Source organism: Mytilus trossulus, chromosome 12, assembly GCF_036588685.1.
Source record: "Mytilus trossulus isolate FHL-02 chromosome 12, PNRI_Mtr1.1.1.hap1, whole genome shotgun sequence".
Taxonomy (NCBI): domain Eukaryota; kingdom Metazoa; phylum Mollusca; class Bivalvia; order Mytilida; family Mytilidae; genus Mytilus; species Mytilus trossulus.
The window spans coordinates 40,895,975-41,017,870 of NC_086384.1; the positions used below are offsets into that span (position 1 = coordinate 40,895,975).

Consider the following 121,896-nt stretch of genomic DNA (forward strand, 5'->3'; position numbering starts at 1 on the left):
GGCCACTGAAAGCTTTATTTTTTAGAGCCCAGGTTGTCGTGTGGTCTAGCGGGACGGCTGCAGTGCAGGCGATTTGGTGTCACGATATCACAGTAGCATCAGTTCGAATCCCGGCGAGGGGAGAACAAAAAATTTGCGAAAAGACGAGTTGTATATATACAGACTGTAAAACCATGTAAACGCAACATTAAACAATGATCCATGAAATGAGGATACTGAGTCAGGTGAATTCTGCCCAACAGACATGCAGACCTTGCAAGGAACCCATAAACCAATTATAGTCCTATTACTTATATTAAGGACGATTTTTCAAACAGTCGCTGATCCATAGTAAATGAGGTCATTGACAATGGACATATAAATGCATGACAGACTGAACTTCTTGTTTTGCTTTTATTCGAGCAAGTCTAATGGGTATTTTGTTATCGTTTTAAATTTTATGCCTGGTATATATGATGAGTTTATTCGTAATATAAGGTATCTTCCTCCATAGAAGGTATGTAATGAAGCATCTGTGGCATACAAAGGATAGACATCTCTGTCTTAACCATCTGAAAACTTTAAACAAATAGTTTTCTTCATTCTCAACTTTAAATTGAACAAAATGTATCCGAGTGTCATCCTAGAATGGGGTTGGCCAAATTATCCTGAACTTATTACACTAAAAACCAATTTCAAAACGTCTATCAAATCAATAACAATACAAAGAACCACAGCATCGTGCGACAATTAACAAGTCCCATTTCTGAACATGTAACACATTTTAATTGCTGTTGAAGAAGATAATGACATATATAGGAGACAAATACAAAATACAGAATTACAATCTTTCCGCATCCATTATATTCATGGAAAAGAAATTGCCTTTCTGCTATCAGATATTAAATGTATTTTGGTAATTTTGACTTATTTTATGGTTATACAAATGAATTGGTTTTGCCATAACTCAATTTGAACGAAAACTATTTTGTCTCTTAGATACAAAGTCCTTTATGTTGGATAATATTGCTTGATGCAGAAAAAAAGTTTTTTTACAACATACCTGCCAACTGCCACTATTTGGGGAGGATTTCCCTTATGGAGGCTCCCAAATGGAAATTTTAAAAGAGCAATTTTGTCCACACTTTAAACAAAATAATAAATTTTACAATCTCTATAGGCTTGTAAGAGTATGAAAAAGCCAAAAAAAAGATCATTAAAACATATTTGAAGGCCCTCTTGATGGTTTTGTAGAACTATAGGATCCATCTTGCACGTAAAACCCCCATGGGCATTTTGAAAAGTTGGCAGGTATGTTACAATGTTTGCTGCACTGGGACCATTTTTATGCCCCACCTATGATAGTAGAAGGGCATTATGTTTTCTGATCTGTGTGTCCATTTCGTCCGTGCGTCCGTCAAAAAGGTAGTTTTTGATGAAGTTGAAGTCCAAACTTCAAACTTGGTACACATGTTCCCTGTGATATGATCTTTCTAATTTTAATGCCAAATTAGAGATTTTACTCCAATTTCACGGTCCAATGAACATAGAAAATGATAGTGCGAGTGGGGCATTCGTGTACTGAGGACACATTCTTGTTTAATTATCAATTAAGAAATTGAGGTTCACACTAAATAAGCTGCTTAAATGTTATCTAAAACTGTGCACTTCATTTTTATTTAATTTCAGTTTAAATGTTCCTCTGGTATCTGTGGCCCCTCTCTTTAAGTTAATAATATATAGGGCCAGTTAATATAGGACAACTGACATTTATAAAATATAATGATCAAAATTTAGATATGACAACAGGAACTCCACCAAAAACAGTGGATGATCTCAAGTGCTCCTGAAGGGTAAGCAGATCCTGCTCCACATGTGGCAACCATCGTGTTGCTCATGATATTACAAACCCAGTAAATAGTATAATAGTCAATACACTAGTTCAGGGAAAGCTTGTTCGCGACCTAGAATTCTGAGTGGGTCAAGCGTTTAATTAAAATTCATGCGAGAATATGCGAGATTTGGATGAACTGGGGGCAAAGTCATATGGATCACGTATGGTACACATCAATATTCGATGTTTATTAGGACGCCATATAGTCGATATCATGAATCATTTATGCGATGTATTCAATAAAAAACGACCATGGCTTCATAAATGTTATGTTTTTAATATTGTATAAATAGTCTTATCGTTAAACCTTGGAACAGTTTATACGTTTCTTGTTCAAACTCAAACCATGATAAAACAAGTTCCCATAAAATCAAACAGCTTCAGGTCGTCATATGTAATTAAACTCTTAGAAAAAAAGCTACAACCACTAATCAGATCTATACAACGTCTTTCCTCTGACTGTTGCATTTGAGTAAAACAAGTGAAAAGTCCAGTGCAATGTATAATAAGACAGTTTCAACATTCATAAATCATCATTATGATCTTGACCTACATGATATGTATTTAACTTGCAACTGGACGATTAAACAAGACGGTTATTGGTGACTGCATGAAAAACTTTAACCTCAGACAAAACATGAAATTAACTGTTTAAGGAAAAACGAAGTCCATCTAATGCTAGTAGTAAAATACGGGGAAATGAAAATAAATATTGCAAACTTTTACCCTGGAAACTGTATTTTGGACATAACGAAGCTTCTGTCAAAATTTCCTGAAAGGAGTAATTCCGGTAAGAGCCCTTTTTGGCCTCAAAATATAGCAGTTTTACAAAATTGATAATATGCAAATTTTTAGTTATTTATTGAACAGTAGAGTGCTTCTGATACATAAATATGGGCTATTTTTTTTTACTATACAATGAACATATATCGGGTACTGGCACCTTAAAGTCATGCTAAATTACTGAATTCTTCAAAATTCTAGCATTTTAGTTAATTTTAGACGGTTTTCGTGTAAAACGAAATTGGCCGCATTCGTGTTCGGGTTCATCCTTAATATTGAAATGGAAGTTGTATTTTATGATAATACATAACATATGTAAAGGTCGAGGATGAACACGGATGCGGCCACTTTCATTTTTGACAAAAACCATCCAGAAAGTGACATTTTCCGGCATATTTGGTTGATTCATCATATTTGAGCTTGAATCGAATCGTTTTTAATGACCAAATCAATTCAAATCTTTCCCATAAACTAATTGATTCAAATGAAATAGACACTTAAGTGTTTAAAAAGTGGTCAAAATCTTTTGTCAGATGAACCTGAAATTTGAGGCTAAAATCGGTCATTACCTGACCTACTCCTTTCATTATTTTGTTTGACAATGACTTTGATGTAACACAAAACTTTAACAACAGACTGGTCCTAAATGCTGAAATAGTCAGAAAGAAGGATGTGTGTCAATAGATTCAAGTAGGCAGTTATTTCACTCATGAATCTTAAAGACCTCCTTGTTTTCTACAAGACGACAATAATTGGTTTTTTTTGGTGGAAGAAGACGACAAGTCTTCTGAAGACTTAAGGGACCGACCCTTGGCATTGAGTCTCTGTATGCCGCATTCATTTCGTGTATTACAATTTCAAAACAACTGAAGATTCCTGACACCGATTTTTACACATGATTAGGCATCTGAATCATTTAATTTGTAAATTATGATTGTAAAACAATCACTATCGTAAATATGACCCTTTTATTTATGTAAATTATTAGATTTCATCTCATCCACGTGAACATTATTTGTTTACTTGTAACAGGATGTTTTAACTGTAGATATTTGTATTACGCATGCGTGAATTTGGTATCGGGGCAACTCGCCCTGTTTACAAGTTCGCCCTTGAAGTTACGAATTTGCAATCCTGCAGACAAGAAGATTTTGATTTTATATAAATAAAAAGGATATATAAAGTGTTGTCTTTATTCATGGTTTTCCTTTGTCATGTGAATTAGATGCCCTTCGTAACATACATGTGAACCTCCCGACGGGAGTACAAAACTCCCGTTTTCAGGGGTTCCTCCCGTCCTCCCGTTTAGGAGAAAAAACTCCCGTGTATGAAATATTTCATGAATGAAAATTTCCAGACGCCATATTTGATCATTTCTTACTACTGTACGGGTGTAATTGACACCTGTGTTAAATTTTACCTGAACATTAAAGAAGATGTATAATTATATGGCTTCACTTGACAGCTTGGGTGTCAAACATACTGGTAATCAACGATGTTTACCTCCGGCTAACTGCCGTTGTGTTATCAAAACGATGTGTATTGGGAATATTGAAATACTTTTTTGTTACTTCCCTTTGTTTTAGCCTGTTTTCAGTTATTTTGCTTTTAAAAATGTAAATTGTAAAAAGACTATAAATGATTAATATTTTAATCAAATAATCATAAAATTATGTTGATTAAATGAATTTAAATGATTTTGGACAAATAAAAAAATTAAAATTTATAAATTATTTTAGCAATCTAGACCTCCTTTCAAGGATTACATTGAAGTTTATATGATAAATTTGTTTCTTACAGAGTAGAAGTCATTATGTGAAACTAGATAAAGATAAAAAAAATAAAAAATAAAAGGTCTAGTAGTTAGAATAATTCCTAGTAAAATGTTGAAATTTAAATTTGTAAATGTTAGTATATATTAGATTTTATTGTGTAAGCTAAGAAATAGCAAGACATTTTACACTGTTTCTAAGTCTTTTTAAGCTTTCTACAAATATGACTTTCATAATGCTTAAAATCCATGCAGTACTAGTGTTAGTGTATGTTATTTTTTTAATTAATTTACGATGTTGCAAATATACATGTGGAGCTTATTTCTTTCTTACTTGTCTAAACATTTACAAATGATAAGGAGATGGAGACATGAACAAAAATATATACAGATAAGATATATAAATATAATGATTCATTTGCAAGCAGTGAACAATCATTTGTCAAAAACAAAACAAGAAACAGATTCTTCTTATTATTTTATTTTATTCAAATAGAGAGGCAATAAGGGAACTATAAACATTACAATTTGATGGAAATTTGAAGAAAAAACAATATTTCTACATCATTTGGTTACATTTACGACAACATTTGTGTCGATAAAAAAACATGAAGTTTTGACCATTCAGTACTTAATAGATGCATAGTTCTTGGGGAAAAGTTTCATCAAATAATATGAATATAAATGACTTTTTTTGTGCTCATTTTTTGCAGTGGGTTGTGATGATCTTCCAGTTAGGTTACCCTCATTTGGAGTGTTGTTCCCAACCTGTTAAAGGTCCATCTTTGTGCATTATTCAAAATTGGAAATTTCAACAAGCATCTAATATTCTTAATCTGGAAAATAAACCCTGGTCTGCTAGCTTCATGTATATTTTTTCTACCGATTTAATATATAACTAGAATCATGCAAACAGACTTAAGGAAAAGGCATGTAAGTTCATCATACAAATATGACACTTTTTCTAGACAATCCAGATCTTGCAAAATACGTCGCTAAAAATTGTAACCTTTAAAATTGTTGTGCAGTAAAAACCCATATGGGAACTTTCAAAAGTTGGCGGGTATGTAACAAGTCTTACTATTTTTATGCTCCATTTATGGGCAATATGTTTTCTAGTCTGTCTGTCCGTCCTGCTTCTGGTTATAAAGTTATGGTCGAGGTAGTTTTTGATGAAGTTGAAATCCAATCAACTTGAAACTTAGTACACATGTGTTCCTCTTGATATGATCTTCTTAATTTTACTGCCAAATTAAAGATTTTACCTAATTTTCATAGTCAACTGAACATAGAAAATGATTGTACGGATGGGAAATCCATGTACTTATGACCTTTTCTTGTTTGAAGAAAAAAATACATTTTAACAATAATGGAACAAAGCAGCCTGGGTAAGTGGGGCTGCTTTTATTGTAATTCAAGTTACTTTTTATTCACCTTCTTCCACTTCAGAGCTATCAGCTCTTTGATTTGTCTAGGGGGGGGGGGGGGCTTTTTTCACATTTAGTATCATTCTACCTATTAACGTGAATTTTCTGATACAAAAATAAAATAACAGAACTGTTCATTAAAAGTATGTAATCAAATGCCAAACTACATATACAGGTATGTGTGAAAATCTACTTTCTGAAGAAATAAAAATACATAAATTATCTTTTGTTCTGTTTAAGATCTTATTAAATCTGTTTGAAATTTATTAGATATTCTGTATACAATATTATATATGCTTTACAATATGTCAAAATAAAATGCCGAATGACCCAGACTCCCCTCCCTTCCTTTCAAAAATTGTCAATACTTGATGCATATTGGAATTAAGCACAAGAAAGTTTCTGTAAATTGAATACACGCATGCAATTAAAACTTTATATATTTTGAACATAAATTTTAATGGTACCTTACTGTCAGAATATAATTATGATTATTAAGGGTATATTGTTTAACTGTCGCCTGGTGAGATTTATAGTTTAAGGTTAAACTTTATGATACCATATGCCCTAGGTGTTGATTGACTTTTATTTTTATGACATAAGATCAGCGCCTAAGATATAGCACCCGTATCTTCTTGAATATATATAGACGATCTGATAAGTGAACATCACAGCATGAATCTGTCCATTTTTGCGTGAAGGTAACACTATAAGTCAGGTGACATCAAACGTTCCTTTTGTATTTCAGATTAATTAACATAACGGTCAAAATATTGTTTTAATAATAATGTCAGTGTATTCTTCAGCTTTAGAAAAATGTGACAAACTGTATATTTAAACTAGTATTTGGTTTTGAAATATACTATGCAACTATTCAAATGCAGCTTGGAAAATCAGACCACATTTAGTGTCATAATATTATTGTATACTCTGTAATTTCTGTTCTCTGCTGTCTTTTGTTTGTCATATATTATATATTTTCGTTTCCCATAGCATGCATGTATATGCTTCTTGAAAATAAAGTATGCATTAATCTGACTACAGTAATAAAGGTGCCGATCTGATATAATGCCCCCAGTTCGTCAAATCTCGTATCTAATTAGTCGATAATGCAAAATCCCGATCGATCTTGCACATGCGCATTGTTTCCCTGAACTAGTGTATTAGTTTATAATGTGATATGTTGATGTTATTTTAATATAGTTTTTTTACACATCAGGCCAAAATTTGATATTTATGACCAAAGACGACAAACATATTGTACTTTATATCTTTATTTCTTTCTTTTTTTTCAATAATAAAATTACATGCTTGTATAAAAATACACAGAATATTCCATAACAGATAATTGCCTGAAGAAACAATGCTGATAAAGAGACAGAGATAAAAGAATCGTCACACACATAACAGGCTATTATTTGAACTTGGAATAATTTTTAAATTATGGAATTTAAATAATTTCTTGTGTTTAAATTTTTTTAATAAATTCCATGTTTATTTGGTATTATAATCTTTTGAGCGGTTAATAACACTTTCCATACAATATATTTTGGTTAGATATGATGTGCGCGGCACAGTACATTCTATTGAAAATATACTAATTTCTTTGTAATAGAAAGTGTTGTGCGCAGCACAGAACATTTCAGTACAGAATAAACATGGAATTTATTAAAAATTTCAATAACAAGAAATCAAACAAATTCCATAATTAAAAATAATTCCAAGTTCAAATAATAGCCTGTTAGTCATACTAAAAGCAGAATAATACATGTCGTAAACATATCAAAATCAACAAATTTGACCTGAAGATGCCCTATAACACTTTGATTTTATATAAATAGATACAAGAAAAACCTGAAACCATATGTAAAACACATGAACATCTTTGTACTAAGTTACAAGCATCATGTATTTTTAGAAAGACTTGATAAGATCACAAATATGGCTATTTTTATACTGTTAAACTAAATTCTAAAATGTTCTAATGCAAATATGTATAACATTATCTTAAGAGTATCTTAATTGTATGTGGAAGCTTTATAATACTCTTTGATTTTCTATTTATGTAGGTCAAATTTTGACTTATCATTTCCTAGTGACTTGAAGTACAAGTTGTTGTATTGTACTGTGATTTTGGGATAAAGAACTGTAACTTTTGCTTTTGGTTTTGTCAAATGTGTCATGAAAATTTTACCTTGTTATTTAATTTACTAAGTACATCAAATAGTTTTTAAAAAATATATTAATAAATATAAAAACATTTTTGACACAAAAACAGCTATTGAAAATCTAACCTGCCAGATTGGCATGATGGGTAGCAAAGTCACCAAGAGGATAGTAGAACAAAACAAAAACTAAAGAGCAGCCTTCAGATGACTTTATCCAAAGTGATCATCATCAGCTTTCTACATAAGTTGACCCTCAAAATTAGAATTTTGTGACACAGAATTGTAAGGTATTCAAGAGCTCAAACATGTGCCAAATTATATACCAATTATCATTAAATTTGAAATTGATAAAGGTCGGATATCAAATTAACCTGTTAAGTTTTAACGGCACTGGCGCATTGGTTAATTTTTAAGAGAATTTTAAATTCTTGTTTTTAACAATTTATGCTCTGGATATCCTCGACCTCATGAAACATCCCTGAAACTCTTACTTGTGATGAAAAGAAACCATTTAATACATTATAAATTTAAAAAATGTCCACCTTAATTCAAATATTAATTTGTGATAATTTAAAACTTTGTGCATATATAATATTGAGAATGGAATTGGAGAATGTATCAAATAGACTTCCTCACCAAAGAGCAGAAAATAGCCAAAGGCTACCAATGAGACTTCAACATAGCAAGAAAATCCCGAAACCAGATTCATTGTTTGATTATTTAAAGGCCGAGATGAAATTCTCATTGCCTGTGCAAAATGTACATACAGCAATAATATTGCAAACATCATAAGTTATGATTCATAACTACTAACTAGTGATACTGTGGATTCATTTATTTTCGTGGGTACTAATTTTCGTGGATAGAGGAAAACTTACATATTTGTGGGTATTTAAATTCGTGGTTTTGACAAAGTCACATGCATTTCTTTAGAAAATTTGCATTTCGTGGAACATTTAATTTCGTTGTTTCCCTGTACCCACGAAAACCACGAAAATTGGTATCCAACGAATATTAATTAATCCACAGTAGTATGAATAAAATCAGGTTATTTGATTATCATAGAACATGAATAAATAAGACATGAATTTACATGACAACAATCAAAATTGAGATCTTTGTAAATATTGTAAATGTTTTCATTTTCATGGGGGTACCAATTTGCATGAAGTTAGCCAAAAAGTTATTTGAGATCTGGATATACAGTAATATGAATGTACTCATTTTCATGTAATACCAATTTTCATGGACAGGAGTGAGCAGAAATGTATTTTCAATCTCTCTGTAAACACTGTGAATATATCCATTTTCATGGTGTGAGCAAACATGCATTTTGTTTGACATTTGCTCAGGGGATTTGAATTTTTTACAAATTTGTACCAAACATCGTAGGAATTATATTTTTTTTACCATAAAATTTCATGGATCACTTTAACAAAAATATTCATAAAGTCAGTAATTTATAAAAAATAATTATGAATCTGCAGTATAATAAACTTAATAAAGTTCAAGTAAATTCTGTTAAATCAGAAATTTTAGCATGGTTTTCATTATTAAAAATTTATGCAAAAATGCAATGAAATGATACACATTTGATAATTAACTTTACATCATTGCAAAAATGCAATAAAATACTAATCATGCAATATTTTCTTTTATTATTGCAAAAATGCAATAAAAATTCAGCATCTCAAATCAGACATTTTAAAATCTGATTGCGTTAATTTTGCATTACACAATTTCTGATATCGCCTATAATAAACATTTACAATATTTTTTTTTACATGCAATGAATTCTGAAATAATAGGAAGTAAAATGGCTTTAATGATTTATACAATATGATATCTGAACACAAAGTATCAATTGTGTATGTGCAATTACAGTTTATTATTTTGTGCCCAAAATGATCAGAGGCAAACAAAAATGTTTATTACATATTTCATGTCATATGTAATTTGCAAATCTCTAACTAAGGCAATGGCAAATGAAAGTATACAATGTTATTGTCCCTGATCATGCTATGAAAGCTTTTAAATGTTATCATGAATTCCCAAAAGCCCTTCAACCATCAAAGAGCGACCAGGGGCGGATCCAGCCATTTAAAAAAGGGGGGTCCCAACCCAGGACAAAGGGTGGGGCTCCAACTATATGTCCCCATTCAAATGCATTGATCGGTCAAAAAAAGGGGGGTTTCAACCCCGGGAACCCCCTGGATTGGCCAATGGAACAGAATTGCTAATGTGGATTCATTATTTTTCATGCAGTTCCAATTTTCGTGGATTTCATGGATACAGATAAACCAATAAACGAATTTAAATGTTCCAACGAATTACAAAATTCTATAATAATGTATGCAGTCAGTGGCAAAATCATTAATTCAAATATACAGTAAAAGTTTTTCTAAATCCTTGAAAAAATTGAAACCAATGAAAATAAATGAATCCACAGTAATTGTAGATGAATAATATCCCCAAAGTTCCACAGTAATATTAATTTCTTATAAGCTGAAAAACCAAGAAAAAAATGTTCAATTGAAATCTTTCTCAGAAATAAAACCAATAAATTGCAACCACACAAAAATTTATATCCATACAGTGTTTTCAAATGTCCTGTAGAAAAACATAACGGATGTCTTCTTAAAATGTGGCATATAAATTTGAGAATGGAAATGGGGAATATGTCATAGAGACAACAACCTAACCAAAGAGCAGATTACAGACAAAAGGCCACCAATTGAAATAAAGCTCACATGGAAAAAATGGCACTGACAATCGAGTTTGAAATTTTCCATATATTTACAAATAAATTCCATTGTTTTAATTCCATGACAGGAGGTCACTGACAGGTCTTTACAGGGGAAAATATTTAGGAGGTCTCTATCAATATGGTGATTGTTGACACCTATATCTTGAAAAACGTATTTTTGTCTTGACAAAAATTGCATGAGCAACGGAAAATAAACTTATTTAGAATTAAATATTTATAATATAAAAGTCCAGAAACAATATAACAGACATATCACAAAATATGCAAAAAAAATTATATAACAAATCATTAACATTAAAATATTTAAATGATTGCATTAATATATAAAATGAGAAACTTAACAAATATAAAACAATAATATATTTTGTTTGCTACTTTGATTATCTGTTTTTTAGATTTTTTTATCACATATCCTAAATTTAAAACGAGCTGCAAAGATAACATGTTTGATGCATCAATTATGCAGTACTGTAAAACCTGCTTAAGGAGGTAGACCTAGGTTAAGGGAAATAACTCGGAAAATCATCAGTACGTTTGTGTCAACCATTTTCACAAATATATTCTAAGCTTCTAGGTTACATAGATTATTTCCAATCTGTTTCAGGTAAATGCTTAAAATACATTGATGATACTTGACTTTTACAAACACATACCTGATTTAAAGAGTTATCTCCCTGAACCAAAGTCTCCCCCCTTCAGGAGGTTCGCTACTCTATTTAAAAATAACAAGCTTTTTAAAAGATTGTTATAAATTGATAGTATTTAAATAAGGAAACTAAAAAAGCAGAAAAAATGGAGGGTCCCTGTGCTTGTTTTCGAGATATAAGCCATTGAAAAATTGGCGGGAAATAAATCTCTCTAGATTTTTCTTAAATTTAACATTGGCACCTTTTTTGTTTAAAAAAATATGAAAAATAACAAGGATTTTATAAGATTTTGAAATATGGCCTTTGTGTGATAAAAATATGAAAAGAAAAGTAGGGGTTAGTGGGCATAATACATGGATAAAACCAGAGGATTTAAAAAAATCTAGCAAAAATTCAAGAAATAGAGGAGCAAACATCCTTAAAAGAGAATGTTCGTTTTTTCTTCTCAAAAGCCTTAAATCATTTATTTGTCAAAAAATAATCCTCAAATATCAAAGTTTATATCTTTACATCTGGGAAATGAATTACTGATACTCTTTATTGATGCAGAAATAATATTTATTTTTTAGTCTCTAAGTTGCCGGAGTCTACTGTTCTTCGATAAAAGACATTCAAAGCAAAATGTCTCAACTTAACCGTGTATAAAACATATTCATTACTCAAAGATACTTAAATGTTGACTATAATATTCTATGCAACTGAATAAGTTTAATTTGGCAAACAGCACTTTTATCATCTTCAAATGCTATTTTCAGGTATTAGATGACATAATTTAAAATTTCAAGTTGGGGCAAGATTTCTCATGAAATAAAACCCACAAAAATAAGGAAAATTGGCCATATGCAGTGGCAAGTATTTCATACCTAAGTTAAAATCTTTACCAAATACATTACAATTTCAAAAATAGCAAACAAAATATTTCCATGTAACCCAATGAACTAATTACTAAGTTCTACAGAGTCTAAGCTGGTTGTACTAGGTATTGAGGAAAGAGGTTTCTGTTGTTGGCGAACGTTCCAATGTAAACACCCAGCTAACCCTGCAAACCAATCGTCTATCTGATCTCTAGCACATATAGATGGTACTGGATACTGGGCTGTGGTGATACGTAAACTGAAATTCAAAATAAAATTAAAATTCATTTTCCTTTAAAATTAATTAATTTGTTAAATATTCATACCCTCATTAACTCATCCTGTATGTACTGTCCCAAGTCAGGAGCCTCTAATTCAGTAGTTGTCTTTGTTGCTGTATATCATATCTGTATTTGGTTCATTGGTTTTTTATTTTCATAAGTTAGGCTGTTAGTTTTCTGGTTTAAGTATTTTATATTTGTTATTTCAGGCCTTTTATAGTTAACCAAGAGGTGGGTTTTTCCATGTTAAAGGATGTACAGTGACCTATATATAGTTCTTAACTCAATGTTATTTGGTCTCTAATAGAGTTTGTCTTATTGACAATCATTCCACATCTTCTTAGGGCTATTCCATTAAAAGGTATGTGGGAGGGTAGTAAGGGACTTTTAAAATATCCCTACAACCAAGAACCATTTTTTTAGATAATTTTGCATAAAGGTAATACCTGCATACTGAAAAAAAGACCCATGACCAACATTCAATAATTAAACTTCCCTTCCTACCCTCTCACATACATTTCAATGGAATAGCCCTTACTTTTACCTTAACTGTTGCCTAAATTGCCATGAAAGATAACTTACCAGTCTCCTTGCATTAATTCTTGCCTATTTCTCCCATCAAAGGATAACCATACAGAACTCCTGGCATTTTCTGCCACCATTATCTGAAGTAAACATTATTATTTAAATCTAATATCACTACTGTCTATGTTAAGGGAGGGTTACACAGAAAGCAGGTTTTACACTGCAACATTTTGTATGTACCTGTCCCAAGTTAGTGGCCTGTAATTCAGAAGCTATCTTTTGTTTTGTATTATTTTGTACATATTTCAGGCCTTTAGTTTTTTCGTTTGAATTGTTTTACATACGTCATTTCTGGTCTTTTCATAGCTTACTATCCAGTATGGGTAACTATCATAGTTGAACAGAGTAAAGTGATTTGTATTAGCTAACTTTTATGTCTGTTGTTCTCTGGTAGAGTTTTGTCTGATTGGCAATCACATCACTTCTTCTTATTATTTATTGATAGTATCTCAATATTAATTGAAATTAGGACTATGATTACTACTGTGGATTGAATTATTTATTGTGGGTACAGATTTAGGAAAAAAATTGTGATTGTGCCAGTCTCCATATAGAATGAAAAAAAATTGTATTTTGTTGAACATTAATTCTTGATTCACCTATAACACACAAAATCGATCAAAATTGGTATCCCTTGAAAACTAATGAGAGCCGTAGTGTAGTGGTTAGTGCATCGGACTACTAACACAAAGGTTCCTGTTCGATTCCCGTTTGGAATGAAAATTTCAGGAACTCAATTTTCGGCTCTCCCTCGACACCATTTGTGAGTATGGTCTTGAGGAAACGATGATAGTGCGTCAGAAGGGGACGATAAATGGCTGACCCGTGTTAAGAGAGAGCCATATCTCTTGCACGTTAAAGACACACTTGTAGATTTCGAAAAAGAGTAGGCTAATGCCGCTACAAGGCAGCACTCGCACCCGCAAAGTGGAAAGGAATTAATATAAGTTGCAAAACTTGTTTCCCAATCCACTATAAATAAATATGTTTAAACTAAACTAACTAATGTATCCACAGTACATAAACTATCTACAATACCTTGATTTCTACTCCAGCTGGAACAATAACTGGTCGGAATGATAGAGAATGAGGACAAATAGGGCAGAGTATTATAGCTGGTACGCTGGGATGGACCATGGATGCTCCGGCAGATACAGCATAGGCAGTACTTCCTGTTGGTGTGGAAATAATCAAACCTGAAAATGTAGAACAAATTGTTGGTGATGATAAATTAACCATGAACATGTTGGGCAAATATATGGTACAAATAATCAAACATAAGAATAAAATATCGTAAAACGTTTTAGTGTGGAAACTATATAATCTAAATCCTAGGTCAGGTTTTTGAAATTAATTATGGGGTATCAAGCTCAAGTGATCATAACAAACTCATAATATATATATATATATATATTGGCAAAGTTTTTTGGAATGATGTGCCCAAAATTTTAAATTCAGTGTTGATAAGCTAATGATAATTGTAGTGAACTACTTAGACCACTAAGCCGAAGAGGCCAAAAAAAACTACAGGAAAAATTCTGAAATTTTTAAATTTATTTAAAAAAATTCTGTATCTTAAAATATATTCAATCATTTCACAATAGCATATACAAAGTAGCATAGAAATAAAAATACTAACCATCTCCTTGAACTGATGTTACAAGTTTTCCTTCTACAAACAGGTCTACATTACTAAGGTAGGGTGATTGTGCACGGTCAACAACTACTTCATTTAAAACCTAAAACATATTAAAATCATTATAATTCATATTTACTTAAAAAGCTAAGTGCATCTGACAAACAGAATTTCAATCTTGGTATCTATGATGGGTTTATTTACAACTAGTGTAACAGTGCCACTGCTCTTGTGAGTTTTCTCTTCGAGGGTATTGCTAGTCCAATAGTCAGCACTTCTGTATTTATATGAATTATCATTGAAATGGTCATAATTATAAATCAACTGTTTATAAATTTTTCGATTTTTCTTAATACTAAAGATTTTCTACCCTGAGAATGGAATTACAATAGCTAGTTTTATTTGGCAAAACTTTTAAGAATTTTTGGTCCTTATTGCTCTTCATACTTAGTTCAGCCTTTTTATCTTTTTGGAATCAAGTGTCACTGATGACACCGTATTAGAAGCGTGAAAAGTGCTTCGGCGGTAAATAATTTAAATCCTGGTATCTATGAGTAGTTCATATTGAAACAAAATAATTGTTATTTGTTCTTCGAATTATGTTTTTGGGGGTACCAAATTTATGGATTACCATAGTAGATAAAAATTCAAATATTATTTTGAAATTTTTCCAATTATTGATAAAAGTGAAGTATTGATTGAGATCAAAATCATAGCTGACAGACATTAATTACAATAATTACACATCATTTTGGTCTATATGAATGCAATCTTTAGTTTGACACTTCGTTTAACCCTTTCAATGCTATACACAGCATATGCCTCGATGACGTACGCCGTCAGCCACTGCTATTCACTGCATATGCTGCGATGACAATGGATTTTTCGTTAGGACTCTTAAACCATTCGGTTTTTATTCAGGTCCTCTCTAATTTTTCCTCGTATGAATCGAGGATATTCAAGGTCTTATTTGTGCTTGAAATCCCTGAAATTTTCAAAGTAAAATCATGCAGTAAAAGGAAAATAGAAGGAAAATAAAAACAAATATTTTGACAAATGCAAATGGCGGAAACGAAGCTGTAAATATGGAAATATTTCAGCATTTCTATGGCGAAACTGACAAAGTGGATTAGTTTAAAGGTTTCTTGTTATCTCAATGTGTTTATTACATTTAATTCGAGTGAGAAAGGACGTTGAAAAAGGGGGGAAAACAGAGGTTGACTGAAATTTTGAAGACAGAGCCATTTATTCGCTACGGAATCCAGCAACTGGTGTTTGTTTATTATATGGCAGATAAATCAACACAATAAATAAAGACTAAAATTAGCTTTTATTCAAAATTCAACACAAATGTAATAAATTACACCTATTACCTGTTAATTACCCGAAAATACAGATAACCTGATAAAAATTTTACTGAAATAATTGTCTTAACAATACAGTTCATGCTCTCCTGAGCATTTTTCATGCAATTGTTTTCTCTGTATCTCTTACAATAAAAAAGATACAGAAGTCTAAAAAGGAATATACTGTTCTAATGAATGATAACAAAAAAAAATGCAGCAGCAGCAGCCATTTTTCTATATTTTTAGTGTAGCGTTGAAAGGGTTAAAATGAGATATGGATGTGTTCAGCACGGTTCCCAGTTATAAATATTATACAACAATTTAAGAAATATTTACTTACTAAATAACTTTGTTTACTATCAGAATTATTGATATGTTTTATATGTGATACTTTGTGTGATTCAGAGCCAGATTTACACACTACACACTTCAGTCTATATCTTAGTGTCAGATCGGCATGACCTACAAATATACAAAAACATGATTAACAAAAATACCAAACTCCAATGTAAATGTAAATAAAAGAATTTAGTAATGTTTTTTTTCTTTCAATTTATACAAAATCAAAGCAAGCATCGAGGAGGTTGAGATCTCACAAAACATGTTTAACTCAACCACATGTTTGTGTCTGTCCCAAGTCAGGAGCCTTTATTAGTTTGTATGTTTTTTTTACTTTAAGTTCATTTATTTGTTTTGCAGTTTATTATGACTTCCATTTACATTGAACTAGTACATATTTCTATTTAGGGGCCAGCTAAGGACCATCTCCTGTTCTGGGATTTTCTCCCTGTGTTGACGACCCATTGGTGGTCTTTGTCTGTTATCTGCTCTTTGGTTGGCTTGTTGTCTCTTAAACATATTCCCCATTTCCATTCTCAATTTTATGTAATATTTCATGTGTACCTTACCTTCTAAAACATTTGTGACTTGTTCTTTAAAATTATCAAATGGAAATGGAGTTAAAAATCCTAGTGAGCCCATGTTGAATGCCATCACTGGTGGAACATTTGTCTGAAATAAAACATTTATGTAATTAAAATATATGAGCCATGTAAGGGAGTCATACAACTGGAGCATTTGTCTGAAATAAAACATTTATGTACTTATGTATATACTTAATATATGAGCCATGGAAGGAAGTTATTTACATTGAACATTTGAAAGGAAAATAACTCTTTAAAATTTCTTTAAAATTATTAAATGGATATGATGTTAAAAATCCTAATGATCCCACATTGTATTCTATAACTGGAAATTTGTCTGAAATAAAACATTAGAGTATGTTGAATAAAAGAACAAAGCTTCAATATCTTCAGAGTTGAATACATTTTGTTCGTAAAAGGGCAATAATTTATAGATTTTTTTTTTTACTTCTATAAATTCATGAAAATGAAGAGAAATATAGACTTAATATTTTTCAATACCCATCTATGTTATGAAGGAATTTGAGGCATATAACAATGTACCATCCCAATCAAGACATATTATCATATCTTTATCGAGTCAAAGGCTAATCTCCATTGACACAGCTCTATCCCCTTCTAATATGATATCTTACCTGGAAGAAATTTGAAGCATACAACAATGTACCATCCCCACCAAGACATATTATCATATCTATTTTTCCTGTTAGATCATCTTTACCTGAAAAAAACCAACAGCAATAGAACACTATAATAAACTCTATCAAAATGAAAAATTTAACTGTTCCTACTAAAGCCAAACAACCACAAACAAAACCTGATAATTACATTATATGTATGTTTCATTATAATAATTTATTTTGATTGGCTAACTGCACGTCACGTGTTATTCCGTAAGCAATTGCATCACTCAATAATACTTTTCATTCATGATAGCACGTGGTCCCTCAATAAAGTGCACAGGTGAATAAAATACAAAATTTATAAAATTCATGTTTTCATGATCATAGCTAAAAAATGTAATTATAAGTATTGAATGCTTCTTTTTGTAACTTTATAGGGTTGAAAAAGCGTTGACCATGCGCACATTTTTAATATGAAGCGCTTCCGCGCTTCATACAAAATGTACTTCGGTCAACGCTTTTACACCCCAATGAATTTACAAAAAGAAGCATTCAATTCTTAAATGCATAAATAATCTTATAGAAAGTTTATTCGAATTAATTGCAAATGAGTTTGCTCAAACAGGTGCTTTAAGCTGACTGTCTTAAATTTACAATGAGGTGAGATATTTTGCTCAATGTTGAAGGCCTGACTTTGAATTTCGGGAGAAAGAACAGCAATAAAAGGGCTGTTTCTTTGGTTTAAGGGGTTGTTTTTTAAAGGCATGTACTGATTTTGTATCATGGATTAATACCCTAATCCTTTGTTTTTCTTTCATGTACACTGAGTATTTTAAAAAATCAACCATATAAATGAAAATGTTGTCTGACAAACCATACTATATGTGCCTATTCCTTGTGTCTGTCATTCAGTGAAGTGGTCATTGTTTGTTGTGTCACATTTGTTTTTTGCTTACATAATGAAATTGACTTATTTTTGTTTGAATTGTTCCACATTTTGTCATGCAGATGTTTCTATAGCTGACTAAAGGGTTAAGGGCTGTATGGTGACCTTACAATATTTGTCTTATTGGCAGCCATTGGCAGAACATCTTATTTTTTGACAGATTAGACTGCATTGATTCAACACACCAAACACCTGTCAAAACAAAATCAGAATTACTCAAAAGACAAACAATACTTGGTCCAGGTAGTCTTGTATCTTACCTTCTTCAAAAGTTTGTAATTTTGTTTTGAGATGATCAACAAATTCTTCATCCTGAGACAGCAGGTAATTTTTATCTAAATATTTCTTTTCTATGTATACTACCATATTCTTAAACTGAAAATAAATACATTTCAAGAGATGTATAAAATAGATATCTTATTGCAGGTGTATTATACATTTTTTAACTTTTAAGATAGCATTAAAGGGTTTCTCTAAAACCTTTAATTATATTCATAGATATTTGTTTACTGTTATCAATAAACAATCAATCAAAATTTTTCTAATAAAAACCATTAAAATTGCCATAACATCACCTCTGACGCCTTTTAAGAATCTAAAGGACTAAAACGGAAATAATGTTATATGATTGGTTGAATTTCCATTGTTTAGAACAAGTTAAACCAATCACAATGGTGTGGTGTATGCTTTTGGATTATGGAACACGCACCCCTTTCATTACAATTTTGGTCTTAGTGCATTAAGTGTATCAGTTGCGACCATGAAACGATATCGTTGTAATGGCTGAACAACTCAAGATTTACATTATGGACAAATAATTTTATAAGCTATCGGATTGTATCGACAGCTTTAACAATAGAAACAAATAGTCTTGAACATGTTGATATGAGTGATGGCAATCACAACTACCCAGAATGCATTCTGAAATAGCAATTTAAACTATACTAAGCATTTACTGGTAAACCCAATGTTTTTAAGTCCTACATAACACAACCAGATTTCTTGAAGGTCAACTTCACCTGAGAGATTTCTAACTTCATGTTTAGCAAAACTTATTTTAATAGAAAATTTATCACTGCAGTTACCATGTAGTAATACCACAGAAATGTAAAACAATTGCAAAAAAAATTGTATTTGATATTTGACACAGTGCAAAATGACCCCTTGGGAAATATGAAGAAAAACAAATAAGATGTGGTATAATTGCCTGTGAAACAACATAATCCACCAAAGTTCAAATAATGTGGCTCATTACTAGTTGACATTATTTTCCAATCAGATCAGAACAATATTTATCTAATAAGAACAAAAATCAAGTTTTATTACCTCTTAAAAATATAACATTTAAATTGACATATTAATTCAGAAATACAAATTCTCCAACCAGAATTCCCTAGAAATCCTCTTTAAAGCTTTCTAATGATGTGACCATGATTTGGAGGAATATGAGGATTATTTTTTTTAATGTGAATAAATCAAATCATCAAAAAAAGATTACTGATGAAATTGTTTTTCTTATTCTGTCCTTAGATAATAGAGAAAAAGGTCATTCATCTAATTAACATGTACTTCTTATAAGAAATGTACAAACTTGTATATTTCCAAATACAGGCAAATTTTGCACATCACAATATATCAAAGAAATGCTAACCTCCATGTTTGTCATGCTATTCGAATCATAGATTGAGAAAAGAATGCATTTTAGTGGATATTATTTTTTGTGGTTTTGCCAAAGTCTGCACAAATTCCTATAGAAAAATTCATAAACTGTTGAATATCTAAATTTCCCAGAAGAAAAGATTTTTTTTTTTAAATCCACAGAGTGAGAATGTGAGAGGTAGTAAGTTATGACCCGTGTATGCCCATTCCAGCCATAGATGAACTTGAATAAGCTGTAGTGTATTTTGAAAATGAATTATCAGTTTTTGACAAATAACATTGATTTATTTGTCTGTTGGTGCTTAACCGCAAATACACTTTTAGTAATGGCAAACCATAGCTTTATCATGGAGTATAAGACTCTGTTTACACTGACAAAAAAGATCGATCTTTTTAAGATCAATCTTTGGTCCAGTGTAAACTGGTTAGATCGATCTTCAATCAGACTTAAAAAGGTCTACCTCAAGAGGTGGTTTTAAAAAGATCGATCTTATTTGAATCGATCTTTTTTTTTTGGGTGTAAACTAGCTCTTAAATCGATCGTGATCGATCTTTTCTCAAGTGAATGTTAAATTTAGATATGAAAATAAAGGTCAAATCGGTTCTTTTTTTGTTGCAGTGTAAACACACTGGATTAAATAAGATCCAAGATCGATCTTGCTTGTACAATGTAAATGCAAACTGGTCTTTTCAAGAAAGATTCAAATAAAGATTGTTTCAATTTCGTTGCCAGTATAAATTGGGTCTAAAAATGGGAAAATGAGATATAATTTATTATTGCTTACAAGGCAACTCTCAGTCTCTCACAAGGGACCAATTTTATGACCTTGGACCACTGAATTTCTGCAGGAAAACTGGCAATTTATCCTTGTCAATTAAGGTTACAGTCTAATCAAACGAGTTATATTATTATATATCAAAACATCTTAATGCTTGATTCCTTTAAGCTGAAGTTTATGTCATTAAATTCATATATCTGTATATATGTATTTTTTTTTAAATTAATTTAAAATTTTGTTTAAAAAAACAACCTAGAAATCAATTCATCTAAGCTGCTGGGTCCCAGAACAATTAGGTGTAAAATAATGTTTACCTAAAAAGGTATTTTGAATTAAAATTATAAGAAATCTGTCCAATGAAAATGTGTAAATAACTATCAAATAGTGACAAAAGTAGGAATTATTTTAAAGAGACATTTGACAGGAATAAATTCAATATTATTCATATTATTTTTTTTTTAATAAATCAAGGCTACCTTACTCAAATAATGATTTTGTACCTAATGACTGACAATAAAACAACAAAAAAACAGAACCACATTTTTTTTAATCAGAAATCTCTTTTTAAATTACCTTTTTTTTCATTTTAATCCTTCATGCTTTATGGTTTTATTTAAGTACTGAGATTGACAACCTAAAATCATTTGACCTAATCAAAGTTTTATATTTCAAACCTACATCTAGGTAAATAGGTGAACATATACCTAGAATTAAATATTTAAAGTAATTTTAATTTCAACATCAAATTATATCCAAAACAAGAGAAACTGCCAGCTTCTAGCTTCTGCTCACTGATGATACCCCTGCCGCAAGTGGATAATTTTAATAATGTAAAAATATACAAGTGTTCGGTAAACAAGAAGTTGTTCAGTGATAAATCTGAAAACACATCACTCAGTATAGCTGACTTATATGGACCCTGAAACCAAATTTCAGAAATCTTTGTATTATAGTTCCTGAGAAAAAAGTTTTTAACTTGGCTACCAAGTGTAAGATCATACAAGTGTTGAGAAACAGGAAGTTGTTGAGTGATGACTCCTGATGAACCCTATAAACCAAATTTCAGAAATCCTTGTATTGTAGTTCCTAAAAAAACATATGAAGAAAAATATCTATTTGATGGACAGACGGGCTGACGGATGGGCAGACAACGGTAAAACAGTACACCCACCTTTTTTTAAGCGGGCCTAGGGTATAATAAGGTATTAAAAACATTTTAAAATGTGTAAAATTTCTACACAAAATTGAATCCCATTTTGCATCATTCTTAAACAGACTGGTACAGCTTATAAAAAGCTAAAAGCAACAATAGTGCACACGCTGAAATGTCTCGCCTTCTTTATTTATCATTGATATTATGTTGATAGTCCTAAATATAAAGCTTTATCAAAACTGTCACATAAACCAAGATAACTAACCATTGACCAATGAACCATGAAAATGAGGCCAAGGTCAGATAAACCATGCCAGGCAGACATGTACAGCTAACAATTCTTCCAAACACCAATTGGCAAATATAGTTGACCTATTGCTTATAGTTTAAGAAAAACAAACCAAAACACAAAAAGTCAACACTGAGCAATGAACCGTGAAAATGAGGTCAAGGTCAAATAAAACCTGTGCTACTGGCATATAGATCATAAAATACTTCCATACACCAAATATTGTTGATTAATGGTATATATAGTATTAGATAAAAACACACAATATCAAAAACTTTACTTTGACCACTGAACCATGAAAATGAGGTCAGAGTCAGATGACATCTGCCCGCTAGACATGTACACCTTACAATCATTCCATACAACAATTATAGTAGACCTATTGCATAAAGTATGAGAAAACAGACCAAAACACAAAAATCTAGCTATAACCACTGAACCATGAAAATGGGGTCAAGGTCAGATGACACCTGCCAGTTGGACATGTACAACTTGCAGTCCTTCCATTCACTGAATATACTAGACCTATTGCTTATAGTATCTCAGATATGGACTTGACCATCAAAACTTTACCTTGTTCACCGATCCATGAAATGAGGTCGAGGTCAAGTGAAAACTGTCTGACAGGCATTAGGACCTTGCAAGGTATGCACATACCAAATATAGTTATCCTATTACTTATAATAAGAGAGAATTTAGCATTACAAAAAATTTGAACTTTTTTTTCAAGTGGTCACTGAACCATGAAAATGAGGTCAAGGACATTTGACATGTGACTGACAGAAACTTCGTAACATGAAGCATCTATATACAAAGTATGAAGCATCCAAGTCTTCCAACTTCTAAAATATAAAGCTATAAAGAAGTTAGCTAACGCCGCCACTGGATCACTATCCCTATGTTGAGCTTTCTACAACAAAAGTTGCAGGTTCAACAAAAATCAAACATTGAACAAATCAATGAAACCTATTTTACTTATAGAACCCTCAGCTTTCTCTGGGAACTACAGTGCTTTTATTTTGTGGTTATTTGATTGAAAGAGAGACACACATTTTTTTTTATTATTATATATATATATACACATAAAAATATATGATATGGGCAGAAAATAGAAAAAAATAGAGAATGTGTATATTGGATATAAGTTTCATAATTTGGTTGAGAAAAACTAAAGTTAGAGAACATAAACCAATTTTTGGACATACAACTACGCACATAGACAGATAACAATAAATACTCCCTCAGGTGTGATGGTGTGGGCCCAAAAATGCTACCAGACTGCCTTCATTTATGCTCAAATTTCAAAAAAGGTCATAAACGCCCTAAATTAGAGCCAAGTAGCATGCTTAAATGTCATGTCAAAGATACATTTGCTAAAGTAATGTTGTATGATCTTTCATGCAGGTTTTATTTTTTCACATATTTACATCATGGTAGTATATTCTTTATATCTTTAATGTGACAAAAGTAAGCTGACTCAACCATGAAAATTTAGGGCTTGATTTTTATTTTTTAACATGACAGGGTTAATTTTACAGAACTTAATAGTTTGAACTTTTTGATATAATTTGTCCTATAAATAGACCAAAAATTTTTTTTTTTAAATCAAGTTCTCTTTACCACTCGAGCTATGCAGACAGACTGTGAGCATTATTAAATACTTCATGCTTTAGAAAGTGGGGCTTAATAAAAGTAACTATGTCTGAAGAATATTTTTTTTCTCCATGTTTTGTTTGTTTCAGTCAAAAACAAGATAACATTGAGGTGTAATACCACCAAATCATGGTACGTCACATCCGGTTGCATACAAAAGTAGGCCTAAAAAAATATTCCCTTGAATTTGACAGTTGTAGAAAATTAACCCTGCAGCATTTCAATGCACTTAAATTTTTCTGAGTCGTAAATATGTTTGTTGGATGTCTGAAAGCATCATTCTTTTTTTATTTGATGGTCTTATAAAATATTTTGGAACGTTAAGGTTACAGAGGTACCAAAGCAGGTAACCAGTAAATAATAGTGTAAAAATTGGGTTGTTTACTTCCGGTAATGATTATTTTCTTATATGGAATGAAATGTTGTGTGAAATTTTCACTGTATCACTGGAAAGGATTAAACTTTACACATGCAAAGTATTTCTTTGGTTGAAATAAAGGTAAATACTGTACAATTTTTTTAAAAGTACAAATTTAACAAAGACTAATAGGGAAAAATCAATGGTGGTATTACACCTTGAGAATGGAAATGAGGAATGTGTCAAAGAGACAACAATCCCACCTAAGTGCAAAAAAACAGCTAAAGCCCTGACCAATTATCTTCAGCCAAGCATAAAATCTCACAACCAGAGGCTGTTCTTAGCTGGCCCCTATACAAAGTAAATAAATAATGTTTTACATGACTTATAAGTTTGAATTGAATTGAGTTACTATGGATTCATTTATTTACGTTAGTACCAATTTTCGTGGATGAAGGAACAACACTTGCATGTTAGTGGATATTTAATTTCATGGTTTTGCCGAAATCTGCATACAAGCCTACAGAAAATTTGTTGTTCTTTCAATATTTAATTTCATGGTTCATCTGTTCCCACAAAATCCACAAAAAATGGTATCCAACGAATTATAATGAATCCACAGTATAACATTTTTAATGCAAAATACAGTAGACAGTATTCTTATTCGACCTCCACCAGCCAGGGGACCAGTTTTTCTATAATCTTACCTCCACCAGCCAGGAGACCAGTTTTTTAAATGCTGACAACACCGAATCATCATACATCTTCTTTACAACCAAAACTGTTAATGGAGCTTTTACCCACTTTAATTTCTGACTACTGGGATCTGGAATTGTTCTGAAAAGTAATTTTAATCATAGAATTTCATCACATGATATTGATTGATTGAATAATTCTCAAGTGTTTAATGCCACTTTAAGCACAATTGTGTTTCAATGGCGGTCAAATTTTATTAAAGATCACATCATGATGTCAACATTTTGATTTTGATTACTGCACTATTTTATTTACATGAATAACTTATTTTAAGACCAAACTGTTTGAGGTGGGTCTCATTGGGGTCTAAGAGTGACACTGGATTGCCGATTTTTTGTAAGCGTGACATGTAATCAAATTATTATGGCGTGAAAACGGGAAATGAGGCCTTGCGGGACCCTGGAAATGACAAAAAAATGAAAATTGCTTACATACATGGGGTAAGCGGGATCCGGGATCAGAACCCCCAAATGAGACCCCCTTTGAGCATAGTACTGTGAAGCCAGATGTTTAAAAGAATGCTCCATACAACTATTCATACCATTATGAAAATAAACCAAAAGTGAGTTAGGAATAAGACGTATTGTACTTTTACATGTTTTCAGTAAATTTATCCTTAAGTTGTGAACTTCATTACGGTACTTAATCTCAGCTAGCTTTACCTATATATCAGTAACATGAACTGTGAAGGTCTTGCTCTGATAACTTAAATATATGATTTTATTATGTTTTGAAAGCACTCATCCAACTTATAAAATATATTAAAAAAATATTTGTACCTGCAAAAAGTCAAATTATTATTTCCATCCATTATCCTCAATAATATTTGCAAGTTTTAATATTCTTTCGCTCCAGCCTGATACTGATAAATTCCTTTGGCATATCTGGTGACAGTCTCAAACTTTTGTTTGATGTTTAACTAATATTATTTCAATATATCTCACTTTACTTTTGAAAAAAGTTCAGCACAAACTAATTTACAGCATATGAATGTATTCACAATTCACTTAAATTCATCCTCTAATTTTTAAACAAATTTTTAACTGGTTTTATAGTCCATAATGCTTTGCTCCAATAAGAATTAAAGAACTCATCTTATATTGCACAATTTTGGTCATAACACGTAACTTTTTTCCACAAGATTCAAATATAAAGAATTTGTCTTTTGGAATTAAAAAGATATTCAGTGATCCGTTATTAAATTTTAATTTTCTTTAAATAAATTTGTGATTGCTTCCTTCAAGTTATATTGAACTTAAATGTAATAACACAATTTCATTTTTTTTTATCTAAATAAAGGTATTAATTTAGTTAACTTTGAAATTAAACCATCCTCCCTTTGATAACATGTACCATACTTGGATAATTTTCTATTGATCCTACGGGTGCCTTTTTCTGCCATCATTTAAACAGTGTGCCCTTATTTAAATATCAAGTTTGTTTAGTCAACAAAAAATAATAAGAATTTGCAAGTAATATGTATATGTATATAAAAACACAAATACAGCTGTCTATTTACATTCTAAATTTATTTTGACCCATACTGAATTTCTGAACTAATAATTTAAATATAAGCTATCAAAACATATTTGTATTTTGGGTGTATTGAAGATTTTTATTTAATCTTGTATGAGATAAGAAATTGTTAAACAGAATATGAATACGAAAAAAATAATAAAATATTTACAGCCAAAAAATAAAATCCATTACAAATCTGTAAAACACTACATCTTTTGTTGTATACAATGTACAATAAAATTTGTAAGTGTTCCACGGAACCCAGTGTCTTGCCTACTTGAGCTGTAAATCGCAGGCTCAACAAAAATGAGGAAAAAAATCAATAAAAATATTCCTCTTGATACTATCTAATGATTGTAAGAAGCTTCTGTCCAAGTTTGGTAAAAATCTAGAATAGTACATGAATCTTATAAATGTTTTGAAACTTTAACTGTAGACTGTATGTAATGTTTCCCCGCAGAAAAACTAAGTCCATTTAAAAGTAAAATAAGGAAAAAATGGATTAATTTTTTTACAAAATTTACTTCTGGATACTATCTTATGATCATAAACAAGCTTCTGTCCAAGATTGGTACAAACCATGGATAGTTTAAGAAAGTTATTAAAATTCTAAAAACTTTAACCACAGAGTGAATGAAATGTTTCCCCGCAGAAAAGTCCATTTTAATATAAGTAAAATACAGAAAAAATAAAATTTGCATTTTTCTCTATGAATTGTCATTTTTTTAAAGATTGTGTGATGTTGCCTTTATAACTTAAACATGTTATAGAGTATAAATGGTTGGATTAATGATTGTTTCTTCTTTGCTTAATGTCCAGTGGCAATTATTTCATGCATAGTCTGGATGAGAAACAATTTATACAAAGCTTCTTAAATTCTACATGGGTTTGACTTTAGGAATGAAAGGCTCGAAATTTAAACTGCCACTGAAAACCAATGGTACATATGTATGTTTAAAATAGAGACTGAATTTGTGTCTAATGTAAAAAAATAAATTTGGAAGCCCTCAGCTCTCATAATCACATGATCACTAACCAACAGTGATATATAAATACAACAAATCTGAAACAGCAAGCTGACTTTTTAGAAAAATAATGACTTAAAAAAACAAAAAGTGGAAAATTCGAGAAAGTATTCTTTTTGTAATTTGTTGCAATTATAACATACTGATACAGTCTCTGATTTGAATATTTACATCATTGGGCTGACAATTCTCTTTTTTTCTCTTTCAACCTTGTTTTCTATTGGACAGAACATTTGTTTCTTGTTCTACATAATATAGAAAAATAAAATTTAATTATTACAAACTATTTTAACAACTCTCATTTTGTCTCCATGAGTCCTCCCTTGATTCTGATCATAATGATATTTCTAATAAGCTGCAAGTAAAACCTATATATAGCTTAATATTTGACATGTTTTAGATTTCTCTGGTGTTTGACCCCTTTAAGGAGGGGACTTGCATAGGTGTTGACTGCTGTCCCAATGTAAGAGACTTAAGACAGAAACCTCATATACCATGTATGATGACTCTATTCATCAATCTACCTATTGTTTGCATGCACTACATAATAAGTATCAACAACTAATTTCTATTCCCTCACACCAAAGGATTTCATTTCTCTATATATCCCTTAAAGACTGCATTCCAGAAAAAAACCCATAAAAAATCACTGCATTGATCAAACTCTAAATCTAGGCTGGGTAACCAAGGCTATTGCCCAACCATAAAAATGTAAACAAAGGTATTAAAGTTGTGCCTTTTTTGGACAATAGATGCAAATTTTCAAAATTCTGCCTACCCTTACAAGTCAATCTTCTCAATCAAAATTTTACAGTGTGGTGTTCTGCTTTTGGACAAATAATATCAAAATTATAGAAAAAATATCAGCTCTAACTTAAATTATAGAAAATTTTATATGTTTAGGGGGTCTTGAATTCTGTTTGATAGCTTCAAATACACTAATACTTAACTCGAATTTTCAAATGAGCCAAATCAGTACGTTACTTAAAATTTATGAGCTAATTTTTTAAACAGTGTAATTTCATCACTCTTACATGCTATTTGGGGCATAAAACATTAGTAAATAAATTGGAAAAGGTTAAATAAAAAATACTTGCATGTGAATACACTGTCCACACTACTTGGACTATATATTTGTAAAATTTAAAGGATGATAACTGTTCCAGGACCAGTATATATTACTGTTTACCAGATCTTACCTGGGCATAGATGTTTCCATAGACAGCTACTTATATATAATAATAATCATATATATATACAGTCCCAAAATTTATCCCAAAAATGCACTTCACATCGACTTCCCTAAATGTCTAATAGTGTTGTTTTTTTTAATTTGAGCCTCAACTGCACGTTTTGTACATAAACAATATTTAATAATTTAAACCTTTAACATAACATTTTGATAATTCTATTATTTTCATATATTTCATGACTTTTTTGTCAATTATATACTAAATACTAACTCAATATAATTATATAAGGTAGAAAACAGTGAAACACAAACTTTTTGTTTACTTAGTTATTTATAATAATTAACCTTTTGTCCTCATTTCTGAACCTTAAGACTTTTATCAAACAAATGGACATCGAGCCGAGCCCAAACTTTGAGAATAAACACACCTGCTCATTTCATGTTTATTTTTATTTAGTTAAATGATTTTTGAAATTACCTGAAATTATAATGAAGTTCTTTTTCTAAAATAAACATCCTTCAGCTAGCTGATATGTATGTATTGCCCTATCTATACCGGTACATTCATTTGTATATATATAGGTACATATGTATACTAAACTATAACACTTGCTCATCACTGATAACAAATGGAAGGTGAATACAATTGTTAAATAAACTGGTCTAGGAAAAACTACCGTATATAAGACCTCCTTATTTCTTCTAAAAAGGAGTTTTTATTTTCCAATATACTTTATGATAGACATGATAGAAATTTACGTGGTCTTTGTACTTAAGATTATTGTACAATCTTTTTGTTTTAGAATCTATTGTACAATTAAGTACAAAAGTATTTTATTTGATAAAGCTTTTCTAGGAAACAGGTATTTAATTCCATATGATGTTTTAAATATTGCATCATTGTTTTATAGAAATTTGACATCTATTTGAATTCTTAACAACCTTGAACATGAACAAATGATAAAGGGTTCCACATTTTTTTTTGGTTTACAAGATTTAGGTAGGTAACAATATCCAGAATTTCCACAAGTTTCAAATGAAACTGAAAAATCTCTAGTCTTGAATTGGATTTTAATAAAAGGACACATTTCTGCTGGGAAACTTGTCTCTTGTCTTTTATATTAAACATTTTTAAGGATAAATGTGCTTGCATGAAACCTTATTCATAAATATTATAGGAGCACAATGTATAAATGATATAACAACCAATCAGAAATTTGTCCATCTCTTTGTCAATTGTTCCCTTCACAAAAATGGTCTTTGTCTTGTTAAAGGAAACTCAGTTACATTGTAACCTATATCTTTTTATGGTTCTTCATCTTTTATCATAATTATGTAAAATAACAAAAATAACAAACTATGAGGAAATTTAAAACCAAAGGTCCCTATAATCATTGAAAGGAAAACATTATCTGCATAATAGCTGATACATGCTCATGTTTACTTCTATGTCATTTGGTTTCTCATGGGCAATCATATTTTTGGAGAAGACGTTACTAAGTTGAAAAACTTGTGTCTAATCCATTTGTCCTTTTTGAACAATAAAATAAGTTTAAACTAATCATATTGAATATCTTATTAAAGACACAAAATGTTTGAAAATTATAAATTTCCAAAAAATTTATGCAAAGAATAAACGTTAATGTATATTTTGTGTTTGTACCAAGTAAGGGTCTTGATTTAAGGGCATACGATACAGTTTTGATCCTGTATTTACAAGTTCGTGAAAATTTGCATATCTAGGCTATTTTTTACCTGATTAAAGCAAATATGTAATAAAAAAATACCTTCATGTGCTTCTTTTTGAGTAAAATGAGGTCGAAATTTTGTATATTTGCTCAAAATTCAGATTTGTGGCCGTAATTTCTTCTTCAAAGGAAAGACATAACTTCTTTGTTATAAAAGATAAACACAAATTGTTTTTTGTTAAATAATCGGTAATTTCTGTATTTTATAAGTATCATAAAATATTATGCATTCTTTTATTCAGAAATAACTCATATTTATCAAATGTTCATGGATTGAGGAAAATGCGTCATTTTTTGCTGCATGTTTATCAAAATTAAAAAAAATCCTCTATTTACAGTTTTATAAAATTTGGGTCACATAATTTCCATGCAAAATGAAATAAATTACTGTTTTGAAAAATAGGGGTCCATAAACTCGTTTTCAAATTAAATCAGTTTGAATGATAAAAATCAGTTGAAAATGCATCTTTTCGCGATATGTCACAGTTTGACGTCGTGAAAATAACATTTTACGTTAGCAACGTCATTACCTCCCCTGTAACTGTATCGTATGCCCTTAATATTCTTTTTTTTTCATCCCTTCTGTACTTAATTGTTCAACATTGTCATAAAATTTTAGTGCCATATTCAAAATCAGTTACTTAATTAGCGACAATAGTTCGAAAAAGCTTTTTTAATATTTTTGCATTAGATACACTAAATTTATACATGTAATAATAAAAGAGTTTCAAAGAGCAAAATGTTGATAAAAATCATCCCAAATCTATCAAATATAAAAAGATAGTTTAACTGTTGTTTTTATTTATAACTTTCATCTACTATGAAACATCATTGAAAAGATTTAACACTAGACATTAAAAGTTTCCATATTTGACAGGAAGTGACATCACTCCTGTCCGTCCACTGTAATCTACTGCTCTCACTTGGTATGTTCCTTCCACAAAGTCATCTTTTTCCTCAGGAGGTGTAAAATAAAATGATGTGGATATTATATCATAATCATTAATCCTTATCATGGATCTTGTATATTTAAGCTGGAAAATAACTTCGTAAGTCCATATACATTTTGTATTTACACAGCCATCAGACCATGTGATCAGCACTTTGCCTGCTGTCACGTTATAAATGGCAAGATTAGTCACCTGATCAGGCTGTTGAAGTGCATTTGCGCAGAAATGCAGAAGAATTACCTCTGGTGTCCGAATATCAAATTTCAAAGTATGTGGGTTATTAAAATCAATGTAAGAGGCATTAAGAAATCTAGTTGGTCCTTCAGCCTGCCGCATGCTTGAGAAATGTGAAACGGAGGGAAAATCTGGGCTTCCAAAGTTTTTCCATATGGCATAAGGATTACTTGTCAAATTATTGCTAATAGAATAGCCCACAACAGTAACAGTTGTCCCATTAGGATTGGGAGGTCCAAGGAGAATACTCAATTCCACAGAACTTATTTCTTGTGGATCAGTTTTTGTATCCATACTTAGATAAACCATGACAGTTGTCTGCCATGAATCAGGAGAACCAAGCCCATCGTAATTATGACGAGTAACTAGCACACCAAGGTCACTATCATTTTGAACTTTTACCTTCTGACTAAAAATATCCTCCACTGTCAGATTTGCTTTGAGTTGTTGATCACCATGTAAACTAAGCAAGCTCATGACAGAGTGGACTGGTTTTAGTACAAATTGCACATGAGGTGGGTTTGTGTTATTCATCTGGAACCTAGCTGTGAGTGTTCTCTGCGTAAATTGATGAGGGAACCAGCTCAAAAATGCATTATCATTACTAAGAAGAGTAAAATTAGTTATTGGTGAATTCTGATTGGCTATAATCATATTCTGATGTTGACCTATCACCTTGGCAACCATAGCAGCATAAGTAGCGTCTGCTCGCCAATCTTCATCCTTAGACCAACCAACGAGAGGATCAGCCTCATCATTATAAAATGGTTTGTTTGCTAAAGATGGGTATTTTTTCTTAATTTCATTTACAATTTCTATCTCTCCATTTAAAATATTTTTGGAAAAGCCGTCACCTTTCCGATGATATGACAGAAAATCAATTCTGACACCTTTCTCTCCAGTGAAGTAGTTTTGACCATTTACAACATGTTGTAGAAGTCCGTCTGCATATTGGTTATGACCTGGACGATCACATCCTGCCCCTGGTCCCCCAAACTTGATTAATGGCCTTGCTTCTTTCAGACCCTCCGAACAAGCATCATAATAATTAAGGAAACCTTTCACAGTCATTTTAACTTTGTCAAAATCATGACAGTCTGGTTCGTTCCATGTCTCAAAGTTCCACGTCATTACTTCACTCAAACCATACTCGGCCACAAAATGTTGACCTAAATCTTTAATAAAATCCCTCCATAAATAGACTTGAGTCTTGTTTTCAAAATCATTGAAGTATCCAGATGGAGATCCCATTAATTCAAATCCAGGTTTTAATTCTTGTTCAAAAAGAAACAGCAGCAGATCATCAAGTTTGTCATAATTGTAAACAAGGCTGCCATCTTTCTTTGTCGTCATGGAAACCAAATCTAACAGCCAATGAATTCTGACTTGCTTTATCCCACCATGAGCAACTGAACCAATGAGAGCCAAGTTATGCTTCATATCTCTACCAAAATCATAATCATATGCTTTTTCATGTGGCAGTGGTGGACAAAACCCTGTACTCCTCCAAAAATGCGTAAAATTATTCTGGACATTATAAGTGTCAATTTCAAGATGATAAATTTTTCCTCCATGTTGACCTGCATTTCGAAATGTTTGATTCCACAATAAAAACAACCACATAATAAATCCCCACATTTTTATAGTTATCTTGTGTGACTGATTAGGTTTATTTACATAATAGTAAATATTTGCTTAACCTTGAACTCTGATAAGTACGTAGATCTGTATATATCATCATTTTCTACTTTTTTTTATTGATGGGTGAAAAAAAACTTGAAAATTGGTTTGTACTGCTTCTCCTCTAAGCATCTAGCTTTTAAAAGAAAAAGCAAATGCATATATATGGTCTGTACCAAGTCAGAATAGTATGTCCTTGAAAGACTGTTACCTTGTGAACTACTACCGGTACATCAAACCAATTTAACTTCCGATTCAACATGTCAGGCTAGTACAAAGTAATAATGGGTTCATAAAATTCATATCACATTTACATGTTCTTGTACTGAATTTGCATTTTTCCTGTCATCCATCATCATCATCATTTTTTTTCACCAGATTGAACATTTAATATTGTGGAAAATTAAATCATACATACCATGGGAATGAGATTCTTAATGGAAACATTTTCAGACTGATATTTTTGTTTATTCAGGATTCAGGAAGAATACTAAAATACTAATAAATCATACGTTGACATTAACCATACTATATATATATATATAAACCAACTTCTAAGCTGAAGTACGCCTGGAGATTTGAAAGATTAACAGTCGAAGATCAAAATGTTCAATTCCTACATTTGAAGGTGATGTGGTTGGAGGCTGCATCTGCCATTTCACCTTGTCCTTATACAGGACAGACTTTTGGAGCTACCATTTGATTTTTATGGGGGGGGGGGCTAGGATGAAACTTGAAAAAAATAGGCAGGACAGGAGTTTTGAGTAAAAAAAAAAGTCAGGATGAGACACTTGCAAAAAAAAAAAGTTAGGACGACAATTTAGGTAAGAAAAAGTCAGGATAAACTAAAAAAAAAAAGGCAGGATCAAACAGAGTGAAAAATAACTAGAGGATCTAAAGAGCCTGTGTCGCTCACCTTGGTCTATGTGAATATTAAACAAAGGACGCAGATGGATTCATGACAAAATTGTGTTTTGGTGATCGTGATGTTTTTGTACATTTTAATTTACTGAACATTCTAGCTGCTTACAATTATCTCTATCTATAATTAACTTGGCCCAGTAATTTCAGAGGAGAAGATTTTTGTATAAGATTACTAAGATTTATGAAACTAGAGGCTCCAAAGAGCCTGTGTCGCTCACCTTGGTCTATGTGAATATTAAACAAAGGAAGCAGATGGATTCATGACAAAATTGTGTTTTGGTGATGGTGATGTGTTTGTAAATCTTACTTTACTAGTCTTGCTGCTTACATTTATCTCTATCTATAATGAACTTGGCCCAGTAGTTTCAGTGGAAAATGTTAATAAAAATTTACAAATTTTATGAAAATTGTTAAAAATTGACTATAAAGGACAATAACTCCTTAGGGGGTCAATTGACAATTTCGGTCATGTTGACTTATTTGTAAATCTTACTTTGTTGAACATAATGCTGTTTACAGTTTATTTCTATCTATAATAAAATTTAAGATAATAACCAAAAACAGCAAAATTTCGTTAAAATTACCGATTCAGGGGCAGCAACCCAACAATGGGTTGTCAGATTCATCTGAAAATTATAGGGCAGATAGATCTTGATCTGATTAATAATTTTACCCCCGTGTTGGATTTGCTCTAAATGCTTTGGTTTTTGAGTTATAAGCCAAAAACTGCATTTTACCCCTATGTTCTATTTTTAGCTGTGGCGGCCATCTTGATTTGATAGTCGGGTCACCGGACACATTTTTAAAACAAGATACCCCAAAGATGATGATTGCCAAGTCTGGATTAATTTGGCCCAGTAGTTTCAGAGGAGAAGATTTTTGTAAAAGATAACTAAGATTTACGAAAAATGGTTAAAAATTGACTATAAAGGGCAATAACTCCTAAACGGGTCAACTGACCATTTCGGTCATGTTGACTTATTTGTAAATCCTACTTTACTTAACATTATTGCTGTTTACAGTTTATCTCTATCTATAATAATATTCAAGATAATAACCAAAAACTGCAAAATTTCCACAAAATTACCAATTCAGGGGCAGCAACCCAACAACGGGTTGACCGATTCATCTGAAAATTTCAGGGCAGATAGATCTCGACCTGATAAACATTTTTACCCCATGTCAGATTTCCTCTAAATGCTTTGGTTTTTGAGTTATAAGCCAAAAACTGCAGTTTACCCCTATGTTCTATTTTTAGCCGTGGCGGCTATCTTGGTTGGTTGACCGGGTCACGCCACACATTTTTTAAACTAGATACCCCAATGATGATTGTGGCCAAGTTTGGTTCAATTTGGCCCAGTAGTTTCAGAGGAGAAGATTTTTGTAAAAGATAACTAAGATTTACGAAAAATGGTTAAAAATTGACTATAAAGGGCAATAACTCCTAAACGGGTCAACTGACCATTTCGGTCATGTTGACTTATTTGTAAATCCTACTTAACTAAACATTATTGCTGTTTACAGTTTATCTCTATCTATAATAATATTCAAGATAATAACCAAAAACTGCAAAATTTCCACAAAATTACCAATTCAGGGGCAGCAACCCAACAACGGGTTGACCGATTCATCTGAAAATTTCAGGGCAGATAGATCTTGACCTGATAAACATTTTTACCCCATGCCAGATTTCCTCTAAATGCTTTGGTTTTTGAGTTATAAGCCAAAAACTGCATTTTACCCCTATGTTCTATTTTTAGCCGTGGCGGCCATCTTGGTTGGTTGACCGGGTCACGCCACACATTTTTTAAACTAGATACCCCAATGATGATTGTGGCCAAGTTTGGTTCAATTTGGCCCAGTAGTTTCAGAGGAGAAGATCATTGTAAAAGTTAACAACGACGACGGACGACGGACGACGGACGCAAAGTGATGGGAAAAGCTCACTTGGCCCTTCGGGCCAGGTGAGCTAAAAATGGTAAAACTTGACTATAAAGGACAATAACTCCTAAAGAGGTCAACTGACAATTTTGGTCCTGTTGACTTATTTATAGATCTTACTTTGACAACATTTATTGTATTCTAAAGTTTATCTTTTCATAGATCTATAATAATATTCAAGTTAATAAGCAAAAACAGCAAAATTTCCTTAAAATTACCAGTTCAGGGCAGCAACCCAACAACGGGTTGTCCAATTCATCTGAAAATTTCCAGGCAGATAGATTTTGACCTGATAAACAATTTTACTTCATGTCAGATTTGCTTTAAATGCTTTGGTTTTTGATTTATAAGCCAAAAACTGCATTTTACCCCTATGTTCTATTTTTAGCTGCAGCGGCCATCTTGGTTGGTTGGCCAGGTCACGCCAGACAATTTTTAAACTAAATACCCCAATGATAGTTGTGGCAAAGTTTAGTTTAATTTGTCCTAGTAGTTTTACAGTTTTACAGTTTTAAAGGGCAATTACTCCTAAAGCGGTCAACTGACAATTTCGGTCATGTTGACTTATTTGTAAATCTTACTTTGCTGAACATTATTGCTATTTACAGTTTATCTCTATCTATAATAATATTCAAGATAATAACCAAAAACAGCAAAATTTCATTAAAATTACCAATCCAGGGGCAGCAACCCAACAACGGGTTGTCTGATTCATCTGAAAATTTCAGGGCAGATAGGTCTTGACCTGCTGAACAATTTTACCCCCATGTCAGATTTGCTCTAAATGCTTTGGTTTTTGAGTTATAAGCCAAAAACTGCATTTCCGCTATGTTCTATTTTTAGCCGTGGCAGCCATCTTGGTTGGTTGACTGGTCACGCCACACATTTTTCAAACAAGATACCCCAATGATGATTCTGGCCAAGTTTGGTTTAATTTGGCCCAGTGGTTTCAGAGGAGAAGATTTATGTAAAAGTTAACGACGCAGGACGATGACAGATGCAGGACGACACTGGACGCCGGACGCCGGACGCTGGACACAGAGTGATGGGAAAAGCTCACTTGGCCCTTTCGGCCAGGTGAGCTAAAAATTACAATTCATATTTTTCCACCAAAAAGGATTACTTTAGTTTAAAGATAAGACTTTCAAACTAAAATACCTAAATGCTGTATTATCATACTACTTTAGTGTATTTCAAAGGAACTGAGTGTTTAATCTACTTCAACAGAAGTTACAGCGTAAGACCTGTAACTCTAGAGCAACAAGAATGTAAATTACCATAAATATACTTTTTTTACAATATTAAATGTACATGTATTAATTGCATTTCATCCTTATATTTGAATCTTCAATCTTAAAGCCATCTCTTTAAAAAAATATTTAACCATATTTTTTTTTTTTTTAAATTTTGTTGGTATTGTATTGATGTGTAATTAATTTCTTGACATAGAAATCGAAATGCATATGATTGATTGATTGATTTTATATCTTGCTTCATTTTCAAGGATTCTTATTGTTAACATTCAATATTGGAATTAATTGTGGAATTTCCGTAAATTTTCAAGGACATACAGTGGCATCCTAACATATATTGCATGAATTAATTTAGAAACTTCAAATTAGTTGAAAATGTTACAGTTTTAGATATAAAATCGCACCATTTAACAAACTCACAATGGTTGAATGAGCTTTGTGTATAAACACATAGTATTTAAACACACTCTTTTTCACTAAACAGATGCAAACAAACAGACTTTGTACTTTAACTGGTAACCTGAACAACAAAAGTTGTCCTATAACTAAGACAAGGTTACAGTCGGGTATATAATCCCTAATGGTTGGAATATGATACACTGACTTCCTTAAAGCCCATGGCTGCTTGATGATGTCTTTTTCTAGTCTAATGAATAGGACTTTAAAAAGACAACTTTGAGTCTAATTTCAATGGTAGCTTCTAGTCAATTGTTTTTGTCTATTGCCATCAATGTCCTTGTTAACAGTACATGTGATTCAGAAATAGGATCTTGAAAAGTACAAATTGTTTTGCTAAGCATACCCTAAGAACTGACTGACGATGAGACTGACAAAATGATAGCAATATAGCACCACTTATAGAGTGGAGTTTTAATTGAACTAACCCTATCAAGGGAGATAAGTTTTCCCATTCTTTTATGGCGATTTCATACTGAAATATCAGTGAAGTTACATGCACATAACATAACCTGAACTAAACCCATGCCAAATGGGTAACCTTTACAGCGGATTCCATTGAGTGTGTAGCCAAAGGTAACATCTTTGGTTAGCTTGCTTGTTAGCTGAACCATGAAGTCATTGTTAGGTTAGGTAAATTACCCTACTTTAAGAATAGAATATTTCGACAGAAAACCAATCTATCTGTCTGTTTGACTATGCTACTTCGAAAGGAGGGTAGTATACCTGACCTTGTAATGACTTCAGAAAACACGTTCTTATTATTACTATTTTGTAAAGAGAAATGTACATGTCTATATTTCAGTTATCAGAAAACACGCTATTATTCAGCTAACAAGCAAGCTAACCAAAGATATTACCTTTGGCTACACACTCAATGGAATCCGCTTTAATTTAAATTGATTATACATTCTTATCAATTTTGTGCTGTAGAATTCAAAACTATTCCAGATTCAAATCTATTTTACGCAGGTGAATAAAAAAGAATTCTTATATCCAAAATAAACTTTTATATATACATTGTACTTACAGAAATGATGATGAATTATCCAGGATGGTTCCCTTAGGTCCAAACTGACAGCATGGACTAACACCATACAGAGATCTGGCTCTTCTGGAAAGATAAAAGTACATAAGATATACAAAGAGTTGTCATGAAGCTTAAAAGATCAAGTTAATTTTAAAATAATATGCAAAAGCTATATATATAATATTAATTGAAGTTCAGATTAGATATGCAACATAATATATAAGTGAAGTATCGTGAGATTGGATGTGACAAACAGAGTTCTGGCTATTCTAATAAAATTTAATGCATACAAAATAAATAATTGATGTCAGATTAGTTTGAATGTGAAATAAAGAGTTCTGATAATTCTAAAAAATAAATAAGTACATATATAATAGACAAATGATGTCAAATTTGATGTGGCATACAGAGATTCTACTCTAAGAAAATATTTTGTTTTCCAAACATATAAATGATGTTAGATTGGCATGGAGTCACAGAGATCTAGCACTTCTGAAAAATAGTGTACATAAAAAATATAATGAGGTTAGATTTGGGTGTGACAAACACCAATACAGCTATTCTGAGAATAATGTACAGTTGTACATTAAAATTTAAATAAGGTCAGGTTGGATGTGACGTGCAGAAATTCGGCTCATTGGAAAAATAATGTGCATAAAATATATCAATGAGGTCAAATCAGATTTGTCAAAAAGAGATATAGCTCATCTGAAATAAAATGTACAAGAACACTCTTAGTAAATAAAATATAAACATTGTAAATAAATAACACAATAACAAATTATATTTTGTATTTTCTTAATTTACAGCAATTTCCTAAAGGAAGAGAAGGCAGTTGTCTATGTGACTTATGACTTGTCAATTGGTAAACTCAAACCCACCCTGCACAGAGTCCAAATGATGCAGATTTATAATTTAAGCTTAAGATATTCCATAAATATCAATTCAGTTATAGTAAAACTAAAAAAAAATCAATAGCATTAAATTATGGCTGGAGAGGAAAATTCTAGCAGAACAGCCGTGAAATTCAATAAGCTTTGGATAACACAGTGCTAAGACGATCTTGGACAGCTGTGTCCTGGAAGTACTATATATTGCAAAGTTCTATGATATTGTGAAAACATTGTTATAATTTTTTAAGTACCATTATAAAATTGCCTGAAAAAACAGCATACTTGTATTTTCTGAAACTCTATTTTCCAACAATATGTAAATCAAATGTATATAAAACTGAACAGTACAAACTCCAGTGGCAAAAATCTATCAATATGAAATCCGATCAAACGAAAAATATATTCTAACCCTTTACTTCCTACTCGTCAAGGACTTTTCCTGTTCATTATTTATAAATTGTTGTAGAGATACTGTATCTCAATATCAATGCTTTATGCTGGTATTATCAATAATTAAGCTGAATAGGATATAATTTGACCTTCAGCAAGTGCACGTATACATGTACACACAAGGTCAACCACAAATCTAAGGGTTTAACGAATTAAAAAACTTCTACAGGCTAAGGTATTTAGACTTTTATTTGGCAAAACATTGTGAAAATATCCACACAAATTGGTACCGAAGAAAATAAATGGATCTACAGTACATGTATATCCCCCCTTTTTTTTTTCAACAAAGGGAAATCTGGACTATTTTTTGGTTATAAATTAATTAATTATCCCAATTTTCTTTCCCCAAATAAAAAGCAAATTTCTCATTGGGCCAAACCAGGATCTTATTTCCAAACCTGTTGAGTCATAATGTATACCCAACATGATAGATTGTCCCTATCGTAAATCATATCCTTTTGCAAATAAATATATATAAACATATAAAGCAAAGGCTTCCTGGATCATATAAGTGTGCACTGCACTAATGCTACTTCAATCAAGTGTTTTTAATAGTTATCTAAAGGAATATAGATACAAATAAGATCATTTAAGACACATCACTCTAAAAATATTTACTGACAGGAAAACTTGATGCAACAGAAAAGTCTTCCTTAAAACATCCCGTCTATGAACAAATTTAAATATCAAGATTATAAGTAAATCATTCATTTCTTCAACAACCAAAAAACTTTTTTAAATTACCTTCTATTGTGTATACACTTCCTGAATCAAATAAATACAAAGGATATTTTATGTCAACCATAAGAGTTCATTTTTCAGTACATTGGTATTTAAACTTAGTTTGGAGATCTTATATACGTTCACAAAGAAATACTATTTTAGACTTCTTACTAGAACATAGTAGAAAAGAAAACATGTGGTGTATCCTTCCATGCGCTAAGTTATAACATAGATCATGCACAGCAAACAACACAAAAAGCAAAGGAACAATGTATGAAAAATAGTGTTTTTTTTAAGGAATGACTGTAATATTTTTCTGTCTATGAAGAAATAACATACAAAATTTGGTGCACACTGAATAACGTGCGTAGCTGGTTATTTAACAGTGTGCACCACATTTTTTATGTTATTTCGAATAGACAAAAAAACTATTACAGTAATTTTTAATTATTTAATTCTAAATTCCATTTTAAACCGTAGAAAACCATGAAAAAACGTTGATGACGTCCCGGTCACATGACTAAATTATGTCTATGGGCTCATAACAAAATAACGTCAGCCAATCAGAAGACGCATTACATCCAAAATTAAATTATTATGGGTTAAAAAAATACTCATTTTAATTTTTGTCTAATTTTACTCTTTGTTCTTATACTGAGCAAAACAAATTACCAAATGCAATCACATATGGAATTGTGATTTTTCAGGGTCCATAGATCTAGATGACCAAATTAAGGAAGGCAAACTTTTCACTTCTATCATTACATGACATTTTTACTTACTTTTCATCCTGGTTGAACCGCTATACGCTATACAAAAACGTAACCTTATTAATAAACTAATCGATTGTATTATTTTTTCTCATGCTGAATATGCATGAAATATTTGCCACCAGACATTAAAACAAAAATCAACTAATAAATCTATCTAACTCTGCTTGGAATATTTGCCACTCCAAGGACAATAAAAACAACTAAAAAAACTAGACTTTTTACTCTTTCGGTTTATTATCTATCAAAGGGCCTTTTCTTAAGGAATTCAGAAAATAAAATTCACATTTTTTTAAGATCAACGTATACATTTGTGTACCAGTACATGATGCAAATTTGCAATTGAATTTTGAATACATGCAAATTTATCATTTTGTAAAAAAATATTAAAAAAAAATAAACCATGAATAAATAAAAGTACACCAAATGTATATGACATTACTACAATGATTATATGTCTATATAACGATATCAAATTTCATGAAAAAAACATAAAAAATGACAATACTCAATTTTACTGGAACAGTAAGTGTTTCTCCTTCGATAGTAGTCCAAGTCTAAATCAGTTTCACTATTCATCCCACTAATTGTATCCCTTTCCATCACTTTAAATGATTAATTTCAGACAAAGCTGTGGTCTTTTTAAAACTAAGTTATACTGAACACCAAACTGTCAGCAACGTGAATTTTTTTACAACTAAGACTTTGAATAGAGGCTTTAATGAAGATATTAAAGTTTTCACATTTTGAGTTAGTTTAAGATACAGGATAGAAGTATTTAATTTTCATATATTTATATACCAGTTTTTATATATTTATATACCAGTTTATGTTTTTTTATATTGTTTATTATTCTAAATTAAAAAGCATGACCAGGTAAACAGGATTCAATGTTACAATAAATTAATTTTTGAAAGACTTCCTTTTTAATAATATGACAAATGAGAATAGACATAGATAAAGGGGGGTTCATAGGGAAGTCTTTAACTTTGATCAGTAGAGATCCCCCCTTTGTTTGGTGACATCATACAAACTGTATTCATTTATAACTTCACAACAAAGAAATTGTGACCTAATTTTAAACAGCATTAGGGGTATCGTCAACATTCTAGATCAGGGTCTGGATGGTGGTAGTCTGTATCGGGGTTTAGAGTCTTTATTTCTGTATGGTGTTCATTAATTTTTGTCTATTTGTCTCTATTCTTTAACATTTTCGGTCCACACTTAAGGTGGTACCTAACACTACAGGGAAATAACTCTGTATAATCCGCTTAACGTTTTAATTATGTTGTGTTGTAAAGGAATAATAAGCTTCTCAATGATCAAAATTGGTGTTTGTCAAACTACTATATAACCAGTGTAATTTTTCTGACAAAACGGTTGGTTCAAAATTTTTGAAATTTTTATATTTTTGTTAAAGGGTCAAAGTAAATGCTATGTCAAACTTTTATGAAAATTAAAAGAGCCAAATTAATTTTAGTGAAAGTGTTGGATCACCACCTTAAATGCACCCTGTTGTTCAGTATTCTTTATATTTAAGCACCCTGTTTTCCGCTATTCTTCAAAATATTTTGCCTATTTTTCTCTTCTTTCTATTCTAGCACCTTGTTATTTTCTGTTCTTTGTATTTTAAAGTGGTGTGTAACTATTCCTTCTGAGTATATTTAAAATATATGTAATGATTCGTTATAGATCATGATGTACTGTTTGGTTTTATGGTGTAAAAAACATAATTTAAGCAATAAAGTATAAAAGTAGTGTCAATTTCAACATACTCAAGGATGATACAGGAAATTGACCTAGTGTTGTAAAGTACTGTGTACATGTATATGTTTTGATGTTAAATTTTCTTCAGACGTGTTTCGTACATGTACATACACATGTTTTAATGTTAAAAGTCTTCAGACAGAATGGCTCACTGTGGAAGCCCTTCAGACAGTATCATTATCATAATTATATCATTTCTTTTAAAAAAATAAGTTAAGAATAATTTTTGATATAAGACAATAAGATTATTGAAGATATGTATGTATACAACTTCACCAAAAATACATTTAAGCACTCATAAGGCAATTTTCGATATAATTAATATTTCCAAGGGGCACAACTCTTTTAGAATGTATTGATCATTACTGATTTTCGATATCGTCAAAGCCATTGCTAATAATAATCTATGAAATAAGTTTTATAAAATTCTGGCAATATAATGCTGACAAATATTTTCCATAAAAAATTACCAAAATTGCCAAGGGACATAACTCTTTTAAAAAAAAATGGCTAAAATGACACCTGTGGTAAAAGTGTTATAAAAATCTGATAAGAATTGTACATACTGAGAGCAATATCAAAACTGGATGGATGGACAGATGAGTAGATGCCCAGTTTTTCTATGTCCCCCACAATGGGTTATGTGAATGATGTTTGGGACAACAATTCACTATATGACTGTGACTTATAGTTGCTTACATGGAAATTCTTATAATCTATACGAGTTGTTCATATATAAATTTGTATTAATATCCCCTCTCGATCCTCAGGTATTTTGCAAATAAAAATATATTACAAAAATATTAAATTTTTGGACTATAATCATCCCAATCACCTCTTCTCAGATTTTTGATAATTTCAAAGAAAATCTCTAAAACAGATCAATGATGTGCATGTTCATGCAACACAACTTTAGGAATGGGACTTGTAAAAAGGTCTATATCATATTTGATATATGTAGCTCATTAAAGGGGTTTGTGTCTCTTAGCCCCCCCCCCCCCCCTTTTTTTCCTTTCACTTACACTCTTAGTCGTAAAGACTGGAAGGGTTTAGTCTTATTGATGCTGACATCCACATCATTCGGGACTCAAGATTATAGCTTTTTCAATGGCAATCATACCACATCTACTTATCCAAATCGTGAATAAATTACAAAAAGATTACAAAAATTTGTCATCCCAACTTTAATCTTCAAGGTCGTTGAACACTTACATTTAAATACTAATTACTCAATGAACGTGCTTCCCTACTTAAGAGAGGAAATATAGCATGTTGTCGAACATGTACATGTACTTGTATGGTAAATATTATTACTGATATTTAAAGCCAGACAACACTTTATGTGTGATGTTTCACAAAAACTGTACAATAGCCCGAAAACTTTATTAAATCATGGAAGTATTGATACAGTAAGAGGTTAAAATTGTCTCACCACTCGAAAATTCTGATATATCTAAATATAACATACAAAACACTTTTAAAACCAAAATGCCCCCGGGTCATTAAAAAATTGTTGTACAAAGTAAAAAGTCCAAGATGTGAATTTCAGCACGAAATAAAGCCCAGTTCTATGACTTTTCTTCAATATTTGTTAATAAATAATGATTTCTTAGTAGTGACATGCATGACATGTCATAAAAATATCATGTTATATAACTATTAAAAAAATTGCTCTTTTATAATATAAGTTTAAATGGTTCAATTTTCATAAAAATCAAAAATAAACAAGTGCATTATTATCTAACCTTAATACGGGACGATTTCCTTCCATCTTTCCGTTTGGGATTGAATGACGTTTCATTTCTTATGTCCTATAAGTATATAAACACTTTTTTTCCTTTTTGTTTATCAGTGTTTACAAGTTTTCAAAAAGTAAATATATCGAAATGTCATTTAAAACTATAGTCACTTGTACATTTAAAAGTTTATCTCTATTTAAATCACACGATTTTGAACATAAAATTTAAAATTTAGAACCATAAGGGTTAATATATAATACTACATGTACATAAATTACTATATCTTTCAGAAATTTTTAAAAATAACACATCCATTAATGTTAGTATGTTATTGTATAAGGTTTATTTAATATATCTTACTAAAATTTTACTTTATTTACACAAATATTAATTTTCAATTGTTTATTTTAAAATAAATTTATCAATTTTGATGAGAAATTCATGGATACCAAAGATTTTCTGGAATTTTTTGCATGACAAGATAATTATATCACTAATAACAAATCTTCATTAAATTGAAATGAATAGAGTTATTATTTTTAAATAAACGACTTCTGATATAAGTTAATCTAGTCGAATTTGGAATGAAAGTTAACAAATAAAAGATTTAAAATTATTGCAAACCAATATATTATACTAAAGTCCTCTACAAAAAAAAAATCTTCAATTATTGTTCTTAACATCATGTATCTGAACTTTTTTATATTTTTTTTTAAATAACTCAATATGAGTCATTTAAAGGCACTTTTTGTCATACATGTACATAAAAGAAAATATATCAAAGAAATTTATGTATCTATTCTACAGAAAAGCACTAATTCATGCTAAGCAACATACGCATCATACCCGTAGCCAGGGGGGACATTCCCTCCCCCTTGAAAACAAATAAAGACTGTTAAAGTCAACGTTCTATTAGAATTGTGATTGTTGAGGTGGAGTTTTAGAGGCTAAATAACCCCCCTTTGGAAATTCCTGTACATTGTAAGATCAAATATGCAATGAGACCCAATAAGTAGAATCCTCCACCAAAAATGTCTATTTAGACTGGATCATTCATATTAAAATTTCAATATTCTTGAGGGGTATAAAAATATAGTACAATCATGATTTTGTATAACATACGTTTTTGGTAAAATACAAGATTATTCTTAGACCTTTTGGTACTGAAGTAACAAACTTGACATAGAAACTACAATTGATAACTAGAGAGCATTTCAGACTGTACAGTTGCTTGCCAATTGATAGTAAAGACCATGTGAAAACATCATGTTTTTGCATTGATTTTGGGTTACTAAATTGTGACTTAAAAGGAATGCACATCACTTTCCCTTTTTCAATAATCACAAGCTACTTCTTGAATAATCAAAGCCAGTATTTTTTTTTTCAACTAGCACTACTAATTACATGAATTATAGTGACAACATTTAATTTACCTGCTTCTAGTAGATCCATTTGGAAAGCTAAGTAGATAGAAAAAAAATCATGCACATTAAACATGTTTTCATCATGTTCATTGCTTATAAAGTAAAATTGGTTTTGAACGAATATTTTTTTCTAGTGTTATTTAATTGCCTGACATCTTATAACCTGTAACCAATTATCTATTATTACTATACTAACAGTTGATCTTAACCAACTTACTTTCACTAAATCAATTTTTGACAATGGTGGAGGGTACATGAATTTAACAATGACAGAGTGCTATCATAAAACAGGTCATGCTTATAATTGTTGGCATATATATGTATCTAGGGTTTCCCTCCAATTATCAACAACTTCACCCATATTCTTAGTAACCTTCTGCTGTTGTTTTTTTCTATGGTCTGGTTGTTGTCTCTTTGACACATTCCCCATTTCCATTCTCAATTTTATCTAACTGATTGATTACATTTTGGTGTAAAGGATACTTTAACCACTAATGGCTCAAAAAGTGTTTAAAGCTACTTTCACCACTATTGGCTATCTCGTGGAAGCCAGTTTTTGTTATAGGAAGAAGCCTGATTGAATGGACTCGTTTAAGTGAACAACTGACCTAGGATAGGAATCACACATATTTTAATGCTCAAAATTTATGTTAATTACTTTAACATGTTTAAATTACACTTAATAAATTTTGCATGTATCAAGTGTTAAGTAATTTTCTTGGTTTTAACCCTTAAAACTAGCCAGTTCACATATTCTTTTCTTATTACATGTACATGTATTATTGTCTTTGCTATTTAACCAGTGCTATTGTTTGATAATATTTCAGTGGCAGATCACGACTTTTTATAAGGGGCCCAGCTCTAGTCATGCCTAAGTGATTCCCTATATAATCAACAAATATTTTCCCATAAAAAAGGGGGCCTGGATCTACCTATATTGTAATAAACTGAAGCATATCATAAATTTGAACATTGATATGCTTAATTACTGTTACATACATGTACAAAATGTATAATGTTTCAAACTTTCATGGATATAAGTAAACTGCAGATTTCAATGTTCAACAAATAAAATTGAGAATGGAAATGGGGACTGTGTCGAAACAGCCTAATGCCACCAATGAGTCTTCAACACAGAAAGAAAATCACACACCAAGAGGTGGGCACTTCACATTTTCTAAAAACTTGCATACATACTGTGGTCAATCAGCAAAATCAAATATCCATGAAAATAGAAGATTTCCTCAATCAAAAAGTAAAAATAAATGAAATCCACAGTTAATTCAAACTCACCAATTACAAGTCTAAATTTCAACAAAATCTAAACACCATAAACACACTAATTCTTAATTGTCTTTAAATTTAAAACAAAAAATTCTAACTAACGATGACTAACTGTAATTACAAAAAATGTATAATTAGTTTAGGACAAAATTCAATTTCCACGAAACAAAACTTTAAATGGGTGAGGTTCTTTTGTTTCAAGCCATGAATGTTATTTTGTTAACAGTAAATCTACATTTAACATGTTTAAATGTTAATTGTGATCTTTAATCACTTATCTTCTTTTTATAAACAATAATTGTTCTATATTTAATTGTTAACCGGATGATGAGCTTTAACAATTCTTGTTGACTGTAAAAAAAATTACAAAGAAAAAGTAATGCAATCGATATCCAACAAAACATTACTTGCTTATTTTGAAAATATTTTATTATAACTTTATAAGGGATTCTTTATTTAATTTAGGGAATGTATACTTCAACTGTTTAAAGTGGGCACAAATTATCTATCTATGATAAATAACTGATTATGATTCTTTAAATTTTGCAATTAATTATCTATATGTTGTTGGATTGCCTAAATTTGTTTAATTTTTTTATTAAACATGAAATCAATCAACTAGTCTGTTGACACATTTATCATCCCTTTAATTTTCATGTTGTCAACAAATATAGTTCATAGGGTTGACAGTGTATAGTCCTTATTGTCCTTTCAAAGACAATTTTTTGATAAAAAAAGGGATTTGGTCCAGTTTAAAAGGACAATGAACAGTTGCGCCATGAGTGCATGATACCTCTGTCACATCTTCAAAGAATAAAGTCCATACTTCTCAATGTCATATTTGAAGTTAATGTTAATCAAAAGGGAGTTTACATCAATAGATATAAACAGTTCACCCAAGTTTCATGAGAACTGCTGAAAGCATTTTTGAGTTATTGTCTAACAACTGGGAAATCCACCCTTTTTTAATGAATAAAACCCCACAACTTAATCAGAACTTTCAAAATATAAAATTTATAAAATTCAGAAGGGAGCTCATGTCAATAGATATAAACCATTCACCAAAGTTTTATGAGAACTAATGAAAACATTTTTGAGTTATTGTCTGAACAACGAAAAATCCCTCCTTTTTTATAAAATTCAAAAGGGAGCTCACGTCAATAGATATAAAACAATTCACCAAAGTTATCTGCAAATTGGTAAAAGCATTTTGAGATAAAATCCAACATGTTGAAGTTGGTTGGACAGACAGGCAGACAGACTGACAACATTATACCATAATACATCCTATAAATGGCCTGGGGAATAAAAATAAATGTAAAATTTGGTGTGTACAGGGAGGTTTTTTTTATTACCTTCCTCAGAAATGCTCATGATCGGATCTTCAATATTTGTTAATAAATAATGATTTCTCAGTAGTGACATGTCATAAAAATATCATTTTATATAACTATAAAAATAAATGCATTTTTATAAGTCCAAATGGTTAAATTTTCATAAAAATCAGACCTCTGATGAGTTTTTGTTTCAATGTGATTATATATGAAATTTAAATCTTGTGAACTTTCACAGTATAATTATGTAATGGGTGCATAACTATCAAATAAACAACTGCATTATTATCTAACCTTAATACTGGACGATTTCCTTCCATCTTTCCATTTGGGATTGAACGAATTGTATTATTAGTTTAGGACAAAATTCAATTTCCACGAAACAAAACTTTAAATGGGTGAGATTTTTGGTTTCATGCCATGAATGTAATTTTGTTAACAGTCAATCTTCATTTAACATGTTTAAATGTTAATTGTGATCTTTAATCACTAATCATCTTTTTATAAACAATTGTTCTATATTTAATACACCTTATCGCTATTTGTCCGCCATTACTGGACATCACACAGGGTCCCGTAAAATTTTGACGTCATAATTCAAAATATCTTACGCCACAATGGAAAAGTGATTGTTGTATGACGTCAATAGTTCAAGCGGAACAGATTCTCGGGTCAAGCGGGAATAGCGATAAGGTGTATTGTTAATCGGATGATGAGCTTTGACAATTCTTGTTGACTAAAAAAAAGTTCTCAATGTCATATTTAAAATTCATGAAAATCAAAAGGGGCTTACATGTACATCATTAGATATAAACAATTCACCTTTAGAAGTTTCATGAGAATTGCTGAAAGCATTTTTGAGTTATTGTCCAAAAACTGGGAAGTCCCCTTTTATTTAAAGAGTAAAACCCCATAACTTAATCGGAACTTTCAAAATATAAAATTCTGAAGGGAGCTCATGACAATAGATATAAACCATTCACCAAAGTTTTATGAGAACTACTGAAAGCATTTTTGAGTTATCAGGTTATTGTCTGAAAACTGGAAAATCCCTCCTTTTTCCTGTAACTCAGAAAAGTAAAATCTAAAATTTTTAAAATTCAAAAGGGAGCTCAAGTCAATAGATATAAAAACAATTCACCAAAGTTATATGCAAATTGGTAAAAGCATTTTTGAGATAAAATCCAACATGTTGAAGTTGGTTGGACAGACGGGCAGACAGACCATGCAGACTGACAACATTAAACCATACATGTAATACATCCTGTAAATGTAAACCTAAGTGTAAAATTTGGTGTGTCCAGGGAGGGTTTTTTAATTACCTTCCTCAGGAATGCTCATGATTGGATCACATCAATTTTGTTCTTATTTCTTGTAAAATTTCAACTGTTACCAGATCTGCATTACACTAGTCATTTCAATACCAGACACTGTAAAGCCACTTCTAATACATTATATTAATCCCTTTCCATTTTGAGGGTGCGAGTGCTGCTTTGTTGCGGCATTAGCCTACTCTTTTTCGAAATCTACAAGGGTGTCTTTAACATGCAAGAGATAAGGCTCTCTCTTAACACGGGTCAGCCATTTATCGTCCCCTTCAGAAGGACTATCATCTTTTCTTCAAGACCATATTCGCCAAGGGAGAGCCGAAAAATTGAGTTCCTGAAATTTCATCTTAAACGGGAATCGAACCAGGAACCATTGTGTTAGTAGTCCGATGCACTTACCACTTCACCACAGCTCTCCATTGATTATGTGATTACTTGGACACCTGCATCAGTAGCCTCATCTAATGCTACACATGACATAAATTAAATCACCCATCTCCACCCCAAGCTAAGCCCTAGAAAATTGTTTTTTTTTTTTTTTTTCTACACATTTGTTTCCTGTCTTTTGTGTTGCATAAAATTCATTTATATTCTTGTTTTGCATGTTTTGTGAAGTTATATTAATTATTTTGAGTTATTCATTTTGAAAGCCCTTTACCCCCAGCCTTCGAACGGAAAGATGAAATGGCTGCCCCTAAAAATGAACTGCATCCAAAATTTTGTAATTTACCTGTTCCTTGACAACTTTTGTGGTTGTTTGCGTGGAGGTTGGGTTTCAGAACTGGAGGCATTCCCTTCGCTTATTTTAAAATTAACACTTCGATCTTCAGATCCAGGCGCCGGTACGATCATTGAATTTGCCTTTCTTCTACCTTCTGCAGCCTTATCGGGAGATCCTTTCTTATCCATTTTGCAAATGTGTGTTAGAAGTGTTTCCTGAAACCACTTGTTTACAAAATTACATGTTATGTATCAGTACTTCCGGTTCAAAATACTCTGGTGTAGTGTTGATTAAATGGAGCCCGGACAACTCGACCCAAAACTATTTTGGAACAAGAGACAAATAGAGGCAGAACAGGAAAGTTCACGTAATTTTCCAAAGTGACAAATATGCTTTCCAGTGCAGCAAGGAGTTTGTTTTTCTACGATTTTCAGATTTTTTTCGATGGATTATGCTAGTATGTTAGCTTGGGCGTACTCGATTCAGCCCCAACATATTTTAATCGAACTGCAACCTTGTGGTGGTTTTGCGGACGATCTTTCAACATGGCGTCTAATTTAAAATAATATATGAACCCTATAAATATTGAAATCCGAGACCGATAAATCAGATCAGTTTAGATGTACATAGCTTTCTAAAACGTGACATGGTGATTTAAAAAAAAAGATTACCAACTCGAAACCCCTCAAATAAAAGCTAATATTAATTTCAAAAAGATTTGCTCATGTTGACATGAACAATATTGAATAATAAAAGATTACTTTTAACATTATTTCTCTGTGGGCGAATAGTATATAGTATAGCAGTGGTGGCACAGGTCGTAATCAGGATTTTCAAGGCGGAGGGATTTTTTATAAAAAAAACAAATTTGGGGAGGGGGGCTGTATTTGGACTACAGAACTCAAATTTAACAGTAACAATTCAAACAGAACATTGATTTTAACAGTGCTTGCTTGTTTTCAAGGGTACGAACACCCGACCCCCTCCCCTGGCTAAGGGTATGGGTGGCGGATAAGGAGGAGGGGAAGGTATCGCACCCACATAACGCGTGTCATATGCTTATCTCTGTTTTTTTCAATAGGAATGTTTTTGTGTACTGATGAATAGTTGAAAATTAATTGTTTATATAAACATATGTAAAAAAAAATGCAATGAAAACAATAAAACATCAAATATCTATTAGCACCAATCCATGCCACTGAATAGTACTGCAACTCGTCCATCTTTAAGGTTCATGAGGACCCTATGGCTAAAATGGCTGTATTTTCACCTCAAAATTTACTCTGAGTACAGACAAACCTGCGCACCTGTAAAAAAATTCAGGCATAGCATGCCCTAGATAAATGAATTTTAAATATGTTTTATGTTTTAGAAAAATAATAACTTATCAGGATTTTGCCGTGCACTTTTTTCATTCCTCCAGAAGGTGCCAAAATAAACTAAGTTGGGAAACAGGTTTGAGAACTTCCCCACAGGTAAAAAATAAAGTGAACATTTTTAATTGACATGGACATTAGATGGACAATAGATACCTGACAATAATTGTTTTTTTAAACTGTGGACCTGAGTGGACCATATCAAGGTAAACTCAACTGTTTGTTAATTTTAGCATCTTCCGCAGAGACGAAAAAAAGTGTACGGCAAAATCCAGTTAAGTTATGAATTTTCTAAATCATACAATGCATTTGAATTCTATTTATTTTGGGCATGCTATGCCTTAAAACTTTTCCAGATGCAAAGGTTTGCCTGTACTCAGAGAAAATTTTGAGGTGAAAATACGGCAATTTTAGCCATAGGGTCCACATGAACCTTAAGACTACATTTGTCATTGACTTGATAAGGGTACCGGCACTGTTGTGGCGGCAATCGTCAAAACAAGTAGAATCAGAGATATATAAGACACTGTAGTATATGTCTCTGGTAGAGTCGATAACAATGACACATGGCATTATTATATTCTAAATTAAGAGTGCAGTTGTCAAAATAATCTCATTGTCCGTTAGTTATCCTAAACTAAGAGTGTAGTTGTCAAAATAATCTCGTTGGCCGTTAGTTTTCTCGTTTGAATTGTTTTACATTGTCTAATCGGGGCCTTTAATAGCTGACTATGCGGTATGGGCTTTGCTCATGGTTGAAGGCCGTACGGTGACCTATAGTTGTTAATGTTTGTGTCATTTTGGGATTTTGTGGATAGTTGTCTCACTGGCAATCATACCACATCTTCTTTTTTATAAATCATGGGATTCGAATATTTAATGGACGAGAGAGTTTGTAATTTGCGTTAATTTCTGGTAGACGTAATACCTGGGAACAGTATATCTAACAATATATATGTTCCTAGTCATACTATGCACGAACAATGTATCTTGGGCTTGACCTTATATTTAGAAAAGATTTGTAGTCCTTTTATTACATGTATTCTCATTTACAAATTATTATGTATATATAGACCAAGCAAGAAGGATTTTTTTTCTAAATTTCACTACACTTCCTGTCCAAAATCTGAAACTAGGACTCAAAATTTGAAAAAAAATGTCAAAAAATTAGGGGTCGGCCTATTCTAGGACTTCTAGAGAAAAATAATTTCAAATTTTGAGCTCTAGTTTCAGATTTTTTAACATAGCGCCCTTCGATACCTAGCGCAAAAGAAGCACCTGTTTCTCCTCTACAAGACCTAAATAGTCATACCCCGTGACACTCCCCATTATTTTTCTCTAAAACTCCTGGAATAGGCCGACCCTACCCCCATTTTTTGACAAATTTTTCAAATTTTGAGCTCTAGTTTCAGATTTTTAAACATAGCGCCCTTCGATACCTAGCACAAAAGAAGCGCCTGTTTCTCCTCTACAAGACTTATATAGTCATTCCCCGTGACACACCTCATTATTTTTCTCTAGAAGTCCTAGAATAGGCCGACCCCCCTAATTTTTTGACATTTTTTTCAAATTTTGAGCCCTAGTTTCAGATTTTTGAACATAGCGCCCTTCGATACCTAGCGCAAAAGAAGCGCCTGTTTCTCCTCTACAAGACCTATATAGTCATTCCCCGTGACACCCCTCATTATTTTTCTCTAGAAGTCCTAGAATAGGCCGACCCCCCTAATTTTTTGACATTTTTTTCAAATTGTGAGCCCTAGTTTCAGATTTTTGAACATAGCGCCCTTCGATACCTAGCGCAAAAGAAGCGCCTGTTTCTCCTCTACAAGACCTATATAGTCATTCCCCGTGACACCCCTCATTATTTTTCTCTAGAAGTCCTAGAATAGGCCGACCCCCCTATTTTTTTGACATTTTTTTCAAATTTTGAGCTCTTAATTAAACAATGACATTAAAGGTGCTATAATTTACAGGGTAGGACTACTTTTACATACGTTCTAAATTGAAGTTAGTGCATTGGTGGCACTACACCTACAAATAATCCGTTGATAGATGCTGAGTTATTGTGGTACTGAATATTAGCCTAAAAAGTAATGAGACTTGTTAAATCAATGGATTGGATATAAACCATTTCAAAATTGAGTTAAAATTGCTATATTTTAACTGATTTTCTGCCTTTTTGAATATTTTTTTATTTAACGGCCGTTGTTGTCTTATTCTGTTTTTTGGTTTCTCGATATATCGCCTTATTGTTCGCTGGCTTATTGTTCGCTAGCTATTGTTCGCTAGCTTCTGCCTGGTAAATTTTGAAATGGGATAAGGCTCCCAAATTCGAAACCAAAATGAATACAATTGGAATTTTAACCTTTCAGAATCAAAGTTTGTCTCTCCTATTAAAATACAGTATGGAAACTAAATGTTTAATCTTTTTTATTCAATTCTTGAAGGTAAAAAAAAAAACACTGGAGAAAACTTGTTTTGAAATCAAAGGTTGAATGAAGATGCCAACGCATTCTGAGTAATTATTCAACGCGAGAGACGTTGTGAGAAAGTGAATGTTTCTTGATGAGAGTGAATGTGTCTGAATGAGGTAGTATGTTTGGACGAGAAGTTTAGAGGCGGGGCGTTTGGATGATAGCATTCAAGTGGATGGGAGAGAGACTGTAGCTGGATGAGAGTGTGTGCGCGTATGGACAGGAAGTGTAGTGAATAAATGAGATGGTACGTGAGGAAGTGGATGCGAGTGTGAGTGATTGGATGAGAGAGTGATCGAGCGTGGATGTTAGGTGTGATAGTAGAAAAAAAATCACTCACACTCTCGTTCATTTCCTTATTGTTTTCCACTCTCATACCTCTCATCAAAATCAGGCATTTGGGGCACAGACAATGTATGAGAAGCCTGTTAAGTTTGTGATTTACCTCTGTACTATAAAATTCCAGGGCCGGAACTCCATTGAGGCAAATGAGGCTCATATTAGAAATTTCAAAAAAAAATTGAAACAAAAGATTGTCTTCATATAAAATTGTTTTCACGGAAAGTGTCTTGCAAGAAGAAAGTTCTCTTCACTCTCTGGTGTCGCCCCTGCATGTTTTTCGTGATCCATGTTTCTATTTTACTTTTAGTTTTCAGAGTTGATGGTCTATTGTTTGTACTTCTGTGTCCCCGGGTTTGTCTTTTGTTCATTTATGTCATACTTTATGACTATAGTCTTAATGTCTTACTGTTGATTTTCATTTGTAAACGTCTGGTCTTGCAATGTTGCATGTCCACCAATGTCCAGGCATTTTGCGAGAAAATATTCTAAGAATATACTATGCTACTGGACACATAACACAGAAAAAAAATGGTCGTTTCAGCATGCAGAATTGAAGTTGAACTTGATATCAAAGAATACAAAATTCTTTTTTTTTGTAGATAAACTAGATAGCTGACATGATTTAAATTAAAGTGAGGTCACTAATTTCCCGGTATCAAATAATTTGGAAAAAAAACCAACAATGTATTGCCATATGACCTTTTACATTGAAGGGTTAAACTTGCATTAAGTCGTGTTCATACGCTTTAACAGAAAATAAAGGAGTGAGGAGTATACGTACACCGGACCTAATCGCACACAACGTCAATGCATAGAAAAAATACAAATGATCAATGGTCAAAGTTTGTATTCCTGTTCTTCATCTTGATAGTTGCTGGATGGTCTTAAACAATAAAAGAATCATTAATGCCGTAAAACAAGGTCAAGATGCATGGTCCGTAGTGTAGACTAACTGAGCAGTACTTGTACTTAAAGCATAATACTGCACTGTCACTATATTTAAATCTAGTCATAAAAAATCACCAAAGTCTAAGCACAATACAAGACAAGAACAGACAGAGAGATCCGGTATTAATGATTATGAGAATTACAATTTTTGCTTTATCCTACTTATCGATCTTTTAATGTTGTCCGTAAAACCTTGAAGTCTAAAATTACAAAGAATCTCATAGGCGGATCCAGGGGGTCCTGGGGGGGGGGGGGGGCCGGGCCCTCCCTCTTTCGTGGGAACAATTTGGTTGATTATATAGGGAAGTATTGAAGCATGAATGGAGCCCCCCCTTTTTAGGTCAGTCAGCGGGCCCCTCCTTAGGAAAAGTTCTGGATCCGCACTGAATCTATGTTTTTGCTTTGAGACCAGAATATTTAATCGAAAAAATAGCTAAAAATTAATTGCTTTTCAATGTAAGAAAGAGTCCGGGAAACGCTCAAAATGCACGATTTTGCGTTATTTTTTGGCAGTGGCTATTTGACCGGCACCGGCAAAATAGCAAATTTGCTATTTAGCCGGCTCTGATTAACTTATATCTATTAAATTAAAATTTAAGAATAATAATTAAATAATAATTAAATATCAAAATTTTCTATCTAAAAACTTTTGTTACTGTTGATCATGTAAACACTTAAACTTCTTAAAAAAAATGATGACAAACCTATACAAATCCTTGGATGAATCTATTATGAATAGAAGTGAAGTAATAAGATAAATTGAAAATTGAAATACAAATATGATAATAGTCACTTTGTAGCAGTATACTACATTCCGGAAACTAAGATACTCTTTTCGTTTACGGAACCAGCATTGTGATTGTGTTGCCGATGCAATCGCAGAATGGTGTTTCAGTACCATGAGAACACTTGAGAAATACAGTTATAATCAAGCGATTCTCTGGCTTGGTCTTTAAAACAAAAAACGGTGAACAAATAAAAATTTCATCAGACACATTTTTTTTTCAGTATGAGACGGAAATGTTCCTTGATTTTTAGAATTATATTTGAGAATGAAAAGGCCAAAAAAAGACTAAAACAAAGAGAAATGTAATTGTATTTATTTTATAATTTCCTCATTTTGAAAAATAGCATGTAAGTTGCACAAACGCTGCTCCTTATTATCCAATCTAGCTCAACCCAATACACACTAGAATAGATATAGGAAGATGTGATGTGAGTGTTTTTCTCTAATTATTTTTTTTCTTCAAATTGTTATATAATTTTTATGAGGCCATGTTAAGTTCCAGGAAATTGCGAGAATGCAGATTTTTTTCACTTTTAACACCAGACCTTCCATGGGCCTTGAGGGGCCCCAAGACCCCTCGCGATATGACTTACCCTATCTACGTGTAACATATGCACACAAGATGTAGATTCAAAGGAAGCCAGTGTAATGTGTGGTTCCTGTTTTGAGTGGCAACATTTATCTTCATAGCAAACAACTTTCGTATCTGTTTTATGCTGTAGTTTTACATAAAACTATTTTTGTCACTGGCAGAATAACTTAACCATAGATTTTACACAGATTTAAATTTGAAAATCAACATTTTGCTATAAATATTATAGAAAAAATATATTTAATAATGTATTTACAAATTTGTTTTCATGCTTTTAATTTATAATATTATAAAGTTATTTAATTATTTATTTATGAAAATCTTTTTATTTTTTATTGTACTGTATTTTTAGTGCTTGATATTGTGATAAAATGATTTTAAATTATTATTGAGCTAAAAATATTGGTTCTCTACTAATCACATTAATGAACAGTTTTACTTTTAGTGCCGGTCAAATAGCAAATTTGCTATTTTGCCGGTGCCGGTCAAATAGCCACTGCCTTATTTTTTCTCAGAGCTTTTGGGGGCCTTGAGCGGCCCCCAGACCCCCTCGCCAACTTTTTTTTCACTCGCTACGCTCGGGGAAGATGTTTTGCCTCACTATTAAAAGAGACTAGTTACGGCCCTGAATTCTTCCGATTATTACCGAAAAATACATGTGCTATACGAACTATAAAACACTCATCGAATCAGAACAGTTGGATTACCCAATCAAATACGAAGCTTAAGAGCATTTTAACCCGAAATCCCCAAAACTTATGTGTGCCAACATAATGTCTATGTGTTGCCTATTATACAAAATCTTGTGTATTTAGTAAATAAACAGAAAAGGGAATGTATCAAAGATATGTCATGTCAACACAAAAGTGCCGACTATACTGGGCCGGTGGTGATACCCTCGAGGACGAAATGCCCCCACCATAGTATTACACTTAACTAATTGAAATAGACCATGCTACATGGAAAATAGTAGCTCAATGTCAACTGACAGAAACAAAATTGTAAGGGCTCCGCGCAACCCAGTGTCTCGCCTACTTTTGCTGTCAATCACAGGCTCAACAATAATGAGAAAAAAATCAATAAACATATTTTTTTCTAGAATTTCCTTCTAGATACTAGCTATTGATCATAAACAAGCGTGTCTTAGTTTGGTACAAATTAAAAATAGTGTAAGAAAGTTATTAACATTTTAAAAACTTTAACCACAGAGTGAATGTAAGGTTTCCCTGCAAAAAAAAACTAAGTCCATTTAAAAGTAAAATACAGCAAAAAAAGGATAATTCTTTTTACAAAATTTACTTCTGGATACTATTTTAAGATCATAAACAAACTTCTTTCCAAGTTTGGTACAAATTAAAAATAGTTTTCGAAAGTTATTAAAATTTTAAAACTTTAACCACAGAGTGAATGTAATGTTTCAAGACAGAAAAACTAAGTCCATTTAAAAGTAAAATACGAAAAAAATGGAATTTTATTTTTACAAAATTTACTTCTGGATACTATCTTTTGATCATAAACAAGCTTCTGTCCAAAGGTAGAAATCCAGAACAGTTAAGAAAGTAATTAACATTTCAAAAACTTTAACCAAGGAGTGGATATTTTTGGACGACACCGACGCCGACGGAATGTAGGATCGCTATGTCTCGCTTTTTCGACTTAAGTCGAAGGCTCGACAAAAAGGGCAAAAGCCACTATAGGTCAACGCTGGGAACAGTATATCTAACAATGTTCCTGGTCAACGGGATCAACGGTCTATACTAGGACTACTAGTCTCAGGTGGTACAAGATACATAATGAATTGTCCAGCTCAAACGGTCTATACTAGGACTACTAGTCTCAGGTGGTACAAGATACCTAATGAATTGTCCACCTCAAACGGTTTATACTAGGACTACTAGTCTCAGGTGGTACAAGATACCAAATGAATTGTCCAGCTCAAACGGTTTATACTAGGACTACTAGTCTCAGGTGGTACAAGATACCAAATGAATTGTCCAGCTCAAACGGTTTATACTAGGACTTCTAGTCTCAGGTGGTACAAGATACCAAATGAATTGTCCACCTCAAACGGTTTATACTAGGACTACTAGTCTCAGGTGGTACAAGATACCAAATGAATTGTCCAGCTAAAACGGTTTATACTAGGACTTCTAGTCTCAGGTGGTACAAGATACCAAATGAATTGTCCAGCTCAAACGGTTTATACTAGGACTACTAGTCTCAGGTGGTACAAGATACCAAATGAATTGTCAAGCTCATAAGTCGATAACCCGAGTAATTCAGTCGTTATATTCCGCTGATCTACGAAGGCTACATTAACGCCTGAACGTCTTCCTCGATCAAGACCGTCAACCGGAAAATTCACACCGCTATTCAATATGGGAATTTTGATTTAAATTGGCAGCTACAGAAGGAGGAGTTCCGGATGTTTATTGATGTTAAAGTATGTAAACTGATGTTAATTGATGTTAATTAATTATTATCGGATTTGTGTTAATTGAACACACGTGCTTGGTTAGACAATTACAAGACAGTTGCGCAGTCTTATTATCCTGGTCGCCGCCGATTGGCTCTCTCACAGAGAGCAGGCGACGCGGCCAATAGGAGTTCAAGCCCTCATGTGGGAGAAAATCGGACACGGAAAGGGCTTGAATTATTCGAGTTAATAAGTCGATGACAAACTGACAACACTATGGCTAATGATGATTTCCAGTACAGGATCCCTAAGGTTCATATTCACCAGACTTCAATTGTATTTTGAAAAAAACCCGTATTTACAGCTTATGTCAAATCTACTCCAAAACAATCTTAACTTGGTTGCAGTAGAGCTGAAGGTCCAACAAGTGCATGTGAAAAAAAACCAAGGTAGAACACGAGTCCTCATAAGATTCTCCATACAAGACCTTGTTTTATTGTGAAAATGTGATTGCTTTCTGAATTTATGTTGTCCTATCTTTACCTTTACGATAAAATTTTCCTTGTAGAGCTTGTGAAGACATGGTCCCTGTGCTGGTTTGTTCTCATCTGGCAATTGGATTTTCTCTTTAGATATGTTTATTTTATATAAAATAAGGAGATGTGGTATGATTGCCAATGCGGCAACTTTCCAAGAGTCCAAACGATGGGTTTAGGCAATTATAAGCATGGCAATACAGCCTTCAACAATTACCACAACACTTACAAATCTAACAAATTTTATTTAGGACATAACTACCAACATAAAAAACCTTACCTGGTTGCGGTGTAACAACCAAACATAAGAACAAATTATAAAAGCTTATAAGTTCCTGATTACTTTTCCACAGCTTTAAATTGGTCTTTTGCTATCCTGTTTTCAGATGTTCATATTGATAATTCTCTTGGTCATTGCCATTTCTTCCTGATTTATGTCATCTCAACTTGACCACTGAAATGTTTTTTTTCCTACCTGGTCCAGAAAAGTTCATGCTGTATTAAGTTATAGTCATTGTAACATGTGTCTGTATAGTCTCAACAATGTATGGCCAATGGATGTTCTCTTTGAAAACTATTTTGTTTTATTCTTTAATGTTTTCAGTTAAGATCATAGTTTAAGCCTGTTATTTTTGTTGTTAGTTTAAACATATTTATTTATAGTGGATTGGGAAACAAGTTTTGCAACTTATTAATCCCTTTCCACTTTGCAGGTGCAAGTGCTGCTTTGTATCGGCATTAGTCTGCTCTTTTTTCGAAATCTACAAGGGTGTCTTTATCGTGTAAGAGATATGGCTCTCTCTTAACACGGGTCAGCCATTTATCGTCCCAACATTGTCTACACATCTTTTTTGTTTAGTCTTATTTTAAACGATGAGTTTTCTATTCTGAGATGTTCCTATTTGGACTCTTCAGAACTGTAGTAAAAAAGAACAAATAACAATGTTTAGGTATTTCTTTTATTTATTTTCAACAATTTTCAGCTTTATCAATAGAGACAAGTCTTTCGTGTACACAAAAGCCTGCATATTTATATCACAATTTCAACATAGTTTATACTTTAAAGAAACGTCCTGTATTCATTAACAATATGAGAAATATATCCTATTTTCAATTTTCCTTTCAAAACCTGATAACAGTGCCATATAAGTTCTTAAAATGTCATATTCAAATCAGAATAAAATAAGACGGAGTAACAATATTCATTTGAATTCATAAAAAAATATTTTTTTTGTCATGATAAAAATTATCCAAGCACATCTGATCCAAATATACAAGGTTAAGTTGCAATTAGCGCTAAACATGCTTCAAATATTAAGAATTTCAGACTTTCATTGAAACATCTGATTTAAAATTAAAGTAATATGTTAATAGCTTTTTAAATCATTCAAGTTCTGAAATGTAAAATTAATCAAATTGAATTCAATTGTGATTTGTCATGCATTGCTAATTTATATTGTATAACAAACATTGGAAAAAATGAAACAAGGCCACAAGTTAAAAATTACGCAGCAGAAGGAAGGATTGAACATGATTTAATAAATTTTCGCTGATCAATTTACGATACTTTTTTTTAACCTTCAAACGAGATTTACATTGGTTGACCTTACCTTGCACATCTCACAGCACATATACACATTTAACTTTATACATACACACTTTATTCCACATACTGTACACATACTCTCCTTCCCATACAACATGCATTTCACACATGAATTGCTCTACATACCAGATTCTATCTCCATTTGTACACACCATATACAAAACACACGTACTTCATTTTCACAATACAATGCTGAATTTTTAAGTACATATACATAATACTTCAAAATGATGAATTTCTTAGTATAAAGGTATTTTTGATACTGTAAATTCAGAAATTAATGCAAGGTTTTTATTATTCATTTATTGCGAAAAATGCAACTGAGTTGTGAACTCAATAATTTAAACTCGCATTTTAAAATATTTTACATGAATTAAACAGGATTTTTCTCAAAATCGTAAAAATTTAAATCGCATTTAAGTCTAAAATGATAAAAATCGCAATAATAAATGCACGCAATAATTTCTGAATTTACAGTACTTTCATTAATTTTTAGAGAATTTTGCAATATGGAAACTTAACTCAGTGTGATATCTCTCAATGAATATACATGTAAAATCAAATGAGACGCACGATGTTAAGGCTATTCACTTAGAATAAATTTTGGAAGGTAGGTAGGTATTTTTAAACTTGGGTGTTGGTTAGTTATGGTTGAATGCCAAATTAACGTATGCACAATAGGTTTTTGGAGAAGAGGGGTTTTAGAAGGCCTTTCCAATCCTACACTGTTAAATTTAATGGAATAAAACTTGAAAACTTAGTTCAATATTTTGTTAATCTAGTGAAAGTTGCAATTTGATAAAATAGTAAGATTAGCGATATTCATATATTTATCAACAAACAGACATAAACACACACACACACAAGGCCAATCAGGGAATAAGGACCATTTAGTCTGGCACATTTCTCTATCTACATACTCATACACATAAGGTCAATAAGTACATGTTGCCTTTAATTTCATAGAATGTGTTTAAGGGAGTTAATGATTCAAATATTATAAAAAAAAATCCAGTTGGAAAAGAAGTACATGATTATCTATTTTCAATACCTAAAATATCAGCTGGTTAACCGTTCAAATTTACAAGTTCTATTGACAAAAAATTCAGTACTAGATATATTGTGCAAATACTTCGTCAGAATGTAGATTGATTGATTGTTAGTTGCTTAACATTCAGTGGCAAATATTTCATGCATATTCAGGACCTTTAAGAAAGCAGACTACAATATGCTGGAAGAAACTTGGAGAGAAAGCTTAGCCTAAGCTGATAAAAACCCAATAGTTGCACAAAACCTCACTTATTTGGTATAAACTGGCACAAAATTCTACCCTCCCCCTAAAAAACTTGTTTACAGAAGTATACTACAAAATATCTAGATATCAGCTAAATACATCTTAAAATGCCCTTTCAGAAATTTCATTTTAATCAATTTTTACCAATTCCAAGTTGGTTTTTTTTCCCATGTAGCCCAATATATATAATAACTTCCCCCAAAAAATAATCGCTGATATGAGTAAGACAAATGGAGAGACATGGCATGGCATGCCATACTAATTACAATCTTTAATTAGGCAAATAATGCTGCCAAAAAATGATTTGAAAGTTTAAAATAATTTCGTAGAAAGATCGTAAAACAAAACGTAAAAATTCCTGATGGATACTGAAAAAATGTTTTTTCATGTCCGTTTACTTTTTTTCCATATTCCTCTTTTACATTTGTTTAATAAAGAAAGCTTTTAAATTTTAAGCGGTCATCTTCAATAATTCATTCTTTGTAATAAAATGTTGCCTGAAAGTTCAAAATTAAAAAAACGAAAACAAATATTAAGTATATATTTTGATTTTGAAAATAATATTTTGAATTCCTTTGGTAAAAATTTGATAAAATTTTGATTTTCAAAGTTATATGTAAATAACAGTTCAACAGTTCTTTCATAGAGATAAGCCCTTTTTTCATCAATACATCAAGACTTAAGATTTAAAATTTGTGATCTAGATATTCGTTTTACAAATAAATAAACGGCTGATCAAAAATACAACTAATATCCTGTTATAACACATCACATGTTGGGTTTTAAAAATATGCAATGCATTTTTTTTCTTTCTTAATGTACAAGTTTCATAAAAAATAATTGTATGTTATAAAATTAACTTTTGACACAGGGATATGTCTTGCATGTGTGCAATTTTGTTAGTACAATGAAAATGTTCAAATCTAACCTAGAGCAATGTTGTTTTCCATGATTCATAAGTTTCCATAAAAAATTCTAACATGAACAATTCACGAGGCATATTATTTTATAGACATTCATTAAAAATCACTAGGAACTAAACTATATTGAAATATTTACCAGAATAAAAGAATATTTTTGATTCCTCTAAAATTTAAATTAGTTTTATTGAGATCACATAATTAGATAAAAATAATAATAACAATATTGTGCATTTTGCATATATAGTTTGTTTTCAATTCTATCACTTGATTGTTTTTTTGTTTGTAAAATGCATTCCTTTTAAAAGTAATAGTTTTATATATTTACTTTTTCATCTTCTCTTTGAACTGTAAAAAATGTTTGAATAAAAAAAAGTTGAAATTCTTAGTTTAATTCCATGAAGTTCTTCTTGTTATAATATTGTAAAACATGTTTGAATAAAAAATAATTTGTAATGCTATCAAATGAAAAACTTTTTTTCATTAAATTGTAAAACAGGTTTCAATAAAAAAAAAAAAGCTGAAATCAGTTGACATGATTTAAAAACATCACTGTGCTGTTAAAATATTCAATTTGGTTTGTCATGTAATACTGCATTCGATATTCAGGTGGTTGATCTAAATTAAGGGCAATAACTCTTTAAAATTTATCAATTTCACACTTGTGATAAAAAATTTCATAAATACATTTTAAGCTTCCAAATCAAATAGATCATTTTAATTTTGTATCAAAAAATGCTTAAATAGCACTGATAACTCTGCCTTCTACAAAACGTAATAATTTAAAGAGTTATTTCCCTTAACCCAGAGCTGCCACCTAAAGCAATGTTTGTTAAGCACTATTAGTTTTTCCCCATTCTTTTTCAAAACTTCATAATTAGAGATCTGATTTTCTTAAAATCTTTTCCTTCACTTTTTCATCATCTTCTTTAAAAATATACTCTAACATAGGCCAAATGGGCCGGCACGCCTCACATCTACAGGAGGGGCTGGAGACAAAGCCACGCCCACACTTGTGTGTTGAAGCTATTGGAAACTGTGTAATGCGACCAAAACCCAACAATTAAGACCAACCATAACAAAATATCAACAATTACAAAAAACATTGTCTTAAGTTGATAAAATAACACTGCTGACATTAAAATCTTGACTCTCATTTTCCGTCGTCCTCCATCTCTCCAACGTTCTTACGTTCAGGATCGGCGCTAACAGTGAATCCTAAAATACTACTGTCTAATTTCATCATCTTCTTCTTTTTCTTTCCTCCTTTATTCTTCTGAGAGTCAGCATCTGACGTTTGGTTGGTTTGTTGTCGATAATCGCGGGCTGGTGCAGGTCCCCATATGCTCTCCTACAAAATATTCTTAATCTTAAAAATATTGTGTTTTTATTTATTCCTCATTCTATATAAAACTTGAACAAATATCTATTCACAAGTTAAAGGCTTTGAGGAATTTTAGATATTTCAGAATTTAGACAGATAATAAAACAAAATATAATTCAGTGGTTGTCATTTGTTGATGTATATTTCTCTTTTGTTTATTGTTATGTACATTGCTCAGGCCTTTTGAGTTCTCTAATGTTTTACATTTACAATTTAGGGGCCTTTTATAGTCTGCTATCAGGTATGGCATTTACTCATTGCTGAAAGTTGTGTCGTAACCTTTAAAACTGTTCATCTAGATTTGATTTTGAATTTCTATGTTTGGACGCCACTTTTTAGCACTGGTTTTGGGCTATATCGTGTCGGCCAGTTTTTATTGGTGGAGGAAGCCAGAGTGCCCGGGAAAAAACCCACAGACCTTTAATAGGAAAACTGACAATCCTAGCCAATTAATATTGGAGTAGAATGCACCTGTACAAGCAGGGTTGAACTTACAACCTCAGTGTTGACTAGCTAGTGTTGATCTTCAGTGTCATATTATTTTTTACTTCTACTACATTTAGTCTGTCTAGTTCTCTCAATGACAATAACATCACATCTTTATATTTGCATACTCTTACCTCAACAACTGGTGGCTTTGCCTTATTACGAGTTTGGCTTCTCTTTTCCAGGAACTGTTTGGCAAAGTCCTTAGAAGATTTACTTTCACCGAGATATGATCTTACATAATCATGAACCTGAAATAACAAACATTTGCCATGTTACAAAATCTATTCAAAAATTCAACTTCACTCTTGTTCTGTAGTTAAGGTAGGTAAAAGTATTAATGTGTGTCCATAGGACATTGATGCCCCTGCTTCTAAATATGTCAAATTCAACACATTTTCAAGTACTTAAGGGAGATAACTAAAAACTGTGAAAAGTTACTCCTTCTCATTCGGTCCAGGAATGCTAAAGTTAAGAGAAATGATAAAAAAAATTCTAGATTAGCCTATAGGCAGACCTCAATGCCGAAAAACTATATAAAAGGAACTTAAATTGCCGATTAAGATTATAGATAAATTCCCAATAACACTATATGCTGAAAATTCTTACATCTGTATTTTACAACACAATTCTTAAAACTTAAGAAACTTTTTATTTAGTTCTTGAATTTTAGAAAATACATAAAAATAATTGAAACTTAGTTAAATACCATACTTACCTCATAAGGAGATTCAACCTCTGACAAAAAGGCTACAAAAGTTGGAACTGGAAAACAAATAGCAAATCATTATTTTAACATCTCTTTCCAAAGGGGCTTTGAGTTTAGGTACATAAATCCGTTATTTGTGACAACATTGCATTTCTATATAGAATTGTATAATTATTTGTGACAACATTGCATTTCTATATAGAATTGTATAATTATTTGTGACAACATTGCATTTCTATATAGAATTGTATTATTATTTGTGACAACATTGCATTTCTATATAGAATTGTATAATTATTTGTGACAACATTGCATTTCTATATAAAATTGTATAATTATTTGTGACAACATTGCATTTCTATATAGAATTGTATAATTATTTGTGACAACATTGCATTTCTATATAGAATTGTATAATTATTTGTGACAACATTGCATTTCTATATAGAATTGTATTATTACTGATCAAAAATGACACACAACATCTTCACAACTGTGAATTCACATTAAATTAAAAAAAAGTTTACTACATGATAAATATTCCTCTTACACTTTCATTTCTTGTTCTTTTGAATTTTATTAGTTTTTTTATTAGATAATTGTTTCTGGTTTTTAATATTTTACATAGGTAATTTCTACAATTATGAATAACTTACTATCTACTGAAGTATCCAATCTTTTAAGAGCTATCTCACACCCCTTAGATGGACACCACAATGAAAGAGACCAAGAGGACGCCCCAAAACAACATGGCGGAGGACAATAGAGAATGAATTAAAAGACCTAAATATGACATGGGGAGGGGCAGAAACAATGGCAAAGAACCGACCAGAGCGGCGAGGACTTGTGTTGAACTTATGCTCAGATCAGAGCGAAGAGGATAATTAAGTACATAGGTGATTTCTACAATTATGAATAACTTACTATCTACTGAAGTATCCAATCTTTTAAGAGCTATCTCACACCAATTAGAGAATCCGTCTTCCTGAGGTTTTGGTTGTTTAAACAACCTTTGTACAGCCTCCTACAAAACAATTGAGTTATCTTTATTATTTCTAAGGTTTATTTTAATTCAATATCATATTGACTTTCAATCTTACTTACCACTTTCATCTTAGTTTTAAATAATTTTTCTGTATACTTTTGAACATGTTGGAAGATATGTCCAACTCACAAAAATATTCAGCCCATTAAAATGCATAACAGTTATGTAATTTTGTGTGAGAAAAATATTCACCAGACTAAAAAACAAATGGGCATCCCCTTAATGTCAAAGATAGCTTTCATACCCATGTTTGTGAGGGCCATTTTCTATACATTTCAAATATGCTATTCCTTTCTGATATCTTTGATTGTTGTGGATTTTGAAAATCTGGCACTATCTACATTTAAGTGACAATTTTTAAATTTTCCTCATCATTTTCACTGTCCAAAAACACTCACTATCGATGGGATTTTGAAATTTTTCCTGAGTCCCATGTTCATTTGTATGGATAATTGCTTAATTGGTTGACGGTCTTTAATGCTAAATTCAGCACTCTTGACTATATGGTGGAAGTCTGTTTTTATTGATGGAGAAAGAGTACCCTGAGAAAATTTGACCTATATTTTTACGGAACAGTCCTATATTTGTACTGTTATAAATTCAGAAATTATTCCATGCATTAATTATTGCATATTTTTCATTTCAGACTTAAATGCGATTTTATGAAAAATCCTGTTTGATTCATATAAACAATTTAAAAATGCAATTTGAATTATTGCGATTATAACCCTGTCATATTTCCTGCAGTAATAAAAACATGCCAATAATTTCTGAATTTACAATTTCCATTTTTTTCATAAATATTACCTCCTCTTTCTTCATCTTTGATTGTTTTTGTGGCTTGGCTACAGGCACTGAAGGTGTGTTTACAGGCTTACCTCCCTTTAATGCTGGAAATTCTGTAGGATTACCTTGCATACTGAAAAAAAATTAGAAATATGTATTCTTGAAAATATTTTAGTGCAGATCTGACAAACCCTTAACAATGTTTACAATAATTTCAGAATGTATAATGGTTCACAAATATGTTTCCTTTTCCTGCTCTGGTATATTTGATTAAAGTGTGTTACAAATTAACAATTAAGGGAAGTCGACTCCATAATTTGCTAATAATCCAAAGGTTATCCTGATATTTATTGAAATACCAGACACACAGAAACGTAGGATCCATCCTTTTTTATTAACTCAGGCTGAGGATAACTTCATGATAGAAAGGTCAGGTCAGCAGGTTTTTCAGCCATGTTTTGAAATTCATCTAAATTTACTCAATTCTTATAAAGACTGAAACTTAGCAAGAAAGACCATATGATTGTCTTTTCACTGATCTTATCTTTTTTTTTGCTTTCATTTTTTTGTATAATTCATAATGGGGACAGAGGTACGGCAAAAGACATATTTTCAATAACAGAAAGCTTAGACTATAAATTACTTTTTATTTGATGATGCCGGTGCTCTTTTAGAAGATATAATAGCATCATCCCAGAATCCTAGCGATCCTGATCCATTTTGACTTCTAGCTTGGTTACCCCACGCTCCCTCACTGGCCCAATGTGATGACTGTGCACTGGCATTCCACGCACTAGCTGCTGATATTGATAGATTCTGTAAATAAAACATCACATTTCAGTACCGTCTTTTGGTATGTATAACACACACACTTATACCCTAGGTCATATTTCTTGTAAGAGGGGTGTGTGTTATACATGACTACAAACAATTTCTTTGTCTTTTGTTCAGGTCCAAACTCGGACAAAGAAATTTCCAAGTGAAGTGAAGAGTACGGAATATTTTTGCTAAACCCTCGATCGCTTTTATGTTTTACATGTTATAATTGTAATATGTATCATATTGTTCTTGATTTGTCATGTTTTATTCAAACAAAATACATTTTATATCTATGTTGTTTGTTTATTGTGTAAATTTGTTCATCTGCTTTGCAATCAGGAAATTTGCCAAGTCTTGATAAAGACACAATAAAGCTTTTGCTGTCGATTAAATTAGCCTCTGTGTTCCTTGTTGTCATAACTTACTGTTATTGTATGTGTTCATCATTGAGTCGAAAATATTATGACAATAATGTTAGTTGTGTGTTTATATAAGATAAACATACTATCATGCAGAAATGTGCTAATATAAAATTCTATTCATTAGGCTTGAATCTCTTTTATCATGTTTTTATACTTTTGAATCATTTTGCTCAGGTTTCAAGAGAATCGTGTATCAAATTTGACTGAGTTACTAAACATGACATAAATCAACTTTGTGATACAAGTTTGACTTGAAAAATGACCATGCCTGATGACATCACACATGATTTGCAGATCTACGAAAAACAGATTCCACCACTAAATCTCCTGTAATAAGATATATTTCTCTACTCTCACAATTAAATTTTCAAACAAGAATGTGTCCTCAGTACACGAATGCCCCACTCGCATAATCATTTTCTATGTTCAGTGGACCATGAAATTGGGGTAAAATCTCTAATTTGGCATTAAAATTAGAAAGATCATATTTTAGGCAACATGTGTACTAAGTTTGAAGTCGATTGGAATTCAACTTCATCAAAAACTACCTTGACCAAAAACTTTAACCCGAGGCGGGACAGACAGACGAACGGACACACAGACCAGAAAACATAATGCCCCTCTACTATCGTAGGTGGGGCATAAAAAAGCATCCAAGCTTCAAAATTTTAAACGCATCCAGGCCTTGTGTTTGAATTGGAAAATTTTGTTATCTTGAGTGGAGATATATTGCATCGTAGATTCTGTAGATATATATATATATATATATATATTTACTTTGGCTTGGGTTTGTTGTTGTTGTTGTTTTCGTTGTCTTTCCTTATCTAGCTGCCGAGCTTGCTCCTCTTGTATTTCTATTAACGATTTGGAACTTTGTTGAGTTGGAAATCTGAAACAACATTGCCATTAATGCATTTGTTAAGGTTGTTTGTTTTTCACATTTTCAAATAATTCTATAGCTTTTTTTTCTATCACAATAATCTAAAAAATTTGTTTGTGTATTCCCCCATAATCCTCAACAATTAAAATAGACACCTGCATTATTTACACATTTTTTTTGTAATTAAGAGTTATTTCTACAACCTTTTCTCATACATTGCTACATTTTCCCCAAAAAATATTAATGCTATTCAAATTCTTGTATGAGCTATTGCTTTATAATTTAAATGGTTTGGTAGGACAAGTGTGAATGTGCAAACATCAAATGGATATACAACTATAAATAACCCAAGACCCATATCAAAAACTTTTGATGTTTTTGTAATTCTTAATACATACATTTGTCCTGACCATGACTTTTGTTGTTTTTGTAATTCTTAATACATACATTTGTCCTGACCATGACTTTTGTTGTTGTTGCTGTTGTAATATGGCCTGTTGTTGTTGTCTCTGTGCCTCCATCTGTCTTTGTACCTACAGATATTTTTGACAATATAGTTTCACACAAATAAAAACTCGCATTTTAAATTTCAAATAGCTTTATTGGCATGCAGCATTTCTATTACACAAACAACAAATAATCTCACATTACTGATCATTGTTTCATTGAACAATATGTATAACAACTTTTTTACCAACTACATCCCCCTCCGTAAACACCCCCCAAAAAAAAAAAATCCTCACCTGCTGACGATTTAATAAATCTTATTAGTATTTAGGAATCTCTGACACTTGACCTTAAAATATGCAACAACTATTGACAACATACAACAATCACTTTTCCTATGTGGCATTTGACATTTTCTATTGTGAAATCAACCTTTTTGAAGTCCAGGTATGGCAGACAAATAGGGATACGTTGTAAATCTTTCCAAAGACAGCCTAATTACACAAATTTCCTCCATGAACATTTTTTTTTACATACTTGATTTGCATAGATTTTTTTCATTAAAAAAAATCATCAGGTTTAAATTATCAATGCATTGGGATAACGAATATTTCATCAATGAAATTCCAGTCAAGATATTCTCATGAATATCCTTTTCATATTAGATACAAATTTTGTTAAGTCTGATGCAGACATTTTGAGGTCAAAGCGTTTCAACTGAGGTACTACATAGGCGTCATTATGGAGTAAAGGGGGTGGCGTCAAAAGGCTTCATTATGGAGTAAAGGGGGTAGCATCAAAAGGTGTCAAAAGGCGTCATTATGGAGTAAAGGGGGTGGTGTCAAAAGGCGTCATTATGGAGTAAAGGGGGTGGCGTCAAAAGGGGTCATTATGGAGGAAAGGGTTAAGAATATGAAATTAATTATTACCTCCTCTTGTCTTTGTCTTTCTATTTCTTCTTGCTCCTGTATTTCCAGCAGTGATTTAGCTCTTTGTTGTTCTAAACTCTGTTGTTGCTGCTGACTGGCCCATTGTGCATGTTGTGGTAACTAAAATTTAAGTCTTAACATTATATATCTTAAATTACAACAAAAATGTAGAACAAATTTGAAAGAATACACTTATTGTCATAACAAAGATCCTTCTTACAATTCAAAAAGTTTTGGGAAAAAAAAGTAGTCATGAGGTAATATCATGAGTCAAAATACAGTTGCTCTAAAAATTGTAAAATGAGCAAAAGTTTACCATTCCACCTTTGTATAAAAATTCGTAAACATTTGCAATTGAAAATTTAAACATATTATGAACAGTTGTAACAGTGTTAACTGTGAAACTTTTAAACTTAAAGCAACTGCTTTATTTTCCTGAACTTCATACTAAAAAATTTGATATTTGCCAAATCCTGAACTTAATACTTATAATTTGGTATTTACCCAATCCTGATCTTCATTCCAATAAATTTTTTGCCAAATCCTGAAATACATACCTTGTATGTACATGTCTATCCTCACAGAGTCACAAAAAGAAACATATATCATCCATTTAATGAAATGACATTTTCTAGAGAGGGTCTGCAGCTCTGCAGTAAATACAGGTATCTTTACCTGTATATTTGCCATCTGTTCCTGTTGTAACCTCTTGAGGGCCTCTTGTTGTTGTTTCTGTCTATGCAATTCCTGTTGTTGTCTTGCCTCCTCCTGCAAAACAATTCATAAATATGAAATTAACATTTATGATCATGAATAAGACACAACACATTTTATTTCACATTGAAACATCACACTTTATTCATCTCTAACACTACATCACTTTTTATTCTTTTTCACACATCCAATTATATTAGCCTTACCTGCCCATCTCTTTTTTTATTCATCTTTAACCACACAAGTTTTATTCATCTTTAACCACACAAGTTTTATTCATCTTTTACAATAAATCACTTGATTCATTTATGACACCCCATCACATTTCATTCAAAACCACCTCACTCTTTTATTTTTGTCTTAGTTCATCTTTGACACATCCTTATTTATTTATTTTGAACACCATATCTGTTTTCGTTTATCTTTGGCACCCTCTTATTTCTTATTCATCTTTCACACATCCTTATTTATTTATTTTTAACACCATATCTGTTTTCATTTTATCTTTGACACCCTCTTATTTCTTATTCATCTTTCACACATCCTTATTTATTTATTTTTAACACCATATCTGTTTTCATTTTATCCTTGACACCCTCTTATTTCTTATTCATCTTTGACACATCCTTATCTATTTATTTTTGACTTCATATCTGTTTTCGTTTATTTTTGGCACCCTCTTATTTTTTAGTCATCTTTCACACATCCTTATTTATTTATTTTAAACACCATATCTGTTTTCGTTTATCTTTGACACCCTCTTATTTCTTATTCATCTTTCACACATCCTTATTTATTTATTTTTAACACCATATCTGTTTTCATTTATCTTTGACACCCTATTATTTCTTATTCATCTTTGACACATCCTTATCTATTTATTTTTGACTTCATATCTGTTTTCGTTTATCTTTGGCACCCTCTTATTTCTTATTCATCTTTCACACATCCTTATTTATTTATTTTTAACACCATATCTGTTTTCATTTATCTTTGACACCCTCTTATTTCTTATTCATCTCTGACACATGCCATTTTATTAGCCTAAACACCACATCTCATTATTTTCATCTTTGACACGACCCCTCACCTGTCGTCTTTGCATTTCCTGTTGTTGTTTTTGTTGTTCCTCTATCTCCCTTTGTTTATGCTGTTGTTCCATCATCTGTCTCTGTTGTTGTCTCATCTCCTCTTCTCTTCTACAGATAAACAACAATAATAATTTAATGCATTCAAATATTTTTAAAATAATTTGAAAGTGTTGCTGTATTTTGTAAGGATGTATGTCGGAGGTTAATAAGGAAGTTTACATTTTTTATTCTGTAATTTTATTTTTTTGGCCTTCTTTGGTCTTTAGTGCACGGATAGCTGTCTCATTGGCAATCATACCACATTTTCTTTTTTATATTTTCTCTATTCTTTATATTTTTACCTTTTATCATGTTTATTCTACAATTATTGCCCTACTTTGTTTCTATTTTATTTCTGCCCTTTATCTACTTTCTGTAAATCCATCCATATCCTCATATTTCACATTTTTGGAGATTTTTTTATTTTTTGCAAAAATTTCCAAATAAAGTTTTGGTATCATTATTTATATGCAGAAGTTCATGCTATTGTAGTCATTAATCTTGCACTTTTTTGCCATTATTTAACAATAATTAGATACGTTGTTTGTTTCATTATAATACTTTATTCTGATTGGCTAACTGTACATCACATGTTATTCCTTGAGTAATTGCATCACTCAATAAAACTTTTCATTCATGATAACACATGGTCCTATAATAAAGTGCACAGATGAATTAAATAAAAAAAATATATAAATTAAAAATATGTTTTCATGATCATAGCTAAAAAATGTAATTATAAGTATTGAATTCTTCTTTTTGTAACTTCATATGGTTGTAAAAGCGTTGACCGTGCGCACATTTTTTAGAATAAAGCACTTCTGCACTTCATACAAAATGTACTTCGGTCAACGCTTTTACACCCCAATGAATGTACAAAAAGAAGCATTCAATTCTTAAATAACAATAAGGGCTGTTCCAGAAAATACTATGCCCCCCCCCCCCCCCCCCCCCCCCCCCCCCGGGACGGCACGTTTTTTTAACCCCCACCACCCACAGGAAAAATATTTAATTAAAACACTCCCTTTGCATTTTGGTATTTCAAATACAACCACCCACATAATATTTAAAAAATTGCCTTCCCTGGGGGGGACATAGTATTTTCTGGAACAGCCCTAAGCAGATACAAACATTTTTGCATTTGCATTACATCGTTTATAAATTGTAGTCCTGAGTAACAATTTGCAACAAACCTCATATCTTCCTCCCTTTTCCTTCGAACTGCTTCTTCTTGTTTTTGTCTCATTTGTTCCTCTTTTCTCATTTGGTCTTCTTTTCTTCTTCTTTCTTCCTCCTCTACTTCCCTCCTTTTTCTTTCCTCTTCTTCCTGGTTCTGTCTTCTCACTTCTTCAAATCTCTGAGATAAACAATAAACTTATATTTAACAACAGGAGAAAGAAGTGGTAGGAAACAGTTACTGCATAAATACTGGTGAATATTGTCATAAGTAGATTTTTATTTTGCTTAGAAGTGCAATATAGATTCTTCAAGGAATAATATTCTTGTAATAACCCATTTATATAGCAAAGCTTAAAAACCTTTTTGAAATATGATCTGTCACAGATAACAACACAAACTTAAAGTTTTATTTGCACTAGTGCGGTAGGATACAAATATGATGCATGTACGCTAATGTTTGGTATCTATAGGAAGTATTGTGTTGCTTGTTTCGCTAAAAGATTCACGGTTAAATTGACATCAAGAGGCAAATACTAGGAGGAAAACAATTGAATATAACCTGTTTTATACAAGACCGACAATTTTTAAATGTGCTATAATTTTATTCTGACTCGTATCTTATCTTACTTCTACATGCTGTGTGCTAAGCAAAGAATATGCAATTAAATAAAACCTTGAACTAGACCTGCATCCTTAAATTTGAGAACACCGCTTCTAGACTCACTTGCAGTAGAAATACTTGCAGTTCCTGTTGTTTAAGATCATAAACAAATTATAAAACTATTTTTAAATTTTACAATTAATGAACAAACAAGGGAAACACATACTGTAAATTCTGACATTATTGCGTGCATTTTTATTGCGATTTTGTCATTTTGGACTGAAATGCCATTTTAATTTTTACGATTTTGGGAAAAAAATCCTGCTTAATTCATACAAAATATTTTAAAATGCGAGTTTAAATTATTGCGTTTACAACTCTGTTATAATTTTCGCAATAATAAAAACCTCACAAAAATTTCTGAATTTACAGTATACTCTTTTTATTCAGTATGGACCCACCTGTAATTCTAGCTGCCTTTGTTTTTCTATTTCTATTTTCTGTCGCTCCACATCTTCTTTTTGTCTGCGTAGCTCTTCCTGTTGTTTTATTATTTCTTCTTGATGTCTTTTTAATTCGTCTTGTATTCTTCGCTCTTCTTCATCTTTTTCTTGTCTTATTCTGTCTAATTCTTCCTTTTCCTGGCAATAAATCCAAATATTTTACTCTTTCATTCATGTATTTGAACTGATCTTATTATAAAAGTAAAACTGCAGATTTTTTCTTCCAAATTCATGCCTTGTAATTTTACATGACATTTTTGGTGAAATAAATTATGCATAGTATCTATTGATTTCAAACCAATTTTGTATTATATATTCAACTTTGGCTTGTTTGTTAAAGTACACGGATATCCCACCCAAAGTATCATTTTCTATGTTCAGTGGACCGTGAAAATGGGATAAAATCTCTAATTTGAAATCTAGAAAGATCATATCATAGGGAACATGTTTACTAAGTTTCAAGTTGATTGGACTTCAACATCATCCAAAACTACCTGAACCAAAAACTTTAACCTCAAGCGGGACAGACAGAAGGAGGACGGACAGACCAGAAAACATAATGCCCATAAATGGGGCATAAAATACATGCCTCTGATCTGTGTGTTTCACTTAATTTAATAAATCTTTGTAAAACAATATTTGACAAAGGCATACAATCAGGCAGACTTATTTTAAACTTTGGTATAATGCTTTAGTTGAACCAAAAAAAAAAGAAAAAAGAATTCAATGGGATTGGCCTACTGACTCTTCTTATTTTAAGGCATGTATGTAATCAGAGCCAATTTTTTTAACAGTTTTGAATCTATCTCTCAAAATTGAAATCAGTAATGTTTCTTATATATATCTCACTTTTCTAGCTTTTTCTATCTGCATCTCTAAGTCTGTATTAGTCATAGCTGCTTTAGAATCTAAATCCCATACACTTGTTGGCTGTGACCATTGTCCTTTAAAAAAATTATAAATATAAATAACTTCTGAAAATCTCCTTTGTTCTAAAATCCTATAAATAGCTCATGAAAACAACTAATGCTCTCAGATTCTATAAATAACTAACAACTTGGTCCAGAAAGCTTATCTTTTGAAGACGAAACTTGTGTCTGGCTAAATTACAAAATTTAATTTTGGTATCTATGATGAGTTTACTTATCAACATTTTAAATATGCACACTATAATGACAACCACATGCTAGGCCATTGGCAATTTGCCATTTAACCCTTTCGCCGATGAGTCCCGGTTTATAACGTTTTAAACCAATTAAAACGCTTTGGTGTACACTTTAGAAAATATTACCCAGGATGCATTCATTAGATTCTGAAACGGCCAATTAAAGGGGCAGGCATAAAATAATCTGTAATTTTAGATCATAATGGAAATGTTAAAATAACAATGGCAATATTCAAACATGTTTTCTATGCAAACCTACCCATATTTTGTTTGGTAGTTGTTTTCTATGTAAACCTACCCATATTTTGTTTGGTAGTTGTTTTCTATGCAAACCTACCCATATTTTGTTTGGTAGTTGTTTTCTATGTAAACCTACCCATATTTTGTTTGGTAGTTGTTTTCTATACAAACCTACCCATATTTTGTTTGGTAGTTGTTTTCTATACAAACCTACCCATATTTTGTTTGGTAGTTGTTTTCTATACAAACCTACCCATATTTTGTTTGGTAGTTGTTTTCTATACAAACCTACCCATATTTTGTTTGGTAGTTGTTTTCTATACAAACCTACCCCTATTTTGTTTGGTAGTTGTTTTCTATACAAACCTACCCCTATTTTGTTTGGTAGTTGTTTTCTATACAAACCTACCCCTATTTTGTTTGGTAGTTGTTTTCTATACAAACCTACCCCTATTTTGTTTGGTAGTTGTTTTCTATACAAACCTACCCATATTTTGATTAGTAGTTGTTTTCTATGCAAACCTACCCATATTTTGTTTGGTAGTTGTTTTCTATACAAACCTACCCATATTTTGTTTGGTAGTTGTTTTCTATACAAACCTACCCATATTTTGTTTGGTAGTTGTTTTCTATACAAACCTACCCATATTTTGTTTGGTAGTTGTTTTCTATATAAACCTACCCATATTTTGTTTGATAGTTGTTTTCTATACAAACCTACCCATATTTTGTTTGGTAGTTGTTTTCTATGTAAACCTACCCATATTTTGTTTGGTAGTTGTTTTCTATGTAAACCTACCCATATTTTGTTTGGTAGTTGTTTTCTATGTAAACCTACCCATATTTTGTTTGATAGTTGTTTTCTATACAAACCTACCCATATTTTGTTTGGTAGTTGTTTTCTATACAAACCTACCCATATTTTGTTTGGTAGTTGTTTTCTATGCAAACCTACCCATATTTTGTTTGGTAGTTGTTTTCTATGCAAACCTACCCATATTTTGTTTGGTAGTTGTTTTCTATACAAACCTACCCCTATTTTGTTTGGTAGTTGTTTTCTATACAAACCTACCCATATTTTGATTGGTACTGTGGATTCATAAATATTCGTTGGATACCAATTTTCATGTATTTCATGGATACCTAAGAACCACGAATTTAAATGTTCAACGAATTACAAATTTTCTTTGTTTTCTATGTAAACCTACCCATATTTTGTTTGGTAGTTGTTTTCTATACAAACCTACCAATATTTTGTTTGGTAGTTGTTTTCTATACAAACCTACCCATATTTTGTTTGGTAGTTGTTTTCTATACAAACCTACCCATATTTTGTTTGGTAGTTGTTTTCTATGTAAACCTACCCATATTTTGTTTGGTAGTTGTTTTCTATGCAAACCTACCCATATTTTGATTAGTAGTTGTTTTCTATACAAACCTACCCCTATTTTGTTTGGTAGTTGTTTTCTATGCAAACCTACCCATATTTTGATTAGTAGTTGTTTTCTATGCAAACCTACCCATATTTTGTTTGGTAGTTGTTTTCTGTGTAAACCTACCCATATTTTGTTTGGTAGTTGTTTTCTATACAAACCTACCCCTATTTTGATTGGTACTGTGGATTCATTAATATTCGTTGGATACCAATTTTCATGTATTTCATGGATACCTAAGAACCACGAATTTAAATGTTCAACGAGTTACAAATTTTCTTTGTTTTCTATATAAACCTACCCATATTTTTTGGTAGTTGTTTTCTATACAAACCTACCCATATTTTGATTAGTAGTTGTTTTCTATGCAAACCTACTCATATTTTGTTTGGTAGTTGTTTTCTATACAAAGTTACCCCTATTTTGTTTGGTAGTTGTTTTCTATGTAAACCTACCCATATTTTGTTTGGTAGTTGTTTTCTATACAAACCTACCAATATTTTGTTTGGTAGTTGTTTTCTATGCAAACCTACCCACATTTTGTTTGGTTGTTGTTTTCTATACAAACATATCTATATTTTGTTTGGTAGTTGTTTTCTATGTAAACCTACCCATATTTTGTTTGGTAGTTGTTTTCTATACAAACATATCTATATTTTGTTTGGTAGTTGTTTTCTATGTAAACCTACCCATATTTTGTTTGGTAGTTGTTTTCTATGCAAACCTACCCATATTTTGTTTGGTAGTTGTTTTCTATGCAAACCTACCCATATTTTTTTTTGTAGTTGTTTTCTATGAAAACCTACCCATATTTTGTTTGGTAGTTGTTTTCTATGCAAACCTACCCATATTTTGTTTGGTAGTTGTTTACTATGCAAACCTACCTCTATTTTGTTTTGTAGTTGTTTTCTATGCAAACCTACCCATATTTTTTTTTGTAGTTGTTTTCTATGAAAACCTACCCATATTTTGTTTGGTAGTTGTTTTCTATGCAAACCTACCCATATTTTGTTTGGTAGTTGTTTTCTATACAAACCTACCCATATTTTGTTTGGTAGTTGTTTTCTATGCAAACCTACCCATATTTTGTTTGGTAGTTGTTTACTATGCAAACCTACCCATATTTTGTTTGGTAGTTGTTTTCTATGCAAACCTACCCCTATTTTGTTTGGTAGTTGTTTTCCATGCAAACCTACCCATATTTTGTTTGGTAGTTGTTTTCTATGCAAACCTACCCCTATTTTGTTTGGTAGTTGTTTTCTATGCAAACCTACCCCTATTTTGTTTGGTAGTTGTTTTCTATGCAAACCTACCCCTATTTTGTTTGGTAGTTGTTTTCTATGCAAACCTACCCCTATTTTGTTTGGTAGTTGTTTTCTACCTATTTTGTTTGGTAGTTGTTTTCTATGCAAACCTACCCATATTTTGTTTGGTAGTTGTTTTCTATGCAAACCTACCCCTATTTTGTTTGGTAGTTGTTTTCTATGCAAACCTACCCCTATTTTGTTAGGTAGTTGTTTTCTATGCAAACCTACCCCTATTTTGTTTGGTAGTTGTTTTCTAAGCAAACCTACCCCTATTTTGTTTGGTAGTTGTTTTCTATGCAAACCTACCCCTATTTTGTTTGGTAGTTGTTTTCTATGCAAACCTACCCATATTTTGTTAGGTAGTTGTTTTCTATGCAAACCTACCCCTATTTTGTTTGGTAGTTGTTTTCTATGCAAACCTACCCATATTTTGTTAGGTAGTTGTTTTCTATGCAAACCTACCCCTATTTTGTTTGGTAGTTGTTTTCTATGCAAACCTACTCATATTTTGTTTGGTAGTTGTTTTCTATACAAAGTTACCCCTATTTTGTTTGGTAGTTGTTTTCTATGTAAACCTACCCATATTTTGTTTGGTAGTTGTTTTCTATACAAACCTACCAATATTTTGTTTGGTAGTTGTTTTCTATGCAAACCTACCCACATTTTGTTTGGTTGTTGTTTTCTATACAAACATATCTATATTTTGTTTGGTAGTTGTTTTCTATGTAAACCTACCCATATTTTGTTTGGTAGTTGTTTTCTATACAAACATATCTATATTTTGTTTGGTAGTTGTTTTCTATGTAAACCTACCCATATTTTGTTTGGTAGTTGTTTTCTATGCAAACCTACCCCTATTTTGTTTGGTAGTTGTTTTCTATGTAAACCTACCCTTATTTTGTTTGGTAGTTGTTTTCTATGCAAACCTACCCATATTTTGTTTGGTAGTTGTTTTCTATGCAAACCTACCCATATTTTTTTTTGTAGTTGTTTTCTATGAAAACCTACCCATATTTTGTTTGGTAGTTGTTTTCTATGCAAACCTACCCATATTTTGTTTGGTAGTTGTTTACTATGCAAACCTACCTCTATTTTGTTTTGTAGTTGTTTTCTATGCAAACCTACCCATATTTTTTTTTGTAGTTGTTTTCTATGAAAACCTACCCATATTTTGTTTGGTAGTTGTTTTCTATGCAAACCTACCCATATTTTGTTTGGTAGTTGTTTTCTATACAAACCTACCCATATTTTGTTTGGTAGTTGTTTTCTATGCAAACCTACCCATATTTTGTTTGGTAGTTGTTTACTATGCAAACCTACCCATATTTTGTTTGGTAGTTGTTTTCTATGCAAACCTACCCCTATTTTGTTTGGTAGTTGTTTTCCATGCAAACCTACCCATATTTTGTTTGGTAGTTGTTTTCTATGCAAACCTACCCCTATTTTGTTTGGTAGTTGTTTTCTATGCAAACCTACCCCTATTTTGTTTGGTAGTTGTTTTCTATGCAAACCTACCCCTATTTTGTTTGGTAGTTGTTTTCTATGCAAACCTACCCCTATTTTGTTTGGTAGTTGTTTTCTACCTATTTTGTTTGGTAGTTGTTTTCTATGCAAACCTACCCATATTTTGTTTGGTAGTTGTTTTCTATGCAAACCTACCCCTATTTTGTTTGGTAGTTGTTTTCTATGCAAACCTACCCCTATTTTGTTAGGTAGTTGTTTTCTATGCAAACCTACCCCTATTTTGTTTGGTAGTTGTTTTCTAAGCAAACCTACCCCTATTTTGTTTGGTAGTTGTTTTCTATGCAAACCTACCCCTATTTTGTTTGGTAGTTGTTTTCTATGCAAACCTACCCATATTTTGTTAGGTAGTTGTTTTCTATGCAAACCTACCCCTATTTTGTTTGGTAGTTGTTTTCTATGCAAACCTACCCATATTTTGTTAGGTAGTTGTTTTCTATGCAAACCTACCCCTATTTTGTTTGGTAGTTGTTTTCTATGCAAACCTACCCATATTTTGTTAGGTAGTTGTTTTCTATGCAAACCTACCCCTATTTTGTTTGGTAGTTGTTTTCTATGCAAACCTACCCCTATTTTGTTTGGTAGTTGTTTTCTATGCAAACCTACCCATATTTTGTTAGGTAGTTGTTTTCTATGCAAACCTACCCATATTTTGTTATGTAGTTGTTTTCTATGCAAACCTACCCCTATTTTGTTTGGTAGTTGTTTTCTATGCAAACCTAACCCTATTTTGTTTGGTAGTTGTTTTCTATGCAAACCTACCCATATTTTGTTTGGTAGTTGTGTCCCATATTGACTCTTCTGATGCTGTGTTTGGTTGTGATGCAGATCTATGAAATGCTGGATGACTAGGATTGGAGGGTGAGACTGATTCTGTTGGCGGAGATCTACTGAAATATATTCAAAATGAAACAGATAATTAAACAGAAATATTTGAATAAAAAAAACAAACCCCAAAAACATAACAGTTTTATAAACACAACAAGAATGTGTTACCAGTACACGGGAGTACATGTTGTACTAAATTTCAAGTTGATTGGATTTCAACTTTATCAAAAACTACCTTGACCAAAAACTTTAACCTGAAGCCTGCCAGACAGACAAACGAATGGATGCACATTGCAGGGTTTTCATTAAGAGCCGGCACCCGGCGGAATGTCGCCGTTTCAAAAGATGGAAATCGCCGGTTGAAATGCTTAACCAATAAATATTTTTGAAGAGATTAAAATAAAATAAAATAAGTTTTTATTAACCCTCTGTCTCTTGGGGTTTCTTTGTTTCATAGATTGTATAAAGAAGGTGCCTTTTTATAACAGACAGCACCATCATGTCTGTCGGAATGTTTACATAAAATCGGAGTCACTTGTACGTTTTACATCATTCAAATACGCTATTCAATCAATCGCCTGAATGATCAAGATTGTCAATGGTAAAAGCAAGAGAGACGTCGAAATAAAAAATATGTTATCAATGGATAACTCATGAGAAACCAAAATAGAAAAGTTTTTGGAGGCAATTTTTTGAATGTAAAATGAAATGAAATGAAAAGAACAAAGATAAATGATTTCTTCATTAGTAAAAAGTCAAAATCAGTGGAACCATTTACAGGTAAGACTTTTTATATTATGTGAAGATATTTAATTTCAAAGAAGGTATGTACAGTCTCATGTTTATATAAATGAGACCTGCCCAAGCTTGCCTTCTATGCCCTCTTTATAATGTAACTAGTAATTTATTAGTTATTACCACCCTTTAACTCTTGGGGAGGGAAGGGGGGTTGTAAAAAGTGCCTAGGCTAGGAGGGGTGCTGCCCATTTTTTTTGCATGTTTGGAGTCTCGGGGGTGGGGGGGGGGGGGGGGGGGGTGTTAATACAATTTACTGGGTTTACTATCCATATGAACCCTAAAACAAATCACCTATGATAGGAGGAATGCTTTTAATTTTTTAATTATAGTTGGACCTTTCTCCTAAAATTTTACTGAGAATTAATTAACTCCGAATTATACACAAGAAACTAAAATTTAAAATCATACAAGACTTACAAAGACAAAAGGCCATATGTCTGCCATACGTTTTCGTTATAGTCATTATCCTGTAGTGTAAGCAGGGCATACACGAGATTTTATTAATATTTGACCTGTAGATACATCTTCTTAAGTGTACATATAATAATCATACCCTCTATCTATAAATTTTACACTATAAAATTCTACTTGATTTTGTGACTGTTTTTTTTCTTTCAGAATTATGTCCTTATTTAAAACATGATTTCATTAAATTAAGATTAATCATTTTAAATAAATTAAAATTAATATATATTATTGTCCATTTCAGATCAAATTACAGTTGGTACTGATGAAGAACATGGTAAAAATGAAACCACTTCAACCACTTCAATTACTTGTTCAACACCAATCTCTTCAACCACATGTTCCACATCTTCAACTTGTTCAACTACAACTGGCTCACAAATCTCATCATTATACCAAAGTTCTAACATCAAACCCACTGAAGTCAAAAAAAATTTAAGACGTGTTCAATCTGATGTGATTCCAATTATTAAAAACTGTTTTCATGATGATAGAATAGATTTTCTTCATAACCACCAATTGTGCTTAGAAAGAGGCTGTGTCAATATCAGCAAAAATTACCAAGACGCACAGAAATGTATACGAGACAAATTTCAACATCAATGGTTGAGTAGAGAAATGTCGTACTGCGAGTCTTCTGGGTATTGGTGGCTCATTTATGAGGAGGGAGTTGGAATGTTTTGTCTACTCTGCAAGGTGCACAATATTCTAACATCTGGAAAAAATCATTATGTAACAGGAGCAAAGCGATTCAAAAAACAAGCAGTTGATGACCATGCAAAGTCTGCTAATCACAAGGAAGCCATAGCAACTGAAATGACAAGAAGGGTATCATTTTTTCATAAAGAAATCACAGAGAAAGAAAGAAATGGAGAAGATGTTCAGTAAAGCTTTCCTCGCTGCATATTGGCTTATGAAGGAAGAACTACCGAATAAGAAGTTTGTATCCCTCATTTCATTAATTGAACAGTCTGGACTTGATTCCATGAAATTTTTTGATCACAGATCTCAAGGCTCTTTGCAGGAAATTTTCTTATTGATTGGAGACACATTAAGAAGGAAGATAGAAGATAAGGTGAATAATTCACCTGTATTCAGTATTTTAGTTGATGAAGTAACAGATATATCAGTTAAATGTCAAATGGTCGTTTTCATCCAGTACCTTGACGAATTTGGCAGCCCTTTTGTTAACTTTTTGGAATCACGTGATGTCCTTTCTAATTCGGTATCAGCTGACAGTGCAACTCTTCACCAAGTACTAAAGGACTGTATAAAAGATATAAATGGAAGCAATTTGTGTGGACTTGTAACTGATGGAGCCAGCACCATGACAGGCAAAAAGAATGGACTTGCTGCTAGAATTAAAAAGGAACAGCCAACAGTTGTGTCAGTCCACTGCATATGTCATCGACTAGCTCTGCTATGTACAGATTCAAACAAAGACTGCAAATTTGTAGCTGACACATCAGACATACTTCGATATCTTTGGAAATTTTTTGAAGATTCTCCTAAACGGACTGCAACCTTGGTTAGAGTCCAGATGGAAATGGCAAAATGCAATGAACAACTACCAAAAACCTCAAGGATCTCAATTGTCCACAAAGTAAACTAGAGGCTCTAAAGAGCCTGTGTCGCTCACCTTGGTCTATGTGCATATTAAACAAAGGACACAAATGGATTCATGACAAAATTGTATTTTGGTGATGGTGATGTGTTTGAAGTTCTTACTTTACTGAACCATTTTGCTTCTTACAATTATATCTATCATGAACTTTGCCCATTAGTAACAGAGAACTATATTTGGTAAAAATTTACATAAATTTACCAAATTAATGAAAATTGTTAAAAATTGACTATAAAGGGCAATAACTCCTTAAGGGGTCAATTGACCATTTAGGTCATGTTGACTTATTTGTAGATCTTACTTTGCTGAACATTATTGCTGTTTACAGTTTATCGCTATCTATAATAGTATTCAAGATAACCAAAAACGGCAAAATTTCTTTAAAAATTACCAATTGGAGGGCAGCAACCCAACAACCAGTTGTCCAATTCATCTGAAAAATTCAGGGCAGATAGATATTGACTTGATTAACAATTTAACTTCTTGTCAGATTTGCTCTAGATGCTTTGGTTTCATAGTTATAAGCAAAAAACTGCATTTACCCCTATGTTCTATTTTTAGCCGTGGCGGCCATCTTGGTTGAATGGCCAGGTCATCGGACACATTTTTCAAACTAGATAACCCAAAGATGATTGTGGCCTAGTAGTTTCAATGTAGATTTTGTAAAAGATTACTTAGATTTATGAAAAATGGTTAAAGATTGACTATAAAGGGCAATAACTCCTAAAGGGGCAACTGACCATTTTGGTCATGTTGACTTATTTGTAGATCTTACTTTGCTGAACATTATTGCTGTTTACAATTTATCTCTATCTATAATAATATTCAAGATAATAACCAAAAACAGCAAAATTTCCTCAAAATTACCAATTCAGGGGCAGCAACCCAACAACCGATTGACCGATTCATCTGAAAATTTCAGGGCAGATAGTTATTTGACCTGATAAACATTTTTATCCCATGTCAGATTTCCTCAAAATGCTTTGGTTTTTGAGTTATAAGCCAAAAACTGCATTTTACCCCTATGTTCTATTTTTAGCGGTGGCGGCCATCTTGGTTGGTTGACCAGGTCACGCCACACATTTTTTAAACTAGATACCCCAAAGATGATTGTGGCCAAGTTTGGATTAATTTGGCCAAGTAGTTTCAGAGGAGAATATTTTTGTAAAAGATTACTTTAATTTACGAAAAATGGTTAAAAATTGACTATAAAGGGCAATAACTCCTAAACGGGTCAACTGACCATTTTGGTCATGTTGACTTATTTGTAGATCTTACTTTGCTGAACATTATTGCTGTTTACAGTTTATCTCTATCTATAATAATATTCAAGATAATAACCAAAAACAGCAAAATTTCCTCAAAATTACCAATTCAGGGGCAGCAACCCAACAACCGATTGACCGATTCATCTGAAAATTTTAGGGCAGATAGATCTTGACCTGATAAACATTTTTATCCCATGTCAGATTTCCTCAAAATGCTTTGGTTTTTGAGTTATAAGCCAAAAACTGCATTTTACCCCTTTGTTCTATTTTTAGCCGTGGCAGCCATCTTGGTTGGTTGACCAGGTCACGCCACACATTTTTTAAACTAGATACCCCAAAGATGATTGTGGCCAAGTTTGGATTAATTTGGCCAAGTAGTTTCAGAGGAGAAGATTTTTGTAAAAGATTACTTTAATTAACGAAAAATGGTTAAAAATTGACTATAAAGGGCAATAACTCCTAAACGGGTCAACTGACCATTTTGGTCATGTTGACTTATTTGTAGATCTTACTTTGCTGAACATTATTGCTGTTTACAGTTTATCTCTAACTATAATAATATTCAAGATAATAACCAAAAACAGCAAAATTTCTTCAAAATTACCAATTCAGGGGCAGCAACCCAACAACCGATTGACCGATTCATCTGAAAATTTCAGGGCAGATAGATCTTGACCTGATAAACCTTTTTACCCCATGTCAGATTTGCTCTAAATGCTTTGGTTTTTGAGTTATAAGCCAAAAACTGCATTTTACCCCTATGTTCTATTTTTAGCCGTGGCGGCCATCTTGGTTGGTTGACCGGGTCACGCCACACATTTTTTTAAACTAGATACCCCAATGATGATTGTGGCCAAGTTTGGTTTGATTTGGCCCAGTAGTTTCAGAGGAGAAGATTTTTGTAAAAGTTAACGACGACGGACGACGACGACGGACGCCAAGTGATGAGAAAAGCTCACTTGGCCCTTCGGGCCAGGTGAGCTAAAAAGGCATGCTCAACCAGATGGCTGTCATTTAATGCAGCAGTTCAGGGATGTTATGATGACTTTCCATCAATAATGCAATGCTTGTCATTGCTAGAGAAAGATGTTGTAGCCACAGGCCTTTTAAAGAAGATGAAAAATGTAAGATTTGTGACCAGCATTTTCATTCTGAAAGAAATCTTGCCAATTCTTGCAAAACTGAGCAAAACCTTTCAAGCTGGAACAATAAACTATGCATGTATACAGCCTTGCATCCTTGAAGCTAAAGACGCACTTAAAGAGAGTAATTTGACAGAAAAAGTAAAAACAGCAATTATCAAAGAAACCGGAGGTATTGAGAGACTTGGATTTTTAGAGTTAACACCCACTGAAGCTCAGTTAAAGGAGGCAACAGGAAAGATGGCCAAGTATGTTGAAGCCTTAATAAACAACTTGGATGAAAGATTTGGTGAGGCAGCACCAATTTTGGCTGCTTTTAGTGTGTTTGATCCTTGTCTCCTTCCAGATAAAATAGAACCAACCTTTAAGTATTACGGAGATGAGAAGATAGATGATTTGGGCTCACACTTTTTAGCTGGAGATGAGGAGGCAAAGAATGAACTTTCGGCTGAATGGATGAGCTTTAAGTACCATATTTTAAGGCTTAAAAAAGATGTACTTGAATCAAGCCAGGAGAAAAAGACAACAGAGGTTGTCTTAAAAAGATTACTGAACCTAAGAAATCCAACAGACAAAGGGTATATTTTCCCAAGATTATACCACATAGCTGCAATTATACTTTCCTTGCCAGTAAGCAATGCCTGGCCTGAACGTGGGGCTTCGGCAGTGAAGCGTATTAAGACACGTCTAAGAAGTACATTAAAAGATAACATGCTTTCAGGATTGCTACAGGTATCTATAAATGGACCTCCAGTAAAAGAGGCAACAGAGCTGGTCAACAATTGTGTTGACAATTGGTACAAGTCTAAACCAAGGAGAAAACTTAAGGGCCTTGCAGTTGCTAAAGTCGTGACAACTGCTCCTGCAGAAGTGATGGAAACTGCAGATGCAGGTGTCCAAGCCAATTTGAATGAAAACGATGAAGAAGAAATGGGACGGGTGAGGACAAAAATGTCACACATTTTAAAGCTGCTAAATCTAACTGGCTTCCAAGATGATGCTGACTATGACAGTGAGGAAGATGACAATGAAAGTGAAGACTCTGATGAGTTTGACTATGACAATGTGACTCTCTGATACTTGTGTTTTGATTGAAGTGCTTAAAAAAATTCTAACAAAACTAATTTGTTTTCATTGCCTCTCAAGTCTTGACTATGTCACAATATGTTTGTCTACATTACAGTTAGTTGTCACTGTGTGTATATGTGCCCAACATGGCCAGGGTAAGCAAAATTTCCTAGTAAAACACTAATAATGTCTACCCTTTATGGTGATTTGTTTTGACAAATATTTTTAATTATGTGCAGCATAATATTCTGAATGTGCTAGATATAGGGTGAAATTGTAAGGGTTTAAGTGGGGAGTTTTGCTTACCCTAGCCTGGTCTTCCTAAGCACATGAACAGACAATGGCAGCTTGTGTTTCATATAATAAGAAGGTGTGGTATGATTGCCATTGAGAAAACTATCTACCAAAGTTCAAATAAAGGGGATGTATCAAATATAGGCAACCCTATTTTCTTCAACAATGAGAAAACTCCATGCCATAAAGTCGGCTATATGTTTGGGTAGTTTATATTTGCTTGTATTTATATTGTTTCTTGGTATTAATGGTTAATGCTGACCCTCCATTGCTTTCTTATTTTTCGCAAAATCTGGTAATACAAAAAGATTATTTTTGAAATATTTTTATTTGTCGTATTTTAATACGCAATATCACAAGATTGACCTTACAATCTAAAAAAACAGATATCAATCCTATGAAACCCCATTTTTCATGCATTTGTAAATAGTTTGAAAATGCCTCAGAGTTCACCATTTTCAATGTAAGGTCAAAAAAAATTTCGGGGGGGGGGAAGCCCCCCCTGACCCACCCTTTTGGATCAGCCGCTTCAAAAGAGTAAACAGCCTGTACAGTGAAAAGTTAATGAAAGCCCTGCACATACCAGAAAAGATAATGCCCCTCTACTATCTTAGGTGGGGCGTCAAAACAAGCATTCTGTGGGTATTGCATGATGGCAATGCATAGTCCCTACTGGTAAAATTCTTTGTATTGGAACAAAATTCTAACTTGATCTAGAACTTATAATTAAATATAAATATATATATATATATATATATATATATATAAATTATAACAAATATCAAGTCAATATCTTCAAGCATGACAAAAAAAAGGTGTTGAAATCAATATTTTTAGTAAATTTTCTATTTTTCTGTAACTTATACAATGTATATATACCAAATTAATGACTAGAACAAAATTAAAACTTTATCTATAACCTGTCATTATAAAACAATACACAGATGTAGTGCACACCTAAAGTCCCCTTCGACTTACCTGGGTGATAAATTCTGCATCTGTGTCTGTGGGGGTATGATGGGGACCGGTGATTGTTTTAACATTAGTTGCATGGCCAGCTGTTGCTGTTGTAATGGTGGCAGGTTTTTAAACTGATCATTTTCCTGCAGTTGCTGCATCACCTGTTGAATTTGTTGCATCTGTAATTGTCTGAAAAAATAAACAATCTTCATTTAAGGTGGTACATAAAACTAAATGCTTCAAAAAAATCAGCTGACCATTTTAATCACATTCTATTGCTAAGGGAAAAGTAAGCTTTTCAATGATTAAAATAAGTGTTGTCAAACTGTGTGGTTCAAGTTTTTGAATTCTTATATTTTTGTCAAAAGGGTTAATGTTAATATTTTGTCAACATTTTATGAGCAATTAAATGAGCAAAAATCATTTTTAGTCAAAGTGTTTGGTAACACCTAACATTCAATATTCAGGTCACACAAAAGTTTACCTATATGATTTTGCAAAATTACTACAACTTTGCTTACAAATTTTTGCTGATTTTGCTATATGCACCTAGTGCTATGGCATGTTGATCATACACCTATTTCAAAGGCTTTGTATGTATAGTTTCTTTTTTGTATTTAAATACATAAGTATCATTTAACTAGTCCTTTCAAAAGTTTAAATGGGACACAAATACACAATATAACCATTTCTTTAACTTGTTACAACTACAGCGAAATTTCATTTATACTCCTCAAGTATGCATATCAAATGAACTATGAAAATGGAGTTTGAAAATGTTCCTTCCTTGAAAATTAAATAATCTGGAACTAGTGAAAAATAAATTATAAATCCAAAGTATATTTTTTTTTTAGTAAACTACAAAAACATAAACATCTAGTGTACAAATGCCCCTAACCTCATTAAGAACTGTTGCTGCATCATTTGTTGTTGGACAAGCATCTGTTGTAAGGCCTTCATCTGTTCTTGTTGGTCAGCGGTAGCTTGACTTGTTGGGGTATTCTGGAAAATGCAAATTAAAATTACATTTTCAGATATAAGAGAAGAATGTGTCTGTAGACATGAATGACCCCAATCAAGCTTGCTTCATTTATTACCACAAAATACTAGTTGAAAAGAAAATAGTTGCAATTTTCCAAATTATAAAAGGACATATTTTTCAACAGTAAGGGACTCACTGCCTTTTGCATTGTGTACAAATTAAATATAACTTGCATAAAGAAAAATGCTGTAAAAATGCAGAAAAAACAAGAATGTGTCCATAGTACATGGATGCCCCACTCGCACTATCATTTTCTATGTTCAGTGGACCGTGAAATTGGGGTCAAAATTGTAATTTGGAATTATAACTAGAAAGATCATATCATAGGAAACATGTGTACTAAGTTTCAAGTTGATGTAACTTTAACTTCATCAAAAACTACCTTGACCAAAAACTTTAACCTGAACTTCGCACTATCATTTTCGATGTTCAATCACATGGACCGTGAAATTGGGTAATAATCTAATTTGGCATTAAAATTAGAAAGATTATACTATAGGGAACATATGTACTAAGTTTCAAATTGATTGGACTTCAATTTCATCAAAAACTTCCTTGACCAAAAACTTTAACCTGAAACTTCCACTTTCATTTTCTATGTTCAGTGGACTGCGAAATTGAAGTCAAAAGTCCAAATTGGTTTTAAAATTAGAAAGATTATATCATAAGCAACAAGTGTACTAAGTTTCAAGTTGATTGGACTTCAGCTTCATCAAAAACTACCTAGACCAAAAACTTTAACCTGAAGCGGGACGAACGAATGCACAGACCAGAAAACATAATGCCCCTCTACTATCGTAGGTGGGACATAAAAATGGGACAGACATAAGGACTGAAAAAGAGACAGTCAAGGGTGATACTTAATGCCTAGTGGATAGGGCATAAATAAAATAAATCAAAATATTTTGATATCATATAAATATGTACGTCTTCTAAGCATGGTGTGTGTTGTGATAAGTGGTTAAATCCTTGTGTTGGTTCTAGAAAGCCAGAATTCTATCAGATTAAAAGAGCAGGTCCACAACATTATGTCTTGTAGATGAATTTTAACAAGTTTGGTGAAATTATGTTTACCTGTTTCAAAAACTGCACTAATGCCCTTCATCTTGTGCATGTGCACCTCTGCCCAAGAACATGGTTGATCAAGCAAAGTTTATGTAAGGTTGATACTTTTGGTCTTTAAACACATTCAAAACAAGAATGTGTCCACAATACACGGATGCCCCACTCGCACTATCATTTTCTATGTTTACTGGACCGTGAAATTGGAATAAATTCTCTAATTTGGCATTAAAATTAGAAGGATCTTATCAAAGGGAACATGTATACTAAGTTTCAACTTTATCAAAAACTACCTTGACCAAAAACTTTAACGTGAGTGTAACAGAAGAACGGACGCACAGACCAGAAAACATAATGCCGCTCTACTATTGTAGGTGGGGCATAAAAATGATATAATGCCATCTTATGTTTAATACTTACTAATGCTGGAGGTGGTGATGGACCAGGTAAAAATGGCACTCTGCCCCAACTTTTTATCAGTTCTCCTGAAAAACACAAAAGATAAGATTTAAACAATAATTTATAGATTTAAAATCAACAAAATCCTTTTTTATCATTTAGTATCAAACAGACTAAATTTCACACTGCATTGTCTGACCTCAAAGGGTTTCAACGAGTTATATCATAACAATTTGTTATAGAGCATTTTATACAAAATATATATAAATATACAAATATAATATATTGACATCTCAGGATTACACAAAGTCTGTTTAACAATTGAAAACTTTGGCATTGTCTATCACATGTCAAAAGATATTTTTGGGAGTTTATTTGTGAAGCCAATTTTCGATGAACTCAAGGAAAATATTCAGGTGGCAGCTGAAGCCTGCCTTCTGGGGCAGGATTTTCTCAATGTAATGAAGATCCATTGGTTGCTCTTTGGGCAGGTTGTTGTCTATTTGATACATTCCCCCTTTCAATTGACACACTTTTATTTTCATTTTTGTCTTGTTTGTTAAATCAAAATATTATGATGGTTATTTAGATTCCTACACTGCAACAAGTGTATTACTATATTTCTCCACTCGAGACAGTTAAATTTTTTAATTTAAAGCTTGAGGCTTGCCGAGCTTTTAAAATAATTAACTGTCGAGAGTGGAGAAATATCATAATACACGAGTTATAGTGTCAGAATCGGTTTCTCTAAAAAATTTCATTCTTCGTTTTCAAAGATTTTCAGAATCTTGTGTTCTTTTTATGTGAAGTCATCAGGCATTGCCGCCTTTTTTTCATGACGTCACAATAGGAAAAATCAGAAGTAAACAAAACATTTTAACGTCACAATTAAATTTCAACCAACCATTTGCCGAGAACAGATTTTTCACTAGTGAGGAGAATTATTTTTCTCACACCTGGTCAGGAAATTTGAAAATAGCACAAAAATTAGAGAAACTTATTTTCATAATCTTATCTTTTCATTTTTAATAGTATTTACCTAAAGGAGATATTTTTTCATCAATGCCTCTTTTCACTTGTAAATTCATGGTAAAATATCCAGCACTAAACCATTCAGCCATTTCATTTGGTGTAAAAGGACCTGGAACAAAAAATAACATTAAATCATAAATTTTCAAAAGCATTTTACTTGTCAATTTATTTTAACAAAATATCATACAAATACAAGTACATTACCAATTTTCTGTAATTTTTGATAGGAAAACAACATGTTTAAACAATCAACAAAGTACATAATTCATTAAGGTGTGTATGCAGACTAGCAAAACATTAGTTAAAGGGGCACTAGCTGTCGAATTCATGGTCACCGATTTGACTCAAATTCTCATACTTGATTTATAACAATGTAAAACATTTATCCAGAAAACCAAAAGTCTAAAATAAACAGTATACAGAGCATGGTGTAGATAATATGTAGGTTAGTTTCGCGTGTATGTTAGCACAGACGCCATCTTATTAACTATTGATTTGACCCCAGATTACCATATACACGATATGAATAGATTAAACCAAAACGTGCAATTGGATTTTTATAGGTCTGTTTGATTTTATCTTATATATTAAATTTTTTTGTTTATCATTGTTTTTAACTGTATAAGAATGATTTAATAAGATCGAATCAGTAATCAAATGATTTACCATAGTTTCACTTTCATTGTTGACACTCTTTTTCTTTAAATAACCTGTACACTTATAATGCATGCGTTGTCAATCTCTAGCTAGGGTTTAAATTGAAGTTCACATGAATATGGATTTATTGAGGTCGGCTAATTCACTTGGAGTGAAGGAGTTATTATCAATGTTTCTTCGCTTAATTTGACAAAATTGAACAAATTTTAGAATACAATTCTCCCTAAATCGACGAAAATATATGAATCATCAGTATCAACGAAGGTACTCACTGTCCCCCCAAAACCATAAATTTTCTTTGTGATATTTTTGTAAAGGCATAGTTTTTGCTTTGAAGAAGCTTTGAGAGTGACTGTTATTTAGTAGCCAGATTGAATCAATAGTTTAGTTAGTTTTTTTTTTTATTACTATTTTCACGGTCACAAAAATGTTCAGAGTTTTTACTGAAAAAATAAACTACCTCAAGTATTACATTGGAACTTGAGTCATAGGAATGAAACTGTACATGAATAAATAACAGCATGAAAACAAGAATTCAAACAAAATTTCCTAGTTTACAATACCTTGCATATCTCCCTGAGGATCTTTATAAAACCATTTTAGTGCATCTTCATGATCTGACGGTAATGCTGTAGAATCTTTGGCTGGCCGAGGAACCATCTTCTCTTTATCATCATCCTAAATACGAACAAAAGAACATGTGGGTTAATGTCTATAAGACAGTCACCCAACACCACAAGCATGGAAAATACTTAGGGATATTCCAGAAAAAAAGTATTTGGGGGGGGGGGGGGGGAGGGGTTGGAAGGCACATTGTATTAATAATACATGGGTGATGGGTATCAGAGCAACTTTTCACACTATAATTCTCAATTACAATTGTCTGGGTGGCGGGTGCTGTGAAAAACTGCCTTCCAACCCCCACCCCCTACATTTTTTTCTGGATTAGCCCTTACAATTAGCTATAGGAGCCAATGCTTAAAAATACATAGCAAATCAATACAATCTATATAAATGCAGTGTTCATAACATAGACAAATAAAACATCAGACTCTCAAATACAAACCAGCAACTTATTTAACAACCAAAATGGAACAAACCCTCTAAAATTTTCCTTTCCATTCAAGGGACATAATTCTAATCTAACTCTAACAGTGAAATGACTCAGATTTTACAACAATAAAACATCAAACAATTCTGTACCAATTTTTTAAAAGATACTTGCACTATAAATGCAACACACATGACTTGAAGCATAATTTTTGAATACCCAATTTTATCATTTATTTTTCTATCAGTGGAACATGAAAAAGTTAATATTTTTTTCACATTAGGTTGACCATTCACAAAATATTTATTACAATTTACAACTTCTACATACAGTTATTTGGCTTTATATTCCTAACTGTAAAACAAAGGATTTGTTTCAACAAACAGAATTATCCAAAAACTAAATAGATTTTAAGACAACAGTCATATACTTAATTTAAAAGCGCAGTTAACATCAATACATATAAAGTGAAAAATTCTTAGAACTGTTCCATTTAAACATACTCAGTACACACAAAGCCAAAGGCACTAAGAATATAGAATAACCAACTTGAGTGGCAATTTTAGAATAACACTTTAATTTTGGCTGTACAAATAGTATTTTGAAAGCCATCAACAGAGTGTTTGTCCACAATTCCATGTATGTTTTTATGGAACAGCCATAAAAATTGAAAATGTTAAATAGATCAGCTAAGAGTAGATAACTCACACAACAAACAGAAGATTAAGTGGTTACTTCCCTTTTTTGCTATTATACCACCTCTTAAAACAGATATATTCCAAAATATATGAAAGCTTAAATGCTTTATTGTTTTAAATCTAAATTTCTCAAAAGTTCTATCACTTGTGTCAATATATCATAATTCAATTTGAATTTTTCAGATTATGGTTTCCAAATTAGTAAATAATTTCACATAAATTTGATTTTACAGCCTTTCTGTTTAAGGGAAATAACACTGCAAAACTGAGAAGTAACCTATTTGTACCTCTGCCGTCATGGCTGACAACACCACATTTTCGGCAGCTGCCTGCAGCCGGGCTAGTGTCTCTGCCTCGACTTTTTCCTTCTTCAAACTTACATTAGTCTCTTCATTTTTCATCGTCACTTCACTCTTTGAAAAATCATTTTGAGCACTATTATTTTCCTTAGACACTTTCACCTCATTATTATTTTCCTTCTGTCTACTATTTACAGGTTTTGAACTTTGACCTGGTGATTCTGAAGTCACTGTCTTGTTTTCACGGGGTTCCAATGTTCTTTTAGAAGCATTTTCACTTTTATTTTGTCTGTTTTCAAGATTTGGTGGAGGTCTTTTCACTTTGTCTGTCTCTACTTTCTGTTTGTCTGGTGATTTATGTTTTACATTGTCTTTCTTTTCACTGGTTTCTGTATGAGGTTCTCTTCTTTCATGATTTTCACTTCCCTTTTCACCAGGTTTTTTCTGCAACAAAGAAATTACAAAATTACTTGCACTTAAAAATTTGGAGTATTCAAAACAAAAGAAAACAGTCTGCAAAGAAAATTTGTCAAAAATTAAGCCCTTTATTAATCTACAGATTTGTACCATCCCTTTGCAAGAAAGTGTGAAGGAGTTAAAAGTTTTTTCTTTATTTGTTTACACACAATACTTCTAGCTGTCATTTTAGAAATTTTATAAATGTGCATACAGTAACTATCTTGAAAGTTTAGACTTCCCAATTTTCAAATTATTGGACAAAACACTAGAAACCTTTCTATGTTTGGTTTAAATTGATATCTATCAGTGCAGAAAGAAAATTACTTTTAACAAGCTCAGACAAATGTAAAAGTAAGCCTTCAGACAGTTGCCATAATGAAACAGCCTTCATTTCAATATTAAGTTTTTACTGGTTCCATTTTAGGTCTTAGTTTTCATTATTATTGTGTTTTTGTGTATACTTGTGCAAGTTCATGTTCAGACTGTTCCAGATTTAACACATGGGGGAGGTAGGCACTTTTTTACCCTTAAAATCGATGATATAACATTTCCCTTTTTCTTTAAAAATAATTCTTACCAAATTCTAAAGAAAATGCACCACCCACAAGTTATATATTTGAGTGTCTCCGATCCCCCTTGTGTTTAAATCTGGAACAGCCCTTATCAGCATGTTAAACCCTTACAACTCATAATATTAAATTTTTCTTTAAAAAATCTTACTAAAATCTAAAGAAAATGCACCACCCACAATTTATAGATTAGAGTGCCTCTCATTCCCCATGCATACACATTTAAAACAGCCCTTATCACATTGTTCAACCCTAATTTTTGGTCAAACCATTACACCTACCTTTGTAGACACAAAAGCACCACTTGAATCAAATGTTCCAACATCGTCTCCTGTTGTGTCAGGCATACTCCATTCTGGCATATTATCTACTAATACAAATTAGATTAAATATTTTGCAGTCACAATAAGTGAAACTGCGAGCTACTGTTCACTGATAATACCCCACCGCAAGTGGATAATATAAATAGTGTAAAAATATGCAAGTGTTCGGTAAACAGGAAGTTTTTGAGTGATGAATCTGAAAACGCATCACACTGTATAGCTGACTTATATAAATCCTGAAACCAAATTTCAGAAATCCTTGTATTGTAGTTCCTGAGAAAAATGTGACGAAAATTTTCAACATGGCTATCATGTGTAAAATCATACAAGTGTTCGGTAAACAGGAAGTTGTCAATTGATCAATCTGAAAATGCATCACACTGTATAGCTGACTTCGATAAACCCTAAAACCAAATTTCAGAAATCCTTGAATTGTAGTTCCTGAGAAAAGTGTGACAAAAATTTTCAACTTGGCTATCATGTGTAAAATCATACAAGTGTTCGGTTAGCAGGAAGTTGTCAAGTGATCAATCTGAAAACGCATCACACGGTATAGCTGACTTCGATAAACCCTGAAACCAAATTTCAGAAATCCTTGTATTGTAGTTCCTGAGAAAAATGCGACGAAAAATATTCATGGGACGTACTGACTGACGGACAGAGGTAAAACAGTATACCCCCCCTTTTTATAAAGCGGGGGTATAATAAGTGCACTATTATGCATAAAACTTTAAAAAAAATAATTGTTAATTCAATAAAATAAATTATACAGCATTTAACTTTTTAAGTTATATAGTTAAACACCTGAAACATTCCTTATGCCCCTGTCTTAAGCCTCAATTCTTTAATGTTATAAGCTAAAATTAGGCCATTGATATTTTTTTAATATATATTACCTATTCATTCTATTGCACATTTTTTATACACATTCTTTCATGACTTATCATATGCTATTGGATTTTATTATTGTTTAAGGTTAAACATCCATTTTTTATGGTATCCAATGTTTGTGTATTGAGGAGACTCAGTTTTAATGGTTTTGACAAAGTCTGAATTCATTTATATAGAAAATGAGTATTCCTTTGAAAATTTAACCCTTCTCTATAAAAGATGGTATGCCCCAAAATTACAATGAATCCACAGTATATGAACTGACCTAGCAAAAACACTCTCTTTGGTCTCTTGTGCATAATGGTTTGACAATCATACCAGCTCTTTTTATTTTAATTCTGTATGAAATTTTTTACTACTGTGGATTTGTTTATATTCATGAGATACCAATTTTCTTGGGATATTCTGTGTTAAAAAAAAACCACACATTTAGTTGTTCAACAAAGTGCCAATTATCTGTAAGATTGTATGCAGACTTAATTTGAATCCACAGTCATCATTTTCATTTGATTTTTCAATGTAATTTACCATCTTCATCCCATGATTCACTGATACGATTTCTTTGGTATTGTCTCCCTTTATCAAAGCCTGCCCTAGGTAAACCATTAGGCTGTGGTCTCTCGTCAAAGCCTCCCCTATCTCCTCGATTGATTGGTTCTCGCCAGTTACCTCTTGTGTCTGTTAATTAAGAAATGGAATGAGCACAGTTTTTGCAGATCAATAAATTGTCAAAACTTACATTTAAATTATTTTCCAACAAGATACACATAATTGAAGACATCCAGCCCATTGCTTTTCTTTTCCAGAATATACTTCAAATATTTTTGCTGTAGATGGAGGCCTTAAAGAAAAAACTTTTTTTAAAAATAATTTTAGATGTGAGTCGGTTCAAAAAAAAATACGAAAGATAACTAAATTTCAAAGTAAATCCCCATACACAGAGTTAATTGTCACTGTGAAAAATCAAAACAAAAGGTACTTTTAACTGAATCAGGCCTAAGGGTAAAGTTCTACCAATTTATCTTACTTACTCCATTTAGACCCTGCTTTTCTCCAGTCACCATCTTCCTCCTCATGCTCCCCTCCCCGGTCTCTCCAGTTCTCGTTACTTAATGATCTGTGAAATTGTCTCTGCGGTGGTCCTCCTTCTTCATCAAACCGTGGATTGTAGTTTCTCTTTGCACCACTGTAAAAGTATAATTGGATTTGCATAAGCATATATGAAGTTAGAATAAAACAATATGATATACATTAGGGGCTGTTCCAGAAAATACTATGTCCCCTCCAGGGAAGGCATTTTTTTTTAGATATTATGTGGGTGGTTGTATTTGAAATACCAAAATGCAAAGAGAGTGCTGTTCTAATTAAATTTTATTTCTGTGGGTGGTGGGGGTTAAAAAAAATGCTGTCCCTGGGGGGGGACATAGTATTTTCTGGAACAGCCTTAATGCTTTTTGTACATTAAGGAAATAAAAAATAGATTCTTTTGAGTTAATTAACAGTGAAAAACATGTTGTTTGTTGGTCTTCAGCTATCTTCTGTGCTTTGGTCGCTCATTTAACTATTTGGGATTCCTAATTCAAATTGATATTTTTAGTTCCACAAAAAAAGCCGAATAAGAGATTGCATTTAGAATCAAGTGGATCAAATAAATTCAAATTAAAAAAGGTTCCACAAAATCACTTTTCAAATGGCAAACATATTCTTCAAATTGAGATTTAAATAATTTTCAATTATAATCTGCTTTCTTTCAAAGCAGTTATTGTGGGTCTCAAAATATCAATTTTAAGTTCAAAATGAAGATTTTATTTTAATAATTAAGGTGGTACCCAACACTTTCACTAAAATTAATTGGGCTCGTTTAATTTTCATAAAATTTTGATGAAGTATTTACTTTGATCCTTTGACAAAAATATAAGAATTTCAAAAATTTTGAACCAACGGTTTTGTCAGAAAAATTACACTGGTTATATAGCAGTTTGACAAACACCAATTTTGATCACTGAGAGGCTTAATATTCCCTTTACAACACAACGTAATTAAAACGTTTTGCTGATTTTACAGAGTTATCTCCCTGTAGTGTTAGGTACCACCTTAAACAGAAGACCTACACTTCTTCCCAGCCATCTGATCTTGAGTGAGTAGGAGGTCTGCCAAATCCCCCTCCCTCCTCTGCTGACATACCTCTCTGTAGAAAACCACTTTCACCTCGTCCCCGACCTACAAATAAACAACAAAAATTTGTTAACCCTAAAATTAAAATGATCACAATCAGCATTTTTTGTTTTGTGTATATTGAATTGCTATAAATCAGTTGAAGGTTTTCTGGTATGATGTTTCACATTTATATTGTGAGATATTGTGTCACCCCACTATTTTGGTACGGGTTTTTGTTGCTCAGTCTTAAGTTTTCTATTTTGTGTTTTGTGTACTTTTGTTTGTTGGGTCTTTTCTTTTTTGGCTATGGCTTTATCAGTCAATTTTTGACTTATGTGTTTAAATGTCCCTTTGGTATCTTTTGATCCTCTTTTATATGCTGGGCCTTTAATAGCTCACTTGTATTTATTTAAAGGCTGTTTGGTGACATATAATGATATAATTGCTAAACAATATACCTGGTCACCAAAACTTAAAAGTTGACAAGAGAACTATATAGCTGTTTTGTCATTTAATAAAATTAAAATAAATCAAAAATATTCAAATCACAATGGCAGTATATAAGTATAGCTTATAATTATATAGAAGTAAACATTTAGTTTAACATTTAGTTTACATTTAGAATTAGCAATTCTATCCCATCGAATTGGAGATAAAGGATACTACAGATACAGTTAAGTCGGCTTCATATCTTGACTTACATCTAGAAATTGACAATGAGGGTCGGTTGAAAACAAAACTTTACGACAAAAGAGATGATTTCAGCTTTCCAATTGTGAACTTTCCATTTCTAAGTAGCAACATTCCAGCAGCACCTGCATACGGGGTATATATCTCCCAATTGATAAGATATTCCTGTGCTTGCATTTCCTATCATGATTTTCTTGATAGAGGGTTACTGCTCACAAGGAAGCTATTAAACCAAGAGTTCCAAATGGTGAAGTTGAAATCATCCCTTCGTAAATTTTACGGACGCCATCACGAGTTGGTTGACCGTTATGGAATAACCGTTTCACAAATGATATCGGATATGTTCCTTACGTCGTAACTACAATCCCCTTTCATGAATTTGACCTACCGAATTAGACTTTTTACCGGATTTGTAATCACATAAGCAACACGACGGGTGCCGCATCTGGAGCAGGATCTGCTTACCCTTCAGGAGCACCTGAGATCACCCCTAGTTTTTGGTGGGGTTCATGTTGTTTATTCTTTAGTTTTCAATGTTGTGTCATGTGTACTATTGTTTTTCTGTTTGTCTTTTTCATTTTTAGCCATGGCGTTGTCAGTTTGTTTTAGATTTACGAGTTTGACTGTCCCTTTGGTATCTTTCGTCCCTCTTTTAGTTGATAGAGTTTTTACCTCGTCCTCTGCCTCTCTCTATACCACCTCTTCCACCCCTGACTCCAGGAGGACCCCCTCTTCCAAACATTCGTAGTACTGCTGTGCTGTTAACAGACTGAGACATTAAACGCTGAAAAAAATAATACAAATAGTTAATTACCTCTTAGACCAAATAAAAAAAAGATGAATGTTTTGGATTGTTTCCTATTACCCTACCCTCCCTATATATATTTCAAGGCTAAGGCTTAAATTAAAATATTGATTGTTTGCCCTTTACCGACCGACCCTATAAATTCGTTGCGCCTGAAAATCTTTTATTTGTATTTACCAGCCAGATTTTATTTTTTCGATCCTACCAAAAATCTTATATTTGTATTTCCCGCTCAAAACTATTTTATCAGGAATTCTCGGGTTTTTATCTTCAACGTATAAGGTCCAGTCCATTTGGTATCACATGAGCGTTTGACACGAACACTTGCATTTGAAGTTTCAAAGCATTTGTTTGAAATCGATGTTCAGCATGTGAACGCTTCCTGAAATCATGATACGACATACGCTACTCTGTACCTTTATACTTAAAGAGCAGGGTTCATTTACAAATAAGTTCGTTTGATACAAAATTATCAACGTGTGTACAAACTAATTTGTAAACAGACGTAGTATTCTATGTAGGGATGGCCTTTTGTGATCCGCAGATCAGGATGATTATGTTAACGATGCCGCTATATTATTTATATCCGATATGAATCAAAAGAGACAAAACCCTGTAAAGTGGAGAATATCTGGCAGTAAAATCGCCAAGTTTTCCATACAGATAATTTATAAATGCGATGTAAAATACGTGACAATTGTCAGAGTTTTTGTCTTGTAGCATTTTTATTGGAATCAAAGGCACACACGATGTTTCTAACACTCTAGGGACTTTTTCTACTAGTAATGTTTGTCTGCCCGGACATATCTTATCAGTACAAAGTTATCTTTTACAGAAAATCTTAAGGTAAGCATACAAGGTACGTAGTACAGAATATAAGTTAAGTGCAAGATTCAAACTCTTCAAAGTTCCAGGCATATTAGTCAGAGTAACCTCGGACTACAGGCATATAAACGTTGAAGATATGCGACACAGCTCTATATTTTGATATTTGAAAACAAAATAGTACTGTGCATATGAATTAGCTTCACATTCTATGTGATAATTTTTTTTTAACTTATAGTCCCAGAAAACTTATTTGCAAAAACAAAACAGACACAAATGACATTATGCAGAGTTTGTATCTATAAAATAAAATAATTTACCGAGCCAAGTTATTTTTTTGGGGAAAAAAATAAAATATTTTACCTACCTACCTACCCTGTTTCAAAACATAGGGTCGGAAAAGGGCAAACAAACAATATTTTAATTTAGGCCTAAAAAAATAGCCTACCCTTAAGTTTTTTTTGTCATTTTCAATAAGCACTGTTAAAGTCAGAATGTTTCTCCCATATACTCAATGTAAAAAACATAATGGGAAAATAAAATAAAAGCCCTACCTACCTATTTTCCTGTATAATTGATACATTTCAAACACAACCTGTAGCATAACAAAATGCTCGGTGACCTTTCATTTTATTTTAGTTTTGAACATATCACAAGATATACTATGTTTTGGCAAGGTATGAACAAATCTTATCATTTTTAATTTATACTCCCATACCATCTTAAACATGTTAAATGATGCCACAGCAAGAAGTTTTAAATATGTACCTGCTCTTCCTCTGATAGAGACTGCATGGTGATGGGCTCCTGTGGCTTCTCAACATATATATATGTGAATTTCTTTATTTCCTCTAGAGGCTCTGTGTGGTTTGGATTGTTGAGGGCTAGCATTTCTTCTTTGCCATAACGGTAATCTGCTAGCTTGTACTTTCCGATGATTCCCGGTGAAGGGGGCGGAGTGCCAGGATTATTTCCATCTGATAGGGCTCTGAGCCTGAAAGAGGAAAAGTTTAACAATTCTAAGTCTGATAGGGCTCTGAGCCTGAAAGAGGAAAAGTTTAACAATTCTAAGTCTGATAGGGCTCTGAGCCTGAAAGAGGAAAAGTTTAGCAATTCTAAGTCTGATAGGGCTCTGAGCCTGAAAGAGGAAAAGTTTAACAATTCTAAGTCTGATAGGGCTCTGAGCCTGAAAGAGGAAACGTTTAACAATTCTAAGTCTGATAGGGCTCTGACTCTGAAAGAGGAAAAGTTTAACAATTCTAAGTCTGATAGGGCTCTGAGCCTGAAACAGGAAAAGTTTAACAATTCTAAGTACAACAAATGTATTTGCATCAAAATGTATGTGTACCAGATAAACAAATAGTGGATACTTTGCAAAATGACTCATCCTTAAAAAATCTGGTACACCTTACCATTAATTTCAATCATTTCTTACCCAAGGGATAAAAAATATGAAAGTTTATAAAATTGTATTGCTTCAACCATGATGTTATTGTTCCTACCTATACTTCTCTTTCTGAAAAATGCAAGTTTACTTACTAAACTTAAAATTGATATTTTACGCTACTATCATGACTATGCTACCAATGGACATCTTTTTTGTTAATGAGTTACTGTATAAATGTTGTATAATATATGCATTCACAAAATATGGTTCTATGCCAAGATTAAAAGGAGCTATCAGTTGCAGATACATGTACAATAACTCAAAATTGGTCAGCTAATCATTCAATCTTACTTTTCAAATTTGTACTAGAAATTAGAACTGAAAATATGAACTGTTATCAATGAAAAGTGTCTATTTTAATCAAAATGTTTTATTTATAAAGTATAGCAATGTGAGTCATGTCTCCAAATTTAAGACTTAAAACTTTCAAAACAAATTATGGCTTACAGTGTTGCTCCTTTCCAATACAATATCCTGACATGTAAATTGTAAAACCTTTTATGTTAAACATATAAAAACTACTAAATAAGATTTGTCACTTACCACTCAGGACCAAAATTCAATGTATCTGCCATTTCTATTTAACCTACAAATATTTGAAAAAATAACATTTAAACAACTACAAATGTTATGGACAATATCCTTGCAATTTTTTGGCCTGGCATATATGTTTTAAAGTAAGGCAAGATAAAAACATCCAATTTTAAATTTTGGAAGAAAACTCCTCAAAGATCAAATTAAGAAAAAAAATGAAGCCAAAACAGCCTCCTCAGCCATACTGAATTTTAGAATGTCTGTTTGAGGAAAAAAAAAAACAACTCATTATTTACATGTTTTATCGAAATTGATCTAAAAAATGTTTTATTTTATATTTTTAATACAGAAGTTCCTTGTTTCATCTTTAATGTAAACCTAAATCGTGACTTTATCTGAGTCCCCATTTTGGTTGTTTTCAGTTAAATCAATACACCTTATCGCTAATCCCAGCTGACCCGGCCGCTTGAACTTTTGACGTCAACAACAATCACTTTTCCATTGTGGCATCAGAAATACCTTTGAGAAATTTGGTAATGGCGGACAAATAGAGATAATGGGTATTCATTTGTAATTTCTGTAAGGCTGTAGGGGATGTCTATTTAAAGTGAAGCAATTCGGCGAGCGGAGTGAGGCGAAAAAAAATTTGGGCTTTTTTTAGGGTGATTCGGGTGCCTGAAACGGGAGAAGCTTTTTTAGCATTACCATCTATAATAAAAAAATCAAAAATATAACAGAAATGCGTTTTTTTTTATTAACTAGCCTAGTAAGTAACAAATCAAGTTTCAATATTAAAGTTAATTGTTGGTCAACTTAAACTTTCTGATTCTCCTGTGACCTGTACTATCGAAAAGCTTCAACACACTTTCTTATGCATATATATATATATATATATATATATATGTATGTCCAACAGCAAGTTATAAGCTGTTAAAGACGAGCATCAATAAGAATTTATTTATTATACATACTCATTAACCATAAGTCTTAAAATAGGTACAGAGAAAAATAGACCAACATTGTTACTTAACCGGATTTTTGACTTTCTTATGTCACAACTTATCTGTAAACATTCCGTCTTATACATTAAAGACTTCCCTAGAAAAGGCGCTTCATGATTTTGTTTAAATTAATTATGAATAATTATTATATTTTTGGCCAATGATTTATTTTAGTATAAAGATTAATAACTATAGCATTATCAATTTAAAAATAAACCAAGGAAAGTAATAAGCCAGCATACTTATAGGGGGTGTTTATACTCATGAGTTACCTTTTTCATATTTTTTTCTCTTTAAAGAACCCATCTTCAACCAGTTTTGTAACGACATTAAGATTTGTTTTAATTTTTTTATTTTGATTTGTATTTGGAACACTTATTTTTTTACCGTCCTCGCTATGGTAAAAGCTGCAATAGGACATATTGTATGTAGTAGTGTGCTGGTAGATAATTTGAAACGCGAAACTCGCATATTGATAATGAAAAATATATAATAAAAAAAAAATGACACTTTAAAAGTTTGGTCGTCATTTCAAAAGTGAGGCATTTGCCTCATTTGCCTCCATTATGCTAAGGCCTGTTCTGTCATGCAATTTTCTTGTGACTGACAATTTTGATTTTTTTTTTTATTGTTTTCAGTAGTTTAACTATTCAATGCTTGCTAACAAATTATTTATTTTGTTCTCAATACCTAAATTTCATTTTTCTTGTACAGAACTTCGGGAAACTGGGGCAAATCTAGCTTCGGAACTGTAGCTCTTAGAATCGCAAATACTAAAAAATGACAAGGACCTAAGACTAAGTGATACAGTTCGCAGCTAGAGCTAACCCCCCCCCTAAAAAAATGGAAGCTAGTGGCCAGGAATAATCTGGAAGAAATGTGTCAATGATGACATCGTTTTTGTAAAAAACACATAAATTATCCCTGTGTTTGGACTAGTAGGAAACCTTTTAAGGTTTTTGATGGCAGTGTACTGCATTTGTGATATTGTAAGTTTGTTCTGTTTACTTATAAGGTGATTGAAAAGACAGTATGGGAATGAATAAAAACATGTGGTGCAACCGTGTTCCATTTTTAAATGGCCTGGGGTAGTAGAAGAGGAGTCCAATATATAACATTTATACATATCAGAGCGTTACACGAAGGTTTGTTATCCGTTATTCTAAAAATAGGAACACGATTAACAGAGGAAACATATTTTCCACATTTTTTACCATCCTCGCGATTTTAGCAGACAGTCACAGTTCATGTGAATTTGCAATTAAAATACGCCATTTCAGGGGTGACAAAGGCCTCGATTTGGTGTAAATATGTGTACCACAGATGCTTGAGTGTCTAAACCAGTGCACTGCAAGTTTACCTTTGCTATTTTCTAACTTTCTTATTAGCTTGAACACGAATGCAGTAACCAATATGGCCGTAGTTGTGTATTATGTACCACGTGATAATTCTAAAACGGAAATGGAAGTAACGCATGAAAGTCAATCATGTGGAAAAACTGTGTCACATAGATGGTCGCACTTGTTTTATAGAAAATGGAATGCGTCGTCGTACTTTTGCCGTAGAGTGTGCATGAGATCCTTAAGGGCATGCGATACTGTTTTGATCCCGTATTAAGTACAGCTATTTGTAAGATCCAGGCAGGGGGTGATTCATGTCATGTCTCAGAACTGCTTTATTCTTTTATATAATAGGCAGCTAAGATTGAAATAAAGTTTGCAAGCTTTTTTTTAAAATTTTGTTGAACGGTTGCTATGGAAACATGCAGCTATTTTTTTGAGGAATTTCTGATGAAATCAGACATGAAAATTGGAAAATGTCTACTTTTTGGTTGTAGCAATTTTATGATAATGACAATTTCAAGAAGAAAAAAAATTTCAACATATTATTAGGCATTATTTGAAGTTTATATTTTGATGTTGAGGTTGTGAAATTTTTTTTTGATACAGTGGCGGATTCAGAGGGGGCGTAGAGGGCGTACGCCCCCCCTTTGCGCGGACTTTTTTTTTTTGTGGAAAATTATTAATCAGACTAGTGAACTTTGCCAATTCCCGAGTATTTAATTTTTATACGACAATTCTTTACTTATCAATATATTTTTCGCTGGTATTCACTGATTGTCAAAGTCATGTGATTTGCTATGGTGGAGTTGACCAGTGCGTTGAAAAAACGGCACACGGTCATTTTGAAATTCAAATTACAGTAATACACATTGCTTAGGCTGAGGATGTCATGACAATCAGGAAATCTTCAAAGCAACACAGGATTGAGCAAGAACGTATTGACTTCTATTTCACTATTCTACCAAACAGAAAGTAATATTAAATACTCTATAGACTATTACACTTTCATGAAAAAAAAGTTCCACAAAATTATTTACCTACGAAAACATGTTTAACCCCAAATGCCCCAGCTTATTTTATAAATAAAAAAGTTGAATAATGATCCCCAGTCACCCCGCCGCATTTTTGCGTCTGTTCCAAGTCAGGAGCCTCTGGCCTCTGTTACTCTTGTATTATTTTATTTTTAGTTTCTTGTGTACAATTTGGAAATTAGCATGGCGTTCATTATCACTGAACTAGTATATATTTGTTTAGGGGCCACGGAAGGACGCCTCCGGGTGCTGGAATTTCTCGCTACATTGAAGACCTGTTCGTGACCTTCTGCTGTTGTTTTTTCTATGGTCGGGTTGTTGTCTCTTTGATACATTCTCAATTTCCATTCTCAATTTTAGTATAAGCTCTAAAAAAAATTCAAGTCTCAGCTACGAAACCATTTGATTTGAGGAGGCATTCTGAGGTATTTGAGAGAGAAAAAATTGACTCTGATTTTTGCCTAAAACAAAAATTCTGGCCGTATCTGGATTGAAAACAATAGTCTTATCCACTTTTTTGCTATTAAAAACGAAAAATTCCAACAAAATTATTAAGCATGAAATGAACATGATCAATAAAAACGGACGTAGTTTTTTTGTGGCCGGGGTTTGCATGTCTTACTGGAATGTCTGTTTCACCGGACTGATATAGATTGCATACTTTTTCAAGACCAGACTGTAACCTGCCTACTGGGTGTGCCTTTATGTCTCCATTTGTGGACCGTCATTCTAACTTCGTTGTCATTTCAGACACTTTCGTTATCTTTTGTGGATTTGGAACCCCTCACTTCGGTTCTCTATGTTATGTTGGGTGAAACATATCAATCAAACATTTGGATAAAAACTGCTTGTTTGTCTTTTTTAACTCGTGTCGGTCGTATTGTAAATTGAGTCGAATTCCCATGTCTATTTTTTACTGACAAGTCCTACATCAAATATATCAGTACATAGCTTTGGATTAATACTATCATTTTATGATAGACAATTAATAGGGAGAATACAGCATAAAAAATGTCCAATCCTTACACTATACAGCAACTATAAAATATACATGCCCCAAGCACTTATTTTATGCTTTTTAGCCCAAAAAGGGTCCCAAAAATTTTTCGCCTCGCTCCGCTCGGCGAAATTTTAAATCTTCGCCCCCCTTTCAAAAATCCTGGATCCGCCCCTGTGATATAGGGCTAAAATGGTATTTAAAAAGGTGCAAAAATCTGTAGTTTGACATTTTCTGAAAATAGCTTAAATATCATATTAAATCAAGAAAAATTGACATTGAGCAGACAAGTTCATTATAAACTATGATTGCATCTTAAAGTTGATACATTGAATAATAAAAAACAGGAAAAAAACATCTGGGTTTTTTTGAAATTTTTTGTTACCATGGCAACAAAAATTGGTAAAATTCATAGAAATGACAAAACAACAATACTGGTTCATTATCAAAATGTTTGCTATTTTTTTTATATTAATGTTATTTAACAGACAATAAAACTTATGATTTGTTTGAAAATGATAAAAAATTATATAAGCTTTAATTTAAGTGGCTGAAAGACAATAGCAACCAAAAAAAAAGCCCTAGCAACCGGTCTGAAATTGCTGAATTAATTCAGAATCAGCATCAAATACATGGTTTTCTAGATATTAGATACATATAAATAATGGAGGTTGAATTTTATACTCAACAGTTAAATATTTAATTTACAATTGATCTGCTTTTAGTTACCATGGGAACAAAAAAGTTCAGATTTGATACAAACTATTTTGTACTTTATAATATCTGTTTTGCAGCCCTGTAAATGGACTTTTTTTTAACAAGCAATCATATTTCTCTATATTTTCAACTCATATCTCTTGATTTCATGAAAGGGTCATTTGGTTATTGTAATAACTAAGTATGGCATAGACACTTTAGATGGAGAGACAGTTAATAATGTAGGACTGCTGAATTTGGTGCATGGTTTCCTTAAAAATTTGTATTCCTGGATTTTTCTTAATATCTCAAAATTCAAATTTTATTTTGGTCTAGAATCGTAAAAGTAAATGGTACGTCTAAACACTGCTAAGGACTCATTAGTGCACTAAAGACCTATATAACGCCACTAAAGACTAGAAGGAGTGCTGCTATATATTTTATTTTTACATATTATGGTAAAGATAGATATTTAATGCAAAAAAATCGAATTTTATAGAAAAAAATAATCATAAATAAATAAGATATTCAACATTATTTAGACGGTTCATTCCTCCTATTCCCGCTTTTTTATCAATCTGGTAAGAAAATTTAAAATTTCATGTGGGAATAGGAGGAAAACTTATGCAAACAAAGGATTATCCTTAAACAACTTTTAATTGGCCAATGTTTTTTGGGATAGGAAATAGGTCATTTTGTATATGTTTGAACTTTGTGTTTTTAATTGAAATAAAAATGAAAGAAATGGAAGAAAATTGAGAATGGAAATTATGAATAAGTGAAAGTGATAGAAACGTGACCATTTAGCATAAACAATCGAAATAAAGAAATGTAGCAAATTATCTTATATTTCTTTTATAACACAAATTCAAAAGTAAAGTCACACAAGCATTATAATATGAAACAAACAATACTAATATTGTAGCACACACATCAGAAGTTCACCGTATATTAGTCTATTAAAGTTTTTTAATCTATCGCTGGCTTATTGTTCGCTAGCTTGAGTAGTTCTATTCAACGTGAATAAGATGGGTGGCTGCATCGCCAAACTCTACTGTTGTTACTTCTTGGTGGAGTTTTAATGCTGCATAGTGAATAATGGTTGAGGCCTAGATTCCTCATGTTTCAGTAGTTTTATTTGTTTAAAATGTTTGGTCGCGGGTGCTTGAATGTTTCGTCGACTTGCTTTGCCATCCCTTTAGATGATGTGTAGTCTCAGTAAACCCAGTTTGTAAATGAACAGTGTATCAAACTTCGTTTATGTGAATTTTAAATTAAACTTGATTGTTATAAAAACAATTTATAAATAATCAAAACATTTATTGAAGAAATCGTGATTTTTAAAAGTGTGAATAGGAGGAAGACACCATTAAGACATGTGCCTGTTTTTCTTTGATATGCGGAAAAAAATCAATGAACTGATTGACAGATGCCAAATAACATAACAGCAGTTACTGATTAAAAAATCATGATCTTTTTATTTTAAGTAATTTGTTTTTCAACTAGTATGTGGTATGTGCTTTACTTACTGTTGAAGGTCGTAGGTTGACATATGATTATTTATTTCTGTTTCAATTCGTTTCTTGTGAAAATTTGTCTCATATCATAAGTTTCACTCATGTCCGTCAGTACTTTAGTCGTCAGGAAGTTTGTTTCTATTTTCTTATTTTAGTTTGCCTCAACCAATTGTTATGAAACATAATATACACAATGCCTATTACCACAAAACAGAGATCAAGTTTGAATTTAGTTGATGTCAATTTAACTGTTCCCGAGTTATGCCCGTTTTGCGTGACTTTTCTTTGTATGATACTTTAAAAAAATGTTAAAACCGAGAACCAGATCAGTTTCATAGACGGATCCTGCCCCCCCCCCCCCTTTCGTGGGAAAAATTTGGTTGATTATATAGGGAATCACTGAAGTTTGACTGGAGCAGCCCCCCTTTATGTCAGTGTCAGCCCTTACAAAAAGTTCTGGATCTGCCACTGAGTTTAGAACTGTATATATAGTTTACCTTAAATGACCTGGTTAAGTGAAGAAAGGAGTAGGTTCAGTAAGACCCCTTTTTGGCCCAAAAATATAGCAGTTTTAGAAAATTGTGAAAATTTAATCCTTAAGCTATATTTTGGAAAGAAAAATGCCTTTTCTAAATAAATATGAGCTGTTTTTAAAAATACAATGCACAAATATCGCGATCTAGCATCATAACGTTATGCTAAATTACTGAAATCTTCAAAATTTTAGCATTTTGGTTAATCTATAGACGGTTTCCGTCTAAAATGAAAGTGGTCGTATTCGTGTTCATTCATAATATTGAAATGTAAGTTGTATTTGATGATAATACATAACATATATAAAGGTTGAGGATGAATACGTTTTTTGGCATATTTGATAGATTTTTCATATTTAAGCTTGAATCAGAGCGTTTTTAATGAATAAATCAGTTAAAATCTTTCACTTAAACTAATCGAATCAATTGAAATAAGACTCTTGAGTGTTTAAAAAGTGTCTAAAAACTTTCGTTCGATGAACCTGAAATTTGAAGCCAAAATCGGCCCTTACCGCACCTACTCCTTTTAAAAGGGACCATTTGACCTTTAAGGAAAACGTTTCTGGAGCCCTTTTTTTCTGTCATACATACCATATTATATTTTTCGACTTTCATGTATTTATTTTTGATCATTTCTGTTAATATAAAAAAGAAGATGTGGTATAATTGCCAAATTGAAACAACTCTTCACATAGAATAGACCAAAATGAAACAATAACTATAGGTTATCATACAGCCTTCAATATTGAACAAAGCCCATGCCGCATAGTCAGCTATGAAAGGTCCCGAAATGACAATGTAAATCACTTCAAACAAGAAAACATATTTATTTACAAAAAGTGAACGAAAAACAAATATGTAACATATAAGCAGACGACAACCACTAAATTATATGCTCCTGACTTAGGACAGGCACATTCATAGAGAATGTGGCAGGGTTAATTTTAACCCCGCCACATTCTCTATGTATGTGCCTGGCCCAATTTAGCTTAAATATTTTAGCCTGTGTAATTTAACTTAAATATGTTAGCAGGATCCCAACTATATATGAATTAATCCTCAAGAAAATCTTTATATAGATAAATTAGTAATGATTTAGAATTTGACATATTGTGTAGACACATATAACTACTAGAACTGTTGAAATCTTAATATTGCCTAAATAACCAAAAATAGTAGATTTCATTAAAATTACCAATTTAGGGGCAGCAACCCAACAACGGGTTGTCCGACAAAAATGGCCATTTTGATATTTGGCGTTGTTCAAAATTCATCTGACGTTGCAATTTCAATTGTGACGTCAATCACGTGCCGCCTATGTTCTATTCGAATTAGAACATGGCTTTGTATCTAAAGCTCAAGAAGAACGTCATATTAGAATATTTATTTACTAAGAAGGGTTAAAAAAAATTCGCTAAAATGGGCTTTAACAATTTTAATTTTTCCTAAAATGGGTTAAAATTCTGGCGCTCAAATGGGTTCTACTTTGGCGCTCAAACGTCCTATTTTTCGCTCAAATGTCCTCTGCCGCTTATCCCACACGTGGACCATGAAAAACTACCGTGACCAAAAACTTAAACCTGAAGCGGGACAGACGGACAGACGAACGAACAGACGCACAGACCAGAAAACATAATGCCCCTCTACTATTGTAGGTGGGGCATAAAAACATCTGATAGAATCACGCTATATCAATATGGCAATAAATCAATCTAATTAAAAACCGATCTCTCATTGCTCCCGTTTTCTGATATGTCTCCCACGCGACATACCAGAGAACGGGAGCGTTCAGAGATCGGTTTTTAATTAGATTAGCAATAAATAACCTGGGGAACACTTTTTAAAATTTAATTACTTTGTATTCTTAGCTACTATTGACCTTCTGAATTATACTTATTACCGATTTGAATTAACATGAACATGGCGGACACAGCATGTGAAAATCTACTAATCCTTCCGAGATCAACGTCGTTTTTTTTGTTTTGCGGCCTACGGTTTGTGTTGCTCTAAATTGTTTATGACTATGTAGTATTTTGTATACTTTTTGTTTTTTTTGTCGTTTTCGTTTCTTTTTTTTCTTGCCAAAGCGTTATAAATTTATTTTCCCTTTAGAACTCTTTGCATCTCTCTCTTTTGTTGTGTTGTGTTAATTTTCTTTTGGTCATGGTGTTGTCGTCATCTCTCTTTTTTGTTGTGTTGTGTTGTTTTTTTCTTTTGGTCATGGTGCTGTTATCTTCTCTCTCTTTTGTTGTGTTGTTTTGCTTTTTATTTGGTCATGATGCTGTCTTCCTCTCTCTTTTTTGTTGTGTTGTGCGGTTTTTCTTTTGGTCATGGTGTTGTCGTCTTCTCTCTCTCTTGTTGTGTTGCTTTTCTTTTGGTCACGGTGTTGTCGTCTTCTCTCTCTCTTGATGTGTTGTTTTTATTTTGGTCATGGTGTTGTCGTCTTCTCTCTCTCTCTCTTGTTGTGTTGTGTTGTTTTTCTTTTGGTCATGGTGTTGTCGTCTTCTCTCTCTCTCTCTCTCTCTTGTTGTGTTGTGTTGTTTTTCTTTTGGTCATGGTGTTGTCGTCTTCCTTCGGCTTGCGGTTCATGGTTGTCCCATTGTTATACCGTTATAGTTCTTGTTTTCAGCAGTTTTATCATAAAAGAGATGGAATGAGAAAACCAATCCCGTACGCGTCTTGCAATAACTAGATGAGGTAATTATCACTGAATAATTCACAATTTGGTAATAATGTTGAGCGCATAGAGATAACAGATGCAGTTAAGTCTTCCTCATAAATTGAAAGACATCTAGAAATGAACAATCAAGTTTGAATGGTTTTACACTAGTAATTTTGGGGCCCTTTTAGCTTGTTGTTCGGTGTGAGCCAAGGCTCCGTGTTGAAGGCCGTACATTAACCTATAATGGTTTACTTTTTTTTAAATTGTTATTTGGATGGAGAGTTGTCTCATTGGCACTCACACCACATCTTCCTATATCTAATCAAGTTCGGTTGAGAAAAAAAAACTGTGCGATAAAAAAAAACGATTTCAGCTTCCTAAATGTGAACTATCCCTTTCTATGGTGCAACATCCCAGCATGCAGCGCCTGCATACGCAGAATGAATCTCCCAATTGATACGATATTTCCGGGCTTGTTTTTGATATCAAGATTTCCTTGATAGAGGTAGGCTACTCACAAGAAAGCTATTAAACCAAGAGTTCCAAATGATGAAGTTGAAATCATACCTTCGTAAATCGTACGGACGCCGTGGCGAGATGATTGACCGTTAGGGAAATCCGTTTCACAGATGATATCACATATGTTCCTGAAGTCTTAACTACAATCCCGTCCCCTGTTCGCGAGTGCGACCTACCGAATTAAGACTATTTACCGGGTTTGTAATAACATGATTAATTCGACTGGTGCCACATGTGGAGCTGGACCTACTTATCCTTTTGGTGCACTGAGATCAATCCCAGTTTTTTTTGGGGTTTGTTTTGTTAAGTCCTTAGTTTTTCTATGTTGTGTCTTGTGTTCTATTATTTGTCTGTTTGTCTTTGTATATTTTTGCCATGTCGTTGTGAGTTTATTTTCGATCTATGAGTTTGAATGTCACTCTGGTATCGTTCTCCTCTGTTTGATAAGTTTTTATAATATAGGTTACGATTTCTAGAAAAATAGACATTAAAGTATACGTTACGAGCACAGCGTTTTTATTGAACATTTTTGAATCTGCAAAATGTGTATCAAAATAAAAAAGTGAATATATTTTAATGGTTTTTGTTTATTTATTTTTTTATAAAAATAACAATACTGGCATGAAACAGAATGATATATTTTAAAACTTCACTGTGATTTTAGCTTGGATTAATACATAATTCTAATGGTCATATGTTAGAGTATAAGTATACATGTGTTTCCTGGAATTATATGTGGATTATTTTTAACAGTAAAAACAACACTTCAACATAATGTTTTCCCCGTTCATTTCAACGAATCGTGCCAATTAAAAGGTAGGTTCTCCAATCCGTAAAAAAATGAAATCTGGAACTATATCGTTGCGTTCGTACAAAAAAAAATCGTTTGATGTTTTTTTTATAAATATCAAAATAATCAAATAAAGAGTATACATTTTTTCCGTGAATTATTTACAGCAAAGAATTTGCTCTTGGTAAATATACTCCGATTCAAAAAAACATAAATAAAATCTGTGTTGTTTTTCTGCCATTATGAGCGAGTATTTTTTTCTGGGAAATGACATTTTTTTAAATATAAATAAAAAGATACATGCGGGATGATTGCACATAAGAAAACTTGCAGTTTCAAAATGCATATAGGTTTATTGTTTATTATTTAACCGTTCTCTGTTGAAAGCAGTTATTTGGCCACGCTTATCAACTGTCATATTAAAAAAATGTGTATCAAAATGCATATAGGGTCATTAATTATCAATTACTCAAATAATCAGACAGTCTGTCCTGCAGAAAACAGTTATATTTCATTTCGGACGTCTACTCTCGCCAATACATTTCAACACTTCTACCTGTGGGAATAATAAGTACTAATGGCTTAATTGCAATAAAAACAAATTTCTAAATTAAGTAAGTACAGGTATTAAATTCTAAAAGACGTGTATATTACAATTAGCGATAAAAGCTCTCCATGTGATGACAGTAATATAGGTATTAATTGACAAGTATATAGACGGCCGTTGTTTGTAATGAAGCCACGCCCGGTTAATTCTCCTGGGGGTCAAACGGTGGCAATACTCACAAGCAGGTATATTTATACAACAATTTACTGGTAAAGCCATAAATCACAACCACACGTGCCATAAGTCGGAAATAATAAAAACTGAGCAAATTGGTTTCATTTTGTGGCATATGATATATTAACTGTAAAAGTAAAAAAAAATTCATTACACTTCAAACAACATACATTTAACCATGAAGTTTACAGAAATTGAGAGCCAACAGAAAAGAAAGGTATTTTTTATAAAACTTACTCAAAGAAGTAATTGTCGAAATATCTAAATGTTTATAATATATGCTTTATGTGAAATTAAGGGGGAAAAAATCAAACTTTAAATAAATTTCTGAATTGAATTATTGCATATTTATAATGACTATTGATATAGACATTAATTGTTCTATTCCTAATATTTTATTTTTCATTTTATTTATGTAGTTGCTGTTTATCGCAAATAGCAAAGACTAGGAAGAACTAAAAACATAATTGTGGAATTAAAATCAAAACTAGTGAATTAGTTCTAGAAACATTAACATATGCTACAATCATTTGTTCTTATTTTTCGATTAATATCACTTTCTCTTTTACGTAACAAAGCTATAAATTTAGGGGAGGAAGCACAATTGTTTTAATATTTTTATTTTTGCCCTAAATTTTATTATTTGGAATTTCTAATGGTTTTTATTTTTGTGTATAAATCTTAATTTTTGTTTAAATTTTTTTTTTATTATTTCAAATATTTTTTTTAATATTTTCTATTTATGTATTTTATTTTTACAGACAAGTAAGCCAATGACAGAAAGACGTCGACGTGAACGTATCAATAATAGTCTGATGCAACTGAAAAGTTTAGTTTTACGAGATACTAACAAAGAGGTAAGTTCATTATAACTGTACAATTTCATTTTTTCGACATCCTTAACTTTTTTTTTTTATTTACGAAAAAAATAAAATTAAATGATGCGTGAAATTAGTATTTGTCTCGCAAATAAAATCTACATAAATTGATACTAATTTGTCAAATGTAATAATGACAAATTTACGCTGGCACGTGTTGACTGTGTACATTAATTATTTATGACTTATTTCACTTCACAGTTAACTTTCCGGAATCATACCCGTTGGGTACTTGTCTAAAATGACACGCTCTTTCTCGAGACTGTTGTCTGCTGTTTACTGAAATGTAATTAATATCAATTTCAGACTGAAATTGAAACGTCTGTTAACCTGGGCAAAACAAACAAATAAACTTAAATGTCTACAACACCTTATTTTATAGTATGTTCATTTTCCTTAAAGACAAACAATACACGATTACAGAGTTTATTACGAATAACTTCCTACTTTTATTTATTCTCTTTTTTTTACTTTTACAGGAACACGTCAAGATGGAAAAAGCAGACATCATGGATATGGCTGTCAGATATATCGAGGACCATCAGCAAAGACAAATTGCAGAAGGTAAATACTATACTAAGTCAATGAATGAGTTACGAAGCTACACCTGTACTTTTCTGTTTTTTGTTTTGGTTGCTTTTTAATAGTGAAAGGAGTTCGCTTCTCAGTTTCAAAGTAATTTACTTAAAACACTAGTTTATATGGATAGGTGATAAATAAAGGAATCCAAAAAGCACCGTGCTTGTTTTCGAGATCATTTATGCCATTGGATTTTTGGCGGGAAACCATTCTCTCTTGACTTTTTAAAGCTTTATCATAGAAAAGTTGAAGTTCTCAAAAACTGTTAAAAAGTGATATATTTTGTTAAGGATTTTAAAGATGGCTTATTATTATTATGTTAAAGATTTACAGAGAGACAAATGGGGGTCACCGGGCAAATTTTTTCAAGTCATTCCAATGGATAAAACCAGAGGATTCCGAAAATCTGACAAAAACTCTAAAACATGACAAGCCAGCTTCCTTGATAATGCAAAAACATTCGCTTCGCTTTTAAATTAATCTAAAATTTGTACTTCAGACATAAATTAATTAAAGGTTAAATGGGGTATATGTCAAAAAGAAAGCATCCTTTTTGCTGGTATATATAGATTAGACCGTTGGTTTCCCCGTTTGAATGGTTTTACACTAGTAATCGTGGGGCCGTTTATAGCTTGTTGTTCGGTGTGAGCCAAAGCTCAACGTTAAAGGCCGCGTGCATTGACCTATAATGGGTTTTTAAATTGTTATTTGGATGGAGAGTTGTCTCATTGGCACTCACACCACATCCTCCTATATCTATTTGAAAATTTGAGACAACAAAAAATAATCCAGCAAACTCCTGCATTCAATATTTTTTAAGAATGTTGGCATTTTTGGTTTCTAAACTATTCTGAGTATTGAAAATCATTTCATTGTATATGTTTCATTTTTCATTTTATTTTTCAACTTTAATTTCAATAACTAATATTGATTTTTTTATCTATTCAGATCAAGAAAGACAACAGCTAACTGTCCATAGTTTTCTTCAAGGCTACACAACATGCATCCACGAAGTATCTAGACACCAGAGTATCCATGGTTACAGCAACGAGATCGTGTCCAGTCTTTCCAATCATCTATCATCGACCCTAACTGCCATGTCACCAGTGTTTCCTCAGCAGACCTTAATGACGAGTGCCGTTAATACTCTACCAGGTTTTCCATTTTCTCGACCAGAGTCACGTGCCTCAACCGTCAGCGACGACAGATTTGCCGCGAGCACTCCAAACAGCTTCTACTCAGCAGACAGCAACACGTGCCAACAGTTATCACCCGCTTTCAGTAGTAACACCTGGTACAACACATCACCAATCGTTAACATGTCCTACAGTCACAGCAAAAGACCGTCATCTCTTTCTCCGTCCGCTCCCTACTTATGGCCTGTTGACCTCACTTGTAACGACTCAGGTTTCCATGGTTCACCAGTTGTCCAGTCTCCTGCCAACCAAGCACCACAGACTTCAGTATGGCGGCCATTTTGATGTTTAACAATTACTCTAGAATCTGTTATGACATTTCATTGTATATTTGGTGCAAATTTTAAATTGTATAGTGCTTAATTTATGTAATAATTTCAATTTGTTTGCATGCAAATTAACTAAAATTATTTATCGATAATAATAAATTATTAACATAACAATAAAATTGTTAGAAAACTGCAATACTTGTACTTTTTTCATGTTTACTGGCGTATACAATTTATTTGGACTTTTCCTGCACGTCTGTATTAATCAAAGAATTTTTTTTAATTTTTGATTCCTTAAACAATATAAAAATATGAAATTGTCTTAAATATAAAAAAAAAGGGATGTCCGAGTTATGATTGTTAATAAGACAACTATCGACTAGTGTGTCGTGTTTGAAATCAATCATCTTTCACCGGTTGCCGCAGTGCAGCTACCTTATTGTCAACTTCAAAAGGCCAAGACCTACAAAAATGTGGAAAAATCCAAATAAGAAAACTAAAGGCCAAATTTATAAATACTAAGTTAACGAAAACAAACATGACAGATACGAAAAAATAACAACCGATGACTTACATTACAAAAGACGTAAGACAAAAAAAAAAAACTTTCAAAGAACGAAACATTCGTATTTCGTATGCAGCATCCTAAAAATGTGAAACACTTAAAACGCGTTTATACCTATAAAATTACAAATACAAGCTATCGATTCATATGATAAGATATGCTGCTTCAACACTTGGATTGAGTTTATGAAATAGAAAATAAGTAATTATATATGCCTTTTCCATGCTGTTTATAATGGTTGTCTTTTTTCTGTTCGATCTAAATTATTCTGGCTTTCCGCAAAATGGAATAACGTAAACTAACTTCATTCTGTTTGTGTCTGGTCAGTTGGCATGTTTAACAGAAAAAAAGAATGAGTAAGGACTAATATGACTAAGAGCTGGTTTTATGGTTTTTGTGTTTATCCATCGCTTGACGCTATCTAAAACAAGAATTATCTTTAAAAAAGATATCCGACATATTTAAATTTGAGTATATGTTTAAAACTGTCATTTCGATAA

At 32.2% G+C, this 121,896-nt stretch overlaps 3 protein-coding genes across 10 annotated transcripts; 1 reads left to right on the plus strand and 2 right to left on the minus strand.

The window, feature by feature from the left end:
* Window positions 1–7,785: 7,785 nt before the first annotated feature.
* On the minus strand, window positions 7,786–51,926 carry LOC134692091 (NAD kinase-like). Of its 4 annotated transcripts, none has more exons than XM_063552469.1 (11): window positions 51,671–51,926; window positions 39,229–39,312; window positions 25,229–25,358; window positions 18,891–19,005; window positions 17,697–17,782; window positions 17,047–17,149; window positions 16,479–16,600; window positions 14,796–14,895; window positions 14,195–14,352; window positions 13,154–13,236; window positions 7,786–12,549 (listed from the first exon to the last, which is right to left on the minus strand). In XM_063552469.1, the coding sequence occupies exons 1-11, from the start codon at window positions 51,847–51,849 to the stop codon at window positions 12,375–12,377; spliced, it is 1,335 nt and encodes a 444-aa protein (XP_063408539.1). In that variant the 5' UTR covers window positions 51,850–51,926; the 3' UTR covers window positions 7,786–12,374. The 4 variants fall into 4 exon arrangements, with proteins under 4 accessions (XP_063408539.1, XP_063408541.1, XP_063408540.1 ...); XM_063552471.1 differs by lacking the exon at window positions 51,671–51,926 and adding an exon at window positions 45,577–45,741; XM_063552470.1 differs by lacking the exon at window positions 51,671–51,926 and adding an exon at window positions 42,573–42,710.
* Window positions 51,927–62,069: 10,143 nt separating this feature from the next.
* Window positions 62,070–108,495, minus strand: LOC134692092 (GRB10-interacting GYF protein 2-like). Of its 4 annotated transcripts, none has more exons than XM_063552475.1 (29): window positions 108,401–108,495; window positions 106,049–106,091; window positions 104,827–105,052; window positions 103,101–103,212; window positions 101,693–101,801; window positions 100,613–100,767; window positions 100,110–100,259; window positions 98,649–98,734; window positions 97,328–97,783; window positions 95,855–95,969; window positions 94,642–94,743; window positions 93,624–93,688; window positions 91,998–92,101; window positions 91,118–91,288; window positions 83,415–83,542; window positions 77,836–77,930; window positions 76,945–77,124; window positions 75,897–76,060; window positions 74,664–74,772; window positions 73,535–73,627; window positions 72,860–72,979; window positions 71,931–72,016; window positions 71,381–71,492; window positions 70,006–70,178; window positions 69,384–69,495; window positions 68,456–68,555; window positions 67,541–67,587; window positions 66,957–67,073; window positions 62,070–66,303 (listed from the first exon to the last, which is right to left on the minus strand). In XM_063552475.1, the coding sequence occupies exons 2-29, from the start codon at window positions 106,078–106,080 to the stop codon at window positions 66,106–66,108; spliced, it is 3,717 nt and encodes a 1,238-aa protein (XP_063408545.1). In that variant the 5' UTR covers window positions 106,081–106,091; window positions 108,401–108,495; the 3' UTR covers window positions 62,070–66,105. The 4 variants fall into 4 exon arrangements, with proteins under 4 accessions (XP_063408545.1, XP_063408547.1, XP_063408546.1 ...); XM_063552477.1 differs by having other exon boundaries at window positions 97,421–97,783; window positions 98,649–98,737; XM_063552476.1 differs by having other exon boundaries at window positions 83,415–83,539; window positions 98,649–98,737.
* Window positions 108,496–117,788: 9,293 nt separating this feature from the next.
* LOC134693376 (protein hairy-like) lies at window positions 117,789–120,915 on the plus strand. 2 transcript variants are annotated; one of them, XM_063554163.1, is made up of 4 exons: window positions 117,789–117,920; window positions 118,671–118,766; window positions 119,267–119,351; window positions 120,315–120,915. In XM_063554163.1, the coding sequence occupies exons 2-4, from the start codon at window positions 118,683–118,685 to the stop codon at window positions 120,845–120,847; spliced, it is 702 nt and encodes a 233-aa protein (XP_063410233.1). In that variant the 5' UTR covers window positions 117,789–117,920; window positions 118,671–118,682; the 3' UTR covers window positions 120,848–120,915. The 2 variants fall into 2 exon arrangements, with proteins under 2 accessions (XP_063410233.1, XP_063410232.1); XM_063554162.1 differs by lacking the exon at window positions 117,789–117,920 and adding an exon at window positions 117,937–118,126.
* Window positions 120,916–121,896: the final 981 nt, after the last annotated feature.

Excerpts from the sequence above, each read along its gene's own strand:
- LOC134693376 (XM_063554162.1), top strand. The coding sequence starts at position 118,088 with ATGAAGTTTACAGAAATTGAGAGCCAACAGAAAAGAAAG. Across the intron at positions 118,767-119,266 it reads TACGAGATACTAACAAAGAG|GAACACGTCAAGATGGAAAA; the intron begins GTAAGTTCATTA and ends TTACTTTTACAG. Across the intron at positions 119,352-120,314 it reads GCAAAGACAAATTGCAGAAG|ATCAAGAAAGACAACAGCTA; the intron begins GTAAATACTATA and ends TTATCTATTCAG.
- LOC134692092 (XM_063552474.1), bottom strand. The coding sequence starts at position 106,080 with ATGGCAGATACATTGAATTTTGGTCCTGAGTG. Across the intron at positions 70,179-71,380 it reads AACAACAAACCCAAGCCAAA|AATCTATCAATATCAGCAGC; the intron begins GTAAATATATAT and ends TTTTATTTACAG. Across the intron at positions 68,556-69,383 it reads CAAAGATGAAGAAAGAGGAG|GAGGCTGTACAAAGGTTGTT; the intron begins GTAATATTTATG and ends ATTGTTTTGTAG.
- LOC134692091 (XM_063552469.1), bottom strand. The coding sequence starts at position 51,849 with ATGGATAAGAAAGGATCTCCCGATAAGGCTGCAGAAGGTAGAAGAAAG. Across the intron at positions 17,783-18,890 it reads ATTACAAACTTTTGAAGAAG|GTAAAGATGATCTAACAGGA; the intron begins GTAAGATACAAG and ends GGTTTTTTTCAG. Across the intron at positions 16,601-17,046 it reads AGTCACAAATGTTTTAGAAG|GTCATGCCGATCTGACACTA; the intron begins GTAAGGTACACA and ends GTATATTTGTAG.